General features: G+C 44.9%; 1 protein-coding gene and 1 long non-coding RNA gene across 2 annotated transcripts in view; one reads left to right on the top strand and one right to left on the bottom strand.

The window, feature by feature from the left end:
- Positions 1-7,252, bottom strand: part of LOC138356219 (uncharacterized) — a 23,778-nt gene extending 16,526 nt beyond the window's left edge. The window contains exon 1 of the long non-coding RNA XR_011224256.1: positions 7,064-7,252. This is a non-coding gene — a long non-coding RNA (uncharacterized lncRNA). The remainder of the gene's footprint in view (positions 1-7,063) is intronic.
- Positions 7,253-15,391: 8,139 nt separating this feature from the next.
- On the top strand, positions 15,392-121,195 carry LOC123745511 (UDP-N-acetylglucosamine transporter). The gene is made up of 9 exons (XM_069311961.1): positions 15,392-15,477; positions 36,238-36,499; positions 42,053-42,207; positions 42,350-42,472; positions 46,989-47,277; positions 75,038-75,153; positions 82,730-82,986; positions 116,679-116,789; positions 116,985-121,195. The coding sequence occupies exons 2-8, from the start codon at positions 36,250-36,252 to the stop codon at positions 116,710-116,712; spliced, it is 1,224 nt and encodes a 407-aa protein (XP_069168062.1). The 5' UTR covers positions 15,392-15,477; positions 36,238-36,249; the 3' UTR covers positions 116,713-116,789; positions 116,985-121,195.
- Positions 121,196-131,648: the final 10,453 nt, after the last annotated feature.

Genomic DNA, 131,648 nt, shown 5'->3' on the forward strand with positions numbered 1-131,648 from the left:
ATTACCACACCCACCATACCTGCTCATAGTAAGTTATGGTGCATAAAAATGTAGATAGCTATATATAATGGGTGTATGTAGTGTAATAACAACAACAACTGTATGGTTTTTTGTTCAGAATATAATATTATGCTCATATTAATGACAAATATATCTGTGTACATTGATGTTTTTCATGTTCTGAGATATAAATAACATTATTGACAACCAAATGCATCATTTAGTGCAAAATCAATGGCAAAAATATTAGAAATATAAAGAAAATATAAAATATTCAATTCATGCAGTTATAATTTCAAACAAAACATGCAGAACAAGACCGAACTCTGATAACTGGTTACAATGTTATTAAACCCTCAAAAACTGTTTGGTGGTTAATAATGGTGCATGAAAATTTGCATACACTAGGTATATATAAAATGTGTATATAGAGAGGCCTAATGTGTATATAGAGGGGCCTACGAGGCCCCATACGGGGCCTCGTAGCCTGGTGGATAGCGCGCAGGACTCGTAATTCTGTGGCGCGGGTTCGATTCCCGCACGAGGCAGAAACAAATGGGCAAAGTTTCTTTCACACGGAATGCCCCTGTTACCTAGCAGTAAATAGGTACCTGGGAGTTAGTCAGCTGTCACGGGCTGCTTCCTGGGGGTGGAGGCCTGGTCGAGGACCGGGCCGCGGGGACACTAAAGCCCCGAAATCATCTCAAGATAACCTCAAGATAGAGTAATAAAAGCAAAAATCATGTGTTGAAAGTAATGAGATGCTTCTTTCTGGAGGAAAAGGTCACATCAGTTGCGGAGGTTCTCTTTGGTCTACCAGGGACCAGAGCCAGGTCCCTGATCTCTACCTTATCTACATACCTGCCTCTACTTGATCTACATACATGCCTCCCCTTGATCTACATACCTGCCTCTACCTGATCTACATACCTGCCTCCCCATAATCTACATACCTGCCTCTACCTGAGTGACATACCTGCCGCTATCCAAGTGACATACCTGCCTCTCCCTGAGTGACATATCTGCCGCTACCTGAGTGACATACCTGCCGCTACCTGAGTGACATATCTGCCGCTACCTGAGTGACATACCTGCCGCTACCTGAGTGACATATCTGCCGCTACCTGAGTGACATACCTGCCACTACCTGAGTGACATACCTGCCTTTACCTGAGTGACATACCTTCCTCTACCTGGGTGACATACCTGTCTCTACCTGAGTGACATACCTGCCTCTACCTGGGTGACATACCTGCCTCTACCTGAGTGACATACCTTCCTCTACCTGAGTGACATACCTGCCACTACCTGAGTGACATACCTGCCTCTACCTGAGTGACATACCTGCCTCTACCTGAGTGACATACCTGCCTCTACCTGAGTGACATACCTGCCTCTACCTGGGTGACATACCTGCATATTGTTGCATCAATGTAAAAATACAGTGGAACCTCGACTTACGAATGCCCCTACTTACGAATTTTTCGATTTACGACCCCAATTTTGTTGGAAAATTCGGCTCGACCTTTGCCTCGACTTGCGACTTTGTTGATTCACATATGCGTCGACTAAGCGTGCAGAGCGCTTCAGTTTACCAATCTCTCTCGCCAAGTAACGACTGCACTAAAATTCTTTATAAAGAATTTCATTGTTTTTCTGTTTTTGGTTTTTGAACATGAGAGTAATTATTACATATCACTCCATGGGTCCCAAGAAAGTCAGTGGTAAGGTTCAACCTAAGAAAATAGTTGTGAGTAGAGGCAGTAGAGGATGTCCCTTCCTCATTAAGAAAATGTGTGAAGTATGGGAAGAACTGCAGTTTTGTTGAAAAAACTCACCCAGATAAACGCAGGCGATGAGTCACAATAACGTGGCTGAAGTATGTTGACCAGACCACACACTAGAAATTGAAGGGACGACTACGTTTCGGTCCGTCCTGGACCATTCTCAAGTCGATTGAGAATGGTCTTGAGATAATAATCGACTTGAGAATGGTCCAGGACGGACCGAAACGTCGTCGTCCCTTCAATTTCTAGTGTGTGGTCTGGTCAACAATCACCCAGATAAAGCTGGTGCAGGCCGTTGCAATTACCTTTTAAATAACAGTGTGATGTCTCACTACTTGCAAGTGTTAAAATGTAGGGAAAAACAAGTGTCTTTAGGCAGATTCTGTCTTAGTAAGACAAGCAAGTAGTGAGCCACAACCAGGTCCTAGTGGTATGCCTGCAAAATGTAGGAGAAAGAATACCCCAGAAAAGTCCTCACTGCCTGATGTTATAATGGAAGGGGACTCCCCTTCCAAACAGTAACACTCTTCCTCCTCCTCCCCCCCTTCTCACTGTCTTCCATGTGCCAACAAGCGTAATCAATTAAGGTAAGCTATAACTTGTGCATACTATAATACAAAATATGTGTGTATTATGTATGAAATGTATTTTGAAGTTAATTTTTGGAAGTGTAGAATGGATTAATTCAATTAGCATTATTTCTCATGGGAAAATTCATTTCAAGTTACGACCCGTCTCTGGGAACGGATTAAATATGTAAATGGAGGTACCACTGTACCAATCTTATGTAATCTCACAAACCCACTGTACCTCTTAGTGTTTAAGTAAGTAGGAAGTGGAGTCATTAATTGTAGTGATCTTATCTTGAGGTTATCTTGAGATGATTTCGGGGCTTTTTAGTGTCCCCGCGGCCCGGTCCTCGACCAGGCCTCCAGCCCCAGGAAGCAGCCCGTGACAGCTGACTAACACCCAGGTACCTATTTTACTGCTAGGTAACAGGGGCATAGGGCGAAAGAAACTCTGCCCATTGTTTCTCGCTGGCGCCTGGGATCGAACCCAGGACCACAGGATCACAAGTCCAGCGTGCTGTCCGCTCGGCCGACCGGCTCCCTGACCGGTGATGAATACAATAACTGAGTAAAAGTAACAACCAGTCAGTATTTCCTCTACTTTTTACTTTCACTTTACAATTTTTGTATCCCAGTCATATTTACATTTTCATTACCCACTGTACAGTAAATACCTGTAAATGAGGTAGCCCTTGTTAATGATTCAGTTCAAGACACATTTTACTGCATAAAACCAATGGAGATATATATTGTGTGTAGAGAGAAAAAGGAGCAGCAATAGTAATCTTATCTATGATAAACATGCTTAGATCATAAAATATCTTCATGCTTTTATGTATTGTTTGCTTATTAAATTAAATTCCTTTGAAATCTGGTGTATCTGCTTCACCCTGATCACTTGGGAATGAATTTAATTTGATCGATTTGAAAAGGTGTTTATACCTGCTTCCAGGGGCTGGTATTCGACTACTAGGAGCAGGTAAACGACTCTTGCTGCTTCCACTATTTGTTTTCACTTCATTTGACATAACTTGAAAAATTTTGAAGTTTCTGAAAATCAAATATATCCTAGAAACGTTCTACATATATAGTACGTACTGTAATAGATCAATTTGCTAGAATGAAGCCTAGACAAAAGAAACCTGTAAAGTAGTGCCAATTGGTCTACAACCACATTCCAATTAGATAAGGTGCTGGATGTCTAGGAGATCATGCCTGCCCCAGGGCTCGAACATAGCAAAAATCACTTGCAGGGCCAAGAGTGTTACCACTGTTCAACAAGGACGTGACGTGTCCATGAAAGGATACAGGTAATGCTATACATAACACAGCTTAAAACAAAATTTAGAAACTATTTAACCTAATTCAACCTAATAATATACTCTATTACATTCAGTTTTAATAACTAGAAAAGAAGTCATCTTTGATGCATGAAACCATTTGACTGTATCCCATATGAAAGCAATAGTTCACACGAATAAGATAACTTCACACCCAAGATAACTTCTGTTCCAACAAATGTTAAAACTTACCCATTTACAGTTGCATATACAGTATCGTTAGCTTAAGCTTACTTGGGTTGGTTTTAAATCCATTAGGGAATGTTTTAGGTACAACGTTACCTATATCGTATACTGGGCCGGCCTGGGTTCGTATCCTGGCCGGGAAGGATTGACTGGGCGCCACTCCTTAACTTTGGCCTCTGTTCACCCAGCGGTGAACGAGTACCTGGTTGTTAAACGATTTGGCAAGTCATATACCAGGGAAAATTAGGAATAAGGACTTGCCCGAAACACTACGCATGCTAGTGGCTGTACAGGAATGTCATTTTTTTTTTTTAATTATCAGGGGAAAGTGCCAAATTATAGACTTTATAGCACTTGGAAGGGGGTCAGGATAAGGATCTGGGATGGGTCAGTGGGACGGAATGGTACCCTAACCACTTGGATGGTCAGAGATTGAACGCCAACCTACAAGAAGCGAGATTGTCACTCTACCGTCCAGTCAAAGTGGTAATTAGGTGCAAGAATGTAACAACTCGTGTATATATAAATAAAATAAAAAATAAAACAAAATATCCACCTACCCTAACCCAACTCTAATATCCAACCCCTACCCTAACCCTAACCTAACAATATATAAAATTATTATTTTTTTTTTTTTGAGATATATACAAGAGTTGTTACATTCTTGTAGAGCCACTATTACGCGTAGCATTTCGGACAGGTCCCTGGAATACGATCCCCGCTGCGAAGAATCGTTTTTACAACCAAGTACACATTTTACTGTTGAGTTAAACAGAGGCTACAGTTAAGGAATTGCACCCAGTAAATCCTCCCCAGCCAGGATACGAACCCATGACAAAGCGCTCGCGGAACGCCAGGCAAGTGTCTTACCACTACACCACGGAGACTTATTCCGATTAAAAACCCTGCCTTGACCCAGTGGCCAGTATAGGATGTGGCTGTTCCCTGTAGAAGGAACCTGTATACAACTCCTGCTCTTGTTAGGCAAGGTCACTACAGAGGCAAGAGGCTCTCTTATGTATTTTGTCCATACAATGATATACACGAGTAAGAGTATGACTGACATACACACAAGAGCAAGAGTATGACTGACATAGACAAGAGTAAGAGTATGACTGACATACACACAAGAGTAAGAGTATGACTGACACAGACAAGAGTAAGAGTATGACTGACATACACACGAGTAAGAGTATGACTGACATACACACAAGAGCAAGAGTATGACTGACATACACACAAGAGCAAGAGTATGACTGACATACACACAAGAGTAAGAGTATGACTGACATACACACAAGAGTAAGAGTATGACTGACATACACACAAGAGTAAGAGTATGACTGACATACACACAAGAGTAAGAGTATGACTGACATACACACAAGAGTAAGAGTATGACTGACATACACACAAGAGTAAGAGTATGACTGACATACACACAAGAGTAAGAGTATGACTGACATACACACAAGAGTAAGAGTATGACTGACACAGACAAGAGTAAGAGTATGACTGACATACACACAAGAGTAAGAGTATGACTGACATACACACAAGAGTAAGAGTATAACTTGAGACACACACACGAGTAAGAGTATGACTTGAGACACACACACGAGTATGACTTGAGACACACACGACTAAGAGTATGACTTGAGACACACACACGAGTATGACTTGAGACACACACAAGAGTAAGAGTATGACTGACATACACACAAGAGTAAGAGTATGACTGACATACACACAAGAGTAAGAGTATGACTGACATACACACAAGAGTAAGAGTATGACTGACATACACACAAGAGTAAGAGTATAACTTGAGACACACACACGAGTATGACTTGAGACACACACACGACTAAGAGTATGACTGACATACACACAAGAGTAAGAGTATAACTTGAGACACACACACGAGTAAGAGTATGACTTGAGACACACACGACTAAGAGTATGACTTGAGACACACACACGAGTAAGAGTAAGACTTGAGACACACACACGACTAAGAGTATGACTTGAGACACACACACGAGTAAGAGTAAGACTTGAGACACACACACGACTAAGAGTATGACTTGAGACACACACGAGTAAGAGTAAGACTTGAGACACACACACGACTAAGAGTATGACTTGAGACACACACACGAGTAAGAGTATGACTTGAGACACACACGAGTAAGAGTAAGACTTGAGACACACACACGAGTAAGAGTAAGACTTGAGACACACACACGAGTAAGAGTAAGACTTGAGACACACACACGAGTAAGAGTAAGACTTGAGACACACACACGACTAAGAGTAAGACTTGAGACACACACACGACTAAGAGTATGACTTGAGACACACACACGAGTAAGAGTATGACTTGAGACACACACACGAGTAAGAGTAAGACTTGAGACACACACACGAGTAAGAGTAAGACTTGAGACACACACACGAGTAAGAGTAAGACTTGAGACACACACACGACTAAGAGTAAGACTTGAGACACACACACGACTAAGAGTATGACTTGAGACACACACACGAGTAAGAGTATGACTTGAGACACACACACGAGTAAGAGTATGACTTGAGACACACACACGAGTAAGAGTATGACTAGAGACACACACACGACTAAGAGTATGACTTGAGACACACACGAATAAGAGTATGACTTGAGACACACACACGACTAAGAGTATGACTGACCTACACACACGAGTAAGAGTATGACTTGAGACACACACACGAGTAAGAGTATGACTGACCTACACACACGAGTAAGAGTATGACTTGAGACACACACACGAGTAAGAGTATGACTTGAGACACACACACGACTAAGAGTATGACTTGAGACACACACACGACTAAGAGTAAGACTTGAGACACACACACGACTAAGAGTAAGACTTGAGACACACACACGAGTAAGACTTGAGACACACACACGACTAAGAGTATGACTTGAGACACACACACGAGTAAGAGTATGACTTGAGACACACACACGACTAAGAGTATGACTTGAGACACACACACGACTAAGAGTAAGACTTGAGACACACACACGACTAAGAGTAAGACTTGAGACACACACACGAGTAAGAGTATGACTTGAGACACACAGGAAACACCTCCAGACAACATAACATGAGAGACGTACAACACACACCTGCCACCACACACAGTCCTCTCTTGGTAATGGTTTATAATGAACCTTCTCCAGTGAGTGGTGGGGCTTGTGACTATACTCCCCCCGACCACCAGTGACCACAGGAGCTACAAGAGACCAACAAAGGAGGTGTTGAGAGCCCGGAGCGGCGGTCACGGTCTGGGCGGCGCTCCTTCGCCTACCTATAATAATAATAATAATAATAATTTTTATTTAGGCAAAGGTACATACATAAAGAGATTTTACAAAGTTTGTTGGCTTTATAGATAGAGCTAGACCTCACAATCACAACCTCAATCACAATCACAACCTCACAAGACCTCACAATCGCGATTTAAATTCCGTCTTGGATAATACGTTTAAAAGCTATCTGTTGTTAATTTTTATTCACGTACGATTGATAATTTATATCAGGGAGTTTGTAATCAGTGTATGTGTGGTATTGTGGGTTATGAGAGAACCATATGGGGTTCCCAGGAAGGTCGTGGGTGACCTCCCACTCTTTCCTCATTTACCTTTTGATTTTGATTTATATATATACAAGAAGGTACATTGGGTTTATGAGAGTACATAGCCTTGATGATTTTACATTCTTGTAAAGCCACTAACACGCATAGCATTTCGGGAGTTGAGGGAATTAATTAATTTAATTAAGGGAACCTTAAGGGAATTAACCTGAAAGTGACTGTCTCTCTGGGATGAGGACAGGAAGTCGATGCTTGTCAATGCTTCCTCTTTCTCATATCTTCCAACTGGAATTTAAACTGCAGTAATGTCTTGCTATTTACGGCTACAGCGGGTAGGCGGTTCCATGAGTTTATTACCCTGTAGGTCGATTCGTATATGTCGTTTGTTATTGTGTTGATTTAGGGGCGACGACGATTGTGGGATCGGATGCGCCCCGGCTGCCCGATACCGGGAAATTCAAATTCAAATGTTTATTCAGGTAAAGTAAATAAAATAAAAATAAAATAAAATGTTTATTTAGGTAAGGTACATGCATACAATAAATTTTTACAAAGATTGGTTGACTTATAGATAGAGCTAGTACATACAATGGCTAAAGCCACTATTACGCAAAGCGTTTCGGGCAGGAAAAACACTAAGGACTAAAACTTAATACTCATTGAGATTAAAGTATAAAATGTGTTGAGAAAATATAAAAATAAAAAAGGGGGGAACATGGCAGAAAAATAACAAAAATTAGGTCGACAAACAGCATTGTTTAACAAATAACAGACATGGGTTGACATTATAGGGGTAAGGTAGGTTACAGGGAGTTAATTTAATTAGGTAGTGCTTAGTTTTTATCTTAAACTGGTTGAGAGAGGTACAGTCTTTAACATGGTTGGGAAGGTCATTCCACATTCTGGGCCCCTTGATTTGTAGAGAATTTCTGGTTTGATTAAGTCGTACTCTTGGAATATCAAATAGGTATTTGTTTCTGGTGTGGTGCCCATGGGATGTTACAACCTTCAATGAAGCTTTTAAGGTCAGGATTGGCATTACAGTTCAGCGTTTTATATATGTATAATACACATGAGAGAATGTGCAGTGACTTAATATCTAACATATTCAGAGATTTGAGTAAGGGTACCGAGTGATGTCTAGGGCCAGAGTTGGATATTGTCCTAATAGCAGCTTTGTGTTGAGTAATTAGAGGACGTAAATGATTTTGGGTAGTAGAACCCCAAGCACAAATACCATAGTTGAGATATGGATAGATGAGGGAGTAATAGAGAGTCACCAGGACAGGGCGAGGTACATAATATCTGATCTTAGAAAGAATGCCAACAGTTTTTGAAACTTTTGTTGATATATTTAGAATGTGTCCCTGGAAATTCAATTTGTGGTCAATGAGAACGCCAAGGAATTTGCCATCTATTTTGTTACAAATTTAGGTATTATTTATCCTGAGATTTATTTGATTTGAGGATTTATTACCAAACAAAATATTGACATAAATATTTAAATAGCGGAGGGATGGGGTCCCTATAGTCTCTTCAGACCATAAACCCTACAGGACACATATTTTACAGTCTCCTCAGGCCACGGACATGACGGATGAAGCGGAAGGTATGGCGAAGGATGTCATGATGGGAGTTTTCGTCTCTCACACCTGCCCCATCAAGGAGAACAGGAACCGTGAGGCGGGAAATATTCAGCCTACGAACGGAACTCTGTAGTCTGACGCGAGCGCTATGAAATCGAGGGCAGTGAAGATCGAAGGTGTTCCACTGTATCCTCCTGGGTCGGACACCACTGGCAGTATTGGGAATCTACCAGCCGTAGACAATGGAGATGTGCAGTCAGACAGGTGTGCCCAATCCAGAGGCGAGTGATGACAGTGTCGAGGAGTCGAGAATAATGATGAATCCATGGACGCGGGGAGGAGTCCTCCCGGAGACCCGCCAGAGAAGAGGACCCAAGTGCTGGTTCCATCATTGCGTCTCAACTCGCGAGGCAAACCACCCGAAGTTGCGGGAGAATTTTGGAAAGGTCTAGAGGCACATTTGTAGAGTCATGGAGAGCATGCACCATACCTGCTGCTGCGTCGGCCACCTCATTGCCATTAATACCGATATGTGACGGAACCCATTGGAGATAGATAGACCAATCCGGAGTACCAGAGTATGACAGCAGTTCTCCACGGACCTGTGACACAGTATGACGATGGACTCGTGGACGCCGAGATGATATCAGATGTAGGGCTGTAACTGAGTCCACGTAGAAAACCACTGCAGAGGGCCCTGAAACTTGTCGAAGGAGTCATAAGACTAGTATGATTGCAAACAGTTCCCCGGTCAGGGACGAATGAACAGGGGAGAGTTTCCACGTCAGACAGAAGGAAAAAAGAGCAAAGTATACTGCCACGATGTGGATGGTGGCTGATCTTTGCGGGACCCATTCGTGTATACCTCCAAGTATCCAGAGTATAAGAAGCTCGTAGGTCTGCAAAAATTAAAAGGGCCAGACCCTCTTAAATCTCTCTTCCGACGAGGAGGCTTGGAAAAGTCCACGGAAACCCGAATGAGCTCTTCTGCACACAGAGGCACCGATGAGACGATCGGGCCAGGAGTGAGTATAAAGACGGGAAGGGAAAACTGTGAATATGCATCCAAGGCCCGGACGACGAAAGGAACTGACGACGTCTGGAGTGTCCAGACGGCACATTCCACCAGTTAGCCTCGAGCTGGAGGCGAGTAAGTGGATGGGTAGCAGGGAGACGCACTATCAGTTGAAATTGGCGGCAGTGGGCGAGAAGACGTTCAAAGCTCAGGGGCCATAGCCCCGACTCGGCATGGAGAGAAAGAACTGGCGAGGAGGGCATAGCTCCTAGCGCTGAGCGAAGGGCACCATTTTGAATGGGATCCAGCCTTGCTAAAACAGATGCTGCTGCTGAGCCATAGACTTCACTCACATACATGATCTTGGTACGAATGAAGGCCTTATAGAGAGCTAGGAGCAATTCCCGTGAAGCCCCCCATGCCGCACCAGAGAGCCGTTTCATGATGTTCACGCGACGAAGGCATGAGGCCCGAAGGTAATCCACATGATGCCTCCACGTCAGCCGAGGGCTATCTAGAACGACCCCCAGCCACCTGTGTTCCGTAGCGATCGGGAGACAACAGCCCCTGACGGTCACCACTGGCTGGTCTGGTAAGCGGGTCCAGGTGAAACTCATGACGCAACTTTTCACAGAGTTAATGGAGAGCCCCTTCCCCAGCACAGTTGCTGAGAACACAGTCACGGCATTTTGCAGGAAGCATTGTGCCTCTAGGAGAGTGGCACCATCCGCCACGAGGGTTACATCATTGGCATAGGCTAAAACCTGGACCCCCCGGAATACCGGGAGATCAGACAGAAGAATAGAGAATAATAGTGGGCTCAGAACCACTCCCTGAGGGACACCACGCGAGACAGGGCGGGACGTAGAGACGACTCCACCAACCGCCACTTTGAATGAGCGGCCCTGTAGATAGTTTTGGAACCACCTCAACGCCGGACCCGAGAGACCTAGTTAAGCCAGACTCCGAAGAACAGCAGAATGAGACGCAGAGTCAAATGCACTCTTGATGTCGAAGAATGCTGCAAGAAGCACTCTTCTCCGGCAATAAGTGTTCATTATTCGATGTTCCAAGGAGAGGAGGCAGTCCATCGTGCTTCTTCCCGGCCGAAATCCACTGATACCCTCAGTTAGGAGACTGAGGTTTCCACCACCCATTGTAGCCGGGTGTGAACAAGACGTTCCATCAGTTTCTCGAGACATAGAAGCAGACTTATGGGCCGATATGAATTCGGGACAGACGGATCCTTCCTTGACTTGGCCAATGGTAGAAGAATGGCGTGTTTCCACGGAGCAGGGAAGACACCAGAGGACCAGCAGGCATTGTAGAAGTGAAGGAGGTGGGACTGAAGGATCTTGGGTGCCCTCCGAACAAATTCATATGGGACGTTGTCTATCCCTGGCATAGTGCCCGACCTATAGCGTGACAGAGCGTCCTTCAGCTCAACAGATGTAAATGGACGATCCAGGTCCTGAGCTAGTCCTATACCCTGTCGGGAGCCCCATCCTATAGAACTCACAGAGAAGAGCGGGGAACGGTAAACATCCTCAAAGTGGTCAGCCAAGAGTTCGGCTATTTGTACTTCCCCCAGGCCCCCTTTACCACTGGGGTCTCTGAGTGGGTTGGAAGGCCGGGAGTATCTACCTGTCATCTTGCGAACAAAGGCCCAGGCTCCCGCAGAGGAGGACTCGAATCGGAGAGAGGCACAGTAATCAGCCCGGGCCTTGCGTTTGGCAAGGAGGACTGTTCATCTACACCTGGCGTCCGCCCTGCGGAAGATCTGCCGCTGCAGTGGAGTAGGGTGGCGCCGCCACGAATTCCACGCACGTCGCCAGTCCAGTACTGCCTGCCGACATTCAGGAGTCCACCACGGTGCCCCACGGCGGGAAGGATTGGTTGTCTGGCCACTAGTCCTCCTGAAATGCCGAGAGCCTACACTGAAGAGGGACTCGGAGAGATCATCTGCTGACCCATGCAGATCTGCCGTAATGGGGGGAAGGGTCGACCAGTCATCCGCCTCATAGCCAAGCCACCCCTCTTCCGAGAAGATCTATTTGGATCTTTGGGAGGTCAGAGCAGGACGAACAGTGCCCCCGAAGATGACGATGGGTAGATGATCACTACCCAGGTACAGCCCGGTCCATATCTGCACCATCGTGAAGGGGCCTCTTCCAATGCAAAGATCGAGCGTTGAAGTATGCCCATTTAGCGGGTCTATCCGAGTTCCCAAACCTGGCGACGTCAGTAAGGAGAGGTCTAGGGAGTCAAGGAGAAACTGAAATAGGGCTCGGCCAGCCATGTTGTGGTGGCGACCCAATAACATAGGTTGCCATGATGAGTGCCGAGCGTTAAAGTCACCCATGAAGAGGCAGGTGTCTGTGATCTGACCAAAATAGTGTTCTAGTTCCTACTTTGTTACCGGTAGACAGGGGTTATACAGAACTCCAAAGGTTCCCCACTCATGGAAGAGGGCCACCTTTACTGCCATGAACTCTAAATGCCCACCCGGAAAGGAGTGAATCCGGAGCAAGGAGTCGGAACTGAGTCCCTGACCAAGAGGGCAAGTCCCCCTCCTGGCCGATCTTGTCTATAGACTGAATACCCCGGCACAGTGAAGGAAAGATCGTCAGTAAGCCAAGTCTCACAGAGTCCCACGATCAACGGTGGTGCCTGGCGATAAAATTGCGTAGAAGTTGCGTCTTCTTAAAAAGAGAGCGGGCATTCCAAAACACCACAATATTCTCAGGATGGGGCGTCATTATCCCTGAAATACTACAGCTAACTTTTTGACCACCTGTGCACAGACGTCTCCAAAGGGGAAACCACTAAAAAAAACATAAAACTCTTATATAAAGTAAGTAAAATGTGTGGTATCAATGACAGCCAGTCCAGAGGATGTTGATCAATGCTTCTCTCTGCCTGACGGAAGTGATGATCGGCTCGAGAACTCTCTTGACAACGCCTGGGACTGGTGGGTGCTTCACTCTGGGCCACATGTTCTACCGGTGTCACAATCCCCTGGGAAAGTGCCTGGGGGACCAGAGGATCATCAGGGCTATCTGTTGGAGCAGTACCTCCTAATCGATGGGAGTGTCGACGACGCCGGTGTTGGCTTTTTTGGGGAGAGGCAGAAGGGTGACGAGTGCCAGGCTCCGGCCGAGACTGAGCGTCCATGTCTGTATCCGTGGATGAGTTTCCGTCCATGTCAAGGCTATCCAGGAGGAAAAATCGATTAGCAACCTAGGCGTATGAGGCATGTGTCTGGGACAGGCAAGAGCGTCTGCTAGTTCCTACTTGTTACGAGGCCTAACCAGGGGGAACCTGGAGGCCAGAAGAAGCGATAGGCTGATTTAGGGCACACAACCTCTGGAACAGCTCCTGTCGAGGTGTCCCCGCTGTTTTATGATCGATGTCCAACTGGAGGGCCTCAAGATATACAGGGCAAATCTTGGACGTAACTTTGTGATGGCCTTGGCATAAAAAGCAGCGAGGTGCAGCAGAGCACCCACTGTTATCTCTGTCTGTATGGCCTGTTTTGGCACAGTTTGCACAACGTGCTGCATTACGGCAGGTGAGGCGACTGTGGCCCAATAGATGACAGGCATAACATCAGCCCTACAACAGGGAAGTTGTAGGGCTGGACCTGATACGAGGTCCTGTATAGTGCCACCCGATCAGGGAGGGGCCCATCGAACTTTACACGGACCATGGATGTCAGCCCTGCTGCTCTGCAAATCCTGGTAACTTCCAATAATCCTGCTGATGCACCCCTAACACCTACAGCCTGGATGTCATCCACATCAACACTCTGGTCAATTGGGCCAATCTTCCCAATACCGCGGACCCGAGACTCCTCCTGCGACAATACCTGTCAGCTCCTGACAGGCCAGTCCCCCAACTTAATAATGTCGGATACACAGATGTGTGATAGAGCCTCCTCTCTGATATGTAGCTTCAGTGCTGCACCCCTACCCAGGGTACGTGTGGTCTCAGGCAGGCAATGTGGCCACAATACCGAAGCCGCAATTGCTGCACCTAAGGTACAAGGATTTGCAAACACGCACTGACCTGATTCTGACTCGATTAGGACAATCACAAACGAGGAATGAGTTACCACAAGAGTAAGGTCTCCTGATGGCCAAGACATCCTCTTAGCATCTCGCTCTGGGGCAGCATCAGCCGACTCATTTTGCAGCAGACGTTTTCCTCTCTGGGACTTGCTGTCAACATTCATGGCGCCCCCGCTCGGGGAGGCGTCCATTAGGGAGGCTCCGGCCTCCCCCGGTGCTGTGAGCCCCTGGGTAGCTGCAGTGAGCACACACTGGCCCAAAGAAGCCAGCTGAATTCAAAGATGAGTTCCAGGTAAGGTGTGGAAAGAAAGTCCAGCCAGGAGCGTTCAATCCGCGCATCGAGATGGCCGAACTTCGGACGGGAAATCCATGAACAAGGATTACTAGGTACATGAGGATAATATCTCAGGGTTATACATTGGTTCACTGAAGCACAATTTGAGGATCATTTCAAGGAATAATGCAGTAGAATATGCACTCAATACAACAACCATGATAGCAGATGATTTCTAAGATTACAATGGTAAAGTAATATATGGCTTAGGTACAAATATTAGGGGGATTGGGTAGCACTAGAAACAGTGCGAAGATTAAGCACTAGGTAGAAAACTATGAAGATGAATTTAGGTACTTTTTGGTTTTATTTTTGAATAAGCCAAAAGTAGGAGAGCTTTTCAGTTCATTAGGGAGTGAGTTCCATAGACCAGGTCCCTTTATTTGCATAGAGTGTTTACACAGATTAAGTTTGACTCTGGGGATGTCAAAGAGATATTTATGTCTGATGTGGTGATTATTTGTTCTATTACAACTGTCCAGGAAGAGTTTCAGAACAGGGTTTGCACTTAAAAACAGGGTTTTGTAAATGTAGTTGACACAAGAGAATGTATGGAGTGAATTCATGTTTAGCATGTTTAGGGATTTAAACAGGGGAGCTGTGTGTTATCTGAAAACAGAGTTTGTTATTGTATTACGTATTAGTAAATAGTAAAGTAAGTAGATTAGTAAATATTAGTTTAAGTTATCCAGTTAACACATTTTTTCATTATATATATGCAGTGATAATATTATAACAATCCTTAAATCATGTAGTATTACTCTATGTATTAAAATATATTGCTGTAAAAACCGTATATCAGACGTTAAACAAAATATTGGACTATTTTAATTTCAATTGCGCTACTTATAGCACATGAGCGCCCCCGCTACTTCCAGCACCTGGGACGTGGCAACGCTGCGTCAGAGCCAGAGACGCGGCGGTGCCTCAGGCTGTGACCCGGTAGGTAAACACTGTGGTTGTATTCCTGGGTCCCGGTAGGTAAACACTGTGGTTGTATTCCTGGGTCCCGGTAGGTAAACACTGTGGTTGTATTCCTGGGCCCCGGTAGGTAAACACTGTGGTTGTATTCCTGGGTCCCGGTAGGTAAACACTGTGGTTGTATTCCTGGGCCCCGGTAGGTAAACACTGTGGTTGTATTCCTGGGTCCCGGTAGGTAAACACTGTGGTTGTATTCCTGGGTCCCGGTAGGTAAACACTGTGGTTGTATTCCTGGGTCCCGGTAGGTAAACACTGTGGTTGTATTCCTGGGCCCCGGTAGGTAAACACTGTGGTTGTATTCCTGGGTCCCGGTAGGTAAACACTGTGGTTGTATTCCTGGGTCCCGGTAGGTAAACACTGTGGTTGTATTCCTGGGTCCCGGTAGGTAAACACTGTGGTTGTATTCCTGGGTCCCGGTAGGTAAACACTGTGGTTGTATTCCTGGGCCCCGGTAGGTAAACACTGTGGTTGTATTCCTGGGCCCCGGTAGGTAAACACTGTGGTTGTATTCCTGGGTCCCGGTAGGTAAACACTGTGGTTGTATTCCTGGGTCCCGGTAGGTAAACACTGTGGTTGTATTCCTGGGTCCCGGTAGGTAAACACTGTGGTTGTATTCCTGGGTCCCGGTAGGTAAACACTGTGGTTGTATTCCTGGGTCCCGGTAGGTAAACACTGTGGTTGTATTCCTGGGTCCCGGTAGGTAAACACTGTGGTTGTATTCCTGGGTCCGGGTAGGTAAACATTGAGGTTGTATTTCTGGGTCCCGGTAGGTAAACATTGTGGTCGTGCTTCACTGTGGTCCAGGTAGGTAAAACACTGTGGTTAGGGAGCCGGTCGGCTGAGCGGACAGCACGCTGGACTTGTGATACTGTGGTCCCGGGTTCGATCCCAGGCGCCGGCGAGAAACAATGGGCAGAGTTTCTTTCACCCTATGCACCTGTTACCTAGCAGTAAAATAGGTACCTGGGTGTTAGTCAGCTGTCATGGGCTGCTTCCTGGGGGTGGAGGCCTGGGGGTGGAGGCCTGGTCGAGGACCGGGCCGCGGGGACACTAAGAAGCCCCGAAATCATCTCAAGATAACCTCGTATTCCTGAGGCTGGGTCCGAGCAGGTAAATGCTGGTCATATTCCTGAGGCGGGTCCAGATAGGTAAACACGGAGGTCATATTCCTGAGGTTCGGTCCAAGTAGATAAACACGGGGGTCATATTCTTGAGGCTGGGTCCGGGCAGGTACACACTGCGGTCATATTCCTGAGGCTGGGTCCGGGTATGTAAACACGGGGGTTGTATTCTCCTGAGGCTAGATCCAGGTAGGTACACACTGTGATCGTATTCTCCTTGGTCTGGATCTGGGTAGTAAACACTGGTCGTAGTATCCTGAGTCTGGGTGGCGTGATAGCTGAGTGGACAGCGCTCGGGTTTTGTAGTCCTGATGTTCTGGGTCAGGGTTGCCAGATCCAAATTGCTGCAAGTAGTGAGCTGACGGTCTAAAAGTAACAAATTTGCAATAAGAGTAGCCCAATTTTTTGTTTAGTGACTGATAAGGGTTTTAAAGTAATATATTTTGATATATAGAGTACACTACACAATTTTAATTGTTTTATTAATATTATCTCTGCGTATATATATATATATATATGTATTAAAAAATATGATAATTGGATAACTTACCAATATTTACTGTATGAAGCATAATGGGTGTTGAATCTTCAACTGTGAAGGTTTTCACAGTTGAAGATTATCATAAAGATCTTCTTTGCATCCACAACCTCGTTCTTTTATATTGCAGACTCGTATATAAGCATTGACATGGGTGGTTCAAATGATGAGCAACAAGTTCTGTTTTCTTCAAGATATGTTTTGATAATCAAGATTGGTGTCAAAAGCTCAAGTCCCATAAGATTTCTCAGTTTAGTCTTCATAGACCTGTATCATTGACAAGTGTAATAGTCAAAATACAGTATTGGAAAAGATAATTAAAACTAAATGGGTAGAACACCTGGAGAAAAACGATATAATATCAGACAGACAGTATGGTTTTTGATCTAGAAGATCCTGTGTAATGAATTTACTCAGTTTCTATGATCGAGCCACAGAGATTTTTACAGGAAAGAGATGGTTGGGTTGACTACATCTATCTGGACCTAAAAAAGGCTTTCGAGAGAGTTCCACTTAAGAGGTTGTTCTGGAAACTGGGACATATTGGAGGGATGAGAGGTAAGCTTCTAACATGGATGAAAAATTTCCTGACTGACAGAAAAATGAGGGCCATAATTAGAGGTAATGTATCGGATTGTAGGAATGTCAGAAGTGGAATACCACAGGGCTCAGTTCTTGCACCAGTAATGTTCATTGTCTTCATAAATGATCTACCAGTTGGAATACAGAATTATATGAACATGTTTCCTGATGATGCTAAGATAATAGGGAAGATAAGAAACCTAGATGATTGAAACCCTTCAAGGAGATCTGGACAAACATGGAGCACAACTTGGCAAATGGAATTTAATGTGAATAAATGCCATGTTATGGAATGTGGAATTGGAGAATATAGACCCCACACAACCTATAAATTATGTGAGAAATCTTAAAAGAATTCTGACAAAGAAAGGGATCCAGGGGTGGTTCTAGATAGAAAACTGTCACCTGAGAACCACATTAAGAACATTGTGCGAGGAGCCTATGCTACACTTTCTAACCTCAGGATTGGTTTTAAATACATGGATGGCGAAATACTAAAGAAATTATTCACGACTTTTGTTAGACCAAAGCTGGAATATGCAGTGGTTGTATGGTGCTCATATCTTAAGAAGCACATCAACAAACTGGAAAAGGTGCAAAGACATGCCACTAAGTGGCTTCCAGAACTGAAGGACAAGAGCTACGAGAAGAGGTTAGAGGCATTAAATATGCCAAAACTAGAAGATAGAAAAAAAGAGGCGATATGATCACTACGTACAAAATATTAACAGGAATCGATAAAATTGATAGGGAAAAATTCCTGAGACCAAGAACTTCAAGAACTTCAAGAACAAGAGGTCATAGATTTAAACTAACGAAACAAAGCTGCCGGGAAAAAATATGAAAATTCACTTTCGTAAACAGAGTGGTAGACGGTTAGAACAAGTTAAATGAGAAGGTGGTGGTGGCCAAAACCTTTTGTAATTTCAAAGCCTTATATGACAAAGAGTGCTGGGAAGACTGGACAAACGAGCGTAGCTCTCGTCCTGTAACTACACTTAGGTAATTACAGATGTTACTCTTGAAAATACCCGTTCAACCTGGGTATTACTGATTGGTAAGCTGTATAGTTTCAATGCAAACTCACTCGGCAAAGTCAATCAGTATGGGATCTTCAGCAGCATTCTTGACAGTTATTGCCTTGGTTCAAAATGACGATTCAGATGTTGGAATTTGGCAGTCACATACAGTATATTAAACCAGTCAATGGTTAACAGTAGGCGCCACTAACTTTCAATTTCACTAAGCTTAGATTGGTCATCTAGTACTAATGGAAGTTTGAAAATGGTTCGATCCCCAGTGGAGGCTGAAACAAATGGGTAGAGTTTTTCACCCTGATGCATCTGTTCACCTAGCAGTAAATAGGTACTTGGTAGTTAGACAGCTACTACAGGCTACTTCCTGGGGATGTGTAACAAAAAGGAAACCTGGTCGAGGACCGGGCTGCGAGGACGCTAAGCCTCGAAATCATCTCAAGCTAATCCAGGATAACCAGGTAAGTAAATAATAACACTGGTTATATTCTCGTGAGTCTGGGTCCGATAGATAAATACTGTGGTTATATTATCCCGAGTCTGGGGTCAGTGTAGGTAAACACGGGGTGGGGGGGGGGTTGTATTCCTGAGTCTGTGTCCGGGTAGGTAAACACGGGGTCGTATTCTCTGCCGTATAGTCTATTTAACTGAGTAATGGCAGGGCTTTGTCACTTAATTACATCCTGCAGAAGCACTTCCTCTAACATTGAAAAGTTTGCATAGTTGTCGGCCTCCATTATGTCTTACATCTTACCGCAGTTAAAGGATGCTAAAGATTGGATAATAATAATGGTAATAAAAATAATAATAGCAATAATAACTAACAATGTTTACTCAAAAGAATGTGTGTTCAAAGAATATTAGAGTAATGTACAATTGTAGGGGCATCAGTTACAATGCTAAAGATGCCTAATGAATACTAATTCATTAGGTTTAACCCTTAACATGCTCGGGGTTTAATATCCTGTTATCCCCACAGGCGCATGTCATTTAAAAAAAAAAAATATTTTTTCTTCCTAACCTGTTAATTTGTGTTCACTGATCACGGCAAAAATAATAAAAAAATCGTAAGTGGCATATATCGCCCGCTATAGGGCGGGGAAGTCTGGCAAATTATAGGCGCTGACTCAGCGTGCGTCCCAGGCGGTCTGTTGCTCGCAAGCTGTCAGGCCGGAGTTGCCACAAAGAGATAATTATCTAATTATTTCAATGTCTCTGATTGATTTTTCATAGTTTTTTTGCTGTAATATTATTCAATAGTGTGTAGTTTGATATATTTATATAATAAAATGAGTGAATCATTGCTGTACTCAAAAATATGGTGTGCATATTGTTGATTCAATTATGTTCATCAGTCAGTGAACAAATACTTTGTCGGTTATTACACTATAAGCACAGGTTATGTATAAGTATCTGCATGTTTTGTTCACTATAACGAACCACTAAGTAGCTATTATGAGTCAAAAAGTAACGAGGAGTGACCGCCGTGTACCAGCCAGCCACTCCCGCCCTCCCTCCAGTCATCTGACTCACCCACCTTCTCCTCCCACAATACTGTTTTTTCTATAATTCACTATATACAGACGTTATATATAAGTATCTACATGTTTTGTTCACCATAACTGTACATCTAAGCTTGTATGGTGAGTAATGGCACAAAGACGTAGGACCTCACACATTCAGCTGATGGCTGCCGCCCTCAAGGCGAGACGCACTAATATTTCTCCTCCAACAATACTGTTTGTGGTGTTATTACTCTATATACACACATTATATATAAATATCTACCTGTTTTATTCACCATACTTGTACAAATAAACTGGTATGGTGCCCAAAGACCATCGTGGTAACCAGTAAACAACACCGTTGTCTGCACGACGCCACCACCTTCACCAAAATGGCGGCTCCAAACCTTCTCTTGCTGTTTATACCCTCTATACACACGTTATATATAAGTATCTACATTTGTGTTCACCATAGCGAACCACTAAGCTGGTATGCTGAGTGCAGTCAATAAAAGGTGGCCACACGAAGTCAGAAGACATCGCTACCAGCCTCCCTCCCACAGCATTACTCCTCCCTCCATGGCGCACAGCGCTAAATATCACCACAATCCTGCTATTATCAGAACCCTGGTCAGTTTTATCACAGTCAGGGGTCTTCTGTAATAATATCATCGCTACATAATAGCATGAACAAGTATATTTTGGCATTTTTAGGCAATGCTGTGGTCACAAGCTGAACAGCAGTGCTGTTAGCTCATGCTGCGTGCATCAGGCTTGGTTGCTCACTCAATACTGAGGCCAATAACACCTGGGAGTTTGGCCCACGATTTTTTTTTTAAATTGCGTCTGTTTACAAGAGCACTGATGAAGGTGTGGTGAACCCCGTGTATCCGCGGGCCGTTTAAATCTTGCGTAGTACTCCAACAAATCATATGACGTGATGCGCAGTTGACTGGAACAACGTCCAACACGTCATATGACGTGATGCGCACTTTAAGGGTTAAATGACTTGATTAATGAATACTAATTCTTGAATATTGAAGTATTCCTACTAATGAATACTAATTCATAAATATTTAGGGATTTAATGAATCCTATTTATAATAGGATTGATCAAGCTTTCTTTGAATATCCAAGCAAACCCCTGACATTGGTTTGATTCTTGCCTCTCAACTATTGATTGTTATAGCCTCTGTGTGGCTTAAGGTATCGTGTGTAGTGAATTTTAGGATTTCTGAGATATCGTCCAATTTCTGAGGGGAGCCCCTTCGGCTCCCCGGAGCTTACTAGCACTTTGGCGTACCCCGCGCGCCACCCCTCAACTGTGCGATATGGGACCCAGGGTGTCACGGGAGTGCGCGTAAATTCTGAAAAGTGTATATTCTCTTCAACTTTGTCACCTTAATTCACGTCCTAAGAGATTAAATTTTGTATCATTGTGTTTGCAATAGAATTCTCTACAGCACTAAATGCATATAAACTCCAAAAGCCCGGCTAATTACCCGCAGCAAACAGAGAAAGTGCGAACGAGTTACCCAGGAGCGCGCAAACGCGATAAAATGTTTTCACTATTTTCACTCTGGTCACCTCAATTTTCGTCCTAGGTCTTTCATTTTGGGCTCAATGGGTTCGCAATAGAATTCTCTAGAGGAACACTAGCATATAAAATAAAAAACCTGGTCACGCTCCAACCGCCGACGAGTTGAAGACGGGCCACGCGTTAGCCGCAAGTGAGCGCTGGGACGCCTTCCAGCTACACTCCCAATTCCCGCCCTTTTCAAGCCTTTCTTTCGCAATTTTCTTCCTGGAAGGGCCTTGTTCATGATCACTATCCATCGTGGAGTAAGCGTAGATAGTTTCTAAAGCCGCAGTAAGAAATATAGCCACGGAAAATAGCCGAAATGTTCACATGTTTGAGATGCGAGGGGAGGCGACATTGGTCACAACAGTGGAGCGAAAACAATGGGCCCACGGCGTGTGCCAAGCCGCCTGAGGGCCACGTGGCTCAACAAAGAAAATGGGAAGACATCGGCGCGCATTTTAAAACCAGTCCCCAAAAAATCGGATAAAAACCTGATTTTTGGCGATTATTTAAAGTGGATGACGCAATGCTGCATCATCCCCGGCATTACCGACAGTAAACGGATGACGCAATGCTGCGTCATGCCCGGGCGAAAGTGCTAGGCTGATGTGCTAATGTCAGTACTTTGGCATCAGTCGTGTGTGGAGTTATGTTGGCCTACTGGGGACCACGAGCCAGAACCTGACCCCCTCAGAGAGGCATGGGGAGCAATGGCCTATAGAAACCCCTGTGTGGTTGGAAGCATTCTTTGCCTGCCATCGACCGAGCATCCCAGAACAAATCCCTATTCTGGTGAAATTATTGCTACTACAAGCCGAACAAGTGGATAGAACTCCCCTAAAAGAAACGAGCCAACGAGCATGATGTCACACGTCGCCGCGCCGCTGTCTTTGCTGCTCCCCCCTCCCCCCCACTGTTCAGTTCTAAGGCTGATGCTAGAGGCTGAAGTCATGTGCTCTGGCTCCAGTGGTTGTTTCAGCACTGTACCTAGCATGTGGTGACTGTCTTCTAGGTGGTGCGTGAGCCGGGAGTGATTCTCCAGTACTCGGGCTGCATGTGCCTAGGGTTTCCTTCCCTAGGTGCCCTGTAAGTACTACCCTTGGGGATTGGGGCCTCCTTCAATAAGTTCCTTGGATTCTGCCCCTGCTAGGCCATTTACTTCAGTTCTTAGAATGTTGTTTGGTAGACTTAGGCGCTTGTTAGCAGTACCCTGCCTGGGATTACCTGGGCGTGAGTTTCGTTAACTACTCAGGTCCCTGGGAAACCCCTAGGGGTGCGCGTGGGTCCGATGTATGTGGCCCCGGAGTCCCCGCTTGCTTTGTGCGAGGTCGAGGGTTGCTCTGTCCCCTTCTCTCAGGGTGAGACTCACTGTTTTGCTTCCGTCTGATGTCTGTGAGGTCGGTGGCACCTTCGGCCCAGAGCCCTGCGAGTTTTGTTGCTTGTTTGTGGCTCGCTTACCCAGTCTTATGCTGACTATGCGGGTGCAGGCAGCACGGGCGTTGTTAGTCGAGTTTCAGTGGTGGCAATGCGCTAGGTCGTTTGCTCCCCGGGAGCCCTGAGGCTGCCCCGTTTTGGTTGGCGTGATTTGGATTTGGTCGCTTCAGTTTTGTTCCTTCCGCGCCCCCTTGTCTTTCTCATGTTATGGTCCCCCCCCCCCCTCCTTCCTCCCTGCATCTGGATCCTTACCATTTGTGGGTTTGGGATTGGGGTGGGAGTTTGATGATTTTGAGACTCGGGCGGTCTCGGGGATTTCCCCTTCGGGGTAGCAACGGAGGCATTCGAGCCTGTTCCTCCAGCCATGTTCTATGAGTCTGCCATTGGGCTCCCTTCCTAATTACTTTTCCGGCTGCACCGGCTTTTTCTTGTGAGGCTGGGGCTTTGGGGGGACGGCTTGGCCCTGGGGCCTGCTGTGTGGGTTCCCGGGGCTGGAGAGGGGCTGATTTGGGAGTCTCTGGCCCCGTTGGACCCACCGGGGTTTTTCTACCCTCTGGGCGGAGCTTGCGGTTACGAGGAGTCGAGTTTTTCTTCCCCCCTCTCCGTACGTGTTGTTGGGCATCGGCCCCTCCCAGTGTTTGGTTCCTTGTCCCTTGGGGCCGTTGTTCCGTCCTGGCGTTGGGTACTCTTCTCCATTTATTCACCCTTCTTATTTGGGACGGGACTTCTCCGTCATGTTCCCATCTTCTCGGGGTTCTGCTTGACTTTTGGTCTCGGATCCGACTGTGCCTTTCTGTGGCTTCATGCTTAGGGCTTGCTTCTATGTGTTCTTGAAGGTTCGGGAAAGTTTTCGCTTCTTCCCGTATTATTGGTACGTCTGTCGTCTGCTGGTTTGGCTTCCCTCCAGTCCTTTCTTGGGCTTGTTGGTCTTGGTCCTATTCCGTGCTTCTTCTCGGTTTTCAGTCCTGTCTCGTTCTTTTATAATAATCTTCTTTCAGTGCTCTGTCTCGGCACTGTTCGTTTTTTTTACTTACTCCTAGCTGGTGTCTCTCCGCCGAACGGGTTATGTGGTTTGGACCTTGTGTTCTGCGCATACGCCGTGGGAGTTTGTTTTGGTCTGGGCGGTGTGCTCCAGTGTTGGTGTTTTGCGTCCTTTTCTCTCGGGTGCTTCGCCTCTTGCACCTCTCCATTCTCCAGTCCGTGCCCCGTAGCTACTGGGGTGTTCTGGATTGCAGCTGTGGGAAGGACGCCGGGGTTTTCCCTGTATTATGGGTGTGGGGCACCTCGTTCGCCTCTACCTTGCTCTTCTCCTGTGTGTGCGGCTCTGGCCTTCTTCCCTTGGCGGTGGTCCCGGAATCTTCTCGGCTACGTTGTGTCGTGACACGTTCGTGCCTACGTTTGGCAGGTGAGTTTCTGCGGTTTGGCATCTCTTTCGGCCAGGCGCTGGTTCGTGGTTTTTGGATATGAATATAGGACCATTAGCACAAAGGTGACTACAGAGAGCCTGTTGGCCCATACGTGGCAGCTCCTATTTCTACCCGTCCAGTCCCACTCGTATGCATGTCCATCCCATGCTCGAGTCAATCAAGGGAGCCCACCTCATCCATGTTACGAGGTTCAATGGTGGAGGTGCAGGTTATGTGGTTAATGTTACTGTGTCAGGATGTTGTGAGATGACATTTTGCTGCAGTTTTGTGACTGGGGATATGTGTTGGGGATTGCTTGTGGCATTTTTTGTGGTCTTGTCTGGGGTCCCTCATTCCTTTCCCATCTTGGAGTACCTGGCTTAGCCCTTCCATGTATGTTGATTTCTCTGTACTCACCTAGTTGTCTGCCCCTGGTTGTGCTTGCTGGGGTTGAGCTTTGGTTCTTTTGTCTTGCCTCTTCCCCCTGTCACTTACCTGATATCTACTGGGCTGTCATGTCTGCACTTGCAGCTGTGTGTGGGGTCAGCCTCCACCACTTCCCTTCCTCATGCATTCCATTTGTTTACTACTCTTGACACTGGAATGCTTCTTTCTTGTGTTTATATGGCTCCTTTGGGCGCTCAATTCCGCCTCTGTCTCACGGTGTGTGTGCCTCTTGTGTTCATTAGTCTGTCTTCGTTGCTCGTACCCCTCGATTCGGGTACTAGTCTGGTGGCAAACCTTTGCACCTTATTCCAGTTTGATTTGTTGGGACAGGGCCTGGAACTGTGTTTTGTTGGCGTGACTTGTTGGGACATGATCTGCAGCTCTGTGGGTTGGTCGTGTCCTTTTTGTTCCCGATTTGCTGCCTGCCTTCTTCGTTCATCATCTTCCTGCTTCACTCTTGTCCCTGGCTGCTGGTGCTGAGGCTGTTCTTCTGGTCTTTTTCTTGTTTTATCCTATGCACTGTTGTATGTTTTGTTTGTGTCTTTTGGCTCTCCTATTGCTAGGTTTGGGTTCCTATTTTCCTGGCTTGCCCAGTCTGTTGGCATTTTCAGGGTCTCGCGGTGTCTCTTCTCTAGAGTCTCGCGTCGGGCCCATGGTCTCCGAATTCCTGGCGAGCTCGCTGGCGTTGGGAAAGTTTTCTGTTCGGTAGACGTTCCATCTCCTTCTTTGTTGGCTTGGGTTTCCGGCTCTGTTTGCTCGGTGGTCGTACCCGTGATCTTCCCGCGGCTCCGCCTCTTCCTAGGCTCAATTGGTTTATGGCGGGGCTAGTTCGGTTCTGCCTTGAGTTTCTCACCTTCGGTTGGTGGTCAGGTGGCTTCATTGTTGCTGTCCCACCTGCGTGCTTCTTCTTGGCGGCAGTGTGGAGTTTTTTGGAGGTCCTTCCATTTTCCTTCTGTCCCTTCTTAGGTGGCTGCGTTTGTTGGCGTCGGCTTGTCCTTCTCTTGTGGAGGTTCGGGGCCGTCATCTTGCCGCATACTGTTGCCTCGTATCATGCAGTGCTGGCAGAGCCGCTTCAGCTTGCTTTCGGTCTTGGTGTTACATCTGCGCCGTTCTGCAAGCTATCTCACGCGTTGTTTCACCTCCGGCCTGCTCATGCTCCGCTTCAGCCGTCTTGGTCTTTGGACAGCGTGCTCTCTCTTCTCCTCAGTTTGTTGTGGCCCCTTCGGCTCAGGATTGTTTCTCATGGGCTCTCTTTCCTGTTGGCATTTGCCTCTAAGAGTCGGGTCGGTGAGCTTCCTGCTTTCCTCCAGTACAGGGGTTTCTGCTCCTTCAGTCATGGCGATAGTTTTGTTCGGTTGCAGCCGTCTCCCTCTTTTCTGGCACAGAATGAGACTGCTGCTTTCCGGAGGGGTCCTTGGGTTGTTGGTGCTAGGATGGTCGGGCCGGGGGTGCATCATGTTTTGCGTCCGGTTGCGGCCCTCCGCTGTTATTTGTGCGCCACCTCTTCTGTGTCCGGGAACGCGCTTTGGGTTGATCCGGTTCCCTTCTTCCCTGTTCGCGGGTGTGGGTCTCCCAGGTTGTCCGCCGAGTTATTAAGGCTAGCCAGCCTGTATTCTATCCCTGTGCCCATAACGTTCATAGGTTCGCTGCTCTTGCGGCCGTCTTTGGCAACATGTCCTGGGCTGACATTCGGGCACGGGGCTTTTGGCGGTCGTACAGGGTCTTGGCTGCTCGTTACCTCGTGCTCGTTCCCAGGCCCATTCGGGCCTGTGTCGCTTTGGGTTGGTGGCTGCAGCCAGTTGTCTCGACTTTGAGTTGAGGAGTGAGCAGCGACCGCCTCCTGGGTAAGTCCCTATTATTTCCTCTGTGGGTAGTTAGCTCTGGGGAGCCGAAGAGGCTCCCCCCAGAAAACCAGCATTGAATGTAATGAAACACCATTTTTCGGGGTGAGACCTGGAGGCTCCCCAGCATCCATCCCTCCCTCCGGTGGGCAGTTTTTCGCGTGTTTTGACATCCAGCCTCAGAACTGAAGGATGGATAGCCGGCATGAGGGGGGTCTGGAGCTCCCCCTTCCCCTTCCCAGGGAGTGGGGAGCTGTGCAGACAGTGGCGTGGCGACATGTGACGCCATGCTCATTGCTCGTTTCTTTTAGGGGAGTTCTATCCACTTGTTCGGCTTGTGATAATTTCACCAGAATAGGGGTTTGTTTTGGGATGCTTACCTCTCTGGGTGCCTGAGCCAGTCAATGGCAGATATAGAATGCTTCCAACCACAAGGGGGTTTCTATAGGCCATTACTCCCCATGCTTCTCTGAGGGGCCAGGTTCTGGCTCGTGGTCCCCGGTAGGCCCACAGAACTCCATACACATGACTGATGCCAAAGTCTGACATTAGCATATCAGCCTAGTAAGCTCCGAGGAGCCTCCGGGGTCTCACCCAGAAAATGGCGTTTCATTACATTCAACGCTGGTTATTCCAACACTGTGGTAGATCATTTCCAATTCACAGGAATGCGGTCTCAATACCAACATCCTCTCCTTGTCACCACTGTACCTTCATTGGTCTCTTTACATTTTGTATTTGTCCTTCTTGTCAATGTGTTCTAGTATTTTTTAGTTTAAAACTATATTTCTAATAACTCCTGCAAGAAGTTCAAACTGGATTTCTATATTTAACACTTATATTTTAATAATGTTTTCCAATTACAGATGTATTTGGGATTTTTTCTTTAAAAACTCGAGCTCTTGTACAGTGTATTAATTTTGAGGAGAGTGTTCACCCATGGTGAATATGTCTATTGTGCATGTGCAGGCTAGCTATTTTATTTGTAATTATCAAAACACCTCCTCCCCATCCCTTACACCAGAGGTGCCACCACACCGGGAAAGCATCCAGAAAGTCAGCGAAGCTTTACAGACAACTGGAGAGTTAACAAAGACTGAAATCACAAATAAAAGCCTTGAAAATGCCAAACATTTCTGCACAAATTCACACTCAATAAGAGAAACATTTAAAATTAGAGCAAAACTTGTAATACTGAATACCACCACCAGGCAGCCCAGCTCCTGCATGCAGTCATCTTCCCTGTTCATTTGTTACGTTGGACAGTAGTGCTCCAGATCTTTTATACAGGGCAAGCCCCCTCTGCTTCAAGTGCCAGCCATCCTTGGACTTGTTCCTGCATGGACCATTTGCTTTATACAGTACTTTGTTCTATATTTTAAGTTTTTGCTTCACATGCCTGTTTTCTATCAAACTTGTCATGTGGGTTTGGCTTTATTGTGCTTCAAGCTGCATACACTCTGGGTTCTTTCCCAGGGTGCCTGCTAGAACTCCCACTGCATTGACAGAGATATCTTCACAGGTGTACAAATTCACACACAATGTAATGTCTTCACAGTGTGTAATGTCTTCACAGGTGTGTTTGGGAGTTCACCTCTGAGAAGACTGGCCACCAGGGTGGAGAGCATCGCTTAGGACTATTCTTGGGGTCTTTGAATCCTCTGTTTGGTCCTTAGACTGGAGGCATTCTGTTGGGTGTACTGTACTGGGGTATACCCCCCGCTTGTTACTTTATGCAACATGTAGCAGATGCCATTCATAGCCTGGTTGCTTTGGCTACACTTGGCATCCGTCTTCTGGCAAGTAGCCTCAGTGACTGGGTGTCCTGCTTGGTTAGTTGCCTTTGGACTCTGGTAATCCCCTTGCGGGTCTTTGGCATGGTTGATGTGGCCTGTCGTCAATGTTCATTCTTTCTGCCTCCGGTGGGCCGGTGACACCTTTGACCCTTTGTCATGTGGGGAGTGCTCCAGTCACATTACTCTTCTCACTAGCCCTTCCTGATGATGCTTGGGTTTATCAGGCAGTGACTGCTATTTGTTTGAGGTTTTCTGTGCTATGGCAGTCTAGGCTGTGTGCCCATTTAGAATCCATGGAGCTGCCCTGGTTGGTTTTTAGGGACCTGGATTTGGAGGTGTTGGTCAATTTGACCTTGGCTCTTCCTGCGCCACCTCTTCCTTCCTCATTGGGAGTGGTTTGCTCTCCTCCTAGACCTACCCCATGCTTCTAGCCCTGAAGTACCTGAGAGTTTTGGGTTCGGGTCAGGGTCTTGCTTGGGAGGTAGCTTGGGTGGCTTTGGGGAGGGTCACCCCTTCTGATTTGGGCATGGAGGCAGTTGACCTTGGTCCCGCCAAGGCTTCTGGGTCTTCTTACCAGCCAGCTCCTTCTTTCAAGGCGTCTTTCCTGGATTCCTCCAGTATTTCTCAGATGGCGAGTGTGGATGATGGCTCTGCCCCGGGACCATTGATTGTAGTTTCCGGGGCTTGTGGAGAGTCGGAATTGAGGCAGTGGGTCCCCTTTGACCCTTCATGTTTCCTAACCCCTTCTGTGGAGGATCTTGGGTGTGGGGTTTTTGTTCCCCACTCCACTCCCTGTAAGAGTTGGATTTGTTTGCAGCTCCCACCAGGGTTAATAATACAGTATCTAGAAATATATTGAGGCCTCACAAAGGAAGTTTACAAATGATCGGACTGCTGGCAAATGTTTTCAACATTAACAAATGCAGAACCTGGCATGTAGGTCGTAATAGTGCACATCACAACTATCATATCAACAACCTGTCATGCAGCAGATTGAAGAAGAAAATAACCTTGGAGTCAGAATTCACCAGTCTTTGGAAGTTACGCAACAAGTGGGAGCTGCAGTAAAAAGAAAGCCAACATATCCTGAAGAATAGTCAAACGAACCTTTGATTTAAAGAAAAAGAAAGTAGTTATTTAATTGTACAAATATCTGGTGTGCCCCCATTTGGATTCGTCTTTAAAAGGACATGCAGTATTTGCTTTGGAGAAAGCACCATGCAGTGCCAAAAAATCATCCCATAACTAAGTTGTCATCTCATATCAAGAAAGGTTGATTGAGGCCCGCAGGAGTATCAACACTACAATCCAGACCTAACAAGGCAGATCTCATAGAAACTTATAAAATACTAGACAAATTTGAGGATACGAATCCAGACCACTAATTGAAAATGTCATGTGTAACACATACATACATGGGGTAACAGCTTCAAGCTTAACAAGCCACAATGTAGGACAGAAAATAAGCTGCTTTTTCACTCATAGAGTCTTAAACCAATGAAACCACCTACCCCCGAAACTATAAATTCCAAGACATTACTGCTGTTCGAAATACAGTAGTTGGAAAATTTCTCGGGAAAACGGGTGACCTTTGATAAAGTGCTGGTTATCTGTCCCCATCACAGCCACTAGATAGATGGTAGCCATCAGGCAAATATGAACATTATTCTCCTCTAACAATATAAATTAAATAATGTTTGTGAACTATTTTAAGTAATAGTTCAGGATTTATTATATAAACCCATATTATTATATAAACCCATATTATGTCAATACAGTACTGTACTGTACTCTCATGTATTTCACATTCTCTTAGGTTGAAGACTTGGCTGAAATGCTGTGTAATATAAGAGGGTCTTAAACCAATGGAAAAAAATGCAATCTAATTAAGTTCACTCTATATGCAATTCATTTTACCCCTCAACTGCACAACGCGCCTGCAGGCCATCGACGGGGGTGCGCAACATGCCTCCGGGTATTTATATTTTTAGCGATCCATTCAAAACTCCCGCGGCTACATGGGGTTCACATCAGCTTCCTCAGGGCTCTTGTAAACAGACACCATCTTTAAAAAAAATTGTGGGCCACATTCCTGGGTGTGAGAGCCAAAGTACTGAATGAGCAACCAAGGCTGGCTCATGCAGCATGAGCTCACAGCTCTGCTGTTCAGCATTGTGACCACAGCATCACCTAATAATGTTAAAATATATAACGTGTATTATTTAGCCATGATAGTATTACAGAAGAGCCTGAGTGTGATAATGACTGGGTACAATGTTCAAATATCAGTGATTCAATGCTGGTCACAAAGTTCACAGCGCTAGCCACCAGCACCACAGCATTATTTCGTCCATCTAGGAATCGTCAGACTTCGTAGGTTCCTTTACGAAATAAACTTGTGGTCAATTATTCATTTACAGGAATTAGTGACCAGGATTGTGATAATAGCAGGATTGTGTTGATAATTAGTGCTGTGTGTAGTATTGTGGGAGGAGGAGGTTTGGTGGGAGACTCCAGATAGCATCACTGTGTTGCAGCCACTCTTGTTTTGCTCACCATACTAGCTTAGTGGTTCGCTATTGTGAATACACATGTACATGGGTATATACAACGTGTGTATGTACCCATGTACATATGTGCGTAGTATTGTGGGAGGAGGAATTTTGGTGAGGGAGGGAGGGAATCGTGGTAGCCTCACCGTGTGTGGCAACCACTCTTGTTTTGCTCCCCATAGTGGTTCTATGGTCTTAGTGGTTTGCTATGGTGAACACATTTGTACATGGGTATATACAATGTGTGTATATAGTGCAATCACAGCAACAGGAGTATGTTGGGAGGAGTTATTTTGGTGAGGGAGGTGACGTCGTAATCGTACCGTCGTCTGCTGGCTGCTGTGTGATTTCACATGCAGTGTATGGTGGCCACAGTACTGTTTGGACACAATACCGGCTTACTTGCATAGTTCTGGTGAAAAAAACATGTAGATAGGTATACATAACATGTGTAAATAGTGTAATAAAAACAATGACAGTATGGTGGGAGGAGCAATGTTGGCGAGTAAGATGTTGGAGTGAGGGAGGACTGGCTGGGTGTGGCAGCTCACACTTGCGGAGTTCTGAGTGTGTTGATGATGACTGTATATAGTGTGTGACAGTGTATAGTGTGTAAATATGTTGTAAATATACATGAATGAACATGAAACATTGGTGTGAATAACAGTATGGTGGGAGGATGGGTGATGGCGAGTACGATGTTGGGAAGAGTGAGTGAGGACTGGCTGGGTGTGGCAGCTCACACTCGGGGAGTTCCGAGTGTGTTTATAGTGTGTGTAATAGTGTGTGATACTGTACAGTGTGTAAATAGATTGTATATATACATAAATTAGCATGATACATTGGCAATATGTGCCGGATATGTGTACACACGTGTCATGCACGTAACACAGTGTCTTCGGACAGTACTGATGTTCTTCTGCCATAATATAGTGTACGTGTTTATTATACATAGGATTGGCATGAAAAAACAAATAAAATGTATTTGGAACTGTGCGCAAAAAATGAACAAAAATATATTCGTGGCAACTCACGCATCTTGACCTGGGCGCCCTACCGGCCCCGAGGGCGTACGCCACGAGCAAACAGGGATTGATGACGTCATGCGCGAACTTATGGACCCCATAGCAGCCAAAGCAAGTACAATTTTGATGTTTTGTTAATACTATTGCCCGCGCCACGTGAGCACCACAGACTTTGATGTCACGGGGCTAATGGTGCGGACGAGTGTGCGGCGACGCCTAAATGTGTATACTCGTTTCAGTTTTCTCACCTTAATTCTCGTGCTACGTCGTTCGCTTTGGTATCATTGTGTTCGCAATTAAATTCCCTGAACAGTGGAACCTCGATTAACGAGTGGCTCTATTAACGAGTTTTTCCAGTAACGAGCAAGCCACTCGCAGCAAATTTGTCTCTATTGACGAGCTCGCCTCTATTAACGAGCAAAACCACATGGTGCTTCCTAGCATCTTGCGGGTTCTCGCAAATTCTCGGACGCCTCCGACGCCATTGTTGTTGTTGTTGTATCGCACACGACAAGCATCCCTCTGGATTTATTTATGCTTTTCTTTGGGTTTTTAGTGGTTTTGCGACTACAATTTGTAACACACGATGTCTCCAAAGAAGCTGCTTGCTAAAGATAGTGTTGTCAAGAGGAAGAAAGACACAATTACTGTGGATTTAAAGAAGGAAATTATAGCAAAGCATGAGTGTGGTGTCTGTGTGATTGATCTCACAAGGGAGTATGGCAGGTCCTCGTCAACAATTTACACCATTAGCAAGGGAAAGAGGAGGTAAGGGAGGATGCTGCCTCTTCCACTGAGATCAGGGAAGTGTTTGGAATGTTTGAAAAGGTGAACGCATTCTTGGAAAAGCTGCCCTGATAAAGCAGTGACAACCCAGTGTGTGAAAATGTTTAATTAATTTATCACTTTGTGATAACACTTTATGAAAGTGTTATCACTTTCGCAGGTATATGTCGCTTGAATGTAACACACTTTTTTTCTCTTGAATGCATCCAAACACCGCGCTCAAGCGTCATTTGAGCAAATATTTCTATAAAATCCAATTCTTATCCGATCGACTTGGGGATTGTATACATGTTTGCCATGAAATTTCCATTTTCTTTAATAACCACATTGCCTATTTGAGAAAACGGCATTGTATTGTATCTTTGTGGTAAGACTATTATATTGTTGACACGAGTGTAATCGACGTAGTTTTTTATTTGGCGCTGGTGTTATCCCTGACATACTAAAAACAACAGAGATAGCACCACTCCATAAAGGAGGAAATAAGGCAGAGGCAAAAAATTACAGACCGATAGCACTAACATCGCACATCATAAAAATTTTTGAGAGAGTGCTAAGAAGTAAGATCACAAAATACATGGAATCACAGCATCTCCATAACCCCGGACAACATGGTTTCAGAACAGGGCGCTCTTGCCTGTCGCACTTGCTGGACCACTATGATATGGCATTAGATGCTATGGAAGACAAACAAAACGCTGATGTAATTTACACAGATTTCGCAAAAGCTTTTGATAAATGTGACCATGGTGTTATTGCACATAAAATGCGTTCAAAAGGAATTACCGGGAAAATAGGCAGATGGATCTACAATTTCCTGACTGACAGAACCCAATGTGTAATAGTCAACAAAATAAAATCCAGCCCATCAACCATGAAGAGCTCAGTCCCCCAGGGTACTGTGCTTGCTCCAGTACTTTTTCTCATCCTCATATCGGACATAGACCAGAACACAACCTATAGCACTGTATCATCCTTTGCAGATGACACTAGGATTTTCATGAGAGTTGGCAACATAGAGGACACGGCAAACCTCCAATCAGATGTTGATCAGGTCTTTCTATGGGCTACAGAAAATAATATGGTATTCAACGAGGATAAGTTTCAGCTCATGCGCTACGGAAAAATTGAAAACATAAAAACAGGAACCACGTACAAAACGCAGGCAAATCATAACATAGAACGAAAAGGCAATGTAAAGGACCTGGGTGTACTCATGTCGGAAGACCTTACCTTTAAAGAACACAATAAAGTAGCCGTCACAACTGCAAGAAAAATGACAGGTTGGATAACAAGAACTTTTCACACTAGAGATGCTATACCGATGATGATACTTTTCAAAACGCTTGTGCTATCTAGAGTGGAGTACTGCTGCACAATGACAGCCCCTTTCAAAGCTGGAGAAATTGCTGACCTAGAGAGCGTGCAGAGATCCTTTACTGCTAGAATCCACTCAGTAAAACATCTAAATTACTGGGACCGACTAAAGAGCCTAAATCTGTACTCCCTTGAGCGCAGGCGGGAGAGATACATAATAATTTACACGTGGAAAATAATTGAGGGGCTGGTCCCAAACCTGCACACAGAAATAACACCACATGAGACCAGAAGACATGGCAGGATGTGCAGAATACCCCCGTTGAAAAGCAGAGGTGCAACAGGTACTCTGAGAGAGAACTCTATCAACATCAGAGGCCCGAGACTGTTCAACACGCTTCCACTACACATAAGGGGCATAACTGGCAAACCCCTCAGTGTTCAAGAGAGAACTGGATAAGCACCTCCAAAGGATACCTGATCAACCAGGCTGTGACTCATACGTCAGGCTGCGAGCAGCCGCGTCTAACAGCCTGGTTGATCAGTCCAGCAACCAGGAGGCCTGGTCGACGACCGGGCCGCGGGGACACTAAGCCCCGGAAGCACCTCAAGGTAGCCTCAAGGTGGTCCAACGCATCCTTGTGTGACATTTGAAATGAAATTTGGGTGAAATTCCCAAGAAGAGAGAGTCCGCCTGACTCAGAGGTGGATTCTCCTTCCACACCATAACCCCTCTCCTCCTTCCCACCTCCCCATCGTCTCCCTCAAGCCAGCAACTACTCTTCATAAGGTAAAGTAAATATTAAAACACTACAACAAAACATTTATATATACATGTGCAGTATTATATTTACATAAAAAAGTCATACAAGTATGGATGTTTTTGGGAGTGGAACGGATTAAATTTATTTCCTTTATTTTAAATGGGGAAATTTGTTTCTTAAGACGAGTTTTCCAGGTAACGAGCTCGGTGCCAGAACGGATTAAACTCGTTAATAGAGGTTCCACTGTAGATGTATATGCATATAATGTCCAAAAGCTTGGCGAGACTCCCCACAGCAAAGCCCAATGTCGGAAAAGTTACCCGTGAGCGCACAAAATCAGTAAAATGTGTATACTCGTTTCAGTTTTCTCGCCTTAATTCTCGTGCTACGTCGTTCCTTTTGGTATCATTGTGTTCCCAATTAAATTCCCTGCAGATGTATATGCATATAATGTCCAAAAGCCTGGCGAGACTCCCTGCAGCAAAGCCTAAAATTACCCGTGAACGAGCACCAATTTGCACACCACAACCTAATGTGTATACTCGTTCAGTTTGATAACATCAATTTTCATGTTACATCGCTCGTTTTGTTATCAAATTGTTCCCAATATAAAGGCGCACATTTTAAAACTCGTCCCATAATAATAGCACAATAAATAGAATTTTAACAAATATTTTAAAATTTGGTGTGTTAATTCATAATTAAGAATAATAATTTATTGTATCCTCCATTTGAATAATTTTAACAAATAAAGGTACCATTATCACCATTGCATATTTTAATCAATCAAACTTATTAGGTGTAGTGATTTGTTTTGCAATATTTGTTAAGAAAGCATTTTTTAAGTACAATATTGCACTGTTTATAGGTATTAATGAACATTATTGATTGCTTGTACTGGTGAAGTGTGATAACAAATAGTAGAGAGGTGTGAATGGTCATGCCAGGAAATGATGGCTGTAGAAATGTTTAATACATATGTACTGTACAGGCAACACTTGAGATGAGCAAGAGGACAGTTGATGGTATGGATGCTCATGCCACGGAAGGATGGAACTGGAAACGCCATTTATCCTTTAAAACCATTAGCTTGGTGGTGCTCTCTGTGCAGACATCAACGATGGTATTACTTCTGCGTTATAGCCGTACCTCAAGTTATTCTAATCATCAGTCATACATCATCACCACAGCTGTTCTCTCGTCAGAAGTTTTGAAGCTCGGACTTTCTTTGGGATTTTTGCACATCGAGTCTGGTAAGTGTTCATTTTATGTATGCACATGCATGAACAGACACACACACACACACATACACTGCAGATAGAAGCAAGTCCATAATAATTTTTTGGGTGTTTAGAAAATGAAATATTATCTAGAATAAAAAGAGCAGCAGAAGAGGAAAAATCATTGCTAAAATAATAGGCTTAGGAGGAGGCCTCACAACAAAGTAAAATCCAGTGATATTAGGAGATTAGGCAAATATGAGAGAAAAGAATCGTACCTTAAAGGTAACTTTTATGGAGTGAGACAAAAATGACGGAACTGCTTAGAAATGCCAGGAAATTGCAGAGTAATGAGGATGGGAAACTTTAGTCATTAGGACAAGACCTCTCAAAGGAAGACAGAAAAGCTCAAATTTATCCACAATGGAGCGAAACATATACGTACCGTACTTAAATGGAAAAAGAAATGAAGATTTTTTTTTCCTATAAGGTAATATGGATTGGGAAGCCTGTGAAATGGTACATAAAACACACCAACAATATTAGAGGAAGGAGTAGGGGACAAATGGAGAGGGAACATGTTTCTGAAAATTACATATATGTACTGAACTGTACTACAGTATCATAGATGGTGTGAGAAAAAATATTGGAGATTGAAGTTATAATTCAGTTTTAGGTCCCAGATATTGTCACACTAACAAAGACAAAACTTGAAGAAAATATTTTAAATGAGGTTGTATTCCCAAGGGACTACTCTGGAGGCAACAGAAAAACTAGGAAAGGGGGAAGTGTGACTGTAGTGGAAAGAACACGTGAAGGTAGGAGAGTTAATAATCGACAACTCTCGGGAGGTTGACATAGTGGCATTGCAGGTCTGGAATCGGGATGATAAACTGATAATAGTAAATGCCTACAGCCCACCAACAAGTAACACATAGACAAAGGAGAAACTGGATGAACAAGAGGGCCTCATAATGGTCATGAGAGACATTATAGTAAAAGCAGATAAAAATCTATAACGATTGTTGGTACTGGGGGACTTAAACTTGAAACCAATAGACTGGAAGGCCTACAAAGCAAGAAGGGACGACATTTGGACAGGCAGATTTGTAAACCTCATTCTGGAGAAATTTATGTATCAACACGTTAAGCAGGCCACAAGAATGAGGGAAGGGGATGTTCCATCAGTATTGAATCTAATATTCACCAGGAAAGAAGAAGAGATATTTGACATCCAGTACCTTCCTTCCTTGGGAAAGAGTGATCATGTCCTGTTGGAAATTAAACATGCTTTGCGATATAATCTAGAAGAGAAAGGGGACATGGAAACAGTTGATAAACTCGATTTCAAGAGAGGACATTATGGGGAACTTGGACAATTCATTACATAATGTGTTTAATTGGACAGACTTGTTGCTAGGCAAGGAAGTAAATGCCTAGTATGCCAAGTTTTGTGAAATGTACAATGAAGGCACAGAAACATTCATACCACGTACCAAACATACCAATCATACCAGATATGAAAACATTCATACTGTCTACAGGACAGGAGTTGTAGCTGATGTGTGGAAAAAGGCTAAAATAGCTCCAATCTACAAAAGTGGCAGCAGGGAAGACCCCCTCAATTATAGACCTGTATCATTGACAAGTGTAATACTATAGTAAAAATATTGGAAAAAATAATTAAAACTAAATGGGTAGAATGCCAGGAGAAAAATGGTATAATATCAGACACAGTATGGTTTTCGATCTGGAAGATCCTATGTAACGAATTTACTCAGTTTCTATGATCGAGCCACAGAGATTTTACAGGAAAGAGATGGTTGGGTTGACTGCATCTATCTGGACCTAAAAATAGGCTTTTGACAGAGTTCTACATAGGAGGTTGTTCTGGAAATGAACATATTGGAGGGGTGAGAGGTAAGCTCCTAACATGGATGAAAAATTTCCTGATAGAAAAATGAGGGCAGTGATCAGAGGCAGTATATCGGATTAGAGGAATGACACAAGTGGAGTACCACAGGGTTCAGTTCTTGCACTGGTAATGTTCATTGTCTACATAAACGATCTACCAGTTGGAATACAGAATTATATGAACATGTTTGCTGATGATGCTAAGATAATAGGGAAGATACGAAACTTAGATGATTGTCATGCCCTTCAAGAAGACCTGGACAAAATAAGTATATGGAGCCCCTTGGCAAATGGAATTTGATGTGAATATATGCCATGTTATGGAATGTGGAGTAGGAGAACATAGACCCCACACAACCTATAAATTATGTGAGGAATCGTTAAAGAATTCTGACAAAAAGAGATCAAGGGGTGGTTCTAGATAGAAAATTGTCACCTAAGGACCACATTAAGAACATTGTGCGAGGAGCCTATGCTACACTTTCTAATTTCAGAAGTTCAGAATTGCTTTTAAATACATGGATGGAGAAATACCAAAAGAAATTGTTCATGACTTTTGTTAGACCAAAGCTGGAATATGCAGTGGTTGTATGGTGCCCGTATCTTAAGAAGCACATCAACAAACTGGAAAAGGTGCAAAGACATGCCACTAGTGGCTCCCAGAACAGAAGGACAAGAGCTACGAGGAGAGGTTAGAGGCATTAAATATGCAAACACTAGAAGATTGGAGAAAAAGAGGCGATATGATCACTACGTACAAAATAGTAACAGGAATCGATAAAATGGACAGGAAAGAATTCATGAGACCCGGAACTTCAAGAACAAGAGGTCATAGATTTAAATTAACGAAACAAAGCTGCCAGAGAAATATAAGAATATTCACTTTTGTAAACAGAGTGGTAGACGGTTGGAACAAGTTAGGTGAGAAGGTGGAGGAGGCCAAACCGTCAGTAATTTCAAAGTGTTATATGACAGAGTGCTGGGAAGACGGGACACCACGAGCGTAGCTCTCATCCTGTAACTACACTTAGGTAATTACCAAAACAGAGATGCAGGGCCAGAAAACAGGATTAGTTCAACATAAATTATGAAAGGGCCAGAGAGGAAAAGACTAGAAAATAGGTTCAATATCGGAAGAGGCTTAACCCACAAACACACCAGCAATACAAATAAGCAAGAAACAGTTACAGAGCAGTGAGGAGAGATGCAGAAAGGAACTTTGAGAAAGGTATAGCGAACAAATGTAAAACGGATCCAGGTTGTTTTATATACAAGCAAGCTGCATGTAAAGGATAAAATCTGAGAACAGGGATCAAGACTACTGAAAATGAAAAAGAAATGTGTGAAACACTAAATGAACAGTTCCGAGGTGTGTTTGTACAAAATGAGGATTTCAGAGAGCCAGACCTAATACCAATTCCAGAGCACGCCATAGAATACATAGAGGTATCTCAAGACAAAGTGGTAAAATTACTCATGGGGCTAGAAAGAAGTAAAGCAGTTTGACCTGATAGTTTCACCTTGGGTGCTGCAAGAATGTGCAACTGAGCTGAGCATTCCACTCCAATTAATATTCCAGACATCCTTGTGCACAGGAATCTTAGCAGATAGATATATGGAAAAAGGCAAACATAGTACAAATCTAAAAATAGTAGTCAAGAACCTCTAAATTATAGACGCGTATCATTAATGAGCGGGACTCGAGAAGGGTGCCTACGATGGGCACATGTATGAGCAAGTAGATGGGGTCGCCATGGGTTCTCTCCTAGGTGTCCTGTTTGCGAACTTCTACATGGATACCATAGAGCAGAAAGTCTTAGTTGACATGGACTTGAAATCCCGCCATATACTGCAGGTATGTTGACAACATTTTTATGCAGGTACCTGATGTCAGACGTCTGCAGCAGCTGAAGGCGGCATTTAAGCAAAATTCGGTGTTAAGTTTCACTTACGAGATGGAAAGTGATGGGAAGCTGCCCTTTCTAGATGTAACAATCACGGAAAGGAATGGAGGCTTCCACACTACAGTCTACACTAAAGAAACAAACATAGGAATGTGCCTTAACACTATCGCATTCTTGGAATGCCCCGGCGTCTGATTTTTTCTCTAGAGTCCGAGCATCGGACTGTCCTCACGTTTGATACAAAAATATTTGTATACAATTCATTTTGTATCCGATCGACTTCGGGCTAGTTTCAAAATGAGCGCCTTTAGAGTGCGCACAATTTGATACCAAAATGAGAGATGTAACATGAAACTTGATGTCAGAACACTTGAAAGATTATAAATACGTTTTTGCATGACCTCTAAGTTGGCGGCGTGATAGTATTAATGCCAATAGTGACTGCCCAGACAGGTACAAGAGGAGCGTTGTCAATGCTTACGTCAACCAGGCTCTCATTCACAGCTCTGGTTGGAAGCAGGTCGATGAAGAACTCTGTAGGGTAAGGCAGGTCCTAGTCAACAATGGCTTCTCTAACGGTTATGTTGAAGTCGTCATAAAAAAGAAAGATGAAATTCCATGTAACCTCTGAAGAGTCAACTATCACAACACTTGTACCCCCTATTAGACTGTGTTGCAGGAACTTCTTTCCGACGACTCATAAAACGGAGGAAAGTGTCCTGAAAGTTATTATTAATATGAATGTTATCAAACATTCATATTAATAGACAGACAAAAATCAGAAGATTCAATTGACAATTTACTACAAAAACAAGAAAGAGACCAACCTACTCATGAAGAACTCTCCAAACACCAAACAGAATGCCTCGAAAATGTCATCGTCTATGCTTTCACATGCCCACTTGGGGACTGTCAGCCCCAAAGATCTTAGTATATAGGCAAGACAACATCATCTCTTTCTAGGCGATTAACAATGCACAAACAACAGGGCTCCATCAAGGAACATATAATCTCCTCACACAACCAGACCATCGCCAGAGAAATCTTAAAAAGCAACACAGAACTCGTCGATAGATACAGCGATAGCAGGAGACTTGACATCAGCGAGGCCCTACACATCAAAAAGTCAACACCAGCAATCAACAGTCAATTAACACATAACTATATTCTACCCACTTCAAGACCCCAACCAACATAGAAGCAGCAAGAAGCAGCAAATATGCAATATACCCATTGATTCGTGTTCTGTCTTTTGTCACCTCACACAAAAACATTTGTGTCATATCACCTCACCCAAAGAATAAGCATGAAATGATGTGTGTAAAACTCTGTCTTTGAAAATGTGAGAAGTCCTTGCGAAATGCTTTTAGGCGTCAGACCATAATATATAATAGATATAATACTGTGTAAATATCTGCAAAAAATGTGTTGTAAATTTATAAATACACTAAATTTATCAATATCTGAAATTCACCCTAATCTAGAATGGCTCAAAAATGTTTAAGTCTGGAGTTTGAAGGTTTCACTATACTTGAAGCTACATTTTTACAATTTCTAACTTTACCAACTGCCTAATGGTCACAATATGCAAAAGGAACTCTGAATCCACATTATCAAGGTTGATTCAAAATTGAACCCAAGCCACTCAAGAGATATTAGAACCCAAGAGATATTAGACTTACTGGGTGTGTTTATATTATGTTTACAAGACATACAGCATTTAAAACATTATTTTATGTCTTAACACTGAAATTTATTGTTTTTACAGGTAAGGAAATACAAAAAACTTTGAATCGGCTGTATGAAGATGTAATTATCAATGTGTGGGAGACACTGAAACTAGTCATTCCAGCATTCTTGTATGTTGTTCAAAACAACTTGCTTTTCGTTGCTCTCTCCAATCTTGATGCTGCCACATATCAGGTTAGAAAGCTATAGTTTTACTTTACATATTTAAGTTTTACAATATAGAGGAATGTTGGTAGTGAGATTTTCTATTATAAAATGCAGTATTCATAGTGTTATTTACATGATTAATATTGTGTAAAAGTCACATTCTCCTCAGGTTACCTACCAGTTAAAGATCTTGACTACAGCCATTTTCTCCTGGGTGATGCTCGGCAAACGTCTTGCGCCGATCCACTGGTTCTCTCTCTGTCTGCTCATGCTGGGTGTTTCCCTCGTTCAGGTATTTTATGCTCCCCCATTATTCGATATACTCATATATAATTGTCTAAATTAACTTTATCTATTCTTATGCAAGATACTGTATTGTACTGTATTTACTTGATGTACTGTATTTAGCACTGGTCATCAGCTGTTCACACTCTCCATGATGATAAAGCTCTTCCATTCATTTAATGTTTTGGTTGCTTTGACTGCCAGATTAGAATGGCCACATGTGATAAATTTAATGATGTATGTATGTATGTATGTACAGTATATGTAATGTATGTACAGTATGTATGTACAGTATATGTAATGTATGTACAGTATGTATGTACAGTACTGTATATGTAATGTATGTATGTATGTACAGTATATGTAATGTATGTACAGTATGTATGTACAGTATATGTAATGTATGTACAGTGTGTATGTACAGTATATGTAATGTATGTACAGTATGTATGTACAGTACTGTATATGTAATGTATGTACAGTATGTATGTACAGTATATGTAATGTATGTACAGTATGTATGTACAGTATATGTAATGTATGTACAGTATGTATGTACAGTATATGTAATGTATGTACAGTATGTATGTACAATATATGTAATGTATGTATGTATGTATGTATGTACAGTATATGTAATGTATGTACAGTATGTATGTACAGTATATGTAATGTATGTACAGTATGTATGTACAGTATATGTAATGTATGTACAGTATGTATGTACAGTATATGTAATGTATGTACAGTATGTATGTATGTATGTAATGTATGTATGTATGTATGTATGTATGTATGTATGTATGTGTGTGTGTGTGTGTGTGTGTGTGTGTGTGTGTGTAATTACCTAAGTGTAATGTAATTACCTAACTGTAAGTGTAATGTAATTACACTATGAAATTACACTTGATTACACTGAATGTAACACAATATAGCGGGCAATATATGCTACTTACGATTTTTTTATTATTTTTCCCGTAATCAGTGAACACAAATTAACAGGTTAGGAAGAAAAAATAATTTTTTTTTTTGGTATGCGCTTGTGGGTGACAAATGGTATATAGCTATGCGCCATTTAAGGGTTCAATGAGGTTGGAATTTTTTTAAGGCAAGGAGTGTCATTGTTGAAAGATGAGAACTGAAATGGATTTATAAGCCTTATTTTATAATAATACCTTGTAAATAGTTAAATGGTTGCCTATTATTTCTTTAAATGTATTTAATGTTTACTATACTGTATTCATATTCAGTGCAGTTTTATTTCTTTTCTGTGGGGAGCCCTGTTGGCTCCCTGAAGCTATCCAAACTGATATAGGGCTATATTATTTTGGGTCATCGGTCACAGAGTTCTTATGCCTACCGGAGACCACAAGCCAGAACCTGGGACCCTCAGAGAGGCGCAAGGAGCAATGGCCTATGAACACTTTACACTTAAAGTGTGTCATATTTGCCATCGACCAGGGAAGGCACCCAAAAAGGTAGGCGAAACAAAACAGACCCCTGTCTGGTTGAAAATGCAACCTACATCCTCAAAAGAGCGAAAGAACTCTCCCAGAAAGAAGAAAAACAAGCAACACTTCATTTAACTAGCCCCCAGCTTGTTAGCCCTACCCACTCTTCAGTTCTTATCTGATGTGCTTGGCTGTTGGATGTATCTGATGTGCTTGACTGTTGGATGTATCTGATGTGCTTGGCTGTTGGATGTATCTGATGTGCTTGACTGTTGGATGTATCTGATGTGCTTGGCTGTTGGATGTATCTGATGTGCTTGGCTGTTGGATGTATCTGATGTGCTTGGCTGTTGGATGTATCTGATGTGCTTGGCTGTTGGATGTATCTGATGTGCTTGGCTGTTGGATGTATCTGATGTGCTTGGCTGTTGGATGTATCTGATGTGCTTGGCTGTTGGATGTCACCTCTGGCCACGGTTGCCTGTTCTGGGCTTTTGCCTTGTGATGCTGTTCCTGCACTTGTGGTGTGCATTGCCCAGATGTTCGAATGTACTGGAGCTGCACCCGCCTGTGTACACCTTCCCTAGGTGCTCCATAAGTACTGCCCTTGCCTTTCACGGTTCTCTAACTTGGGGTGTTCGAGATTCATTCTTGTGTTTGTAGACTTCCCTCTTTGTGGTTTTCTTTGCCCTTGGGCGTGTGTCAGGGGACATGAAGCTTTCCGACCTGCCCCAAGTAGGGGTATGATTTTCAACTAGTGGAGCGCACTGTGGTTGGTGCAGCCTGCTATACATTCTCATTCTGCAAGCCAGAGTTTCTCTGATTGGTGAATTGCTGTTGCAAGGTTTCAAGGATTTTTGTCTTCCTATTACCACCATTTTCTCCTCTTTTTGCAGGAGAAAACAGAGAGGGGGGGGGTCTGCATTGGTTATCATTAGGCTTAGTCTAGGGTGTGGCGGTGGTCCTTGTTTGTTGCCCCCGAGGTTTCACGGCTGCTTCTTGTGGTCTGTTTACTGCATCGACGGGGATTACTGGATAGCTGGCCCAGTACCTGAGCTTCCTGTAGGGCTCATTTACCCTGCAAGCCCTGGAAAACCTCAGTAGGCTCAATCATATTATCAATACTTCTTAAGAGTTCACTCTTGCTTTGTGCAAATTTAAGGGTTGCTCGTTGCCCCTGCCTCAGGGTGACGATCATCCTTCTCCCACACTTGATGTTTACGTGGATGCCACGTCTGTTGTTGGGGCTTTGTGACCAGTGCTCACCAGTCTGACCAGGGGCATTGGCAGTGGCCATGAGTTGGGCTCACAGCATGGTGCAGGAGTTTATGGCAGTGTTGCTGGGGCTGTGGTGGGTTCGGAGTCCTCGGGGCTTGGTGATCCGGTTCCATTTGAATTGCTCTCCCCCGTGGTTTATTGTCTCAGCCAGGGGGAAGGGGGTCGCTTCGGTCCTTGGCTCTTTGGGGCTGGTCGCTGGAACACTCTTGCTGAGTTCTTGGGGTTTAACTCTTCACTCTGTTTACATTCAGGGAATGTCCAACGTCCTGGCGGACAGTCTATCTCTCTCTAGTTTCCTTTCCACGTAGTGGACTGTCAGTGCAGTTTCCTTCCTTTGGCTTTGCCAGATGTACGGGTGCCCAGAGGTGGATCACTTCGTGTCGGTGAGGTCTCTGCATCATTCTAGGGTATGTGATGCCGTTCCCCAATTGCGAGGCCCTCGCAGTACTGTGTACGCTTTCAGGCAGGACTTGTCAAGGTTGGGGTTCCTATAATATTCCCCCCCCCCCAGTCCAGCTGTTGCTCCGTTTTCTGGCTCTGCTGGAATTCTTCCGGGGTAGTGTGATAGTCCTGGCCCCATAGTGGCCTGCTCAGCCTTGGTTTCAGGCGCTGCTTGCGGGGTGTCCGAATCTGGGCAATTTTCCGCGGCTCCATCTTTTTCAGGAGGAGCTGGTGAGGTACCTCGTTGGTTCAATCATCTCTGCTCTTACGCGTCTGGGCTTTGATGTGCATGTATATTGTCATTTGTATGGTAATCAGGTGGCATCTTTGATGGTGTTCCATTTGCAGTCTTTTTCTCAGCGACAGTACAAGGTTTCTTGGCAGGCTTTCCACCATTTTCTTTTTCTTCGTTGAGTTTTGTCGGTGTCGGACAAGGTTGTTTTGTCCTTTTTCTCTTTGCTTTTCCTGGATCGGTATCTCATACCAAATATTGTTGCTTATTGTGCAGCGTTGGCGGAGCCACTGCATCTTGCATTCAGAATGGATGTCACTTCTGCCCCTTTTCTGTAAGCTTTCTCATGCATTTTTCCACCTCTAGCCTGTTCATGCACCACCTGAGCTTGAGCTGTCTTGGTCTTTGGACCAGATTCTTTCCTTTCTTTCTTCTCTGTGGTGGCCTCTTCAGTTTGTGATTGTTTTTGGAAGATGTTGATTTTGTTGGCCTTGGTCTCTGGGGGTTGGGTGGGGGGGAGCTTCATGCTCTTCTCTGGTGTTGGGAGTTTTGCTCATTTGGTCCTGGGGATTTTGTTTGTTTGCAGCCGGCTTCTTTTCTGGTGAAGAATGAGATGGCTGGCTTCTGGACAGGTCCGTTGTGGATGCTTGGTTGGTTCGGCCGGGGGTGCATCATATGTTATCCGGTGGATGCTTTGCACCGCCACCTGTGGGCCACTGGTTCTGTGTTGGTGGATGCACTCCGGGTTGATACGGTTCCCCTAGTTCCTTTTTCCAGGGCTCATGTGTCTCAGATTGTCCGCAGTGTCATTACGTCTAGCCAGCCTGCGGTCTACCCTCGTGCTCATAAGGTTAGGAAGTTTGTGACTCTGTCGGCTGTGTTTGGTAATATAGAGACTTCTCCGTTTACGAATTTAATTCGTTCCAAGAGACGGTTCATGCACTGAAAATTCGAAAACCGAAATGAATTTTTCCGTAAGAAATAATGTAAATTGAATTAATCCACTCCACACACCCCAGAATATTAAAATGAAAAATACATTTTATACAGAATAATACTCATTGCCTCCAGGGCTCACTCAGAAACTGGCATTTCATTACTTATAATTTTTTTTTTTCAAGGTTGAGGGCAGTAATGGTGGAGTGAGCAGTGGCAAGATTATTACTGTACCTGCAGTAGAAGTGTTGGAGGGAGCAGATTCACTGTTTCTTGGAGGACCTGAAGATGGTGCAGGTTTTCCTCCACCTGACATGCACAATGAAGCTCACCCCAACATAGAAGTATCTCGCCTTCTAGGAATTTTTGCGGTTTTTGTATCGTGCATTTCTAGTGGATTTTCTGGTGTGTACTTTGAACGGCTTGTGAAGAGAGGCACCCAAACTTCACTGATTATCAGGAACATTCAGCTTGGTAAGTGCCGTTTCTAAGTCCACCTCTTTTTCTGTGGAGAGCCCCGGAGCTATACTGGGCTGATGTGTGTATATATTAGACCGTGGCAACAGTCAATCGATGGTGTTCTTAGCCTACCGGGGACCACCAGCCAAAAGCTGGCCTCCTCAGAGAGGCGCGAGGAGCAATGATCTATAGACACCCCCCATGTAGTTGGCAGCAGTTTGTCTGCCATCTATCAGGTCAGGCATCCAGAAAGGAAGAAATCCCAAAACAAACTACAGCTGGTGAAAATTGCAAACCGAAAGCCGAACGAGCAGGCAGAACTTTCCCATCAGAAAACAAGCAAACAGGCATGACATGACCACAGCTGCTGTGTCGCTGTCTATGCAGCTCCCCCCCTCCCTGGGAAGGGGAAGGGGGGGAGAGCCCCAGAACTCCTGCAACAGCTTCCCAACCTCAGTTCTGAGGCTGTTGTATTGAGTGGCGGTCTATCGACTCTGGCTCCAGTCCTTGAGCAGTGCTGTGCCTTGTGGTGGTGTGCTGTGGTGGTATGTGAGCCAGGAGTAATTCAAGAAGTACCGGGGCCTCCCCAGTACTTCCCTATAACCATGTGCCTAGGGTTACCTCCTATAGGTGCCCTGTAATTCTGCCCTTGCAGTTTGTGGGTTACCTTCCACAAACTGTTCGGGAACTACTTCTGCAGGATTCTTTTGCTGCTCGGTGATTGCCCCGCCCTTGGGGTCAACTGGGGTTTTTCCTACCTCTGTTTGGCCTTGGGTAGGAGGTAGTATCATCACTGGCTGGGGGCACAAGGTACTGTGCAGCTGTCTTATATTACGCATAGCGGCCGGTTCTGTTCCTTCTGCAGATGTTGTGCTTTTGTGGGGTGTTTCTTTGCTTTTGTTTTGTTTTGCCTGGTGGGGGGTCTGCCTGGTGTGGCTGTAGGACCACGTGTGTTCTTTTTGGTGGCTAGGTCCCCTTCATTGCACACATTGCAGGGGTTCAGCTTTTTGTTTGTCTGTTTGGTAGTTCTGGGATAACCGGTTAGCAGTACCTTGAGTGGGCTTCCCCTTGCAGTCAGCCTAAGGGTCCTGGAAACCTCCATTGGGGCTCGTTGGTCCAATGGATGCGTCCTCCAAGTCTCGCCTCGTTTCGTGAGAGTTTGAAGGTTGCTCTGTCTCTTGTCTCAGGGTGACATTCACCATTTTTGTCTTCACCATGCAGCCTGTTTGGTCGATGACACCTTTGACCTGGAGTCCAGCGAGTGGTGTTCCTTGCTTGTGCTTCAGTTCACTCAATCCTCTGATACTGATATTTGGATGCAGGCAGCCGCGCCCCCTTGTCTTTTCCCTGTTGTAGTTCATCCTGCCTCCCCCTTCCCCCTCCTGCCCCTGCTGCCGGCTCCCAAACATCTGAGGGTTTCATAGTTAGGGCAGGACTTTCTTGGTGATGAAATTCGGATGGCTTCGGGGACTGCCCGTTCTGGATCAGCGGCGAAGGCATTCGAGCCTGTTCCTCCTGCCAAGGCTTTCGGGTCGCACTAGTAGACCCCCCCTTTCTTCCCTGCTTTTCCGGTGGACTCTGCCTTTTCTTCAGAGGCAGAGGGTTTAGAGGATGGCTCTACCACGGGTCCTGACATAGAGGATCCTGGGACTGGGGAGGAGTTGACTTGGGGGGGGGGGGCTTGGGCCCTGTTTGACCCCTGCTTGGGTGTTGGTACCCTCTACACAGGGCTTGTTGTTATAGGAGGAGGGTTTTTCCTACCCCCCCCCCCCTATACGAGTCTGAGATGGGGTTCAGTTCCAGGTTCCCTTGGGTTTCTCGGTTCCTTCCTTCTGGGGTTTTCAGTTTTTCAGCTTCCCACATTCTGCCTCGGGAGGAGTGGGAGGCCCTTGCGACTTACCTCCTGCATGACCCGGATTATGCCTCGATAATGAATCCTCCTCCTTTTAAGTTTGGCTTCTCTTTTCCCTACTGGGTGCGTTACGAGGTGCTGGAGTCTTCCTGGCTGGCATACTGCCCTTTCTTTTCATTGGGGGCATGGCATGCAATCTGACGGACCCGCGCAGTTGAGAGATGGGAGTTGACTATGGTCGTTCAGGATTACGGAGGGGGGGGGGGTGGTTAGAGCACTTCATTGCATGCTTGTTCGCCCCTGTGCTTCCTCATGATGTCGGCCAGATGCAGCTACACGTGCAGGTTCCCTCCCTTATGGCGTCTGGTTGCTGAAAATTTGCGCGCCTGTGGTCATTTGGCTTCGGTCTTGCTACTGGAGCTACTTTTACCTACTGGAGCTGTCTTCGGACTGGCTCGAGGAGGATGTGGAGGAGCTGTGTTCCGAGCCAATGTTCAGTGCGTTTGCCTCGACGGCTTAGTGTTGGCTGTCTTGTTGAAGTTGTTTGCGCCGATTCTGAGGGAGGCTGTGTCTGTTTTTTGCTTCTCACCTTGCATCCCGACAGGCGGTGCTCATCCACTCGTTGGAATCTGCTTGGGCCCTGGCTCTTAGATTTTCGTCCCTTTTTTTTCTGTTGCTGTTTGCAGAGTTTGCGGTGGTGCATTTTCTGCAGGCAGTTTCATCTAGTTGCCAGCCTATGTCAGACTTGTTGGTACTTCGGGGGGGTGGGGGGGGCATTGGGGTCCTGCTCAGAAGGGTCATGCCTGAGCTCGGGGTTCCTTCGATCGTCATAAGCCAGTGGTGCCAGATTTGGGGCCGGCCCCTCCTGCAGAGCTATCGACATCTGGTTGGTGCAGTGCACACTCTAGGCGTCGGTCGAGCTCTCATAAGAGTCGTCAGCATTTTTGCGATATGCCCTGTTGATGGGGCGATGTTGTGGAGGCTCGCACCGTTTGCTCTCACCTGGTCCCACGATTCGTGGGCATTTTGGGTTGTTTCCTTCAACCTGCAGTGGTGTTAGGTGGCTCCTCCTTCGGGGGGTTCGGGGCTGGCAGGACAGGCCTGTTTCCCTGCACTCTTGTCAGGTCATCCTGGAGTACTCGCCTAGTTGTGCTTGCGAGCTTTGTCTCTTTGGTCCCGCCTCTCAACTGTCAATCAACTGATGTACAGATTCCTGAGGCTATTGGGCTCTATCATATCTGCACTTGAAACTGTGTATGGAGTCTGCCTCCACCACCTCACTTCTTAACCCTTAAACTGCGCAACGCGCCTGCAGGCTCGCGTCTGGTTTGCGCAACGCGCCTCCAGGTATTTTGATTTTTCACGTTCCATTCAAAACTGGCGCGCGGTGACGCGGGTATGGTATGGGTGGGTGGGGGCCCCAGTGATCGTCCGCCATCTTAAAAAAAAATCCCAGCATGCCCTGCGGCCGTGGGGAGCCCCAGTTTCACGGCAGCAACCATGTCTGACGCATCCTCTACGAGCTCCCGCTCCACGGTGACCCGCGGTCATGGAAAACGACTCTCTGAGGAGGAAATATGCGATATTTTGTATGATGACGGTGCTCTGGATGATGACCTGGACTATGATCCAGATAAAGACCTAACTCAGAGATCTGATACGAGTGAGGAAGAGACAGAATTGGAAGATGTGGCGAGTGTGTGGGGTACTCGTGCCTCGCCCGGCCTGCCTCGCCGCCCTGGGTCAACACCGTTATCATCACCACCATCATGTATGTCCCCAGACGCTAGTAGTTTATTCAGTGATAGTACATGTGACGAATCTTTCTCGGGCTTCAGTGACATTGGCTCCGATACGAGTAGTGTGGACGACCCGAGTACGAGTAGTGGTGGTGTTACCAGGCGGGGTTTTGCTACCTCAGCAACACGCCGCGGCAGGCGGCAGCGTGCCTCACAGCATGTGGACAACGACAGTGGCCCCTCAACATCATTTATTCGTGGTAGGTCTACAGTACGTAAATCTGCCTCAGCGCCTAGCATACCCTCACGCAGCTCCAGCAGAAGCAGCGGACGACGTAGCCGTAGTTTTGGTGCTCGTGGTGGTGTTGGCCGTGGTGTTGGCGCCAACACCAAACCCCCTGGTGTACTTGTGTGGGAGGATTGCACCACATTTGCCCCTCAAATACCAACATTTGATGATAGCGATTTTGGTGTTACACCATTATTCCCATATACTGGTGATGATATGGCAGACATGGAATATTTTCAGGCATATTTTGACAATGTATTCATGGCGCATCTTGTGACTGAGACAAACAGGTTCGCTCACAGCCTCATAGACGAAGGCATTTTACCTGCCTCACGGCTCACACGATGGAAGGACACGACAATCGACGAAATGTACGTGTTTCTGGCACTCACCATGATGATGAAGCACTCTGAGAAAGCTGTCATCCAGGAATATTGGAGCAAAGACAGCCTTGTTCCATCGCCTGTGTTCAACCGGTACATGTCGCGTGATAGGTATCTCTTGATTCTCAGGTGCCTGCATTTCGAGAATAATGCAAATGAGGACAGACACGACAGACTGTGGAAAGTACGGAAGATGTTCAGTGACATGAGAGGGAAGTTCAGGGATTATTTTGTACCTGGACAGAATGTGGTTATTGACGAGTCGCTTGTACTGTTCAAGGGGCGACTGGCATTCAAACAGTACATTCCATCAAAGCGGCACCGATTTGGACTGAAGTTTTTTGTGCTATGCGACTGTGAGACTGGTATTGTCATGGACATGATATTATATTCTGGTACAGACGTCGACATACCGGCTCAAGATGAACACGGGTTCTCTGGCAGTGTTGTAAAAACCCTGATGGAACCGTTGCTGAACAAGGGGCATGTACTGTACACCGACAACTATTACACCAGCCCCTTATTGACCAGATACCTCCTTGCCCACAACACCGGCGTATGTGGCACTGTGAAGAGCCATAGGAAGGAAATGCCAGTGTTCGGTATAGCTATAGCCGTGGGCGAGTGCCAGCTGCGCAAGTGTGACAATACGCTGTCAGTGCGGTGGAAGGACAGACGCGAGGTGAATATGCTGAGTACGATTCACACCGGTGCCATGTTGGACAGTGGGAAAGTCCACTTTCAGACACGCAACACCGTGTATAAGCCAGACTGTGTCATAGACTATAACGTGAACATGCGCCTCGTCGATAAGTGTGACATGATGCTTGGTGGAGTGGAGTGCGTGCGCAAGTCTGTGAAGTGGACTAAAAAGTTCTTCTTCCACCTGATGGATGTTGCAGTGCTCAACTGCTTCAATATGTACTTAGTAAAATCTGGCAGGAGACCGTCTATACGTACATTCAGTGCTGGTGTTGTGTCACAGCTGCTAGTAAAGTATGGCAAGGAGGGTTCTGTTGTACCGCGCGGAGTGCAAGCAACAATGCCACATGCAGCTCCAGACAGATTGAGGGGTAATGAGAACTTCGGAGTACATATGCTCGAGTATATGCCAGGCACAGCATCACGGGAGAAGGGTAAACGTGCGTGTATAGTATGCAGGAACACTACCCGCAGAGAACAGAAACGAAGATGTATCAGCACCTGGTGCGTGGAGTGCAAGGTGCCACTCTGCCCCGTTGGCTGTTTCTCAGCATATCACACACTCGCGGAGTACTGAGTGTGTTTATGGTGTGTGTATATAGTGTGTGATACTGTACAGTGTGTATATAAAGTGTAAATATAAATTTATTTGGCATGATACATTGGAAATTGTGCAGGATAAGTGAAGTTGTTTGTGATGCACGTAACACAGTGTCTACGGACAGTACGGATGTTGTACTGCGATATTATAATGTACGTGTTCATTATACATTGGATTGGCACATAAAAACAATGAAAATGTATTGGGAAATGTGCGCAATAAATGAACAAAAATATATTCGCGGCAACTCGCGCGCCCCGCCCCGAGCGCCCCACCGCCTCTGAGAGCTTACACCACGGGCGCACGGGGAATGATGACGTCACGCCCCAACTTCCGGACCCCATAGCACCCAAAGTAAGTACAATTTCTAATTTTTTTTTACATACCCATACTCAGGGAAGGGTTTTTGACACTTTAAAAAGAAAAAAGAATTTTTTCCAGAGAATTTATATCCTGCGCACTGCGGGGGTGTCACATTTGGAGGCAACGCAGTTAGGGGGTTAATGCATTCCATTTGTCTACTACTCTGACTGTGTGGTGCACTTGGGCGTGGTCGAAACGACGCCGTCCCTCAGGTGGGTTTCCTGCTTGTTTCCAGTTTCGAAACGGGATAGTGGGGATCTGAGGTTCATTCCGGACTTGTCTTGTCTGAACCCCCTTGGTTTCTTGCCCCTCCTTTCGGATGACAACTCTGTCTCAGGTCCGGCTGCTTTTGGAGTCGGGTGCTTGGATGGTGTCCCTGGACCTCTGGGACACACATTGGCATATCTTGATTCATCCGGGGTTCAAAGACTGGCTCGGTTTTGTTGTGGGGCAGCAGCATTACCGCTTTCGTTGCCTTCCATTCGGCTTAAACCTTCCTTTCAGAAGGCCTGGTCGAGGACCAGGCCGCGGGGACGTTAAGCCCTGAAATCATCTCAGATCTCAGATCGTCTGCAGGATTATTCGGTCCAGCCAACCTGCAGTTTATCCTCATGCCTATGATGTTCGCAAATTTGCTGCTTTAGCTGCCGTTTTTGGTAATATGTTCTGGGCTGACATTCGGGAGTGAGGATTTTGAAGGTCAAACAGGGTCCTGGCCCTTGTCAGGCATGTGTTGCTTTGGGTCGCAGGTTGCAGCCAGTTGTCTCGAATTCACATTGAGATGCAAGTGGTGGGCGCCTCCCGGGTAAGTCCCTCTTTTCTTTTTCTGTGATTAGGTAGCTCTGGAGAGCCAGAGGGGCTCTCTACAGAAAACCAGCGTTGAATGTAATGAAACGTAGTTTTCTGGGCGAGTCCCGAAGGCTCCCTGGCTATCCTCCCTCCCTTTGGTCAGCAGTTTTGGTGTTTTGATATTCAGTCTCTGAACGGGGGTTGGATGGCCAGCGTGAGGGATCTGGGGCTTCCCCTCCCTGGAGAGGGAAGCTGCACAGACAGCGGCCCGGCAGCGGTTGTGCGGTTGTGACGTTTTGCTTGTTTTCAGATTGTGGAGTTCTACTTGATAGTTCAGTTTTTGGTAGCAATTTTAACCAGGTGGAGTTTTTAAGATGCCTACCTTTCTGGGTGCCTCACCCAGTAGATGACAGACATTGAATGCTTCCAACTACATGTGGGTTTCTATAGGCCATTGCTCCTCATGTGCCTCTGAGGAGGCCAGGTTCTGGTTCATGGTCCTCTGGTAGGCTAGAACTCCAATTGAATTGACTGATGCCACGGTCTAATACATAAACATCAGCCCGGTATAGCTCTGGGGAGCCTCTGGGACTCACCCAGAAAATGGTGTTTCATTACATTCAATGCTGGAGTTTTTTTTTTTTTTTTTTTTGAAGGGGCCCAAATCACTGACATAGGCAACTAATATTGAAAAAACTTGGTACAGTAAAAGTGTTGAAAAATAGTTTTAAAATGTGGCAACACTTTAGTGTAAACAATAGGCCTTTATGATGTAGAGTACATGCATATTCTCTACAGTATATTATGCCCATGTTGCTACTATACAACTACTGGGCCAACAGCATGACCTGACTTTCCCGGGCAACCCAAGTGAGATATAATGGTGAGCAATCCAATTGCTCACCATTATATTAATAATGATTGTATATGTGAATATGTATATTTGTTTTATGCTCCGATGGTAACACTCAACATATCAAGGGCTCTTAACTGGTGTGAGATAGTAACTCACGGGTCATCGGACAGAGTGGATCTACGCTAAGGGGTCTGCAAGTGGTCTTCTATCTGTGATATACTCCATACCATTCGTTTTACACCTCCCACATCCAAGATACCTTTCTCTTCGAAACACCCTAAACATCAACTGAAAACAGCACATGCAAAAAAGTGTAGATATACTTAACAAGATTTGGTGTATGACGCAACCTACAGAGTGACACCAACTAGTGATGCCGCTGACTCGACACTCGACTAGGGAATAGCAAAGATATCACGGAACATCAGTGATGATGCTGAGGCATCACCAGGCATGTTGGTCAGTTTAGCAAAGTGAGGAGAAGCTTGTAATATAAGCCATTGACAGCAGATCATCATCAGTCCGAATCTGACTATTAGTTTTCAGTGACAGACGCTCTAGAGATACTGCAGATTTTCAAACACTATTGACATTCATCAGCGTGTATTGTAACACTCAGCTGACCAAACCACTTTCTCTCCAGTGCTCATCAAGCTTCACCTGCAGACTTCTGTATACAGGTACTACATTTGTCCAGATAGTTTACTACTCTCTATTTATTGTCGCCGCAACTGACCTAACAATACAAGGTTACAATGCACTGGCTTGAACATCACATACGTGACACATACACACTGCAGCAGGCAGGAGACACTCTAAAGAGTTGTCTCCTGTCTAAACTCAGGAAAATCCAGTTGCCCAAGTATTGTAGGACAGGTTGAGGACCATGAATGGTGTCTCAGGAAACACAAAGTTATAGGAAATTTGAAAAATAAATAATAATAATTTTTTTCAAAAGTGAGTGAAAAATCTGGATAGGTAAACTTATTTCCAAATAGAAGCATTGTCACCAACAAAGGTGACCACCACCACAGAGAAGGACAACACACCAACAAAGGTGACCACCACCACAGAGAAGGACAACACACCAACAAAGGTGACCACCACAGAGAAGGACAACACACCAACAAAGGTGACCACCACAGAGAAGGACAACACACCAACAAAGGTGACCACCACCACAGAGAAGGACAACACACCAACAAAGGTGACCACCACCACAGAGAAGGACAACACACCAACAAAGGTGACCACCACCACAGAGAAGGACAACACACCAACAAAGGTGACCACCACCACAGAGAAGGACAACACACCAACAAAGGTGACCACCACCACAGAGAAGGACAACACACCAACAAAGGTGACCACCACCACAGAGAAGGACAACACACCAACAAAGGTGACCACCACCACAGAGAAGGACAACACACCAACAAAGGTGACCACCACCACAGAGAAGGACAACACACCAACAAAGGTGACCACCACCACAGAGAAGGACAACACACCAACAAAGGTGAATATTTCTACGGCTTTCTGGCCAAGAAATAATGAAAGGAGGTTTTCTTGGCAGTTTAGTAATTGAGGATTTGTTAATTTGAAAGAAAAGGATCTTCAATTTGAACAAGTAAATAAAGGTCTCAGAACTGAGTTTTGTAATTTAAGAAGAAGTATTTTTCAGCAGGATGAGAAAGTTGTCCAGCTTGACTGGCTGAGCCATAAGAGACTGATTCAGTGTATAAGAGACAAGGGATACAGATCAAGGAACTAGTGAGAGAAAAGGAGATATTGCAAATGAAAGGGGGGGGGGGAGGCTGATTTGAAGAAATTAACAGGAAAATACTGATCTTATCTTGAGATGGGTTATCTTAAGATGATTTCGGGGCTTTAGTGTCCCCGAGGCCCGGTCCTCTACCAGGCCTCCACCCCCAGGCTGCAGCCCGTGACAGCTGACTAACACCCAGGTACCTATTGTACTGCTAGGTAACAGAGGCATAGGGTGAAAGAAACTCTGCCCATTGTTTCTCGCTGGCGCCCGGGATCGAACCCGGGACCACAGGATCACAAGTCCAGTGTGCTGTTAGCTTGGCCGACTGGCTCCCGGTCATAAAGAGTACATTTCAGAATAATCCTACAAACTGACGATTAACTACAGGCTAGTTAACCTGTAATCCTATAGGCTTAATCCAAACAAGGAGTTAGGCAAGGATATGCTAAAAGAAACTTCAATGACAGCTCAAAGGGAGTAATAACAAATCTACTTAGTAAATCCGGTAGTAGAACAAAGTAAAATCCGCACCATCAACTGTGAAGACCTCAGTCCCCCAGGGTGCTATGCTTGTTCCAGTACGCTTTCATTCTCATATCAGACATAAGAACATAAGAACATAAGAACAAAGGTAACTGCAGAAGGCCTATTGGCCCATACGAGGCAGCTCCTATTCTATAACCACCCAATCCCACTCATATACTTGTCCAACCCGTGCTTGAAACAATCGAGGGACCCCACCTCCACAATGTTACGCGGCAATTGGTTCCACAAATCAACAACCCTGTTACTGAACCAGTATTTACCCAAGTCTTTCCTAAATCTAAACTTATCCAATTTATATCCATTGTTTCGTGTTCTGTCCTGTGTTGATACTTTTAATACCCTATTAATATCCCCCCGGTTATGTCCATTCATCCACTTGTAAACCTCTATCATGTCACCCCTAACTCTTCGCCTTTCCAGTGAATGCAACTTAAGCTTTGTTAATCTTTCTTCATATGAAAGATTTCTAATTTGGGGAATTAACTTAGTCATCCTACGCTGGACACGTTCAAGTGAATTTATATCCATTCTATAATATGGCGACCAAAACTGAACTGCATAATCTAAATGAGGCCTAACTAGAGCAAGATATAGCTTGAGAACCACACCAGGTGTCTTGTTACTAACGCTGCGATTAATAAATCCAAGTGTCCGATTTGCCTTATTACGAACATTTATGCATTGATCCTTTTGTTTTAAATTCTTACTAATCATAACTCCCAGATCCCTTTCGCAATCCGACTTCGCAATCACAACACCATCTAGCTCGTATCTTGTAACTCTATCATCATTACCTAACCTCAGAACTTTACATTTATCAGCATTAAACTGCATCTGCCAATCCTTTGACCATTTCAAAACCCTATCTAGATCAACTTGAAGTGATAGTGAGTCCTCCTCCGAATTAATTTCCCTACCGATTTTCGTATCATCGGCAAATTTGCAAATGTTGCTACTCAAACCTGAATCTAAATCATTTATATATATTATAAACAACAGAGGTCCCAGGACAGAGCCTTGAGGCACTCCACTTACAACATTTTCCCACTCTGACTTGATTCCATTTATACTAACTCTCTGTTTCCTTTGGTATAGCCATGCCCTAATCCAGCTTAATATAGCACCCCCAATACCATGAGACTCTATTTTTTTAATCAGTCTTTCATGTGGCACTGTATCAAAAGCTTTGCTAAAGTCAAGGTATACAACATCGCAATCCTTACCACTATCAACTGCCTCAACAATGCTAGAATAAAAAGATAACAAATTTGTTAAACATGAACGGCCATTTATAAAACCATGTTGCGACTCAATTATTAATTTATGTTTTTCAAGATGAAGACGAATTTTATTTGCTATTATAGATTCGAGTAACTTTCCCACAATAGACGTTAGGCTAATTGGTCGATAGTTAGACGCAAGTGATCTATCTCCTTTCTTAAAAACTGGTATCACATTAGCAACTTTCCAAAACTCTGGCACTCTGCCTGACTCTATTGATTTATTAAATATGGTTGACAGTGGGTCACAAAGCTCCTCTTTGCATTCTTTAAGCACCCTAGCAAACACTTCATCCGGCCCTGGGGATTTGTTTGGTTTGAGTTTTACTATTTGTTTAAGAACATCCTCCCTGGTAACTGCTAAACTCGTCAACCTGTCCTCGTCCCCACCCACATAGACTTGTTCGGCTGAAGGCATATTGTTAAGTTCCTCTTTAGTAAATACAGATACAAAATATTTATTAAAAATACTACTCATCTCTTCATCACTATCTGTTATTTGACCTGTCTCAGTTTTTAATGGACCTATCCTTTCCCTAGTCTTAGTACGATATAACTGAAAAAACCCTTTAGGATTTGTCTTTGCTTGCCCTGCTATGCGAACTTCATAGTTTCTTTTTGCTTTCCTTATCTCTTTTTTAACATTTCTAACCAGTTGTACGAATTCCTGTTCTAAAGTGATCTCCCCATTTTTAATCCTTTTGTACCAAGCTCTCTTTTTACCTATAAGGTTCTTCAAATTCTTTGTTATCCACTTTGGGTCATTAGTATACGATCTATTCAATTTGTATGGTATACTACGTTCCTGTGCTTTGTTTAGAATATTCTTAAATAAGTTATATATTGAATCCACATCGAAATCCCCATTTAAGTCACCTATCGCTGGGTTCATGTCTCGCTCCAAGACAGGCCCACACCCCATACCCAAGCCTTTCCAATCAATTTGACCCAAAAAATTTCTTAGGCTACTAAAATCAGCTTTTCGAAAATCTGGCACTTTAACAGAATTTTCTCCTACTGGTCTATTCCATTCTATGCTAAATCTGATTTCTTTGTGATCACTGCTCCCTAGCTCACTCCCTATTTCGATGTCATTAATTTGCGTTTCCCTGTTAGTTAACACTAAATCTAAAATATTATTTTCCCGTGTTGGTTCCTTAATGTGTTGCGTAAGAAAGCAATCGTCAATTAATTCTAGAAAATCTTCTGCTTCACTATTCCCTGTTTTGTTCAACCAGTTTATTCCGCTAAAATTAAAGTCACCCATGACATAAATACTGTTAGATCTAGATGCTCTAGATATTTCATCCCATAGATGCTTTGCTTCCATTCTGTCTAAATTTGGTGGCCTATATATTACTCCTATTATAATATTATTAGCTTTTTCGTTTAATTCAATCCAAATAGTCATAGCCAAGGATACAAACTAATCAAGGCTCCTGGGGGTTTGTTCTACAAACTATAGTACTGTATCATCCTTTGCAGATGATACTTGGATTTGTATAAGAGGAGACAACATAGAGGACACAGCAAATCTCCAAACTGATGTAAATTTGTTTTAATGGGCCGCAGAAAATAATGTGGCATTTAGTGGCGATAAGTTCCAGTTGTTGCACTATGGAAAAATTATAATATAAAAAGAGAAACTGCATACAAAATGCAGTCAAATCATACCATAGAACGTTAGAGCAATGTAAAGGATTGGGTGTAATCATGGCAGAAGACCTTGTATTTATAAAATACAATAAAGTAGCCGTCACAACTGCAAGAAAAAATACATGTTAAATAATAAAATCCTTTCAAACGAGATGCTATACAGATGATGATGCTTTTCAAGATGCTAGTGCTCTCTAGAATAGAATACTGTTGCACAATAACAGCACCTTTCAAAGCTGGAGAAATTTCTGACCTGGAGAGCGTGCAGAGATCCTTTCCTGATAGAATACACTCATAAGCCATCTAAATTACTGGGACTGACTAAAAAGCCTAAATCTGTATTTTGTAGAGTGCAGGCATGAGAGAGAGATAATAATTTACAAACATGGAAAATATTAGAGGGGCTGGTCCCAAATCTGCACACAGAAATAGTATCACATGAAACCAGAAGGCATGGCAGGATGTGCAGAATACACCCATTGAAAAGCAGAGGTGCAATAGGTACTTTTGAGAGAGAACTATCAAATATCAGAGGCTGAAGAGTGTTCAACATGTTTCCACTACACATAAGAGGCATAACTGGCCGACCCCTCACAGTGTTCAAGAGAGAACTCAAGAAACACCTCCAGAGAATATCTCATCAACCAGGCTGTGACTCATACGTCAGGCTGCGAGCAATTGTCCAACAGCCTGGTTAACCAGACCATCAACGAGGAGGCCTGGTCAGAGACCGGGCCATGGGAACCTTGACCTCTGCAGTCACCACAAGGTAACCTTCAAGGTAAGGTAGTTTCTAAGATAGAGCTATAGAGTCTACTGGTAAGAGATGGTTGGCTTGACTGGTAGTTCAAGCGACAGGATAAAAAAATGCTGAATTAGGAAAAATAAAATCACGGACATCTGCAATAAGTTTTATTGTCTTTTTAATAGACAAATAACATATCAATTTTGCGCCCCTCTATCAACCCGGATTTGACCGCCATCTTGAAAAAGTGGAGGCCAAAAACAGCTTTTTGTAAATACAATATCTCGTTTAGGACTCACTTTGTGTCAGTATATGTCGGTATATAAAATAATCTAAATAAAATATTCTACAAAAAAAAATTCTATACATTTTTTTAGGGTGTCCAGTTTTGACTATAGGTGTGAGAATGTTCTAAATGTATTTTCAGACCCCCAGTTATGTAATATCACATGAAAAATGATCTTGTATGCTGTATTGAAGGATGCTTTTGGCTCTTATTGTTGATTGAAGGTTTTTCTTAACCCTTGAACAGCACTAATTATATATACTGTGGTACCTCAGTTTTCAAATTTAATCCGTTCCTAGAGACAGTAAGAAAATTGAAAATACGAAAACCGAAATGAATTTTCTCATAAGAAATAATGTAAATTGAATTAATCTGTTCCACATCCCCAAATATATTAACTAAAAAATACATTTTATACAGAATAATACTTTTAGGTACCTTACCTTTATTAAGGACTTGTTGGCATATGGAAAACAGTGAGGAAAGGGGAGGGAGGAGGGGTGTTAGTGTTTGGAAGGGAAGGTTATCTGGAGGTTATCTTGAGATGATTTCGGGGCTTTTTTTAAGTATCCCTGTGGTCCGGTCCTCGACCAGGTCTCCACCCCCAGGAAGCAGCGCATGACAGCTGACTAACTCCCAGGTACCTATTTACTGCTAGGTAACAGGGGCATCAGGGTGAAAGAAACTCTGCCCATTGTTTCTTGCCGGCGCCCGGGATCGAACCCGGGATCACAGGATCACGCGTCCAGTGTTCTGTCCGCTCAGTCTCCGTCTCCCTGGGGGAAAGGGATTCTCCTTCCATTATAACAGCAGTGATAATATTTCTGGGGTACTCTCTTACATTCTGCAGGCATACCACTAGGACCTGGTTGTGGCTCACTGCTTGCTTGTCTAAGAATCTGTCTATAGACAATGGGTTTTCCCTATGTTTTAACACTTGTCAGTACTGAGACATCACATTGTCTCACTATGAATAGTGTCTTATTTTCCTCTATCGTCATCCTATCAACTATTTTCTTAGGTTGAACATTACCACTAACTTTCTTGGAACTCATGGCATGATATATAATAAGAACTTATATGTCCAGAAACCGAAAAAATAGCACAAAAACACTGAAATTCTTCACTAAGAATTGTGAAGCTTCATACATGGAGGATGACAAAGAAATATATGAAATTCTAAAAAAAGCAGTATGAGGACATGTTTAGCACTCCAATAAACAACATGAAGCTACCTTGAGGTGCTTCCGGGGCTTAGTGTCCCTGCGGCCCGGTCGTCGACCAGGCCTCCTGGTTGCTGGACTGATCAACCAGGCTGTTAGACGCGGCTGCTCGCAGCCTGACGTATGAGTCACAGCCTGGTTGATCAGGTATCCTTTGGAGGTGCTTATCCAGTTCTCTCTTGAACACTGTGAGGGGTTTGCCAGTTATGCCCCTTATGTGAAAGTGGAAGATCGAAAGAAGGAAGAAAGAAGAAAGAAGAAAGAAGGAAGAAGTGGAAGATTATGCCCCCACATGAAAGTGGAAGATCCGGACCATTTTTTTATGCGTGAAATTCAAACCCCTGTAAATATCATCACACACAGAGATCACACTAACGTGATGCATCAAATGAACAAATCTGATGCATCAAATATCAACAAATCAGATATTAATAAAAGATATTAATAAAGGTCCCTGTAAATATAACTGATATCAACACAAGTGTAGCAGATTTTGAAAGAAATTGAAAACATGCCCATGCACTCAGCTCCGGGTCCAGATTCATGGAATTCAATTTGTATTTATATAGAAATGTAAGGTTCCAGTAGCACAGGCACTCAGTATAGTGTGGAGGAAGAGCTTGGACATGGGGGAGATACCAGATGCGCTTAAAGTAGCAGGCATAGCCCCTCTACACAAGGGAGGGAGCAAAGCATTGGCAAAGAATTATAGACCAGTTGCACTAACGTCCCACATAATAAAAGTATTTGAAAGAGTGATCAGGAGTCAAGTCACCAGTTTCATGGAAACCAATGACCTTCACAACCCAGGTCAACATGGATTTTGAGCAGGAAGATCGTGCCTCTCACAGGTACTTGACCACTACGACACAGTCACTGAGGCATTAGAAGAAAAACAGAATGCTGATGTGATATACACGGACTTCGCAGAGGCATTCGATAAATGTGATCATTGAGTGATAGCACACAAACTGAGGTCAATGAGAATATCCGGTAAAGTAGGATGCTGGATAGTTAGTTTTCTGTCGAACAGAACACAAAGAGTAACAGTCAACCATATAAAATCGAGTCCAAGGGCAATTAAAAGCTCTGTACCTCAGGGTACAGTCCTTGCACCACTGCTTTTCCTTATTCTCATATGAGATGTAGACAAAAATACAAGTCACAACTTTGTATCATCCTTTGCAGATGACACAAAAATCAGCATGAAAATTAGCTCTGCTGAATACATTGAAAAATTTCAAGCTGATATTAATAAAGTTGTCGACTGGGCAACAGAAAATAACATAATGTTTAACAGTGATAAAATCCAGGTTCTCATGTATAGTGAAAATGAGGACCTTAAACATAATACATGATACAAAACACAATGAAATGTGCCCATAGTAGGAAAGCAACAAGTAAAGGATTTGGGAATAATGATGTCTGACGACCTAATGTTTAGGGAGCATAACCAAGCAAACATTGCTTCAGCCAGAAAAAATTATCTGATGGATTACGAGAACTTTCAAATCCAGGGATCCCATCACAATGGTTGTACTATACAAATCATTTGTACTGTCCCATCTTGAGTACTGCTCAGTACTCACTTCCCCCCTTCAGAGCAGGAGAGATTGCTGAAATAGAGGGAATACAGAGAACATATACGGCACGCATAGATGCAATCAAACACCTAAATTATTGGGATCATCTCAAAGATCTCCAAATGTACTCACTAGAAAGAAGACGGGAGAGATATCAAATAATATACACATGGAAGATATTGGAGGGCCAGATCCCAAATCTACACAGTAAAATAACAACATACTGGAGTGAACGACATGGAAGAAAATGCAGAATAGAATCAGTGAAGAACAGGGGTGCCATAGGCACAATCAGAGAACACTGTATGAACATCAGAGGTTCACGTTTGTTCAACATCTTCCCAGTGAGCATAAGAAATATTGCCGGAACAGCTGTGGACTACTTCAAGAGAAAACTAGATCATTTTCTCCAAGGAGTGCCGGACCAACCGGGTTGTGGTGGATATGTGGGCCTGCGGGCCGCTCCAAGCAACAGCCTGGTGGACCAAACTCTCACAAGTCAAGCCTGGCCTCGGGCCGGGCTTGGGGAGTAGAAGAACTCCCAGAACCCCATCAACCAGGTATTAAAGCATAGTGATGGGAGATTGTATGCCACACCATCCTTAACGTGAGAATCAAAGATGTCAAGGAAAACAATATTATTTATAAATATTTTGTAGTAATTGGTCAGGCAACAACTACATTTCTCCCTTTGATTTAAGGACCTTTGATTTACCATTCTGCCAGTTCCAATGCACAAATTTTAGGTTGTTAACTAGCGCCTTATTTACAGAGTCATTGGCCGTTAAATCTGAAATACAGTATTGAGTTTATCGAGTCTAATGCTCATTGAACTGGAGGCATCTGCTGTGTTGTGACAACCTTGCCCTCGCTAGGCCAGTGGCTACATTTTCTCTTCACAGATTTCACTGCCTCTGTTATGTAGCATCCAGTCAGAGCCAGTCACAGCTAGTTGCAGCCATGGTCAAGTCAGTCAGGCAGGCATTCACAGTCAGTCATAACCAGTCAAAAGCAGTCAGGTACTGACACTTGTGGCAGTAACCAGTCACAATTTTTAAACAACATGAGTCCAATCTCAGGGCAGTCTGTCTCCCAGGCCACCAGCTGGTAGGAAGGTAGCTGAGAATCAAAACCATACCTTATTATTCCTGTACAGGCGGACCATCTAGTGTCGGCTGGAGAGGTGGGGGAATATATCTGGGAGGGTCCGGTGTGGAGATGGGGTAGGGAGTAGTGGGGTGGGGGGTAGGGAGTAGTGGGGATGGGGGAGGCGGGGGTAGGGTGTAGTGGGGATGGGGGAGGGGGGGTAGGGTGTAGTGGGGATGGGGGAGGCGGGGGTTAGGGTGTAGTGGGGATGGGGGAGGGGGGGGGTAGGGTGTAGTGGGGATGGGGGATTGGAGGGATGGATCAGGTGTGACCTATAAGCCAGTCTGTGATAGTCCACCCACCCACCCATCTGCCAGCTTGCCAGACTACCACCAATCCATCCATCCCATCTGCCTACCCACCTGCTCTGCCTGCCTGCCCATCCATCCCCACCCTGCCTGCCTGCCTGCCTGTCCATCCATCCCACTCCGCCTGCCTCTGCCTGCCTGAACTAAACCTGCCCATCCACTCCACGTGCCTGCCGGTGAGCTACCAATCCATCCATCCACCCTGGCCGCTCACCAGCCAGCCAGTTATCCGTCCAGCCATCCTGCCCACTTGTCTATCCACCCGCTTGCAAAAACCAGCCAGTTAACCAGCTAGCCATCCAGCCCACCCACCCACCATCCATCCTGTTGCTCTCCCAAATATGACTAAAATGTTAGACAATTTAATACCACTGGATTTAGTAGAGCCCCAGGTTTAATGACCCGGGTACAGCCCTACATAGGTTTGCCTATGTAGGGCTGTACCACTCAATAGGTTGTTAAATTGAGTGGCTACTGATAACTTCAGCTAGGATATGCACTTAGGGTGGATGCTTGCGTGCAAGGGTGGTAACTCCGCCAGTGAATTAATCGCTGTCTGTCCTAAGCCAGAATAAAGGAGGAAGGACACCCATACAAGACAATTTTTGAAGTTCTATTAGGTAATGTGGGCCATGGAAAAGTGGTGGGAATAATCTTGCACCTCCAGCATCAAAACCCTGCTATGCACTACAAAAATGTATAGAACATGTTTTGTATAGAATTTTATGCAGGTTATATATCGACACATTTTTTCTCAAGCGAGTCCTAAGCAAAATATTTACAAAAACACTTTTTTTAGGCTGCAATTTTTTCAAGAGGGCGGCCAAATCCGAGGCGGTAGAGGGGTGCAAAAAGATGAAACTTAGTGCAGCTTTCCATGATTTTTGTCCTTATTCAACCCACTATCCACTGGCCTGTGTTTATCTGGACCTAAAAAAAAAAAGTGTTGAATGTAATGAAACGCCATTTTCTGGGTGAGCCCCGGAGGCTCCCTGAAGCTATCCAGTCTGATATGTGCTATATTAGTTTGGGGTCATCAGTTACGGGAGTTCTGCCTACCAGGAACCATGAACCAGAACCTGACCACCTCAGAGAGGTGCAGGAAGCAATATGAGGAGGCCTGGTCGACGACCGGGCCGCGGGAATGCTAAGCCCCGACAATACCTCAAGGTAACACTCTACATTTAGAGTTTATCGTGTCTGCCATTGACTGGGAAATACTCCCTGAAAGGTAGGTGTAACAAAACAAGCCTCCAACTGGTAAAAATTGCTACCTACATCCAGAGCCAATGAACTCCCCCAAATCATCATCCAACTAGCATTCATGCTTGTTAGTGCCCCTACCCCTCCTCCCCTGATGGGGGGAAGAGGGGGGGGGGGGACCTCCACTCAGGTGAGCCAGCACTCGCCAGAATGATGATGTAGAATTATGAAACACTGCCGACCGGAGGGAGGGAGGGAAGGTGTCAAGGGGCCTCCGGGGCTCACCTAGAAACTGGCGTTTCATTACATTCAATGCTGGTTTTTTGTGGGAAGCCCCGTCGGCAGTCTTGCCGATGGTACCGCCTGCGCCTTCTTGGTCTTTCGGCTGGGTGCTCTCGTTTTTTTCCTCTCCTCTCCTTGTTTTTTTGTTGCTCCTTTGATTTGTTTTGTGAAGGCTTTGTTTTTGTTGGTTTTAGCCTCTGGGGGTCGGGTTGCAGAGCTTCATGTTCTTTTCCGGCGTTAGGGGCTCTGCTGCTTTGGTCCTGGGGGCTGTTTGTTTGGAGCTTTCTCCTTCTCCTTCTTTTCTGGTGAAGCATGAAATGGCTGGTTTTCAGAGGGGTCCGTGGGTTGTTGATGCTTAGTTGGTTAGGCTGGGGGTGCATCATGTTTTGTGTCCAGTTGCGGCTTTACGTCACTACCTGCGTGCCACTGATTCGGTGTGTGTGGATGCGCACTGGGTCGATCCAGTTTCCCTGGTTTGCTGTTCCAGGGCTCGTGTATCTCAGGTTGTCCGCAGGGTTATCAAGTCTAGCCAGCCAGAGGTCTACCCTCGTGCCCACGATGTGAGGAAATATGCCGCTCTCGCTTCTGTGGAAGACATGCAGCAAGACTGCAACCCAAGACATATTTGGGAATATGTCGTGGGTTGAAATTCGGGCACGGTGGTTTTGGAAATTGAAGAGCGTCTTGGCCGCCTGTTACCTTTTCAATGTTCCATTCCTCTGCGGCCTTGTTGCTTTGGTATGTCTGTGGCGGCCTTTTGTCTCTTCTTTATCTCAAGACTTGCGGTGCTGCTGCTGCCTCCTGGGAAAGTCCCTGTTTTTACTTCTCTATGGGTAGTTAGCTTCAGGGAGCCAATGGGCACCCAACAGAAAACCAGAGTTAAATGTAATGAAATGCCATTTCCTTGGTGAGCCCTGGAGGCTCCCTGACACCCTCCCTCCCTCCTGTTGGCAGTTTTCCTCATTCTACGAATTGAAGAGTTGAGCTGCCTGCTCGCCTGAGTAGGCTCTCCAACCCTCCCAGTCGGGAAAGGCGACTTAGGGGGAATGGAGAGCCTGCAAAAATAGTCAACAAATCGTCATCCAATGCACTAGTTGGATGACAATTTGTTTGTGTTTTATTTTGGGGGGAGTTCTTTGGCTCTGGTCGGATGTAGATAGCAATTTTCATCAGTTGGAGGTTTGTACTGTTACGCCTACCTTTCTAGGGGTATACCCTGATTGATGGCAGACATGACATACTCTAAATGTAGGGTGCTCATATGGACATTGCTTCCTGTGCCTCTCTGAGGGAGCCAGGTTCTGGCTTGTGGTCCTCGGTAGGCAGAACTCCCATAACTGATGTCCCCAAACTATTATAGCACATATCAAGCTCGATAGCATTAGGAAGCCTCCAAGGCTCGCCCAGAAAAGGGCTTTTCATTACAATGAACGGTGGTTTTCTGGGGGAAGCCCCTAGGGTTTCCCGGAGCTATCCAGGCTGATAGGGATAGTCCTAACTTTTGGCATCAGTCGATGTGGGTAGAGTTCTAGGCCTGCCGGGGACCACGGCCAGAACCTTGCCCTCTCAAGAGAAGCACAAGGAGCAATGGCTTATAGAAATACACATGTGATTTTTGGAGCATTCTGTAACTGCCATCGACTGGGACAGGCACCTAGAAAGGTAAGCGCTTCAATACAAACCCCTATTCTGGTGAAACCAATGAAACTAACTTAACAAGTAGACAGAACTCCCCCAAGGGAAAACGAGCAAACAATCATGACGTCACACGAGCCGCGCCACATGTCTGCGCAGCTCCCCCCTCCCCGGGAGGGGAAAAGGGGAGCCCCAGACCCCCACGCCGGTGATCCACACCTCCATTTCTTCGGCTAATGGGATAAGGCTTAGTCATTGTGGGTCCAGCTCCGGATTCTCTTAATGCTGTGCATGTGTTCAGTACTTCTATTCGGTGGTGTGTGAGCTGGGAGAAATATTCCAGGGTACTCGGGCTGCATGCGCTTAATGTTAACTCTGTAAGTGCCCTGTAAGTACTGCCCTAGGGGTTTGGGGTTACCTTTCACAAGTTACCTTGGGTCTACCTCTATTGGTCTTAAGCTGTTTGGCGATTGAACGCCCCGAGTGTTTGGGGGATTCCTCCCTTGTTTGCCTTAGGATAAGTGGTAGTTTTTGCACTGGTGGGGCGCAGGGTACTGCGTAGCTAGTTTTCACCTATAACAGCGGCTGGCTCTGTTCCCTCTGGGTACGCTGTACCCTTGCAAGGTTTTCTTTTCTTTTTGCCTGGTGAGGGGGGGGGGGGGGGTGGCTGCCTTGGTGTCCCTTCCCCTTTATATTAGGGTTGTTTCGTGGTACCCCCTGCTTTGCCCTCGTGAGTGGATACATCCCAAGAGTTCAGCTTTAGCAGTGTTGGTTGGTAGCTTGGGTGCCAGTTAGCAGTACCCTGGCTGGGATATCCTTAGCAGATACAGTCTAGAAGCCCTGGAAAATCCCGCAGGGCCCTCGGGTACAATGGATGTGACCCCTGAGTCTCCTCTCGCTTTTTGCGAGTTTGAGGGTTGCTCTGTCATCTTGTCTCAGGGCAATTCTCATTGTTTTTGCATCCATGCTGCCTGTTGGGTTGGTGACACATTCGACTCTAGAGTCCTGCAAGGCTTGTTGCTTGTACGTATGTGACTCGGTTCCCCCAATCCGATGATGATATTCGGGTGCAGGCAGCTCGTGCATTGCAGGATAGGTTTAGGTTGCTGCAGCGTGCTAGGTAGGTTGCTGCAGCGTGCTAGGTAGGTTGCTTTCCCGGATGCCCCAAGGCTGACCTGTTTTGTTTATAGGGACCCGGGCTTGGGGGTGTTGGTCGCTTCGGCCTTGGTTCCATCCGTGCCCCCCCCCTTTGTTCTTCACTGAACCCCCTGCTGTGATTCATTCGGTCCCCACCCCCCCCCACCCACCTGCTTCCGGCTCCTAAGCGTTTGAGGGCTTCTGGGTTGGGGCAGGGTTTAGAGGTCTTTGAGACTCGGGCAGTTTCGGGAGTTGCCCCTTCCGGGGGATGCTGAGGAGGAATTCGAGTCGGTTCCTCCTGCCATAGCTCCAGGGTCTGACCAGCGGGACCATCCTCTTCCTGTTATTCCGGCTGCCCCGACTTTTTCTTGTGAGGCTGGGCTTTCGTGCTTTGTCTGCCCTTTTGAAGCTGTTTGCACTGATCCTGTGGGATGTGCTGGTAAGTCTGCGGACGGTGTTGGCTACTCTGTTGTTTTTCCTGACCACACTTATATGTGTCGCTTACCTCCGGAGACTAGCATCTTCACAGCGGAGCTTTATGCTATTCTCTATGCTCTTCGTCTCCTGCTTTCTCATTGTCAATCTTCCTTTGTAGTTGTTGTTGACTCTCGTAGTGCCCTCATGGCTCTCGGGTCCTTTAATCCGGTTCATCCAGTAGTTGTCGATCCAGCATTGGCCGTTTTTTGTTCTCGGTAAATTTAAGTCGGTTGAGTTTTGTTGGGTTCCCAGCCATATTGGTGTCTTTAAATGAGCGTGTGGATGTTGCCACCAGGGAAGCTGTCCGCTCTTGTCCCATCTCTTGTAAAGGTATTCCTTATTCCGACTTTCACCCGGTTATCCATTCCTCCGTCCTTACCCGTTGGCAGGCTTATTAGTCGTCTGTTACTGGTAACAAACTACGTACTCTTAAAAGTTGTGTCCTTGTGGCCGTCCTCCTATCACCGTAACCGGCGATGGGAAACGGCTCTGGCGAGGATGCGTATTGGCCATACTCGCTTAACTCATGGTCACTTGATTGAGCGCCGCCCTGCTCCTTATTGTCCTAATTGCACTGTCCCTCTTACAGTCGTGCATATCCTTGTTGAATGTCCTGACTTCTGGGACGAGCGTGTGTCTTGTTTTCCGACCATCCCTCGCGGTTGCTTGTCTCTTGATAGTATTCTTGGCGACTCGGATACTTTTGTTACCGTTTGCCTTGTACGTTTCTGTTCTCGTATTGGCATCCTTGGTGATATTTAGCGCTCTCTGATTATCCCGCACATTTGATGGTGCTACATAGCCTTCCCGGTTTGGTGACTTCTTTTGATAATTACTTACTTACTTCTACCTCTCTGTTAATTTTTTTGTTTTAGTTTCTTACCATTTGGGGTTTGTTTTGTTGTGTCTACCTTTCTGGGTGCCTAACCCCGGTCGATGGAAGATAAGGAAAACCCCCAACCACAAGGGGGTTTTCCAGGGCCATTGCTCCCTGAAATCTCTCTGAAGAGGCCAGGTTCTGGCGCTGGTCCCTGGTAGGTCTGAACTCCATAGCTACTGTCCCGGCCTAATATAACATACATTAGCCCGATAAGCTCCAGGGAGCCTCCGGGGCTCGCTCAGAAAATGGCATTTCATTACATTCAACGCTGGTTTTATTGCATGTTATTTTATGGTGCTTTTGGTATCACTGCTCTTCCCTCCTCTCAGATCAGCAGTTTTGTTGTTTATATTATATGTGTTTTGCAATACAGATTGTGAACCTTGGGTTTCTGAGTGTGATGATTGTGTTGCCGCAACTGACTGCCAGGGCGGCGCACCATCCCACAGCTGTGGTTTGTCGGCATCCACTCTTTGAATATGGCAGCCGGGCAGTTGACAGTTTATCTTTCCTTTCCTACTTTTTGGGGTGTTTTTCATTTAATTTAATGTGCCACTGTTCTTTCCGATAACTCAGTCGTTCAATTATGTATGACATGTCTCAGGTGTAATCTATGTTGGTTATGATATGGGTGGGGAGGTACGTGAATTGGTGTATGCTTACCTCATCACTGCCAATGTGTCGTAAGTAGTTTTGGTAAGCTTGTACTCATCTCGTTGTCCTCTTCTAGTTGTGCTTGCAGGGGTTGCATTTCGGCTTTTTGGGCCTGCCTCTCGACCGTCATTCTACTGGTGTGCACATTCCTGGACTTCTTGAGCTCCTGCGTCTCTATGTTCGCATCCTTCACCTCATCACTGCCTCCTGCATTCCCTTTCCTTACTACTCTGCCTCTGAGCAAATTCTTTCCAAAGTCTCTATGGCTCCTTTGGGTACTCAGTTTCCACCTGTGTCTCATTATGGGTGTACCAATCATATTGATTCATCCATCTTTTTTTACCTTGTCCATTTCCCAGAGGAGTTGGGGGTGGTGGTCATGTCTCCCGGTCTTGTGTTCCCGGGGTAGTCTTGTCTTGTGTACGAGATTGTGGTACTTCTGAATATTATTACCTCAGTCTTGTGCACGAGACTGTGGTACTTCTGAATATTATTACCTCAGTCTTGTGCACGAGATTGTGGTACTTCTGAATATTATTACCTCAGTCTTGTGCACGAGACTGTGATACTTCTGAATATTATTACCTCAGTCTTGTGCACGAGACTGTGGTACTTCTGAATATTATTACCTCAGTCTTGTGCACGAGACTGTGGTACTTCTGAATATTATTACCTCAGTCTTGTGCACGAGATTGTGGTACTTCTGAATATTATTACCTCAGTCTTGTGCACGAGATTGTGGTACTTCTGAATATTATTACCTCAGTCTTGTGCACGAGATTGTGGTACTTCTGAATATTATTACCTCAGTCTTGTGCACGAGATTGTGGTACTTCTGAATATTATTACCTCAGTCTTGTGCACGAGATTGTGGTACTTCTGAATATTATTACCTCAGTCTTGTGCACGAGACTGTGGTACTTCTGAATATTATTACCTCAGTCTTGTGCACGAGACTGTGGTACTTCTGAATATTATTACCTCAGTCTTGTGCACGAGACTGTGGTACTTCTGAATATTATTACCTCAGTCTTGTGTTCACAGACTGTGGTCATTGGGTTGTTCTCTATATTTTATTATGGGCACCGATTTTATGCCTAGCAACCTTGCTCTGTATTCTCGTCCAGCTCCCCAGCCGATGGCGCTTAGTTTCCTTTCCGTATTCCAGCCGTTTTAGCAGTGGGGGCTCATTTCCTCCCTCCCCCACAAAAAAAAATTGCGTATTATCCGCTGGCAAATGCGGTAGGTAGGACCCACTTGTTTCGTTTCCACTGGGCCTTTGTGTTCCTCAAATTCGTCTTTTTGGAGGTTTTCTTCCTCTCGGCTTCACCCTGTAGAGGTTTGGGAGGCCCTTGGATTATATCTGGTTTACTCGGTTACTCCTGTGTTGGATCCTTGTTTTGTTTGAATTCGGTTCCTCTTACAATGATCATGTGCGTTACAAGGTTCCAGTGTCTTCCTGGCTGGCAGCCTGCCTTGACTGGTTGGTGTGGGCCCCCTGCTGGTCTGCTTGTCTGCTAGGCAGGGTTCTGATTCCTGGTAACTTGGCAGAAGTCCCAGTTGGTTGCGTCCCGGGTTCTTGCTTGGCTGGGCCTAGTAATTACCTAAGTGTAGTTACAGGATGAGAGCTACGCTCGTGGTGTGTGGGGTTCTCGGAGTGCATTCATTTCTCTCCTGTGGCTTTGCTCCGGTTGCGATCCTACCTTCCATTTTTTCGACGCGGACCTGGGTCACTCGGTGGTTGCTCGAGCAGCTGTGCAGGAGCCTGAATTTTGCTCTGCCTGTTGGTTTATCTACTGGGCAGGGTTTGGCTTTGGAGGCTGTTCTGGTATCTTCAGAGCGCCCTCTTTTGCCGCTATTGTGATAGCTGAGTTCGTTCCCTGGTGCCCTTGTGTCAGTTGCTGTGTCTCCGGCTTCCTCATCGGGGTTTGGAGGTTCGATGCCATGGCACTTAACTCTCCCGTCACTCAATGTGTTCATGGACTCCTCATCACTCGGTTGGGGCTTTGTGACTAATGCTCTCCAGGTCGGCCAGGGGCGTTGGGTGTCATCCTTCCTCTGAGCTCACAGCACGGTGCAGGAGTTTGCGGCTGTGTGGCAGACGCTGCAAAGGATCTGGCTCCATGGTTCCCTGTGGTTCCCCCATAGTTCATTGTCTCAACCGAAGGGGGATGGGGAGGGTCTTTTCGGTCCGTTGCTTGGGTCTGGTTGCTTCCAGTAGCTCTTCAGAGTTTTCAGGGTTTTGCTCTTTGTGCCGTTCACATTCAGGGTGTGTCCAGTGTCCTGGCAGACAGTCTGTCGTGCTTCATTACTCTTTCCACGGAGTGGATGGTTGACGCCGCCTCCTTCCTTTGCTTTTCAGATGTTGACCTGTTCGTGTTGACGTGGTCTCTGTGTCTCCCGTTGTAAGTGTCACTGTTCCCCGACTGCGAGGCCCTCGCAGTAGAGGGTTTTCGGCAGGACTGGTCGAGGTGGGGGGTTCCTGTACCTCTTTCCCCTGATCCAGCTGTTGCTCTGGGTTCTTGCTCGACTGGATTCATATCGGGGAAGAGTGGTTCTCCTGGCTCCATGGTTGCCAGCCCAGCCTTTGTTTCAGGCACTGCTTGCTTGGTGTCTGAACCCGGGTGTTTTTTCGCAGCTCCGCCTCTTTCAGCAGATCGGGCCAGTGAGGTACCTCGCTGGTTAACCCTTACTGCTCTGCACTACGCATTGGATCTTTCTGACACATGTGTATCGCCATTTGTATGGTGATCAAGTGGCTTCTTTGATGGTATCCCACCTGTGGTCTTGTTCTCAGCGACAATATGAAGTTTCTTGGCAGTCTTTCCATCATGTTCTTTGTCTTCAAAGGTTTTCATAGATTTTGGACCTGGTTGTTTTGTCCTTTCTCTCCTGGCTTTTTCTGGATCAGCATCTCGTGCCTAATGATGTCGCTTCTTGTCGCCCAGTGTTGGCGGAGCTGCTGCATCATGTTCATGCTAGTTTTGAGTAAACCATTTGATTTGAATGAATCATTTCAAGAGTTCTTTTTCCAAGAACCTTACAATTGTCTACATGTATATTGCTTCAGTGACTTTCTGGATGTGTTCCTGGGTGAGAGTGTATATAATAATCCCCTGTTGCTTGCACTTTTGTGAGGGAGGGAAAGGTTGTGGCTCATCCTTGGTAGGCCAAACAGGAGTCCTGTGACAGATGTGACCCAGTACTGGGAAGCCATATTAGTGAGAGAGCTTCTGGAAGCTACCTCGACCCTACCAGAAAGACGCATTTCATTACATTCAATGTTTGGTTTTTAAGTTCGATTACGAAATTTTTTAAAAATAAAATATTACGCTTGTAGTTATGACGGTTTCACACAAATAACCAGCTCTATAATTAATTCATTACAGGAATGTTTTCTATTGCATTTGCTGTAGTAGCAGTGAGCAGCGATAGTTCAGCTATTAAGGAAGGGGGATTCTTCCAGGGTTACTCCTTTGCCACCTGGATGGTAGTACTTATACAGGTCAGTGGACAAAATGACTCTAAATGATTTTAAATAAATATAGCTTCTGTAACGTGCATTATGTACTTGCATTTTTATATACTGTATGCTGTTGCCTTATGTACATTACAGAACATATGACCTTATGGGAAATAATTGTCTATATAGGCCTATATATGACAAATAGTTATTGCCCAGTTTATTTAATAGTATAAAGAGGCTGAGCTCAGAGAAAAAATATTAAGATAAATGAAAGAGGTTGTGGGTTCTGGCTTGAAGGGTGGACTGTGGGTTCTGGCTCAAGGGGGGTGGACTGTGGGTTCTGGCTTGAAGGGTGGACTGAGGGTTCTGGCTCAAGGGGGGTGGACTGTGGGTTCTGGCTCAAGGGGGGTGGACTGTGGGTTCTGGCTCAAGGGGGGTGGACTGTGGGTTCTGGCTTGAAGGGTGGACTGAGGGTTCTGGCTCAAGGGGGGTGGACTGTGGGTTCTGGCTCAAGGGGGGTGGACTGTGGGTTCTGGCTTGAAGGGTGGACTGAGGGTTCTGGCTCAAGGGGGGTGGACTGTGGGTTCTGGCTTGAAGGGTGGACTGAGGGTTCTGGCTCAAGGGGGGTGGACTGTGGGTTTTGGCTTGAAGGGTGGACTGAGGGTTCTGGCTCAAGGGGGGGTGGACTGTGGGTTCTGGCTCAAGGGGGGTGGACTGTGGGTTCTGGCTCAAGGGGGGTGGACTGAGGGTTCTGGCTCAAGGGGGGTGGACTGTGGGTTTTGGCTTGAAGGGTGGACTGAGGGTTCTGGCTCAAGGGGGGGTGGACTGTGGGTTCTGGCTCAAGGGGGGTGGACTGTGGGTTCTGGCTCAAGGGGGGTGGACTGAGGGTTCTGGCTCAAGGGGGGTGGACTGTGGGTTTTGGCTTGAAGGGTGGACTGAGGGTTCTGGCTCAAGGGGGGGTGGACTGTGGGTTTTGGCTTGAAGGGTGGACTGAGGGTTCTGGCTCAAGGGGGGGTGGACTGTGGGTTTTGGCTTGAAGGGTGGACTGAGGGTTCTGGCTCAAGGGGGGTGGACTGTGGGTTCTGGCTTGAAGGGTGGACTGAGGGTTCTGGCTCAAGGGGGGTGGACTGTGGGTTCTGGCTTGAAGGGTGGACTGAGGGTTCTGGCTCAAGGGGGGTGGACTGTGGGTTCTGGCTTGAAGGGTGGACTGAGGGTTCTGGCTCAAGGGGGGTGGACTGTGGGTTCTGGCTTGAAGGGTGGACTGAGGGTTCTGGCTCAAGGGGGGTGGACTGAGGGTTCTGGCTCAAGGGGGGTGGACTGTGGGTTCTGGCTTGAAGGGTGGACTGAGGGTTCTGGCTCAAGGGGGGTGGACTGTGGGTTCTGGCTCAAGGGGGTTGGACTGTGGGTTCTGGCTCAAGGGGGGTGGACTGTGGGTTCTGGCTCAAGGGGGTGGACTGTGAGTTCTGGCTCAAGGGGGGGTGGACTGTGGGTTCTGGCTCAAGGGGGGTGGACTGTGGGTTCTGGCTCAAGGGGGGTGGACTGAGGGTTCTGGCTCAAGGGGGGTGGACTGTGGGTTCTGGCTCAAGGGGGGTGGACTGTGGGTTCTGGCTCAAGGGGGGTGGACTGTGGGTTCTGGCTCAAGGGGGGTGGACTGTGGGTTCTGGCTCAAGGGGGGTGGACTGTGGGTTCTGGCTCAAGGGGGGTGGACTGTGGGTTCTGGCTCAAGGGGGGTGGACTGTGGGTTCTGACTCAAGGGGGGGTGGACTGTGGGTTCTGGCTCAAGGGTGGTGGTGGACTGAAGGTTCTGGCTCAAGGGGGGTGGACTGAAGGTTCTGGCTCAAGGGGGGAGGACTGAAGGTTCTGGCTCAAGGGGGGGAGGACTGAAGGTTCTGGCTCAAGGGGGTGGACTGTGGGTTCTGGCTCAAGGGGGGTGGACTGTGGGTTCTGGCTCAAGGGGGGTGGACTGTGGGTTCTGGCTCAAGGGGGGTGGACTGTGGGTTCTGGCTCAAGGGGGGTGGACTGTGGGTTCTGGCTCAAGGGGGTTGGACTGAGGGTTCTGGCTCAAGGGGGGTGGACTGTGGGTTCTGGCTCAAGGGGGGTGGACTGTGGGTTCTGGCTCAAGGGGGGTGGACTGAGGGTTCTGGCTTAAGGAGGGTGGACTGTGGGTTCTGGCTCAAGGGGGGTGGACTGTGGGTTCTGGCTCAAGGGGGGTGGACTGAGGGTTCTGGCTCAAGGGGGGTGGACTGTGGGTTCTGGCTCAAGGGGGGGAGGACTGAAGGTTCTGGCTCAAGGGGGGTGGACTGAAGGTTCTGGCTCAAGGGGGGAGGACTGAAGGTTCTGGCTCAAGGGGGGGTGGACTGAAGGTTCTGGCTCAAGGGGGGGAGGACTGAAGGTTCTGGCTCAAGGGGGGGAGGACTGAAGGTTCTGGCTCAAGGGGGGTGGACTGTGGGTTCTGGCTCAAGGGGGGTGGTGGACTGAAGGTTCTGGCTCAAGGGGGGTGGACTGTGGGGTTCTGGCTCAAGGGGGGGAGGACTGAAGGTTCTGGCTCAAGGGGGGTGGACTGTGGGTTCTGGCTCAAGGGGGGGTGGACTGTGGGGTTCTGGCTCAAGGGGGGTGGACTGAAGGTTCTGGCTCAAGGGGGGTGGACTGTGGGTTCTGGCTCAAGGGGGGTGGACTGTGGGTTCTGGCTCAAGGGGGGTGGACTGTGGGTTCTGGCTCAAGGGGGGTGGACTGTGGGTTCTGGCTCAAGGGGGGTGGACTGTGGGTTCTGGCTCAAGGGGGGTGGACTGTGGGTTCTGGCTCAAGGGGGGTGGACTGTGGGTTCTGGCTCAAGGGGGGTGGACTGTGGGTTCTGGCTCAAGGGGGGTGGACTGTGGGTTCTGGCTCAAGGGGGGTGGACTGTGGGTTCTGGCTCAAGGGGGTTGGACTGAGGGTTCTGGCTCAAGGGGGGTGGACTGTGGGTTCTGGCTCAAGGGGGGTGGACTGTGGGTTCTGGCTCAAGGGGGGTGGACTGAGGGTTCTGGCTCAAGGGGGGTGGACTGTGGGTTCTGGCTCAAGGGGGGTGGACTGTGGGTTCTGGCTCAAGGGGGGGTGGACTGTGGGTTCTGGCTCAAGGGGGGTGGTGGACTGAAGGTTCTGGCTCAAGGGGGGTGGACTGTGGGGTTCTGGCTCAAGGGGGGTGGACTGAAGATTCTGGCTCAAGGGGGGTGGACTGAAGGTTCTGGCTCAAGGGGGGTGGACTGTGGGGTTCTGGCTCAAGGGGGGTGGACTGTGGGTTCTGGCTCAAGGGGGGTGGACTGTGGGTTCTGGCTCAAGGGGGGGGTGGACTGTGGGTTCTGGCTCAAGGGGGGTGGTGGACTGAAGGTTCTGGCTCAAGGGGGGTGGACTGTGGGGTTCTGGCTCAAGGGGGGGAGGACTGAAGGTTCTGGCTCAAGGGGGGTGGACTGTGGGGTTCTGGCTCAAGGGGGGGTGGACTGAAGGTTCTGGCTCAAGGGGGGTGGACTGAAGGTTCTGGCTCAAGGGGGGGAGGACTGAAGGTTCTGGCTCAAGGGGGGTGGACTGTGGGGTTCTGGCTCAAGGGGGGGTGGACTGAAGGTTCTGGCTCAAGGGGGGTGGACTGTGGGGTTCTGGCTCAAGGGGGGGAGGACTGAAGGTTCTGGCTCAAGGGGGTGGACTGAAGGTTCTGGCTCAAGGGGGGTGGACTGTGGGGTTCTGGCTCAAGGGGGGGAGGACTGAAGGTTCTGGCTCAAGGGGGGTGGACTGTGGGGTTCTGGCTCAAGGGGGGGGAGGACTGAAGGTTCTGGCTCAAGGGGGGTGGACTGAAGTTTCTGGCTCAAGGGCCAGAAACCAGTATAGAAGGTTAACGTTTGCTCACAACTCATTGATGTCTTTTCATTGATATTTATGTGCCAACTCTTTAACATCAATAACAGTGATGAAGAATTTGTTCAATGTCTTTGCTGCTTTTCGAATTTTATTCTTGAAGATTAAAATTTGGTTTCGTCCTTTGCTGAAAAATTTTGCTTGTTAGTTATGGCAATTAACCCTTAGACCGAGCATATTTCCGCACATATTGAGGACCTTATTGTGAAATATATTTGAATTATGTAAAAAAACTTAAAAATGTTAAACAAATCTCCAACTTATTGGCTTCAGTGTCCTGAAACTTTCATCAAATTATTTCCAAAAAATTATTTTAGACGAATTTCTAAAAAATAAGAACGTTTTGTTGATAAGGAGAACATCTCCTAATAACTGGAACTGAAGGATTATGCAGTAATAAAGAGATACAAGCACCTGTCCGACACTCAATGAAGAAGAACAGTAGTAAGAAGTGTCCACAAAGTGGATATTTTTTTTTTTTTTTTTTTTTTTTTTTTTTTTTTTTTTTTTTGAGATATATACAAGAGTTGTTACATTCTTGTAGAGCCACTAGTACGCGTAGCGTTTCGGGCAAGTCCTTAATCCTATGGTCCCTGGAATACGATCCCCTGCCGCGAAGAATCGTTTTTTCATCCAAGTACACATTTTACTGTTGCGTTAAACAGAGGCTACAGTTATGCAGCTGGTGCTTCTATATCATTGCTGAGTAATACATAATAACACAAATAATAATGAGTAACTATGCTATTATGCTCTATTTTGTTATAGATCATATAAATACATTGTCCAGTGTTAGTATATGTTACTTTCATCAATGTCCCAAAAATATTTTTTTTTTTAAGATTTTAGTTATTTTTTCTCCTTTGTTTATTACCTGATTGTGTTGTAACCCTAACATCCTGGAGAATGCTTATATTTCCCTAACTATGTGAAGACAGAGTGAAATTGGTCGACAAATAAGTCGGTCACAACTGACAAAACTTGGGACTTTTAATTTTTTTTGGCTGATATTTTATCTTTTTTTTTAAACTCTTTTCTTTGTCTCTTTAGGTTGTTTTGATGATTAGGGACCAAATTAGGGCTTTTTCATTTATATAAAGTATACCCTAAATATATCCCCTAAATCATTATAATTATCCCTATATTTTGTGTTTTTTGCGGTTATTATTCCTTGATGTCATTTCAACACATATTGACCTACAACTTTCACATATTCGAGTACGAATGCCAGACAATGTTTATTAAAACTTACAATTATATTAGCAAATTAAAACTACCTTTATTCATTGTTGATAACTTCAACTTCAATTATCTCTGAAAATAGTGTGTCATCTTTGAGTGCTTCTAAAATTCTCGTTTTTTACCGATTGTCACTATTTTGACATATTGTGTGCTCAGCTGTCTTTTCTACAATCCCATCAGAATGGATTTTCCATAAACTTTATACATTTGGAGTTATAATTTTTTTTTCTAAATTTGCCACATATTGTCTCCACTCGATTATCCGAACTATATGGGAATAACCCCCAGCCGGATAATCACGTATTCCGGATAATAGTACTTTTTCACATATGAGTCCAAAAGGGACCATTTCCAACAATTTTTATACCACACTCTTGATTTGAATTATCACACTAATTAGTGTGTGGGGCTGGGTGGGTGGTTAGCTGCCTAGCTGGTAGGTGGGCAGGGAAAGTGGGTGTGCAGGCAGGAATAGGTGGGTTTTGGATGAGTGGATGGCAGGCAGATGGGCTTGGTGGATGAACAGGTTCGAGCAGGCAAGTGGGTGAGCAGGCAGGTGGGTGAACAGGTGGGTAGGTGGATTTGGCAGGTAGGTGGGTGGGCAGGTAGGTGGGTGAACAGGTGGTTGGGTGGACAAGTGTTCAGGTGGGTGGGTGGGCAAGCAGGCAGATGGGTGAACAGGTGGGTGGGTGGGCAAGCAGGCAGATGGGTGAACAGGTAGCTGGGTGGGCTATCAGGCAGGTAGGTGAACAGATGGGTGGATGGATTGGCAGGTGGGTGGGTAGGGAAGTGGGTGAACAGGTGGGTGAGTTGGCAACACTGAAACAGACACAGATGACATGTGTGATCTCCTGCCTGGTCACCCCCCCCCCCCCTCCCCCACCTCACGCCAGCCTTCCCATCTCCCCTCCACAAGTGTCGACACGTGGGTGTTGACACGCTGTACGATGACTTTAACATATGCGCCTTAAGTTCTGTTAAATCCTATTTTATTTTATTGTAAGTATTTAAATGAATAAATAGCAAATCAAATACTGTACTGTACTGTTCAACTATTATAATGTTATTTAATTAATACTTGTAACTAGCTCTCCACAGCAATAAGAAGACAATATAATTCTTGCAACACCGCCAACTCCACCTTCCTTTGTTAGGCTTAACGCGAGTCTCTCACACACACAACAGTTCTTCCTTCCTCCGTGACCAACTCCCTTCCTCCGTGACCAACTCCCTTCCTCCGTGACCAACTCCCTTCCTCCGTGACCAACTCCCTTCCTCCGTGACCAACTCCCTTCCTCCGTGTCCAACTCCCTTCCTCCGTGACCAACTCCCTTCCTCCGTGACCAACTCCCTTCCTCCGTGACCAACTCCCTTCCTCCGTGACCAACTCCCTTCCTCCGTGACCAACTCCCTTCCTCCGTGACCAACTCCCTTCCTCCGTGACCAACTCCCTCCCTCCGTGGCCAACTCCCTCCCTGATGTTATCCCCAAGGTGGTCCCTCCCAATGCTCCCCGCTCCCCCGACACCACCCACCCACCCACCCTACCCCCTCCTACACCATGCGGCTGAATGGCCGCAAGTTAACCCGCTCCGATTTTTTATCCGGCTCCGATGGACATTTTGGCTGGATATTGAGAACATTTTCCGGTCACGATTTTGGCCGTATAAGGGCGTTTTCCGAATATTCGAATCCTGGATAATTGAGTGTCTACAGTATTTCAAATACCTTATTGACGATTTTTTTTACATTACTATACTGGAAACCTATATTCTAATTTGATGAAAATGAAGATCATATGCTATTCTGAGAGAACAACAACATTAAATGAATAATTGGTGATAGTTCATATTTGTTATTCTGAATTGAAAATCTGAGGTTTTGAATATTCAATTTTAAAATTTTGATTTTCTTGTTTTTCAAGTTATGCTGTAAACATTTATACAAAGTTGGAACATTTTTGCCTAGTTGATTAAGCAAAAAAAAAACAAAAAACTGGAAAGTGTTTGTGCAAGTTTTAAAAACTTATCTAAAATTATTTTATGTCAAATCATATATGTATGTATTGTGCTGTTGAAGGGTTAATGAAAGAATTGTCACATGTTTGCGTGCAAAAAAAAGATGTATTAATAAAAATATGTATGAAATGGTAGTGTACAGTTCAGTAATTGAGAATGATAACTTGTGGAAATAACGTTAAAAAGAAAATGTATAATTTAAACATTATTGACAAAGTACCAAGTATGTACTGCTCTGCTACTTTATAGTAAATAAAGGTGATGTAGAAAAGCTGTTGTATGGGTATTGTTACTTTGAGGTGCTTCAAGGTAACAATACCCATACAACAGCTTTTCTACATCACCTTTATTTACTATAAAGTAGCAGAGCAGTACATACTTGGTACTTTGTCAATAATGTTTAAATTGCAGTTGTTACTGCAATTTTAAACTTGGTTGCCGTTAAATATTTATCTAATGTAAATATTATTTCAGGCATTTGGTGGGCTGGTAGTGTCTGTGGCAATGAAGTATGCCGACAACATCCTGAAGGGATTTGCTACATCATTGTCTATTGTAATGTCTACTCTGGTCTCGTGGCTGGTCCTAGGAGATGCTGCTCCGTCCACACAGTTTGTCATTGGAGCGTCGATTGTTATATCATCAACGGTACTATACGGTTTAACCCCTCAGAAAGAGGGCAGGTATGCTTCAAGTGCTCAACTAACATCTATCAACAGTTCTCATAAGGTGTAAGACATGTGTTGTTTGGTAGCTTGCTTCCAATATCTAACTGTACAGCTTCACATATTAATGGTGGTTTATTGTGGCAGTTATCCGGGCAAGGTATTTGTTCTTTATCATTGTACAGTATTATATACCTCATGTGTATTACTTAAGTTATATAATAACTTAGTGCTTATTAACCATTGAGTCAGGATGAGTACTAACATGTCTGAAATGATTATCTGAAAGTATTTATTGCTTTTAAGTTTTTTGGGTTTAGTAGAAATAGATGTTATAGCTATTAAGCAACTAACAAATTATGCAGGAGAGAGAAGAATGAGAAGGTGGTATATACTGTTCGCAAATTTGAAGAAAGCATTTCAGCAGGGTTCTGCATGATGAACTTTTACGGAAATGTTAACATTCGGTAAAGGATGCTTGTAGCATGGGTGAACGATTTTCTTGGATGCTGGCCGTAATACTGTACTGTGGAGTGATGTGGGCCACAGAACTATGGACTTCTTATGGCAGCTATTTTGCTGCACTGGTGAAGCTTGAGTGCTTTATTAAAATCCAGCAGGCTTTGTTAGCGAGTTCTTTCGAGTGTCTGCTGAGGAAGAATGGAGACCAACGCTGTCTGTGGTCTCCTTGTGGTAAACATATTTACGCCTTCTGCTCTATAATAAAAATGATATTTGACAACTGAATCTTCCCGATCTCAGCCTCTGGGAAGTCATATGTCCTGTCCAGGAACATGTTACTTCCCAGTGTGAATACAATACATGTTGGATGTTAACCCATGGTGCTTCGACTTGACAAAATCAAAGTTACTCTTTTGAAACCCTAATGGTCTACTACATTGTGGTAATTATGATCCTGCATATTCACGGTACTTTGCTCACTATAAAATACAAATTTTGTCCATGTTGTTGCTTCAGAGACCTTGACTGAGTCACCACCCCCTACCTTTCTGCAGTCTGCTGCTGAGTGTCTCCCACACATCGTAGAGAGGGACATGGATTCCTGACATCCATGTCCCTCTCAGTCCTTTTTCATGAACAAGGGGAAAAGGACAAACTATACTCAAAGAAACAATGAACCCAATTGTTACAGGCCTCGGGGTAAAGGGAAATACCCACCCAACAGGCGGCAGAATGAGAGTACAAATGCCATCATTTTGTAGCAAACCAGATATCACTCAATGTCATGAGTAGCAAATGCAGGCTCAGCAGGTCAATTCATAATGAGCAACACTGAAAACCTGCAGAGCTTGCCAGGGCCAGAAGGTAAGGACCAAGCAGGACATCCCAGACACTACATCTACACTACACTACAGACGCTCTCATCCTGTAACTACACTTAGGTAATTACTAGGAAAACTTCCCTCCTAAAAAACAACTAGCACAACCTCAGGATAAGCGCAACTATGGAAGGCATCAGCAGCTTGTTGTATGTACAAGCACGTGAACTCTAGTGCCTCATTTAATCAACAATCCTCAGAATTTCTCTTAACCTCAGAGTCTTACAGAGGAGTGAGTGACACTTGCGCTACTCAGGGCAAGGCAACCTACACAACAGGAAGCCCTTTACAGGGACGAACTCCTGAACCCCACTAGGGATGTCGCCTTGTCAGGGCAGAGACGGCACTAGACGAGAGCTTAGGGTAGGGCTTCCCTAAACACACACAGCTTGAAGCGAGTGATTACCAAAGTTCACGCAACAAGTGTGGCATGTAAACACATGCACGTTCTTGTGGGAGGGTTGAGGGCTGGGGAGCTCCAATGTTTTTTAAATTTTGCTGGGGTAAATAGGAAATATCAGAATGAAAAGTGCATAAACATGTATGAATACCTGCCAAACAGATGGAAGCCAAAACAAAGTTGCAGAAACAGTGTTTTTGAAGAAAATAGTGAGGGAGCATGTGGTGACCAAAACAAAGATGGCTGCCGGCATGAAGAACTAAGCAGAAGAGAAATTAATTTTGGTGGTTTTTGACGAGGAAAATATTAACAGGAGTGGCTTTCACAACAGGTTGGCAAAATAGCAATCATTGTAAAGAATCACGTGGAAAGAGTCACACATTTGAGCAGCAGTAATGAAAGCATAAGAAGCAAAGTTACAACTTTGGTCATATAAGGGAATTATGCGAATATAAGAATCACTAGGAAACTATAGGAAAAGTCCTGGAGGAGGAAAATAAAGTATTCAAGATAGCTCTTGGAAGTTAAATCAAATCCAGATGGTAGTGAGTTCACTAGGTTAGGCAAGGAAATTCAGCATGGAAAAGAGGCTTCATTAGAAAGGCTAGAAATGGTTACACAGGATATAGGAAAGTGCAAGGAGGATATGCTGCTAACCCCCATGCACAAGTGGCCAGAGAGAGTAATATTAAGAGCAGTTAAGGAAGTGACCAAGCAACAGATGTGGCCAGAGAAAGTAATATGAAAAGCAGTTAAGGAAGTGACCAAGCAACAGATGTGGCCAGAGAAAGTAATATTAAAAGCAGTTAAGGAAGTGACCAAGCAACAGATGTGGCCAGAGAGAGTAATATTAAGAGCAGTTAAGGAAGTGACCAAGCAACAGGTGTGGCCAGAGAGAGTAATATTAAAAGCAGTTAAGGAAGTGAACAAGAAACAGATGTGGCCAGAGTGAAAGTAATATTAAGAGCAGTTAAGGAAGTGACCAAGCAACAGGTGTGGCCAGAGTGAAAGTAATATTAAGAGCAGTTAAGGAAGTGACCAAGCAACAGATGTGGCCAGAGAGATAGTAATATTAAGAGCAGTTAAGGAAGTGACCAAGCAACAGGTGTGGCCAGAGAGACAGTAATATTACGAGCAGTTAAGGAAGTGACCAAGCAACAGGTGTGGCCAGAGAGAGTAATATTAAAAGCAGTTAAGGAAGTGAACAAGCAACAGATGTGGACAGAGAGAGTAATATTAAGAGCAGTTGAGGAAGTGACCAAGCAACAGGTGTGGCCAGAGTGAAAGTAATATTAAGAGCAGTTAAGGAAGTGACCAAGCAACAGGTGTGGCCAGAGAGAGTAGAGCAGTTAAGGAAGTGACCAAGCAACAGGTGTGGCCAGAGTGAAATTAATATTAAGAGCAGTTAAGGAAGTGACCAAGCAACAGGTGTGGCCAGAGAGAGTAGAGCAGTTAAGGAAGTGACCAAGCAACAGATGTGGCCAGAGAGACAGTAATATTACGAGCAGTTAAGGAAGTGACCAAGCAACAGGTGTGGCCAGAGTGAAAGTAATATTAAGAGCAGTTAAAGAAGTGACCAAGCAACAGATGTGGCCAGAGAGATAGTAATATTAAGAGCAGTTAAGGAAGTGACCAAGCAACAGGTGTGGCCAGAGAGACAGTAATATTACGAGCAGTTAAGAAAGTGACCAAGCAACAGGTGTGGCCAGAGTGAAAGTAATATTAAGAGCAGTTAAGGAAGTGACCAAGCAACAGGTGTGGCCAGAGTGAAAGTAATATTAAGAGCAGTTAAGGAAGTGACCAAGCAACAGGTGTGGCCAGAGTGAAAGTAATATTAAGAGCAGTTAAGGAAGTGACCAAGCAACAGGTGTGGCCAGAGAAAAAGTAATATTACGAGCAGTTAAGGAAGTGACCAAGCAACAGGTGTGGCCAGAGAGAAAGTAATATTAAGAGCAGTTAAGGAAGTAACCAAGCAACAGGTGTGGCCAGAGAAAAAGTAATATTACGAGCAGTTAAGGAAGTGACCAAGCAACAGGTGTGGCCAGAGAGAAAGTAATATTAAGAGCAGTTAAGGTAGGGACCATGCAACAGATGTGGCCAGAGAGACAGTAATATTAAGAGCAGTTAAGGAAGGGACCAAGCAACAGATGTGGCCAGAGAGACAGTAATATTAAGAGCAGTTAAGGAAGGGACCAAGCAACAATATGAATCTACAAGACCTTGACCAACATGTTTCAGCAAAGAGCCAACACAAAGTGCAACACTACAGATAAACCAGCACAACCCAACAAAGCATGAACTGGGAATGTCAATATTATGCCCGGTGTGCATGTAAATATGGGCTATCAGGAAGAGCTAATGGAACATGTAAATATAAACACCCGAGAAACTGCAGAAATATCCTAAATACTGCTGCTCTGCTGCTATGCTGCTCTGAAAATTGCAAATTTTTCCATCCAAAATTGTGTAAAAGTTGACTATACAAGAAGGAATATTTTAAGAGATTGCTCAGCATTTCATATCAAAGGAACCAAGTGAATAAATCAAGAGTGCAATTATGAATTATGAAATTATACATACTAGTGGCATTATTTAGTATGAGAAAGGAAAAGAATGGCAAGAAATGTCCAAACTCTACCATCAACTAGGTCTAATACTAGACAGGATGCAAAGTGTAACACCCCTTCCACAACCACAGATATTAACACCAAGTTAAATACCCAGCACTTCCACAAATATGATAACATCTTTCTTATTCGCCAACATTTAAGACATCGAAACATGCAAAACAAAGTCCGCTTTCTAACTGGTCTCCTAAATGAGGCAGATGCACGTTTGCAGCTTTGACTGAAACCACACAAAGGACTATCATGACAAGGAGATACCAGAATTCAATCTTTTCAGATGGGATAGAAACCATAGGCTACAGGGGTGGGGTCAGCCTGTACATCGGACACACACACACACACACACACACACACACACAGCTGCTAAACAACACAAATGATATGGTGGAAGTGCTCATACACAAAATAGAAATTCTAAATGTGGTGATTATCCTTATGTGTAAATCACCAGATGCAAATCCTCAGCAGTTAAAGGCTAACGTATGAAAATAAAATACTGCTTGGAAAACCTCACAAATCCTGCCCCAAACATTATCTGGTTTGGCAACGTCAAATTATGGTACTTAAAATGGAAAAATGTGGCAAATACAGTTATACCTGAGAGAATCCCAGGAAGCAGTTTAAGTAAACAGTCACACACAGCTGACTTTTTGCAGATGTGTGACATATTTGCCTTAAACCAGGAAACAGTAGAACCAACTAGGAAAGAACACTCCTAAGATCATATTTTTACAAACAATGATGAACTGGGAGCCGAGTCGGCCGAGCAGACAGCACGCTGGAATTGTGATCCTGTGGTCCTGGGTTCTATCCCAGGCGCCGGCAAGAAACAATGGGCAGAGTTTCTTTCACCCTATGCTCCTGTTACCTAGCAGTAAAATAGGTACCTGGGTGTTAGTCAGCTGTCACGGGCTGCTTCCTGGGGGTGGAGGCCTGGTCGAGGACCGGACCGCGGGAACACTAAAGCCCCGAAATCATCTCAAGATAACCTCAAGATAACTGATTAGGGACATAATGATGACAAATACATGTTACTCAGTTACACTCTAATTGAAGTTCAGACATGCATGAGTAATAGACCTGTGTAACCAGCTTCGCATCCAAGAGGAGGAGAATTCAGCTAATTCAATAACAGATTAACTAGCAACTGCAAACCCTCACAGAACTTTAAGAACAAGAGGTCATAGATTTAAACTAGCTAAACACAGATGCCGAAGAAATATAAGAAAATTCACTTTTGCAAAGAGAGTGGTAGACGGTTTGAACAAGTTAGGGGAGAAGGTGGTGGAGGCCAAGACCGTCAGTAGTTTCAAAGCATTATATGACAAAGAGTGCTGGGAAGACGGGACACCACGAGCGTAGCTCTCATCCTGTAACTACACTTAGGTAATTACAGAAATATGCTAGGAAAGACAGCTAGATAATGCAAACTAGAACCAGTTCCTGGAGAAAATAGCCACAGTAACACTTGAAATATGTGCAAGTCACTAAGGAGAAAGAGAAAAAGATGCAAATTGGAACGAGAATGGCATTCCTTTTATAAGCAAAGAAAACAAATTGTAGAACATCTAAAATGCTCCACTCTATTGCAAGAATGACAAAGAAAGCTATGTAGAGAAATAGAAACAAATGAGCTTAGGTTGCAAGAATCATAAAATCCAGGAGAGACAAAGAGAGCAAAAGACCATAAGGAAACTAGAGAGGAATCTAAAATATTTTTTCTCCTTGCAAAATCTAGAACAAAAACTACATCCTGTATTGGGCCCTTGTACAAGGGTGATAGAACCTTCACAGAAGACAGCAATGAAATGAGGGAAATACTAAGGTTACAGTGCGATTGTTTTCAGTGAATGCTTAAAGACATTGTAGATCAATGATCCAAATGAAAGCATGATGAATTTGACACCACCATCGAACCATATAGATGTTACCCTAACCCCACTCAACTTTGAAGTAGCATAGACCATGCACTTTGCACCAGATCCAGACTCCTGGAATTCTATATTCGTCAAGAATTGCAAAACACCACTATCACAGGCCCTAAACATCTTTTGGAGACAGATCCTACATGCTGATGTTATCCTTGACATATTAAAACAGTGGGGATTGTCTCACTTCACAAAGGAGGTAGAAAAGCTAACACAAAAAATTATTAACCAATAGCTCTTAACTTTGCACGTCATAAAAATCTTAAGAGTGCCAAGAAGTAAGGTCACAAAACACATGGGAGTAAGTGTCTACATAACCCTTGGTAACATTGGTCTAAAACAGGGTGCTCCTGTCTCACAATTGCTAAACCACTATGACATGGCCTTTGATGCCATGGAAGACAAACATAACGCTGATGTAATATACGCAGATTTTCCAAAAGCTTTCGACAGATGTGACCATGGTGTTATTTTTTCACAAAAGGAATTATACTGGCAATGTAGTGAGGTAGTGCTTTAACATCCTCACTAACAGAACACAGAGTGTAATAGTCAAGAAAGTAAAATATGAATCTAGTGTGAAAAGCTTAGTCTCCCAAAGTATCGTGCTTCCTTCAGTACGTTTCCTCTTCCTCATATCATACATAGACTGTGATACAAAATACAGTACTGTATTATCCTTCAGACATAGGCAAGGATACAAAGAAGAGTACTGCACTCCCTGATCTTGCTATCGGACCTCAATCGTTCATTTATTTCATATATTCGTTTGCGATCCAGCCCCAGTCTATGTAGTTCAGCAGCTGGCCATGGAGTTGCCAGGTGCACGATTGGTGTTTTGTTTTTGTTTAGCCAAGGCAGACAAAACCCTCCCCTCTATTTCACCATTTTATATCTGCACATTTTGGGCATTCTGCTACTAGTGCGTCAGAAAATGCAGGAAATATGTTGTTTAGGACATCAACAAGCAGGGAAGTCAAGAGAAAACATGTTGTGATGCTCTTTTATCAAAACATTCAGCTTATAAAGGAAGATGAATCTGGAATGTCTCCTGTGTGGACCGTATAATTACCCAAAGCCACCTGAAGGTACCCAATGTTTCCCAAAGCCTCCTAGCATTACCTAAGTAATAAAGAAATGTTGCATATTTACCCACTATAATGTTGCTGCTGAATGTAGAATGTGAAAAAAAAAATTTACTCGGGAATAATCTCATTTCATAACAAAATTAGAGGAAAATGTGTGGCAGGTGATGCCATAGGAAGTCGACTATCCAAGCGACACTGTTGTGGAGCGTTATGCTAAATATTATTGTAAATACGATTCTACTAGTTAATATCACCCATTAAATTTGCGACAATTTCAACAGAAGAGTGTAATGATGGATCACTGCGAACAGGAGGCTAATATGCCAGCAAACACTCCAGGCAACAATATATCTTGGATAAGTTGCTGCACAACACTGTTGCTTGGATTGTCGACTTCCTATGGTGTCACCTGCCTCTTATTCGTGTTTCAATTCAGAATAACATTAAGTTATTTCAGAGTAAAAATGTTTCTTTTCATGTTCTGCATTCAGCACCAACACTATAGTTAGTATATACATACATACATACATACATACATACATACATACATACATACATACATACATACATACATACATACATACATACATACATACAGAACTTTTTCATTACATAGTAATGCTAGGAGGCTTTGGGTAGCACTGGGTAGAGGTAATTACCTAAGTGTAGTTACAGGATGAGAGCTACGCTCGTGGTGTCCCGTCTTCCCAGCACTCTGTCTTATAATGCTTTGAAACTACTGACGGTCTTGGCCTCCACCACCTTCTCACCTAACTTGTTCCAACCGTCTACCACTCTGATTGCGAAAGTGAATTTTTTTATATTTCTTCGGCATCTGTGTTTAGCTAGTTTAAATCTATGACCTCTTGTTCTTAAAGAACAAGAGGTCATAGATTTCTGCACATAGGTGCAGAAGAATGTGTGCCCAAATTTAAAATCGTGCTGGACAATTTTTAATCTCCTGAGTCAATTGATAATGCAGCTGAAACAAACTTGTACTAACGTATTTTAACCTAGCCAAACCTAACGAAACCCAACTAAATTTAACCAAACCAAACCTAACTAAATTTAACCAAACCCAAATTAACATAACCAAAACTAACCACACCAAATATAACTAAAGCTAACCTAACCTAACTAAACAAAACCAAATCTAATAAAGCCAAACTAAACCAGACCAAACCTAATCTAATGAAACATAACCTAACAAAACAAAACAAGACCTAACCAAACTAAAGCAAACCAAACCTAATCTGATGAAATCAAACAAAACTAAACCAAACCTAATCTAATGAAACCAAATCTAACGAAACAAAACCTAACCTAACCAAACCAAACCTGATCGAATGAAACCTAAACTAACAAAACAAAACAAACCTAAGCTAACCTAATCTAACAAAACAAAAGAAAACCTAACTAAGCTAAGCCTAATCTAACAAAACAAAACAAAACCTAATCTAACAAAACAAAAAAACTAAACCAAACTTAATCTAATGAAACCTAACAAAACCTATCCAAACTAAACTAAACCTAATCCAATGATGCCTAACCTAATCTAACAAAACAAAACCTAGCTAAACTAAACTTAACCTTACAAAACCAAACCTTACAAAACCAAACCTAACCTCACAAAACCAAACCTAACCTCACAAAACCAAACCTAACCTCACAAAACCAAACCTAACCTCACAAAACCAAACCTAACCAAACCTAACCTAACCAAACCTAACCTAACCAAACCTAACCTCACAAAACCTATCCTAACCAAACTTAACCTCACAAAACCTAACCTAACCAAACCTAACCTCACAAAACACTAACCTAACCAAACCTAACCTCACAAAACCTAACCTAACCAAACCTAACCTCACAAAACCTAACCTCACAAAACCTAACCTAACCAAACCTAACCTAACCAAACCTAACCTCACAAAACCAAACCTAACCTAACCAAACCTCAAAACCAAACCTAACCTAACCAAACCTCACCAAACCAAACATAACCTAACCTCACAAAACCCAACCTAACCAAACCTAACCTCACAAAACCAAACCTAACTTTACAAAACCTCACAAAACCTAACCTAACCAAACCTAACCTCACAAAACCAAACCTAACCTTACAAAACCTCACAAAACCTAACCTAACCAAACCAAACCTAACCAAACCTAACCTAACCAAACCTAACCTAACCAAACCTAACCTAACCAAACCTAACCTAACCAAACCTAACCTCACAAAACCTATCCTAACCAAACTTAACCTCACAAAACCTAACCTAACCAAACCTAACCTCACAAAACACTAACCTAACCAAACCTAACCTCACAAAACCTAACCTAACCAAACCTAACCTCACAAAACCTAACCTCACAAAACCAAACCTAACCTAACCTCACAAAACCAAACCAAACCTAACCTCACAAAACCAAACCTAACCTAACCTCACAAAACCAAACCCAACCTCACAAAACCAAACCCAACCTCACAAAACCAAACCTAACCTCACAAAACCAAACCTAACCTAACCTCACAAAACCAAACCCAACCTCACAAAACCAAACCCAACCTCACAAAACCAAACCTAACCTCACAAAACCAAACCTAACCTCACAAAACCAAACCTAACCTCACAAAACCAAACCCAACCTCACAAAACCAAACCTAACCTCACAAAACCAAACCCAACCTCACAAAACCAAACCCAACCTCACAAAACCAAACCCAACCTCACAAAACCTAACCTAACCTCACAAAATCAAACCTAACCTAACCTCACAAAATCAAACCTAACCTCACAAAACCAAACCTAACCAAACCAAATCAAACCTAATCAAACCAAACCAAACCTAATCAAACCAAACTAAACTAAACTTAACTAAACCAAACCTAACCAAACTTAACTAAACCAAACCTAACCAAACTAAACTTAACTAAACCAAACCAAACTAAACTTAACTAAACCAAACCTAACCAAACTAAACTTACCTAAACCAAACCTAACCAAACTAAACTTAATCTAATGAAACCAAACCTATAAACAACTAATCTAGTGAAAGCAAACCAAACTAAATTAAACCTAATCTAATGAAAAAAAATTTAGTCTAATGAAACCTTACTAAACCAAACTAATCTAATCTAATGAAACCTTCCTTAACAAAACAAAACCTAACAAAGCTAATCCTAATCTAATAAAACCTTACCTAACAAAACAAAACATAACTAAACTAAACCTAATCCAATGAAACCTAATAAAACAAAAACTTAACTAAACCAAACCTAATCTTATGAAACCTAACCAAACCTAATCTTATGAAACCTAACCAAACCTAATCTTATGAAACCTAACCAAACCTAATCTTATGAAACCTAACCAAACCTAATTCAGTCTAATGAAACCTAATTTAATCTTATGAAACCTAACCTAACAAAACCAACCATAACTAAACTAAACCAAACCCAATGAAACCTAACCTAACAAAATCAAACCTAATCTAATGAAACCTAACCTAATTAACTAGTTTAGTTCAGTATAATTTAGTTTAGGTTTGGCCTGGCCAGGCTTGGCTTGCTTTTGTTTAGTTTGCTTTGGTTTGTTTTGGATTTGGTAGGTTAGGTATCATTAGATTAGGTTGGGTTTCATTAGAATTAGGTTGGGTTTGATTTAGTTTAGTTTATAGTTCAGTTTAAACTAAACTAGAGGCTGGGCCCTGGGGACGTTAATCCTCGGAATCAACAACAGGTAGTTAACTTTGATGGTAACACTAAACCTTAGAGTGATACAGAAAGCAAATGGGCCCCCACGGGACAGAGACCAAAGGATGGACAGCAATTATCTGGAATTAACTGGGCTTAGTGACTCGAGGAGCAGTCCACATAGGTGGATGTCAGTTGAAGGACTGAATAGTATTGACACGGGAGGTTATCTTGAGGTTATCTTGAGATGATTTCGGGGCCTTTTAGTGTCCCCGCGGCCTGGTCCTGGACCAGGCTTCCACCTCCAGGAAGCAGCCCGTGACAGCTGACTAACACCCAGGTACCTATTTTACTGCTAGGTAACAGGGTCATAGGGTGAAAGAAACTTTGCCCATTGTTTCTCGGCGGCGCCCGGAATCGAACCCGGGACCACAAGTCCAGCGTGCTGTCCGCTCGGCCGACCGGCTCCCCTAAAACTGTGCATCCTACAAACTGTTGAACATACTGTACAACAAACTGATGAGCATCCTACAAACTGATGAGCATCCCACAAACTGGTGAACATACTGTACAACAAACTGATCCATATTTGAACTGTCCCAAAGAGATGCTGGGGCTATTTAGACTTTTGATCATTAAAATTGAATATGGACATCACCCACCACAGGTCCAGAGTCCAGTGATCCCATTACAATGGTTGTACTCTTCAAATCACTTGTGTTTTCCCGTCTTGAGTACTGCTCAGTACTCACTTTCCCCTTCAGAGCAGGAGAGATTGCTGAAATAGAGGGAATACAGAGAACATATACGGCACGCATAGACGAGATAAAGCACCTAAATTATTGGGATCGTCTCAAAGCTCTCCAAATGTACTCACTAGAAAGGAGACGAGACAGATACCAAATAGTATACACATGGAAAATACTGGAGGGACAGGTCCCAAATCTGCACAGTAAAATAACAACATATTGGAGTGAACGATATGGAAGAAAATGCAAAATAGAACCAGTGAAGAGCAGAGGTGCCATAGGCACAATCGGAGAACACTGTATAAACATCAGAGGTCCGCGGTTGTTCAACGTCCTACCAGCGAGCATCAGAAATATTGCCGGAACAACCGTGGACATCTTCAAGAGAAAACAAGATTGTTTTCTTCAAGGAGTGCCAGACCAATCGGGCTGTGGTGGGTATGTGGGCCTGCGGGCCGCTCCAAGCAACAGCCTGGTGGACCAATCTTTCTCAAGTCAAGCCTGGCCTCAGGCCGGGCTTGGGGAGTAGAACAACTCCCAGAACCCCATCAAGCAGGTACCCTCGGGCAGCTCCTCACCTGCAGATACCAAACACAGTTTCAGGGACAAAGACGGCTATAAAGGGTGTGAGCAGGGTTTCAAAAACATGCATACAAACCTCTGTGCATCTCCCAAACAAGAAAAACCCTAACTGCTCTCAAGCCTGAACCTAACAGAGTAAAAATAAACCTATGCACTACTCAGGGCGAGGCACCCTCCACAGGAGGCCAGTTTCTCAGGAACAGGCACCTGAACCCATCAGGAAAGCTACCTTGGCTGGGCAAAGGCATCACCAGTGAGTGCCCAGGGAAGGTAACTAAGCATGTGCATCTTGAGATGAACAGTTTCTGAAGGTCCACACAAGAAGTGAGGCTTGCTGACACATGCACAAGAAGCAGAAACTGTGCATCTTGAGATGAACAGTTTCTGAAGGTCCACACAAGAAGTGAAGCTTGCAGGCACATGCACAAGAAGCAGATGCCAAAATCAGAACAAACAAGTAAATTAACCCTCCCTCCCCTGCAAGATAGTCCAAAGGATGAGCAACACTGATTTGGAAAACCAGGATCTGGAAGGCTACATCGACTTTTGGAGCACAATGAATGTCACCACACCAGGTAAATGACTGAGGAGCTACAGCAGACAGTCTGGGAGCTCCTGGTGTTGCCATTCGATTGATGAGTGACATAACTACTGTCGTTTTCAGGCATTTAGGCGTTCAGGCTTTGTTGTTGTCTGTTTTGTTTCATTTTACCTTTTTGGTGGCTTATTATTTGGTTAGTGTGATCTAGCATCCTCGGCTCTGTACTGAAGGGGCATGTTTTGGCCTCTGAACCCTGATAGGCTTTTAGTGACACAATGGGTTTAGTATGACTTGATGTGTGAAGCAAATAGGTGGCTAGTAACAGGGAGCCACCTTGGACCCACCAGAAAGAGCTACAGTATTTTCATTACACTCAATACAGGTCTATTCCTATATATACTCTGTGTTGTTCTGATTTTCACGCTGGTGCCAGGTTAGTTCGATTTTTTTGTCTGGTTTCTGGTCACTTCTTCCTTTTCTGAGGGAAGTGCTGTCAGCTTCCTGAATCTATCATACTGATTAAAAGCCATATTACTAGGTGTCATAAGTCATGGGGTTTTATTGGCCTACCAGGGACCACGAGCCAGAACCTGGTCCCCTTTAGAGAGGCACAGGAGCGATGGCCTATGAACACTTTAAATGTAAAGTTTATCATCTTTACCACCACCAGGGAATCGCCTAGAAAGATACGCGAATCAAAACCGACTACTGCATGATTAAAAAAAAAATCTCTAACTTTGCCAAAAGAACTCCCCAGCAATGAAAACAAACAACCAATTCTTTGTGAAACTAACCCCCTCTGATAGTTTACCCCAACTTCTCCCCTCATTTGGGGAATGAGGGATTCAGGCTGAGTCAGACAGGTCCCCCACCATCCAGTTCTCTAATGGTAAAACACTCCGACAACCTGGGGGAAGGTAGGGGGTCAGGGAGTCTCCGGGGCTCACCCAGAAACTGTCATTTCATTACATTCAATGCTGGTTTTCTGAAGGAAGCCCCATTGGCTCCCTGAAGCTGACAACCTACAGAGAAGGACAAAAATAGGGCACTTACCAGGGAGACAGCAGCACCGCAGATATCAAGGTGAATAAGCGACGAATGGCTGCGACATATGACCCAAAGCTTCACAAGGCCGCTGGGGACCAGGAACGTTAACAAGATAACTGGCAGTCAACACACAGTTCGACCTCCAAAACCCCCATGCAGGAATATCAACCCAAGACATTACCAAAGACGGCCATCAAAGCGGCATACTTCCAGTCATCATGAACACGAGGATACACTGCAGGCTGGTTAGACTTAATGATATTATGGACAATCTGAGAAATATGAGCCCTGGAAGAGGGAACCAGGGAAACCAGATCAACCTACAGAGAGTCCACCGAAACAGAACCGGTGGCACAAAGGTGGCGGCATAAAGCCGCCACCGGACAAAACGCATGATGCACCCCCCCTCCCTGACTAAACCATCTTCCATGACCAAAGAACCCCTCTGGAAGCCCGCCGAATCATTCTTCGGCATAAAAGGACAAGCTGGCTGCAACCTAACAAAACAACCTTCAGGACAAAACAAAATCTACAGCACTAGAGCAGAGCAGGAAGCTCAACTCAACAGCCGGAGACTAACGAAAACAAAACAACTCTTTCCAAAAACAATCCTGGACCATAAAGGTCACTATAAAATGAGCTGAAAAAAGAAAAGAAAAAAAAAAGAACCCAGTCCAAAAACGAGGCAGGCTCAGGTGGCAAAGATGATAAACTGTAAATGTAAAGTGTTCATAGGCCATCGATCCCTGTGCCTCTCTAGAGGGAACCAGGTTCTGACTTGTGGTCCCGGTAGGCCAATAGAACTCCACGACTGATGATACCTAGTAATATGTCACTTAATCATTGTGATAGGTTCAGGAAGCCTTCGGGGCTCATCCAGAAACTGGCATTTCATTACATTCAACGCTGCTTTTTTTTTTTGTATATATGTTGGAATAAAAATAAACGAGAAAATTGGGGGAAAAAAAAGAAATGTAGGAAAAATTATCAAAATATCAAGGAGAAAAAATTAACAGGTTCATGACAAAAATGTGACAGTATTTTGTTTGTACTCACCAATAAGAGAAGTCCTGATCCACTTGGTATCTTGATGATCATTGCTGATGTATCATAGTTATTTACATGGAAGAGGTGGTGGTGGATGTTGATGGTATTGGGTTGATTGAAGTGGAGATTAATGGTGATAAGGTAACCTCAGATGTTGATGCATTTGGGTCAACATGTAATGAGTCAGGTGCTGGTGAGGCAATGCCAGCTTTCTTGGAACCCTTTGCAAAAGACTCTTTAATATATATTTTCTAGGGGGAGCCCTGTCGGCTCCCCAGAGCTATCCAGGCTGACATGGATATTATTAGCTTTCTGGCATCAGTCAAATTGCATGGAGACCACGAGCCAGAACCTGGCCCCCTCAGATGAGGCACGAGGATCAATGGCCTATAGAAACCCCCGTGTGGTTAGAAGCATTCTGTGTCTGCCATCGACCAGGTCTAGCACTCAGAAAGGTAGGAGCCCCCAAAAAAAAACCATTCTGGTGAAAATATTGTTACTGCAAGCCGAATGAGTGAACAGAACTCCCCAAACGAAAAGTAGCAAACGAGCACGACGTCATTACATTGCCGTGTCGCTCTCTGCGTAACCGTGTCATCTCTGGAGAAGCCCCAGACCCTCACGCCGGCAATCCAATAATTAGTTCTTGGCTGATGTGATACTGGCAGGTCATGTGCCTCTGGCTCCTGAATTGGTCTCAGATTCTGTGCCTTGTGGCATGGTCTCTCTCTGCAGGTGGTGTGTGGGCCATTAATAATATTTTATGGAGTGCATGCAGCCATTCGGGCTGCATGGACCTAGGATTTTCTTCCCTAGGTGCCCAGCAAGTACTGCCCTTGGGGCTTGGGGCCACCATCCACAAGTTGCCTTGGGCTCTACCTTTCCTGTGTCTTTTATTGCTTGGTACTTGGCTGTCCTTGGAGTCACCTTAGGTTTCTGTTGCCCTAGTTTGCCTCTGGGTAGGAGGCAGTTCTCGTCACTGGTAGGGGCACAGGGTACTGCACAGCTAGTTATCACCTCTTATAATGGCCGGCTCTGTTCTGCCCGGGTTCGTTGTCCTCTTGCAAGATTTTTCTTTTGTTTTGTTTTCCTGCCTGGTTGGGGGGGGGGGTCTGCCTTTGGTTGGTTGCCCCCTATCTATAATTGGGTGTGTGTAATTACCTAAGTGTAGTTACAGGATGAGAGCTACGCTCATGGTGTCCCGTCTTCCCAGCACTCTTTGTCATATAACGCTTTGAAACTACTGACGGTCTTGGCCTCCACCACCTTCTCACTTAACTTGTTCCAACCATCTACCACTCTATTTGCGAAGGTGAATTTTCTTATATTTCTTCGGCATCTGTGTTTAGCTAGTTTAAATCTATGACCTCTTGTTCTTGAAGTTCCAGGTCTCAGGAAGTCTTCCCTGTCGATTTTATCAATTCCTGTTACTATTTTGTACGTAGTGATCATATCACCTCTTTTTCTTCTGTCTTCTAGTTTTGGCATATTTAATGCTTCCAACCTCTCCTCGTAGCTCTTGCCCTTCAGTTCTGGGAGCCACTTAGTAGCATGTCTTTGCACCTTTTCCAGTTTGTTGATGTGCTTCTTAAGATATGGGCACCACACAACAGCTGCATATTCTAGCTTTGGCCTAACAAAAGTCATGAACAATTTCTTCAGTATATCGCCATCCATGTATTTAAATGCAATTCTGAAGTTAGAAAGCATAGCATAGGCTCCTTGCACAATATTCTTTATGTGGTCCTCAGGTGATAGTTTTCTATCTAGAACCACCCCTAGATCTCTTTCTTTATCAGAATTCTTTAAAGATTTCTCACATAATATATAGGCTGTGTGGGGTCTATATTCTCCTATTCCACATTCCATAACATGACATTTATTAACATTAAATTCCATTTGCCAAGTGGTGCTCCATCTACTTATTTTGTCCAGGTCTTCTTGAAGGGCATGACAATCATCTAAATTTCTTATCCTTCCTATTATCTTAGCATCATCAGCAAACATGTTCATATAATTCTGTATACCAACTGGTAGATCATTTATGTACACAATAAACATCACTGGTGCAAGAACTGAACCCTGTGGTACTCCACTTGTGACATTTCTCCATTCCGATACATTGCCTCTGATTACTGCCCTCATTTTTCTATCAGTCAGAAAATTTTTCATCCATGATAGAAGCTTACCTGTCACCCCTCCAATATTTTCCAGTTTCCAGAACAACCTCTTATGTGGAACTCTGTCGAAAGCCTTTTTTAGGTCCAGATAGATGCAGTCAACCCAACCATCTCTTTCCTGTAATATCTCTGTGGCTCGATCATAGAAACTGAGTAAATTCGATACACAGGATCTTCCAGATCGAAAACCATACTGTCTGTCTGATATTATATCATTTCTCTCTAGGTGTTTTACCCATTTAGTTTTGATTAGTTTTTCCAATACTTTCACTATTACACTTGTCAATGATACAGGTCTATAATTGAGGGGGTCTTCCCTGCTGCCACTTTTGTAGATTGGAACTATGTTAGCCTGTTTCCACACGTCTGCTACGATTCCTGTACACAGGGATGCCTGAAAGATCAGGTGAATTGGAATGCTGAGCTCAGATGCACATTCTCTCAGAACCCATGGTGAAATGCCATCTGGCCCAGCCGCTTTGTTCTTACCGAGCTCCTTGAGCATTTTTTCCACTTCGTCTCTAGTCACCTCTATGTGCTCTATGTTGTTCTCTGGAATTCTTATTGTATCTGGTTCCCTAAAGATTTCATTTTGTACAAACACACTTTGGAACTTTTCGTTTAGTGTTTCACACATTTCCTTTTCATCTTCCGTGAATCTATTTCCCATTTTCAACCTCTGAATATTATCCTTTACCTGCAATTTGTTGTTTATGAATTTATAGAATAGACCTGGTTCTGTTTTACATTTGTCTGCAATCCCTTTTTCAAAATTTCTTTCTGCCTCTCTCCTCACTGCCGTGTAGTTGTTTCTCGCATCTTTGTATCACTGGTATGTTTGGGGGTTCGGCCTCTTCCTGTATTGATTCCATTTTTGTGTCTTTTGGTCTCTAGCCCTCTCACAATTTCTATTGAACCAATCCTGTTTCCTAGTTCTGCATCTTTGTTTTGGTATAAATATTTTTGTGCCTTTATCATATATTTCACAAAACTTGACATACATCTCATTCGCTTCCTTGCCTAGCATCAAGTCTGTCCAATTATACTCACTAAAAAAATTTCTAAGGTCACCATAATGTCCTCTCCTGAAGTCTGGTTTTTCAACTGCTTCAACCTCCTTATTATCTTCCAGCTTATAACGCATTGCATACTTTATTCCCAAAAAAGACATGGTCACTTTTACCCAAGGGAGGAAGGTACTGAATGTCAAATATCTCTTCCTCCTTCCAGGTAAATATCAAATCTAGCATGGAGGGAACGTCCCCTTCCCTCATCCTTGTAGCTTGTTTAACATGTTGATACAAGAATGTTTCCAGGATCTTGCTGACCTAATTGCGTGTTTCTTGTTTCCAAATTGCTGACCTAGAGAGCGTGCAGAGATCCTTTACTGCTAGAATCCACTCGGTAAAACATCTAAATTACTGGGACCGACTAAAGAGCCTAAATCTGTACTCCCTTGAGCGCAGGCGGGAGAGATACATAATAATTTACACGTGGAAAATAATTGAGGGGCTGGTCCCAAACCTGCACACAGAAATAACACCACATGAGACCAGAAGATATGGCAGGATGTGCAGAATACCCCCGTTGAAAAGCAGAGGTGCAACAGGTACTCTGAGAGAGAACTCTATCAACATCAGAGGCCCGAGACTGTTCAACACGCTTCCACTACACATAAGGGGCATAACTGGCAAACCCCTCACAGTGTTCAAGAGAGAACTGGATAAGCACCTCCAAAGGATACCTGATCAACCAGGCTGTGACTCATACGTCAGGCTGCGAGCAGCCGCGTCTAACAGCCTGGTTGATCAGTCCAGCAACCAGGAGGCCTGGTCGACAACTGGGCCGCGGGGACACTAAGCCCCGGAAGCACCTCAAGGTAGCCTCAAGGTAGGATGAGGTCTACAAATTTACAGGTCCAAAAATCTTCTGTTTTAGCTTCATATGCTTCCCAGTCTATGGATTTCAAGTTGAAGTTATCGACTATCAACAGTCGTGATCTATTGTTATCCGCTCTCGCTATAATCTCTCATTATTGTTATAAGACCTTCACGTTTACTATCTAGCTCCTCCTTTGACCATGTGCTGCTTGGCGGTGGACTATATGCATTTATTATCATTAGTTTATCATCCTCATGGCAGATCTCTAGTGCTATTATGTCAACTTCTTGTGGATTGGCAGTCATTATTTCGTTCACCTTTAGGTGTTCTTTTACCAGCACATCAACGCCACCGCCTTTCCTAATTTTTCTGTCCCGTCTCCAAATTGAGTAGCCCCATGGGAATATGACCTCATTTAAAATTACATCTTCAAGTTTTGTCTCCGTGAGTGCAACAATGTCTGGTGTCTGCAGCTGTATTACATCACTTAACTCCAGTACCTTCGATCTCACTCCATCTATGTTGGTGTATGCAATCTTCAGGAACTTGTTTCCCCTCTCCTTATTTTTCACTCCCCCTTTCTCTAATGATTTTGTTGGTTTGTCTTTATGTACCACTTTACTGGTTTGCCTACCCCTATCACTTTGTAGAAAAAAAGAATTTATTTCTTCTTCATTCCTGCTCTCATTTAAATGTTTTGCCTTTGCGAGGTTCAGTTTCAGCTTCTCTCTATCTTCTATTTACAGAGTGTGTGTGATAGAGTCCGTGACATTAACACTAGAGTATCTATTCGTTTCATGCGGAGAAAAGGAGGGGATAAGCTGTTTGAGAGCGTTCAGACCTGCTTGAGTGACGTACACACTTCCAGGAAACTGAGGGAGACACGCTATACGAGAGGATTAGCTCATGACCTCAGGGAATACGACGTACTTGACTGCTGTAAACCCTCTCGACAGTGTAATATGTCTGCTCCCTGGAAAGTACAGAAAATAGACGTTGAAATTGTACCCCTCAAGGTGAAAAAGATTCATCATGAACTGGGACAATTACGGTGTTTGTATGGAAGCATGATATCTCAGTTACCAAGAGGCAACAGTTTACATGTATATTGCGACGGGTCGGTGGCGGAGGATGGCAGGGCCGGGTGTGGTGTCCTAATAAGGGATTATACGGAGTTTGGGACTGTGGACAGGATAATTGAACTCCAGCTTAGTAATTATATATCATCCACACAAGCTGAACTGCAGGCCGTTCTGGCGTGTTTGGAGGAGGTACGTCATGACGACAAAAATGTTTTTGTATTTGTCGATAGCCGAGGAGCACTGGAGTCCTTAAACAGTCGAAACCCAGTCTTCATGTCTATAGTGGAGGACTGTAAGAGAAGAATAACTGAGATACAGCTGAAAGGTTATAGTGTGAAATTCATGTGGATTCCATCTCATGTTGGAATAGTGCTCAACGAGGTGGCGGATGACTTGGCCAAACGTGCCACATCAAAACCACAAGTTGACATTGAATGTGAATTCACAATGTGACAAATAAGAAGCAAAATCAGAAATATTCAGGCACAGGCGGGAGTGGAGAGGAGAGAGATAATGTATGAGAGTAGTCAAGCCATGCAACACTACATGTATGTGAGTCAAAACACCCATTTCACTTATGGTAAAAGGAGAAATGCTTGGAGTGACTCTGTGTACATGCGGCTCAGGCTTGGGTACAAATATTACTGGGAATATGGGATAGATGTTCATGATAATGACACGAAGTGTAAACTATGTGGTATGTTAAGGTCTCACACCCTTGCCCATTATATTCTTGATTGTCCGTTGATTAATGTATATAGAAACACTGAGATAAGGACTGTTCCTGAACAAATAGCCTGGATGTGTCACAACGGAAAGGTTGATGATATTCTTGAGAGATATAAGAATTTTGCACCAAGATCCCCCTCCCCGCTCAGCTCGTTGTCGCCGTGTGGGGGCTTAGTGGGCGGCTGCCGGAGTGTGATGCTCCTTGGGACAGTCCTCTGTCCTTTTCTAGCCTTGTGCTCCTGCTGCCGTCCTCTCCAATTCTGCTGGGCATCTTTTCCTTTTCCTTCTGTTTCGTTTTTCTCCCCCCTCTTCTCCTATCTGCTTGCCGTTTCCTGCCGACCTTTTGCTCGTTCTGGTTCTTCCCTTGGACTTCTTCTATTTTGACGCCCGGGTGCTTGAGGAGGCATACTCATGCACCCGTAGAACTGCAGTACCCGACGTCGAGAGCGAGGGGAACCTTTTATTGTCAATCCCCACTTCGTCACTGAACCCGATCTCGACGGACTGTCGGTTTCTTAAGGTGGCGTTTGTGGGGCGTATACTCGCGACGCACCCCTAGGAGGCCCCGACAGGATCGGCGATAGCTTCTTGTTGGGTGTCCTGCCTCTAATTGTGGCTCCATGGTGGGTGTGGGGGCACATTCGTGAGTGAATTATTTCTTTCGTCAAGATGATTACCCCTGCTTCGGCTTCTTCTGGTTTACCTTCTCAGGCTCGTGGGGTGGGCGACCAAGCCCCCGAGTCGGTCCGTATTGGAAGACCGGGCTCTGTAGCCTCCGCTGCATTGGGCCCCGACCTTGCTCCTCCTTTGGCCTCTCTGACTCCTTCCTCTGGCTCCCCTCCCTCCTCTGTGGTTGGGTCGAGCCCCAAGCCCCCAGTGGTGACTACCTCGTCCCCTGGCGTGGCTCCTTCTCTAGTTGTAACTACTGCGCCTTTTAACCCCTCTCTCTCTGGGGGTTCTCACCGCCGTCTTCGTCACGGCCGCCCTCGCTCGATTCCTTCCAGTTCTGCTACCTATCAAGCCTTGTTTGGTCCCGCTTCGTGGGCCAAATATTTTGATCTCCTCCCTCTTGATTCTGCGCCTCCTGACGATTTCTCCCTCCATCGACATCTCATTGATTCCGTGGATGCCTCCATTACTTTCAACCCCACTCGTCTCGGTACACGTGTCGTTGCTGCTCCTTCTCAGGATGCTGCTTCCCGCTTGGCTGCCTTATCCTGCCTTGGCGAGACCCCCGTTCGGGTCTCGAAGAACGTTCAGTTGAATGCCAGTGTTGGCACTATTTTGCTCCCGCCCCATGTTGCGACCGGTGTTCGGGACCTACGCGACTGCCACGACGATATTCGACATATCCTCGCTGCCCAGGGCCATTCTATTCTCCAGGTGGACACGTTTACTCGTCCCCCACGTGGTAGTCGCCGTCAACCCCTCCGGGTTGTGAAGATTACCTTTGATGGTAGGACCCTTCCACCCTCTGTCATTCTTGCTGGTGCCAGGTGCTCTGTCCAGGAGTACATTCCTTCTCCTCGGCTCTGCAACAAGTGCTGGAGGTTTGGGCATGGTGCCCTCCGCTGCTCCGGGACTGTCTCTCTCTGTCCTTTGTGTGGTGGCGAAGGTCACTCTAAGTCGGAGTGCGCTTCTCCCCAGGCTCGTTGCCTCAACTGCGGTGAGGCCCATCCTACCTTCTCCCGTGCGTGTGTCCATTACAAGCTTGAGGCAGCCGTCCTCAACTTGAAGCACCGGGAGCGTTTATCTTTTCCTGAGGCGAGGCGCCAGGTTCGCCGGCTCCCGCCTTATGCTAATATCTCTTATGCTCGCGTGTTGCGCTCTTCCTCTCCTCGTCCTTCCCGCCTTCCTCAGACTCGCAACCGTTTCCAGGCCTTGGACCCTGATGCACCCACTGCCCCCTCCTCTGTCCCTTTGGGTTCTCTCCCGAAGGATCCTCCTCCTGGTCCTCTGTCTGGGGTTCCCCTTCCTTCTACCCGGTCTGTCGTGTCTTCTGTGTCTTCTTCCTCGTCCCCCTCCGATCCTCCTTCCCATCCTCTTCCTCCATCTATCGGCTCTCCCCGCCGCCTGTCGGTGCGGGCGGATGTCCATCGCTCTCCTAACGGCCGTCGTGTGTGCTCTCGTTCGGCTTCTCCTGTTGAGACACTGGAATCCGTTGCCCGGTACGTAGTTGCTGGGACACCGGTCTCTTTAAGTCAGAAGCGTAAGCCTGGCTCCTCTCCTTCCTCTTCCCCGGCGGGTAAGAAGGCTTCGCTTTCTTCCTCAGCTCCTCCTTCTGGCTCTGTTGCTCCTTCCCCTCCCGTTTCAGTGCTTGCGCCCCCTGTTCCTGCTATGGAGGTTTCTTTGGCCCCTGCTTCCCTTTCGGTTGCTGCTCTTGCTGGGGTGCGCTCCTCTCTTTCTACTCCCCCTCTTCCTGCTGCTGTCCTTGACTGCTCCTCTCCGTTGTCTCCTCCTCCTCCTCCTCCTCCTCCTCCTCCTCCTCCTCCGGACCCTGCCCGCCCACCTCTGATCTGTTCTCCCGTTTCCTTCCCTCCGTCTTTGCTCAGTTTACCCATGCCCCCTAACCCTGACTTTGCTGACCCTGATCCCGACCCTGATATTCTTTAACGTGCTCTGTTGGTCTTTCGCCTTTGTTTCTTCCTTGTTCTCTGTTTTTGTCCTTTCTCTTCTCGTCGTTGTCCATTCTTCAATGGAACGTTCGAGGTTATTACGCCAATTTCCTCGAACTCCAACTTCTGGTTTCGCGGTTTTCGCCCCTTTGTGTCTGTCTCCAGGAGCCGATGCTTGGTGCTCGTCCTGGTCGTTTTCGTGGCTATTCCTTTCTCTCCCCCCCCCCAGCCATTGCTGGGGCTTCTAATTCTTCTGCTCTCTTGATTCGGGCTGATGTTCCCTTTGTTCCTTTACTTTTTCCTTCGCCTCTCCATTGTTCTGCTGCTCGTATCTTTGTGGGGAAATGGTACACAGTTTGTTCCATTTATCTCCCCCCGAGTGTCCCGCTCTCTCTTCCTGATTTGAAACACCTCCTAGACTCCTTGCCGGAGCCTGTGCTCCTGCTGGGTGACTTCAATTGTCGTCATTCTCTTTGGGGTGACGTTCTGACGAATACCCGGGGTCGCCTCCTTGAGCCGTTTCTCCTCTCTTCTTCCCTGTCTCTTCTGAATTCTGGTGAGCCCACTCATTTGGACTCTCGAACTCGCACCCTTTCTTGTCTTGATCTTTCTCTCTGCTCTTCTTCTCTTTACTTAGATTTCACATGGCAGGTTCTTGATGACCTCCATGGAAGTGATCATTTCCCCATCCTTGTTTCCTTTTTCTCTTTTCGCCCTTCCCTCTCTTTCCCTAGGTGGCAGTTTGCTAAGGCGGACTGGACCCTATTTTCCCTCAGTGCTACTCTCTCTGACCTCTCCCTTCTGCCCCTCTCTCGCGCTCTCCTCCTTTTTCATGACACTGTCTTCGACGCTGCCCTCCGCTCTATTCCTCGCTCTTCCTCTCGGGGTCCACGGAAGTGCGTTCCCTGGTGGAATGCGGACTGTGCTCGGGCTGTCCGCTGTAAGCGTGCAGCCTGGAAGAAGCACCGCCGTAGGCAGACGACCGATTCTTTTCTTTTCTTTCGGAAAGCGAGTGCGGTGGCCCGTAGGGCCATCCGTACGGCTAAACGTGAATGTTGGGCATCTTATGTCTCGACAATTACGTCCGAAACCCCTCTGGCCCAGATCTGGAAGCGTATCCGCAAGATAGCGGGTAAGTTCGTTCCCGATGTTTCACCGGTCCTTCACCTCCATGATACTCTTGTGGCGGACCCGTTGCAGGTCGCTTCCGAACTGGGTTCCCACTTTTCTTCTGTTAGCTCTGGTCTTCATCTTCCCCAATCTTTCCTTCTTCGTAAACCTGTCCTTGAGTCTCGTCCTTTAGATTTCTGCACTCATCTTCAGCTTCCCTATAATGATCCCTTCTCTCTCTCTGAACTTCGTTCTGCCCTGGCCCTCTGCGGTTCTACGGCGGCGGGCTCCGATGGTATTCATTATGAGATGCTTCGCCATCTCCCTCCGAGCACGTCCCAGTATTTACTGAGTCTGTATAATCGGATCTGGGAGTCGTCGTCAGTCCCTGAGGACTGGCTCGATGCCGTTGTCCTCCCTGTTCGCAAACCGGGGTCTCTGGGTACTTCCCCTAAGGACTTTCGCCCTATTGCTCTCACAAGTTGTGTCTGCAAACTCTTTGAACGTATGGTTAACGTTCGTCTGATGTGGTTCCTGGAACACCATCACCTCCTCTCCCCTTCTCAATTTGGTTTCCGCAAGTGCCGCAGCACGACAGATGTCCTGGTGAACTTGGAGGTCTATATTCGTACTGCTTTTGCTGCGAAGACCTCCGTTGTTGCCGTCCTTTTTGACCTAGAAAAGGCTTACGACACCACTTGGCGTTATCATATCCTATCTCAACTTCATTCTTTTGGCCTTCGTGGTCATCTCCCTCTCTTTCTCCGCAGCTTCCTCTCTCGTCGTTCCTTTCGGGTGCGCCTTGGTACCGCTCTGTCTCCCTCTTTTCAGCAATACGAAGGTGTGCCCCAGGGTAGTGTTCTGAGCACTACTCTTTTTCTGGTTGCCCTCAATGGTCTTCTTTCCTCTCTTCCTTCTGGTGTCTTCTCCGCTCTCTATGTCGATGATCTTACCCTTTGTTGTCAGGGTGATGATTCGCCTCTCCTTCAACGCCGGCTTCAACTTGCGATTGATGCCGTGTCGTCTTGGGCCACAGGTCATGGCTTCAAGTTCTCTACTTCTAAGACTTGTGCCATGACTTTTACGCGGAAACGGGTTGTTCTTCGTCCCTCTTTGTCACTTTATGGTCATCCCCTTGAATACAAAGATTCCGCGAAGCTTTTGGGGTTATTCCTTGACACTCGTTTGTCTTGGTCTCCCCATATCTCTTACCTCCGTGTTGAGTGCTCTAAGTCCCTTACCCTCCTTCGGGTCTTGTCCCATACTTCTTGGGGGGCAGATAGGCGCACTCTCCTTGCTTTACATTCCTCTCTCGTCCTGTCTAAGCTCGATTATGGTTGCCCTGCTTACTCGTCTGCTTCTCCTTCTACTCTTCGCCGTCTTGATGCTTTGCACCATACTGGGTTGCGCCTCAGTTCTGGTGCCTTTCGTTCGACTCCCGTCCTTAGCTTGTATGTTGACACTGGCTTCCTGTCTCTCCAGGACCGCCGTGATCGCTACTGTCTTCGCTATCTTGCGCGGTCCTTGCAACATCCTTCCTCTCGCCTCTGTCGTGCTTTAACTTTTACCCCTCCTGCGGTTCCTGTTCCTCTTCACCACCTCCCTCTTTCTGTCCGGTTATCTCGCCTCCAGGATTCTCTTTCCATTCGTATTTCTGATGTTTCTCCTCGTGTTGTTCCTTCTTTGCCCCCGTGGAGGGTCCCTCTTCCGCGGTTTTGTACATCCTTGACTCGTATCACTAAAGCTTTTACCCCTCCTACAGTTCTAAAACGCCTTTTCCTCGAGCACTTTTCTTCTCACTCCCGCTCCGTTTCTGTCTTCACCGATGGGTCTAAGTCAGCGGACGGTGTTGGCTACTCTGTTGTTTTTCCTGATCGCACTTATATGTGTCGCTTGCCTCCGGAGACTAGCATCTTTACAGCAGAACTTTATGCTATTCTCTATGCTCTTCGTCTCCTGCTTTCTCGTTGTCAGTCTTCCTTTGTGGTTGTTGTTGACTCTCGTAGTGCCCTCATGGCTCTCGGGTGCTTTAATCCAGTTCATCCGGTAGTTGTCGAGATCCAGCATTGGCTGTTTCTCGTTCACAGTAAATTTAAGTCGGTTGAGTTTTGTTGGGTTCCCAGCCATATTGGCGTGTCTTTAAATGAGCGTGCGGATGCTGCCGCTAAGGAAGCTGTCCGCTCTTGTCCCATCTCTCGTAAAGGCATTCCGTATTCCGACTTTTACCCGGTTATCCATTCCTCAGTCCTTACCCGTTGGCAGGCTTCTTGGTTGTCTGTTACTGGTAACAAGCTACGTACTCTTAAATGTTGTGTTTCCTCGTGGCCGTCCTCCTTCCACCGTAACCGGCGGTGGGAAACAGCTCTGGCGAGGTTGCGTATTGGCCATACTCGCTTAACCCATGGTCACTTGATGGAGCGCCGCCCTGCTCCTTATTGTCCTAGTTGCATTGTCCCTCTTACGGTCGTGCATGTCCTTCTTGAATGTCCTGACTTCCAGGACGAGCGTGTGTCTTGCTTTCCGACCGCCCCTCGCGGTCACCTGTCCCTCGATAGAATTCTTGGTGACTCGGATACTTTTGATATCGTTCGCCTTATGCGTTTTTGTTCTCGTATTGGCATCCTTGGTGATATTTAGCGCCCTCTGATTATTTTGCGTATTTGATGGTGCTACATAGCCTTCCCGGTTTGGTGCCTTCTTTTGATAATTACTTACTTACTTGCACCAAGATTGTAATATTTTGTTGAATTATCTGCAGGTGTCTTGCAAATTGTCTATACAGTATACCTAGGTCATAAAAGTATTTGTGTGTACGTCTGATACCATACTACTTGTGAAGAAGGAAATGTATATGTTTACCTCTCAGAATGTTTGGTAATATGTTTATTTGTGATGTGTGTCTATGTATATATTAACACGTTGTACTGAATGGGGTGAGAATAGCTTGAGCTACCTCATCCCTTTGTGTGTATTTTACCTCAATAAACTTATTTCAATTTCAATTTCAATTTCAATTTCTATCTTTTGAAAGATCTCATCTTAACGACCACACTTTCCCATCCTCATCACTTTGCAATTTTCTAGCATTCCTTAGTACTTCTTCCATCTGTTTGGCACCGTTTAGGGTGATCCTCAAAGGTCGATCTTCCCTTTTACGTATCTGCCTATTCTCCTGTAGTCGCACACATTCTCTATGGTTGTAAGACCTTTCACGAGGCCAACAATTTTATCTACTACTTTAGCTTCTTCTACAGCTCTTTCTGACCTAGATGTTATCACCTTTTCTTTGCAACCAAAGATTATCAGGGACTTACTCCGATCAACTGTGTTTTGCACCAACTTCGGATTAGATGCCAATTCTTTTCTCACTTCCAGCCTAATGTTTGTTTTATCTTGGTTGCTGCAGTGTTTGGCTTCCTTTACTGCTTCTTCTATTTTCTCCTTCTCCTTGGCCACTTGTGCATAAGTGAGTTGCATATCTTTCTTGCACTGTTCTATTCCCTGTGTAACTTCCTCCATCTGTACTGACAAAAGCTGTTTCTCCTGTTGAATTTCCTTGCCTAACCTATTGTAGTCATTTATGTTTAAATTTACTTTAACTTCTTCCAAAGCTATTTTTAAGAGTTTATTTTCTTCTTCCATGGCTTTGCAATTTGTTTCCAATTGATTCTTATCCTTGCGCAAGTCTTTCACTAAACCCTCAAGACATAAAACTTTGCTATTCAAATGGTCATTACTTTCTTTCAATTTACTAATTATTTCTACATGAGAGTTCACTATAGTATCTAAATTTACCAACTTGTTATGTAGACTGCTAATATCAATGCTTTCTTCATTGAATCCCTCAAAATCAAGCTCTGTTTTGTTTTTCCCCTTGCCAGTGGCCATCTTGAATGTTCTTCTCTGCACTGTAAACACTAGGGCAACTTTTTCTCATCCGATTTTTCACTTCCCTTGGCACTTTCCTGGTATCTCACCTATTTTTCAAGAGCACTATACCTTTATGTTCTCTGGGACACCACTCACTACCATCAACCTGTACTACAATACTTAGGATTGTTGAAATATGCTGGAGCTCCTCTGCTGCAAGTGTTGACCCTAGGGGTGTCACCTTTTGAATCTCAAATCTCATAATCTCATAAGCCTTGTGGCTTATCTCCTGTGCGACCCGGATTATGCTTTCATGATGGATCCACGTTCCTTCATATATGGATCTTTGTGTCCTTACTGGATTCGTTATGAAGTTCCGGAGTCTTCCTGGTTTGCAGACTGCCCACTCTTCTCTTTCAAGATGTGGCATACATTCCGTCGATCCCGCAGGCTTGAGTGGCGGGAGGCTCAAGACGGCATTGCAGGTTTTCCTGGGGGGCCAATTTGAGCTTGTTCGCCCGTGCCCTTCTGCGGGATGTTGGGGTGATGCGGCTTCATGTGCAGGTTCCTTCCCTTTCAGCTGCATTGGTCGCTGAGGATTTGCATAAATGTGACCTGCTGGCTTTGGCCCTGTGTTTCTTCTCCCTCCTTGAGCTGTCCTTGGACTGGCTTGAGGTGGATGTGGAGCAGCTTGGGACCGCCTCAGGGTCTGGTGCGCTACCCTTTGCGATGCGCGTGTCGTCTGCATTGTTGACGCTGTTCGTGCCGCTCCTGCGGGATGCGTTATTGCCTTTTTTTTTTCTGCGGGGATCCCCTTCGGCCCCCCCTTTTTGGCTATTGCTGTTTGCCGAGTCTGCTGTTGTGAAGTATTTGCTGGCAGCTTTGGCTAGTTGCCGTCCTACATCGGATTTTTGGTCCTCCGGGGGTCTCGTGGGGGGCTTTTCCGGCGCGGGGTTGTGCCAGGGCTTGGGGTTCTTCCCATCATGGTAGACCAGTGGCGTGAGATTCGGTGCCAGCGCAGACTTCAGTGCTGTCAGTTTCTGTTCGGCCCTGAGCGCCGTTGAGGTGCTCATAAGGTGCATCGGCTTTTTCGCAGTTCGTCCTATTGACGGGACAGTGGTGGGAAGTTCACTCTGCTTATACCTGGTCCCATGATTTGTGGGCCTTTCGGGTCATTTCTTGTGGCCTGCGGTGGCGTTGGGTGGCTTCTCCTCCTTCGGGATGTTTGGGGCTGGCTGGGTAGGACTTTTCTCCTGCACTCTGTCAGGTCATCTTGGAGTGGGTTTGCTTGGGCGTGGACGAAACGTCCTCGTCCCCAAGATGGGTTTCCCGCCTGTTTCCGGTCCCGAAACGGGACCGTGCCGACCTCCAGATCATTCTGGACTTCTCCCATCTGAACCCGTGGGTTTATTGCCCCTTTTTTTGGATGACTACTCTGTCCCAGGTCCGTCTTCTGTTGGAGCCAGATGCTTGGATGGTGTCTCTGGACCTCAAGGAAATGTATTGGCACGTCCCGATTCATCCGAGTTTCAGGGACTGGCTCGGTTTTGTTGTAGGGCATCATGGTTAATGCTTTCGTTGCCTTCTATTCGGCTTGAATCTGACGCCTATCATTTTCACATGCCTTACTCGGATCATTGTGGCCCGCCTGCTTCTGTTAGGTGTTCGGGTTCTGGCCTACCTCGGCGCCTGGCTGGTTTGGGCTCCCAGCCAGTCTGTGTATCTGCTCGCCCAGGGATTTGGTTCTTTCCAAGCTCGCTGGGTTCGGGTTCTTAGTGAACTGATGGAAGGCCCATCTGGTTCCCTCTCAGGTTTGGTCTTGGCTGGGTTTTGTGTGAGACGCTCGGACCGCTTCCTTGTCTCTTCTTCAGGCGGCTCTGCTTCGCCTGCGTTCCTGCCTTCGTCTGTTCCTGAGGGGCTCCTGGGTCATATGGTGGTTGCTCGAAGGTTTGTGCGGGAGCCTGAACTTTTTCATGAGGGTTTACCCACCGGGTCAGGTGTGGCTTCGTCAGCTGTTCTGGTTCCTTCAGGGACATCCCTTCCCCCTTTCTCGCAACTGCTGGGTTCGGCCTCTGGGAACTTTGCATCAGTTGCTGCATCGCCGGCTTCCTCTTCAGGTTTTTCGGGGTTCAGTGCCTTGGCACCTACCTGAGCCCTCGCTCGATGTGTTCACGGTCACATCATCTCTGGGCTGGAGCTTTGTGACCAGTGCTCACTAGGCGGGCCAGGGACAGTGGAGTCCATCCTTCCGTCGGGCTCACAGCATGGTGTGGCAGTTCGCGGCTGTGTGGATGTCTTTCCGGAGGATTTGGGTCACTCACGGATTAATGATCACGCTCCATTTGGACTGTTCCTACGTGGTTCATTGCCTGAACCACTGGGGTTTGCTACGACCCTTGGCCCTCTGGGGCTGGTCACTTCGGGTGACTCGTGTGCTGAGTTCTCGGGGTTTGACTCTCCTGGTAGTTCACGTTCGAGGGTGTCGAATGTCCTGGCAGCCAGCGTCTCCTGGTTCATTCCGCTTTCCACGGAATGGACGGTCGACGCCAACATGTTCAGTTGGCTCTACCGAATGTTCTGGCTTCCGGAAGTGGTCCTCTTCACGTCTTGCGTGGTCAAGGCATTTTCCAGCATACGTGGCGCCTCTCCCTGACTGCGAGGCCATCGGGGTCGACGCCTTCAGGCTGGACTGGGCAAGGTTACCTATCCAGTACCTCGTTTTCCCGGTCCAGCTGTTGCTCCAGGTCCTGGCTCACTTGGAGACTTACCAGGGAGAGAGTTGTCCTTCTGCCTCCCTGGTGGCCGGCCCAGCCTTGATTTCAGGCACTGCTTGCTCGGTGTCCGAACCCGGGCGTCTTCCTACGGCTCCGCCTCTTTCAGCAGTTCAGTCCAGCCCGGTACAAGACTGGTTCATTCTTCTCCTCTAGTCTTCGCATCTGGAGTGTCTGACTCGGGTTTATCATCACTTGTATGGGGTGCAGGTGGCTTCGTTGTTGGTCTCCCAACTGCATGCTTCGTCTCTGCGGCAGTATGAAGTTCCCTGGCAGTCCTTCCGGTTTTTCCTATCACTACGTAGGTGTATTTCGGTCTCTGATAGGGTTGTTTTGTCATTCCTTTTATGGTTGTTTCAGGACTGTCATCGTTTGCCGAATACTGTCGCCTCGTATCGTGTGGCGCTGGCGGAGCCGTTCTAGCTTGTATTCGGTATTGATGTTACATCTGCTCTGTTCCGCAAGCTGTCTCGTGCATTGTTTCACCTCCGGCCTGCTCATGCGCCGCCTGATCTGTCTTGGTCCTTGGACCAGGTGCTCCTCTCTCTTCTCCTCGATTTGTTGTGGTCCCTTCTGTTCAGGACTTTTTCTAAGGCTCTTTTCTTGTTGGCATTGGCCTCTGGGGGTTGGGTCAGGGAGCTTCGTGCTCTCCTTTGGCGCAGGGGTTTCTGCTCTTTTGGCCCTGGTGGTAGGTTTGTTCGGTTGCAGCCGTCTCCTTCAGCCGGCACAATCAGAGAACACTGTATAAACATCAGAGGTCCACGGTTGTTCAACATCCTCCCAGCAAGCATAAGAAATATTGCCGGAACAACTGTTGACGTCTTCAAGGGAAAACTGGATAGTTTTCTCCAAGAAGTGCGGGACCAACTGGGCTGTGGTGGGTATGTGGGCCTGCGGGCCGCTCCAAGCAACAGCCTGGTGAACCAAACTCTCAAAAGTCAAGCCTGGCCTCAGGCCGGGCTTTGGGAGTAGAACTCCAAGAACCCCATTAAGCAGGTATCCTTCTTTTCTGGTGAAGTATGAGACTGCTGCTTTCCAGACGGGTCCTTGGGTTGTTAATGGTTGGTCGGGCTGTGGATGCATCATGTGTTGTGTCCGGTTGAGGCTCTCCGCCATTATTTGCGTGCCACGGTTTTGGTGGCCGTGGATGCGCTTTGGGTTGACCCTGTTTCCCTTCTTCCCTGTTCCTGGGCTCGGGTCTCCCAGCTGGGTCTTTATGTCATAAAGGTTATTAAGTCTAGCCATCCTGCGGTCTGTCCTTGTGCCCATGACATTCGTAAGTTTGCTGCTTTGGCTGCTGTCATTGGCAACATGTCTTGGGTTGTCATTCGGGCACAGGGTTTTTTGAGGTTGAAGGGGGGGGTCCTGGCTGCTCACTACCTTGTCAATGTTCCTGGGCCAAGTAGGGCCTGCATTGCATTGGGTCAGTGGTTGCAGCCAGTTGTCTCGACTTCACATTGAGGAGTGAGGACTGTCCGCCGCCTGGGTAAGTCCCTGTTCCCTCTCCCGTTCCTCCCTCCCGAGAGGGAGGAATGGGAGAGGCTCCCTGGTATCCTCGATCCCTCCACGGCCTCTCCCGTTCCACCCGGACGAGTGGCATGGCAGCATGGTGTGACGTTTACTTGTTTCCTTGGGAATTGAGAGAGTTCTGCCTCTCTGTTCGGTTTTCGGTTGCAATTTCTTACCATGTGGGATCTGTTTTGTTATGCCTACCTTTCTGGGTACCTAACCCCGGTCGATAGCACATAAGAAAACCCTCCAACCACAGGGGAAGGTTTTCCAGGGCCATTGCTCCCTGTGCCTCTGAGGGGGCCAGGTTCTGACTCGTGGTCCCTGGTAGGCTGAACTCCATTGACTAAAGCCTGTGACTAAATGTATTGCATATTAACCCGATAGCTCCAGGAACCCTCCAGGGCTTTCCCAGAAAGTGGCATTTCATTAAATTCAATGCTGGTGTTTTCTCCATTTGGGCCGGGTTAAACTTGTCCACAGCTTCCTGCCACTTCTGGGTGACATAGTCCATCATATGTTGTACAGACTTTACTCTTGAGTTCTGTTTCCCATGGTCATTAGGAAGTTCCTCATCTCATCATAGTTTCCTCTTTGGTAAGCCAGTCTTTTCTCTTTTGATCCCTTCCTTGGATAGGTTATCCCTATTTCCACCAGATACTCATATTTCAGTACGCTCTGGTCACTCATTCCCACAGGGGCTTCTAGTTTGACTTCCCTTATGTCTGACTCATTCAAGATGAATATCAGGTCGAGTCTTAGCTGGTTCATCATTGCCTCTCATTCTTGTGGGTCCCTTGACATGTTGGCTCAGAAAGTTTCTTGTTGCTACATCCAATAGTTTAGCTCTCCATGTGGTTCCCCATTCTCCCAGTCTATCTTCCCGTGGTTGTATAATGGGTAATTAACACCTGATACAGTATAACTATTAATGTTTAATCATATTTTGTTTTTCCTTTTGGCAGGTCAAGGAAGAAAAATATAAGTGAAATAGTATGACTATGGCAGAAGTGGTCTCTTTTGTAGATGTCACAGCAAAAGAAATTATAGAGAAGTCCACATATGAGCAGCTCAAGGTACGTAATAACAAATACTCTGCAATAATGTTAATTTCTGCAAAGTAAATACAATAGAATAGTGTACATATATCCTGAAAAACTGCAATATAATGAAATTTGTGATTAACTTTGCACTATAAAATATAATTAGCTTAACATTTTATCTTATGATAAGAACTCATTTTGAGTTATTCCATCCGGTTTTTCCCAAAGGCTTGAACCTCCTGGTCCCCAAGGGACCTCTGCTTATCCGTGGCAAGTCTTTCAAACTGTCCCGACTTGGTCTTAATGGTACAATGGAGACACTGGAGAATACTCTCTTCATCCTGGAACGACTGCCAGAAAGCCCGTATAAAAAACTAAAATCTCTTCAAAGTGCAATTGGCTTCACGTAGACCACAGATAAGTGCTATCACAAATTTCCGATTGCTCTACAAGATCAGTATGCCTGACTTCCACCAGATAATAGAACCTGATATAGTATCTGACTGGAGCAATTTCACAATATAGTGTGGAATTGCCCCAGGCTCCCCTTGAATGGGGGGGCCCACCCCCACCCATGTTATGGGGGACTTGACTGACCCCCCCCACATGCTCATTCTGGGGTAGATAAGTGACCAGAATTGGTATTTTGCTTGGAAACTTGATTCATCGGTTCCACTTCTCCCCCTCTCCCACTTTCGCAGTTCCGCAGCCGTTTCCAGGCCTTGGACCCCGACACCTCCACCACCTCACCTTTAGCTCCTCTGTATTCTGGAACTGAGGGTCTTCCTCCTAGTTCCCCACCTGGTGTTTCCTCCCTTCCCAGTCTTCCCCGTCTCCTGTCTCCTGACGTCTAATTCTTTTATTTTGTTTTGGAAGGCGAGTGCAGTGGCCCATTAGGGCCAGCTGTACTAAGCACGAAAGTTGGAGATTTTGTGTCTCCACCATTACGAATGGCACTCCTCTTCCCCAGATCTTGAAGAAAATTAGTAATAGGGGTAAGTTTGTTCCAGATGTCTTGCCTATCCTTCACCTCAATGGTTCTGTTGTGGCAGATCCAGTGTTGGTCGTATCTGAAATGGATTCACCCTTTTCGACTATATGCTCTGGTTTTCATCTTTCTCCCTCTTTCCTTACTCGTTAGCCCATTCTTGAATCTAGTCACTTAGATTTTTGCATATACTGTATCTCCGGCTCCCCTATAACGATCCCTTCTTGCTCTCGGAACTCCAGTCTGCTTTTAATCCTCTGCAGTTCTACTGCTGTGGGCTCAGATGACATTCATTATGAGGTGCTTTGCAATATCCCTCCATGTGCATTTCAGTACTGTATTTACTGAATATTTATAATTGTAACTGGGAGTCGTCGTCAGTCCCCGAGGACTGGCTTAAGGAGGTTATTCTTCATATTTGGAAACCAGTTTCTTTAGACACATCTCTAAGGTCTTCTGCCCAATGTCCTTCTGTCAATGTCCGCGTGATGTGGTTCTTTAAAACACGTTATCACCACCTCTTCCCTTCTCAATTTGGCTTTTGCAAGTGTCGCAGCACGACTGATGTCTTAGTGAACTTGGAGGTCTACACTGTATTCGTACTGCCTTTGTTGCAAAGACCTCCATTGCTGCTGTCCTTTTTGACCTGGAAAAGGCTTATGACACCACTTGGATACCATATTCTGTCCCAGCTGTTCTTTTGGCCTTCGTGGTAATCTCTCTCTCTTCCTACAAAACTTCCTATTTAGTTATTACTTTAAAGTGAGGCCTGGTACCACTTTCTGTGCCTCTTTTCGGTAAACAAAAGTTTACCTCAAGGTAGTATTCTGAGCACTACTCTTCCTGGTTGCTCTCAATGGTCTTCTTTCCTTTCTTCTCTGTGGAATTTTCTCAGTTTTCTATGTTGATGATTTTACCCTCTGCTGTCGAGGTGATGAATTGGCTTTCCTCCAACGGCGGCTTCAGTTTGCGATTAATGCTATGTCATCCTGGGCCAACAATCTTGGCTTCAAGCTCTGTACAACTAAGATTTGTGCTGTGATATTTACTCGGAAGCAGGTCGTTCTTCATCCCCCTTTGTAGATCTATGGTGATCCTCTTTTGTATTAAGATTCTGTCAAAGATTCTTTAATCTTTAACACTTGTTTTTCTTGGTCACCCCATATCTCTTACCTCTAAGTTGAATGCTCTAAGGCCCTTAACTTAAGGGCTTGCCCCATACTTCTTGGGGAGCTGATAGATGCACACTCCTTTCTTTACATTCCTCTCTCGTGCTGGCTAAACTAGAGTATGGTTGTCCTGCTTACTTGTCTGCTGGTTCTCCTTCTACTTTTTGCTGTCTTGATGCTCTGCACCATACTGGGTTATGCCTCAGCTCTGGTGCCTTTCATTCATCTCCTACTCTGAGCCTGTCTCTACAGGATCGTCGTGATCGCTACTGTCTTCACTACCTTGTGCTGTCCCTACAACACCCTCACTCTCGCTTATGTCCTGCTTTGACCGTTGCCCATCCCGTGGGCCCTGTTCCCTTTCATCACCTTATTTTTTCTCTACGATTATCTCGCTTGCAAGATTTTATCTTGGTTCATGTTACCAATATTTCTCATGTCGTTCCATTCTTGCCCCCATTAAGGGTCCCACTTTCAAAGTTTTGCAAAACCTTGACCTGCATGGCAAAGTCATCTAACCCCCCCCCCCTTCCCTTACAGTTCTGAAACTCTTTTTTTTCCTTGGAAAATTTTTCCTCACTCTCCTGCTCCATTGCTCTCTTCATTATGATATGGAAGAAAATGCAGAATAGAACCAGTGAAGAGCAGAGGTGCCATAGGCACAATCAGAGAACACTGTATAAACATCAGAGGTCCGTGGTTGTTCAACGTCCTCCCAGCGACTATAAGAAATATTGACGGAACAACTGTGGACATCTTCAAGAGAAAACTGGACTGTTTTCTAAGAGAATTTTCGGATCAGCTGGGCTGTGATGGGTATGTGGGCCTGCGGGCCGCTCCAAGCAACAGCCTGGTGGACCAAACTCTCACAAGTTGAGCCTGGCCTCGGGCCGGGCTTCGGGAGAAGAACTCCCAGAACCCCATCAACCAGGTATCAACCACAGATGGGTCCAAGTCTGCCAACGGTGTAGTATTCTCCATTGTATTTCCTGACTTCACCTACATATATTTTCCCTGCCCCTGAAAATTAACATTCTCATGGCAGAACTTTATGAAATTTTGTATGCTCTTCATTACTGTCAACATTCCTTTGTCATTGTAGTTGGCTCTCACAGTGCCCTCATGGCTCTGGAGTCATTTAATTCAGTCCATCCTGTGGTAGTCGAGATTCAACATTGGATGTTTATCTCCAGCAGATTTGAGACCGTGGAGTTTTGCTGGGTTCCCAGCCATATTGGTGAGTCCTTAAATGGGCATGCGGATGCTGCTGCTAAGGTTATCCACACTTGTAATATTTCGTGCAAAGGCATTCCTTATTTAAACTTCTGTCCAAGTGATTGGGCTCTGATCCTTTCCTCCCTTCCCATCCCAAATCCTTATCCTGATCCCTTCCCAAATGCTATATTATCATAATGGCTTAATACTTTCTCCTGATAGGTCCCTTCCCTTCTGTTACTGGTAACAAACTGCGTGCTCTGAAAGGTAGTGTGTCTCCATGGCCCTTCCTCCTACCATTGTAACCAGCGGTGGGAAAAGGCTCTGGTGAGGTTACGTATTGATCATAACCATTTAACTCATGGGGACTTAATATAGCGCCACCCTGCTCCTTATTGTCCAAACTGCATTGTCCCTCTTACGGTCGTGCATATCCTTGTTGACTGTCACGACTTCCAGGATGTGTGCTCGTCTTGCTTCCCAACTGTTCCTCACAATCATTTATCCCTTGATAGAATCATTGTTGAATCAGATACCTTTGATATTGCTCACCTTATGCGCTTTTGTTCTCGTATTGGCATCCTTAGTGATATTTAGCGCCTTTCTGAATATCCTGCTGCATAGTCTCCCTGGCATGGCGCCTTCTTTTGATAATTACTTTCTTTACGTCTATAAAAATCTTGAATTTTGTCATTTATGATAACCAGTTTTCATGAATTTTACATACTGTATTATGTTCTTTGTACTGTATATAGATGATCACTTTAAAATAATATTTTTGTCGCCAGATTTTCAAAAGTGTAGTTTTCAGACAAAATGATGGCTCTCATTAAGCAAATTATTTTTCAGCAATTAAACATATTTACATAATATCCTCTTGCAGAATGTTACTGTATACTCTTCTGTTCGTCAATATTTTTAAAATCAGTTAGATTTTATGATCTTGTAATTTTTTAAAGTTGCCATTTTTCCCCCCACCCCCAGTTTTCTTTTGGGTAACAGTGCTGAAAATTGGTCTGGAGATTCATTTAAAAGATTTTGTAAATAAAGTTTCATAAAAATCAAAAGTTTTTGAATGTTACCTATGAGATTGAATGTGATTATTGTCTTTTAGCCCTTGGGCTGGGGATCATCATATGTTGATTCACGGGGTAATACTGTTATTAATTGACAATTTAAACAATTATTGTCTACGTTTTTCACCGTTCCCAAGGAGGTGTACATGAGCTCCCTCACCATGACAAGGAAACACTATGGAGCAGGAGCCGGGCTCTGTAGTCCCCGCTACATTGGGCCCAGACCAAGCTGCTTCTCTGACTGTCCCGACTACCTCTCTCTACTTCCCTCCCACCTCTGTGGAAGGGTTGAGCCCCAAGCCCCCAGTGGTGACCACCTCATCACTTGGAGTGGCTCCATCACTTTTTGTAACAACTGGACCTTTTACCCCCCCTCTCTTACTGGGGGTGCTTGGTGCCGTCGCTTCTGCAGTCGCAGGTGAATGAGGCCTTTCAGTTCTAATGCTTTCCAAACTTTGTTTGGTCCCGTTACATGGAAAAAGTATTTTGATCTCAGTTATGTTAATTCTACACGTCCTGATAATTTATTCATTCATAAGCACCAAGTTGATTCGTTGGATACTTTATCACTTTTAACCCCACATGTACTGGTATATGTGTCATTGCAGCCCCTTTTCAGGAAGCGACTGCCCGTTTAGCCTCGTTGTCCTGCATTGGGGAGACCCCTGTTCGGATCTCCAAAAATGCACGGTTAAATTGGTACCATTATTCTTCCACACCATGTTGTGACTGGTGATAGGGAACTGAAAGACTGACACCCACCCTACCTTCTCTCGTGCACGTTTGCACTACAAAATTGAGGAAGTCATCCTCAATTTGAAACATCGTGATCATTTATCTTTTCCTGAGGCGAGATGCCAAGTACATTGTCTTCCCTCTTTCTTTGGCATGTCTTATGCTTGTGCGTTGCATTACACGTCTTCTCGCCCTCTCCCACTCTCTTAGTTAAGCAACCGTTTCCAGGCCTTGGACCTGGACACTTCCACCACCACCTCATCAGCTACACACACAAATCACAATTGCGTGATGCATCAAATGAACAAATCCACAAGGGCCGTGACGAGGATTCGAACCTGCGTCCGAGAGCATCCCAGACACTGCCTTAATCGACTGAGTTACGACATGGTGAAAAGGAGTTGAAACCGAAGTTCTACTGAACTTACTGGATCCTGCAGCCTCTCCGAGGCACAAACCAGGGTTTTACACAACTCCCCCCATGCACTCGAGCTATGTCAATAGGCCGTTCTCCCTTTTCGCCCTTACTTCATTACACACAGAAATCACAATTGCGTGATGCATCAAATGAACAAATCATTTGTTCGTTTGATGTTTGTGCCTCGGAGAGCCTGCAGGATCGAGTAAGTTCAGTAGAACTTCAGTTTCAACTCCTTTTGACCATGTCGTAGCTCAGTCGATGAAGGCAGCGTCTGGGATGCTCTCGGATGCAGGTTCGAATCCTCGTCACGACCCTTGTGGATTTGTTCACCTCATCTGCTCCTTTGTGTTCCGAGCCAGAGGGTCTTTCCGATGGTTTTCCATCTGGTGTTTCCTTCCTTCCCAGCCTTCCCTGTCTCCTGTACCCTCTTACCCTTCTCACACCAGTCCTTCTTCTCAGCCCTTCCCTCTGTCTTGGCCCTCTACACCGCCTGTCAGTCCAGGCTATTGTCCATCCTCCTCCCAGCCATCTTCATGTTAACTGCTCCCATTCTCCTTCTCCTGTTGAGACTGTTGCCCAGTAGCAGTACCCGTGGTGTAGTAATAAGACACTCACCTGGCATTTCGCAAGCGCTTTGTCCTGGGTTTGTATCCTGGCCGGGGAGGATTTACTGGGCGTCAATCCTTAACTGTAGCCTCTGTTTACCCAACAGTAAAATGGGTATCTGGTTGTTAAACGATTTGGCGGGGTCATATTCCGGAGAACATTGGATTAAGGACTTCTTTGAAACACTATCCGTGCTAGTGGCTGTACAAAAATGTAAGAACTCTTGTACTGGGGGGTGGGTGGGTGGGTGGGTGTGTAATTACCTAAGTGTAATTACCTAAGTGTAGTTACAGGATGAGAGCTACACTCGTGGTGTCCCGTCTTCCCAGCACTCTTTGTCATATAACGCTTTGAAACTACTGACGGTCTTGGCCTCCACCACCTTCTCACTTAACTTGTTCCAACCGTCTACCACTCTATTTGCGAAGGTGAATTTTCTTGTATTTCTTCGGCATCTGTGTTTAGCTAGTTTAAATCTATGACCTCTTGTTCTTGAAGTTCCAGGTCTCAGGAAGTCTTCCCTGTCGATTTTATCAATTCCTGTTACTATTTTGTACGTAGTGATCATATCACCTCTTTTTCTTCTGTCTTCTAGTTTTGGCATATTTAATGCTTCTAACCTCTCCTCGTAGCTCTTGCCCTTCAGTTCTGGGAGCCACTTAGTAGCATGTCTTTGCACCTTTTCCAGTTTGTTGATGTGCTTCTTAAGATATAGGCACCACACAACAGCTGCATATTCTAGCTTTGGCCTAACAAAAGTCATGAACAATTTCTTTAGTATCTCGCCATCCATGTATTTAAATGCAATTCTGAAGTTAGAAAACATTGCATAGGCTCCTTGCACAATATTCTTTATGTGGTCCTCAGGTGATAGTTTTCTATCTAGAACCACTCCTAGATCTCTTTCTTTATCAGAATTCTTTAAAGATTTCTCACATAATATATAGGTTGTGTGGGGTCTATGTTCTCCTATTCCACATTCCATAACATGACATTTATTAACATTAAATTCCATTTGCCAAGTGGTGCTCCATATACTTATTTTGTCCAGGTCTTCTTGAAGGGCATGACAGTCATCTAAATTTCTTATCCTTCCTATTATCTTAGCATCATCAGCAAACATGTTCATATAATTCTGTATACCAACTGGTAGATCATTTATGTAGACAATAAACATCACTGGTGCAAGAACTGAACCCTGTGGTACTCCACTTGTGACATTTCTCCATTCCGATACATTGCCTCTGATTACTGCCCTCATTTTTCTATCAGTCAGAAAATTTATCATCCATGTTAGAAGCTTACCTGTCACCCCTCCAATACTTTCCAGTTTCCAGAACAACCTCTTATGTGGAACTCTGTCGAAAGCCTTTTTTAGGTCCAGATAGATGCAGTCAACCCAACTATCTCTTTCTTGTAATATCTCTGTGGCTCGATCATAGAAACTGAGTAAATTCGATACACAGGATCTTCCAGATCGAAAACCATACTGTCTGTCTGATATTATATCATTTCTCTCCAGGTGTTCTACCCATTTAGTTTTGATTAGTTTTTCCAATACTTTCACTATTACACTTGTCAATGATACAGGTCTATAATTGAGGGGGTCTTCCCTGCTGCCATTTTTGTAGATTGGAACTATGTTAGCCTGTTTCCACACGTCTGCTACGATTCCTGTACACAGGGATGCCTGAAAGATCAGGTGAATTGGAATGCTGAGCTCAGATGCACATTCTCTCAGAACCCATGGTGAAACTCCATCTGGGCCAGCTGCTTTGTTCTTACTGATCTCCTTGAGCATATTTTCCACTTCATCTCTAGACACCTCTATCCGCTCTATGTTGTGCTCTGGGATTCTTATTGTGTCTGGTTCTCTGAAGATTTCATTTTGTACAAACACACTTTGGAACTTTTCATTTAATGTTTCACACATTTCCTTTTCATTTTCCGTGAATCTGTTTCCCATTTTCAACCTCTGGATATTATCCTTTACCTGCAATTTGTTGTTTATGAATTTGTAGAATAGGCCCGGTTCTGTTTTACATTTATCCGCTATTCCCTTTTCAAAATTTCTTTCTGCCTCTCTCCTTACTGCCGTATAGTTGTTTCTCGCATCTTTGTATCGCTGGTATGTTTGAGGGTTTGGCCTCTTCCTATACTGATTCCATTTTTGTGTCTTTTGGTCTCTTGCCCTTTCACAATTTCTGTCGAACCAATCCTGTTTTCTGGCCCTGCACCTCTGTTTTGGTATGAATGTTTGTGTGCCTTCCTCGTATATTTTTAAAAATTTGGCATACATTTCATTTACTTCCCTGCCTAGCAACAATTCTGTCCAATTACACTCATTAAAAAAATTTTGAAGTTCCCCATAGTGTCCTCTCCTTAAATCAAGTTTATCAACTGTTTCAATGTCCCCATTTTCTTCTAGATGATATCTTAAAGCATAATCAATGTCTAACAGGACGTGATCACTCTTTCCCAAGGAAGGAAGGTACTGGATGTCAAATATCTCTTCTTCTTTCCTGGTGAATACTAGATCCAGTACTGACGGTACATCTCCTTCCCTCATTCTTGTGGCCTGCTTTCTGCTTTATGTGTTGATACAAGAATGTCTCCAGAATGAGGTTCACAAATCTGCATGTCCAAAAGTCCTCCGTTCTTGCTTCATAGGCCTCCCAGTCAATTGCTTTAAAGTTGAAGTCCCCCAGTATCAACAGTCGTGATTTATATTTATCTGCTTGTGCAATAATATCTCTCATGACCATTATGAGGCCCTCTCGTTTGTCATCTAGTTCTTCCTTTGTCCATGTGTTGCTTGCTGGTGGGCTGTAGGCATTTAAAATTATCAGCTTATCATCCTGATTCCAGACCTGCAATGCCATTATGTCAATATCTCGAGGGTTTTCAAATATTAACTCTCTTACCTTCAGGTGTTTTTTCACCAGTACAGCCACTCCTCCTCCCTTCCTAGTTTTCCTGTCACGTCTCCAAACTGAATAGCCTCTTGGGAATATGACTTCATTTATTATATTTCCTTCAAGTTTCGTCTCTGATAATGCGACAATATCTGGGACCCTAAGCTGGATTATATCTTGCAACTCCAAAGTTTTTGACCTCACTCCATCTATGTTGGTATATACAATTTTCAAGAACATGTTCCCTTTTCCTTTGCTCTTTTACTCGTGTGTAATTACCTAAGTGTAATTACCTAAGTGTAGTTACAGGATGAGAGCTACGCTCGTGGTGTCCCGTCTTCCCAGCACTCTTTGTCATAAAACGCTTTGAAACTACTGACGGTCTTGGCCTCCACCACCTTCTCACTTAACTTGTTCCAACTGTCTACCACTCTATTTGCGAAGGTGAATTTTCTTATATTTCTTCGGCATCTGTGTTTAGCTAGTTTAAATCTATGACCTCTTGTTCTTGAAGTGCCAGGTCTCAGGAAATCTTCCCTGCCAATTTTATCAATTCCTGTTACTATTTTGTATGTAGTGATCATATCACCTCTTTTTCTTCTGTCTTCTAGTTTTGGCATGTTTAATGCTTCCAACCTCTCCTCGTAGCTCTTGCCCTTCAGTTCTGGGAGCCACTTCGTAGCATGTCTTTGCACCTTTTCCAGTTTGTTGATGTGCTTCTTAAGATATGGGCACCACACAACAACTGCATATTCTAGCTTTGGCCTAACAAAAGTCATGAACAATTTCTTTAGTATATCGCCATCCATGTATTTAAATGCAATTCTGAGATTCAGATTCAGATGTTCAGATTCAGATGTTTATTCAGGTAAGGTATATACATACAAGTGATGTTACATTAATGGATTGATATATAGATAGAGCTAGTACATACAATGCCTAAAGCCACTATTACGCAATGCGTTTCGGGCAAGGAGTTCTGAAGTTAGAAAGCATCGCATAGGCTCCTTGCACAATATTCTTTATGTGGTCCTCAGGTGATAGTTTTCTATCTAGAACCACCCCTAGATCTCTTTCTTTATCAGAATTCTTTAAAGATTTCTCACATAATATATAGGTTGTATGGGATCTATGTTCTCCTATTCCACATTCCATAACATGACATTTATTAACATTAAATTCCATTTGCCAGGTGGTGCTCCATATACTTATTTTGTCCAGGTCTTCTTGAAGGGCATGACAATCATCTAAATTTCTTATCCTTCCTATTATCTTAGCATCATCAGCAAACATGTTCATATAATTCTGTATACCAACTGTGTGTGTGTGTGTGTGTGTGTATGTATTTGTATATATATATATATATATATATATATATATATATATATATATATATATATATATATCTCTTGAACACACATTATCCAGTGATAATGTGTGTGTATATATATATATATATATATATATACAGTGGTACCTCGCATAACGATCGCCCCAAAAGACGAACATTTTGGGTAACGAACGGCCCGATCGGCGTCAGTCAAATCGTCCCGTATGACGAACGCTGGTTTGAGTAACGATCGGCGTCAGTCAAATCGTCCCGTATGACGAACGCTGGTTTGAGTAACGTCAACACCACACGGTGGGGTCGCGCTGCTTCTTGCACATTCTTAGACGCCTCTGACGATGCACATAAATTATGTTGTTCTTGTTTAAAGATGCTAATGATGCTGGGATATAAAAGGGTGACTGCCGAGATGTTGCAAAGCATTGACGTTTTTGTAGGAAAAAAGAAATGAAATGTCTGATATACAACAAATGTCAAAAAGGTTCGTTCGGTGTTCGGCAGGTAGGCTGCTCCATTATAACAATCTTTCTTTGTTTCAAATGTGTTCCATTTGTTTTGTATTTGTCATTTACGTCTCAATAATGGAGAAGCCTACCTTACATACACTGAATAAACCATTATGACATTTTCCTTTCTTCAAATGTGTTCAATATTTATTTTTCATTTGTCTTATAGCAAAAGGTTCGTTCGGTGGTCGGCAGGTAGGCTGCTCCATGTTTCTTACATACAAAAAACGTAAATAATAAAAAAAATGAAGAATTTTGAAAACCAGTACAAATGTCAAAAAGGTTCGTTCGGTTGTCTACAGGTCAGCTGGTCCATGTTTCTTAAATAAAAAAAAACGAAAAATAAAAGAACTGTTGAAACAATTTGAAAAATGGACAAATGCCATGAAGGTTTGTTCAGTGTTTGTCGGGTAGGCTGCTCCATTATTGAGACGTAAGTGACAAATACAAAACAAATGGAACACATTTGAAACAAAGAAAGATTGTCATAATGGAGCAGCCTACCCAACAAACACTGAACGAACCTTTTGCTATAATGAATATGAAAGACAAGGGCTGCTGGCTGGGTTAGTACTGCGTGAGCAACCATTTGTAGCACACGTGCCTCTGGCTCTCAAACACCTGTCCCACACGGTGTTGAAAGACTGCGCTCACTCGGGTTAATTCAGGCCCTATTGTTTGAAGAACATAAGGGTCATAACATTGGTGAAGCTAGGCGCAATAAGGGCTTAACACAACGGTCGGATGCCAGTGATACAGCACCTATGAGAATGATACAGCGAGCGTATCCAGGTGTAGCTCTGAGCCCCACCTTTGCCATCTCGAATTTATATAGATGATACATAGATGAATCGTTTTCTGCGTTCAGTGACGATGCATCTGATACAAGTAGCATAGATGAAGTGTTAGCGGCTTCCATGGTGGTGGTGTTCATTGATATTTTCAAGAATACCTGAATCTCTTCCTGACTGATGGACACTCTTTGAGGCTAGCTGAATCTCTTCCTGACTGATGGACACTCTTTGAGGCTAGCTGAATCTCTTCCGAGTGCGTTATTTGCAAGCACACAAAACGATAGGCACAGCTATATATTACCGAGATACATTTATCTGCAACAGTGTTATTAGTGACAGAGATGACTACTGTGAATATACTTTTGCTCAGTTTACAATTAAATCCCTTAAATCCTCTTTGACTATTGGAGCCATCTATAGATTTCCCAATACTAACAGCTTCTTTCTCAGACAACCTAAGGAATCTTATTATAAACAATCATCTCAACAAAAACCACATCATTTGGGAGGAGACTTTAATATTGACCTGGGTCAACAAAATTGCTCTCAAGTTGACTATTTCCTTAACAGCATGAACTCCTGTATGCTAATCCCCACAATCACCAAAAACCCGAGTCGCTCAAACATCAGCCACTACCTTGGACCACATATGGACAAACATAACAGCTCCCCTTGTATCTGGTATAATCTACGACAGAACAACTGACCACTATCCTACCTTTCTCATAGCGAACATGGACATATAACACCACCAAAAAGCAAGAAACTTTCATTTAGGCTACACAGTGAATCAGCTTTAGACAATCTTACAGAGGCACTTCACAATATTAACTGGGATTCTGAATTCAATAATACCCATGATATAAATTCATTAGCTAACCGTTTCTCTCCAAAACTATAAGCCTCTACAACCTTCATTGTCCCCTTCTTACCAAGCAAGTAACTGACAAAAGATTAAACAATCTATGGCTCACAAGTGGCATTCTCAACTCAATCAACAAGAAACATGAATATGAAAAGAAAGTTAGGATTGGCCTAGTTTCAAAGGAAGTAGCTAAAAGGTACTCATCAATGCTTGCCAGTATCATAAGAAAGGCAAAACTTGCATATTATGTGAACAGATTCAATGAAGCAAAAGGCAACATGAAAAGCACTTGGAAAACTATCTCTAGTATCCTAGGAACTAAACAACACTCACATAACCAAATAAAACTCTACAAGGATGGGGATATACCGTCAACTGATTTAGAAATGGCAAATGAATTTAATAGTTTCTTTTCATCGGTTGGTGCTAATCTTGCCAGTAAAATCCCACAGACTCAGACACATATTAACACATATCTCTCAGGCAGCTATCCAAACTCTCTTCTCCTTTCACCAATCAGCCCGGCAGATGTTGTGTCCATCATACATTCTCTAAAAACCAAGGCAGGGAACACCAGTGAAATTCCGTCCATTGTGTACAAGAGAGCCTCCCGTGCCCTTGCCCCACCCATAGCACTACTGTTCAACAATTCTATAGAGTGTCACACCTTCCCTGATATCCTCAAAAAAGCAAGAGTAACGCCAGTCCATAAAGGAGGCAATCCGGCGGACATAAACAATTATAGACCAATATCAAATCTACCCATTCTATCAAAAATATTTGAAAAAATTATTTACAAACAGCTCTATTCCTACCTCGTAAAATTCGACATACTCAGCCCCTGCCAGTTTGGCTTCCGGTCCCAAAAGAGCACCAACGATGCAATCATTAGTCTCCTTGACGTTATCTACTCAGCCCTTGACAAAAATGAGTTTCCGATTGGACTCTTCATTGACCTAAGAAAAGCCTTTGATACTGTTAATCACAACTACCTCTTACTTAAACTCCAGCATTATGGAATCCGAGGCCTTGCCCTTGACTACATCCGATCCTATCTTAGTGACAGACACCAATATGTAACCATCAATGATACAACTTCTTCCACTCTACCAATTACCGTTGGAGTGCCACAGGGCAGCATCTTAGGACCTCTTCTATTTCTTATATATATATAAACGATCTGCCTAATGTCTCTAATATTCTCAAACCTATATTGTTTGCTGACGATACTACCCTTATCTATTCAAACCTCAACTCACATACACTAAATAATGTTGTGAATAATGAATTAAAAAAAGTCCACTTATGGATGTCAACGAACAAACTAACATTAAACATCGAAAAGGCTTACTACATCTTATTTGGAAGCAAATCATCAAATGCAATTCAGCTACAGATAGACAACATTCACATCAGTAATAAAAATGATGGCAAGTTTCTTGGCCTATTCCTAGACAAGAGACTCAACTTCAGCACCCACATTCAACACATAACTAAGAAAGTCTCTAAGACAGTTGGTATACTCTCCAAAATCAGATATTATGTTCCTAACTCTGCTCTCCTTTCACTATATTATGCACTAATCTACCCCTATCTTAATTATGGTATCTGTGCATGGGGGTCTACCACTGCAAACCACCTTAAGCCCATCATCACACAGCAAAAATCTGCTATCAGAATAATAACTAACTGCTTTCAGACAACACTCAGCTCCCTTGTTTAAATCCCTAAACTTGCTAAATATTAACTCCCTCCACACATTCTCTTGTGTCAACTACATTTACAAAACCCTGTTCTTAAATGCAAAAAATGCTCTGAAACTCTCCCTGGACAGATGTAATAGGACCCATTATCACTATTCGAACCCCAGTTGGAAACAGACCCAACTATAGGATGGGTTAACCCAAGTATCGCGCTTCCAAAAGGGTCGCCCAAGTTGGAAAAGACGAACGCTGAAAGAATATTGTTGAAAACATCTTGATAACTGATTAAACCAAAATTATTTATTAGTCAGAAGAAAGACAGAAACGCGATCTATATGTAAAACCTCTACCAGACAAATATTTTAAGTAAAACCGAAGATATTTGTAGTTGTATAAAAGTGGCAGTTTTCATCGCTCGTCAAACTCGAAAACCGCAGCATTCATCTCGGAACCATGCCTATTTCACGCAGATTCCTTAATAAACGTAAGAGCACTAATATGTCACAAGAAAGACAGATATATAAGCTTCGTTCTAAATACCTTACCATGGG

This window comes from Procambarus clarkii, chromosome 71, assembly GCF_040958095.1.
Source record: "Procambarus clarkii isolate CNS0578487 chromosome 71, FALCON_Pclarkii_2.0, whole genome shotgun sequence".
Lineage (NCBI taxonomy): Eukaryota > Metazoa > Arthropoda > Malacostraca > Decapoda > Cambaridae > Procambarus > Procambarus clarkii.

Bases quoted from the DNA above. Each gene is read 5' to 3' on its own strand.
- LOC123745511 (XM_069311961.1), top strand. From the start codon at position 36,250: ATGAGCAAGAGGACAGTTGATGGTATGGATGCTCATGCCACGGAAGGA. The intron at 47,278-75,037 runs GTAAGTGCCGTT...AATTCATTACAG, and splicing joins TATCAGGAACATTCAGCTTG to GAATGTTTTCTATTGCATTT. The intron at 82,987-116,678 runs GTAAGACATGTG...TCCTTTTGGCAG, and splicing joins ATCAACAGTTCTCATAAGGT to GTCAAGGAAGAAAAATATAA.